The following is a 143,632-nucleotide window of genomic DNA, read 5'->3' as shown; positions in this document are numbered from 1 at the left end:
CTGAGACTTATTTTCTGATTTATGTTAAGAAAAGTTATGGTATCAAAGCTAACTTTCTTTTTAACTGTAATGCAATTTGTTTCTGACATTCAGCTGTATGAGAGACTCACCGGAAGTTATATATTTATGTTGAAAGTGAGGTTTTATTGTCTGTGAAAATCAAATACATTGTTAATTGATGAAAAGCAAAGTTTGTGCGTCTACTTATTTCATAAGTAGGAAGAGTCTAAAAATTCCTGTACCTAGCATTATTCGATGGAGGAGGAGTCGAGAGGGTTTCCAGCAGCTGGCTATCCAGTAAAGAAGGGTGGCTGCAAATTCCAAGTAAGTCACCTCGTAAAGAAGTGGAAGGTTTTGGGGAATAAACCGAAATAACCCAGATTCACACTCGCACTTTAAGTCGGAAATGTTAGAACATACGCAACACCACAAGACATCCCTCATGATCACACTGTGTATCGTGTATCATTGTTCTTCTTCCTAGCTTTGTACACTACACCATTTCTGGAGGGTGTTAATGAAATTGGGGGTGGGGGGGGGGGGGGAGGGTGGATTAACCTAACAAAATCTGAAAATGATTGCTTGTAACTCGCAAAACATTGAAGGAAATTGAGTGTGTTACACAACAGTAAATAGAATCATTTCTCAGGTTTCCAGTGGTATATAACATGTCATGTTATTTATTAACAGAGAAGAAAAAACACCAAGAAACACCGTAGATGCTAAGCCCATCTCACAGTTGGCAATGTAATAACAGACTTGACGTCTGTGGCTCTATAAGCAAATGGGTTAAAGCAAGGAAAGTGGAAACCCTACAATCCCAGGTTGCTTCATGCAGTGAACGAAGATCATCTGGATAGGTGCCTTGAATTCCGTGAATGAACTTGAATAACAAACAGCTGACTGAAGCCATGTTTGGTCTGATAACATGTATATTGAATGGAATCAACAACCACCACAAATGTGTGTACCAGACAAGTGATAAACCTCACATTATAGAAGAATTAATTGTTAATCTTCCTGGATTATCAATGTGGGTGACATATCTGTCAAGAGGATTTGTAGGGCCATTCATTTTTGAAGGAACAGTGACACTTGTAAAGTACGTCACCATGTTGCAGAAATGAATTGTATAAGCTGTTCATCAAGTGTTCTTAAGTGAAGATTTCGTCCTCCTCCTCCCAACAATACAGTGCACCGTCACATTAACATTGTGACGTGCAGCAATTCCTGGGTGAAACATTTGTCAGGAATTGTTGAGATTCCGCCCAGATCAACCAATGTAAAACCATTAGACCTTGTTTATTGTGGGACCTGCGGCATATATTATGTCACAGTGGGACATTATGCAGAGAATTAGTAAACAGAATGCTGCTTGAATTTCATTTTTGTATAAGCTTATTTTGGCTTTATTACCTTCATTACCCCCCCATGAACTACGGACGGCGGAAGGCTTGTGTTTGTCAGCGATACAGATGGCCATACCGTAAGTGCAACCACAACGGAGGGGTATCTGTTGAGAGGCCAGACAAACGTGTGGTTCCTGAAGAGGGGCAGCAGCCTTTTCAGTAGTTGCAGGGGCAACAGTCTGGATGATTGACTGATCTGGCCTTGTAACACTAAACAAAACAGCCTTGCTGTGCTGGTACTGCGAACGGCTGAAAGCAAGGGGGAACTACAGCCGTAATTTTTCCCGAGGGCATGCAGCTTTACTGTATGTTTAAATGATGATGGCGTCCTTTTGAGTAAAATATTCCGGAGGTAAAATAGTCCCCCATTCGGATCTCCGGGCGGGGACTACTCAGGAGGACGTCTTTATCAGGAGAAAGAAAACTGGCATTCTACGGATCGTAGCGTGGAATGTCAGATCCCTTAATCGGGCAGGTAGGTTAGAAAATTTAAAAAGGGAAATGGATAGGTTAAAGTTAGATATAGTGGGAATTAGTGAAGTTCGGTGGCAGGAGGAACAAGGCTTTTGGTCAGGTGAATACAGGGTTATAAATACAAAATCAAATAGGGGTAATCCAGTAGTAGGTTTAATAATGAATAAAAAAATAGGAGTGCGGTTAAGCTACTACGAACAGCATAGTGAACGTATTATTGTGGCCAAGATAGACACGAAGCCCGCGCCTACTACAGTAGAACAAGTTTATATGCCAACTAGCTCTGCAGATGATGAAGAAATTGACGAAATGTATGATGAGATAAAAGAAATTATTCAGGTAGTGAAGGAAGACGAAACTTTAATAGTCATGGGTGACTGGAATTCGAGAGAAGGAAAAGGGAGAGAATGAAACATAGTAGGTGAATATGGATTGGGGGTAAGAAATGAAAGAGGAAGCCGCCTGGTAGAATTTTGCACAGAGCATAAATTAATCATAGCTAACACTTGGTTCAAGAATCATGAAAGAAGATTGTATACATGGAAGAAGCCTGGAGATACTAAGTGAAACATGGACGATAAATAGTTTGTACAGGAAGAGAATAGAAGCTTTCAAAATGTGGTGCTACAGAAGAATGCTGAAGATTAGATGGGTAGATCACGTAACTAATGAGGAGGTATTGAACACAATACGGGAGAAGAGGAGTTTGTGGCATAAGTTGACAAGAAGAAGAGACCGATTGGTAGGGCATGTTCTGAGGCATCAAGCATTGGAGGGCAGCGTGGAGGGTAAAAATCGTAGAGGGAGACCAAGAGATGAATACACTAAGCAGATTCAAAAGGATGTAGGTTGCAGTAAGTACTGGGAGATGAAGAAGCTTGCACAGGATAGAGTAGCATGGAGAGCTGCATCAAACGAGTCTCAAAACTGAAGACCACAACAACAACCACTTTCATTAGTACATGTCCTGACACTGTAGATGGACATACGTCAACTCCGAGTAAACTATTACTACTGGCCGTAGTAGTTGGATTTAATATTTTTTCAGTAATGTTTTAAAGTTGATTGATCATGTAAAGTTGCACTTATTTTATGTTTTTTATTATTTTGACAGCTGTAGAAATTCAAGTTTGAGTAAACAACTAACTGTCATACATAAATTTCTGTGACTGTCAAAATAATAAAAACTATTATAATATATGGGCAACATCAAATTATCGAACAACTTTAAAACGCTTCTGAAAAAATATTTCATCCATCAACCACAGACAGCAGCAACAGCTTACTCAAAGTTGACATACATTTTAGTACAATGACAGGACTACTAAGCAGCATACTGTCTACTAATACTCTCCCATTAGATTTCTTCCTGTGAGGAACACTGAGGGATAGCATCTACACAACAAAGCCATGCATGCAGCACGACTTGACTGCCCGTGAATCCATTTGCGTGGCAACCATAACATATGTGTGTGTATCTGTGCCATAGCATTGCAAGTGCTCTATTAGTACTGACGGAGGGCATTTTCAACGTCTTCAACAGTGAAACATCATCAGTAATGTCGTGACCATGTATGTGACTTAAAAACTCATTATTTTTGCTAGCATTATTAAACTTCTAACAGTTGAAACCCGTCTGTGGGACACACTGTACGGTATATCGAGCAACATTTGAGACTGGATTGAGGACTTCGTGGCAGGGAGGATGCAGCATGTTGTCTCTAGTGGACAGTCATTGGTAGAAGAAGAAATAACTTCAGGAATGCCCCAGGGAAATGTGTTCAGAACTTCATTGTTCATACACTCATTGTTATAAAAGGAGCTGCACCCAGAGGGATCCAAGTGATCAACTGCAAACTGGGTGGGTATGTTGCACACATCAGCTATGCCAACGATTACTTTTGCTCCGTCGGCCACGCACTCAGGGAGCGCAGATGGGGCCGTGATGGCATAAGCATCGGTCAATGTAAGAGGTCCCCAAACAGCTGTGCCAGCCAGTATGACATTGGGTAGCATCACTGAGAGTGTCACCTGAACACGCACTGTGATCAGGCGACACTTTTGACACTAGGTTGCCCAGCGGGACAAGTTCAAGACGGGCTGCAGGAGGCTGGTTGTCCTTATATTGTTCAGCACACATCAAAGCATTGTACATTACTACCACTGCCTAATGTCAGTGACAAGTTGTTGAAGGCACCGATAGGAAAGTCTATTAACGCTTCTCTCTCGTTAAAAAGGCAAAAAGTGAACAGTTCTTCGTGTAGAGAATGGAGAATGTAAAAAGCGTGTGATGAAGGGTATTCTGTGTATCAAATGCAACTACTGGTTACATGAATAGTGTGCGAAAGTAAATCTAAAATTCGTCAGCGATGATTTTCCGTGGCCATGTAACGGTTGTTTACGTGACGAAACGGCCGATCTTGTAAGTGCAGTTGATACAAAAAACGAAATTATAAAGCTACTACAAAGTGACATTGAGGCATTAAGGACCGAACTTTCGACCATCAAGAAAGAAAATGATACAGTAATACAAGAAAAGAAGTCCTGTGTGTGTAAAAAACATCAAACAGAAAAGCAAGAAGATCGCGAAAACACGAGTGAACTATAGGACTTTAAAAACAACAACAACATTTCAAGTGTTCCCGTTGATGCCTTGGTAAACTCAGTAAGCCAAAAACCGGATTTTAAATATAAATGGAAGGTAGTGACATACAGCAAAAGGAAAAACAAGGCGACAGATATGCAACAAAAGGAAAATGACTTTTTAATAATTGGCGATTCGCTGCTGAAGAATGTCGCTGTCCCCAATTGCAAGATCGACGTACTACCTGGAATTAGAATGCAACAACTTGGTAAACATTTTAAAAATATGGTAAATGCAAGACAAACCACTACAGAATCAGGTTCTGAAACCAGACATAATTATAAAGGGATGTTTATACATGTTGGAACGAATTCGTTAAGGAGAAGCAGTGAGGAAGAAATGGCAAACGAAACAAGAAACATGATTCGTTCTGCAAGAAATATGTATGCAGGATTTCGGCTGGTACTTGGCAGAATCATAAACAGTAGGTCAGTGAGTGAAAAATACTTTGCCAAAATAGACTTGCTCTTAAAGAACAATGTGATCATCTTGGGGCAGTTTTTATAGACACAAACAAATTCCTAAGTGAAAACTTGCTAGCGAAGGATGGCTTGCATTTAAATAGACTGGGGTCTGTAACATTCAGCAGAATGTTTGCAGATGTCTGCAAAATCATTAGAAGCAAGGGAAACTAGTAATATGGCCTGCATGGGGTGAAAAATCATACACTCTAGCTGGAAAAGAAAAATATAAGCACCATACAAACAAAGACGATGCTAAAGAATTTGCCTCAGAATACACATCATAGCATGTAAACCAACAAAAGAAAAATTACATAAAAGTACTTCATCAAAATATTCAATACTTTGGTAACAAAAAATTAGAAGCAGAAGTACTCCTGAGTGAAGTAAGACCAGACATATTATGCATCAGTGAACTTGGACTAACTGAAAGTAAAATAGGTAATGTTGCAATAAAAGACTACAAACTAGCTAGTTACTTCTGCAGATCTAAATATAAGAGTGGTGGCATTTGTATGTATATTAAAACAGGTACTCTCCTAAAGAATGTAAACAGTGAAGCTGCTACATTGCCCATAGCTAGAGAAAAAGACTTTGAAATTACTGGTATAGTGACAGAGGATTTTAGAGTGTTTTGTGTGTACAGATCACCATGTGACAATATCAGTATCTTTCTGAAAAAAATTACTAGCTTATTGAGAATGAATATGAAGAGAAACCTTATTATATGTGGAGACTTCAACATTGACATGGGAAAAGACAAAAATAAGACAGGATTTTGAAGAATTGTTAATACACCATAACATGAAAGTAGCAATAACTGCTCCAACAAGAGTGACTTCACAAAGTGAGACAGTTATTGACAACATAATTACTAGTATGTGTAACTATGACTCACATGTAGTTCAGACAGAAATATCTGATCATCATGGACAACTAATCAGCTTTTGCAGAAGTAATGACACAGTATCAGAACCAAAACGAACAACCAAATAAATTAGGATCATCATCAAGGAAACCTGGAATGAAACCCTACAGGCCCAGAGTGTAAATGAAAAATATGATGCATTTATTTCTTCAATTAAATACCATTTTAATGTAGCATTTCCCAAAGTAAAGAGACAAGAAAGGCTGCAGGATTAAACACAGTGGATTACCACAGAAATACTAGAACATTGACGAAAGCTGCAGGAACTGAAACAGATGGGCGAAGCTGAAAACTATAAAATGTTAAAAAATAAGTATAGAAAACTAATAAGAGAAGCAAGAGAAATTGACACCACCATAACGAACTCAAAAAAACAAGGCAAAGGCAGCTTGGAATGCAATTATTGCTGAAAGAAAGGAAAAAGATGGGTCAAACAAAGAAGAAGGTATTAGGCCAATTAAAATAGACAACACAGTGGTCACAGATGGTATGGAAATGGCAAACATACTGAATAATAACTATATCAGTGTAGTAGAAAACTTAAAATTGGAAAGAAATAGTCAAAAACAGAAGAGTATTAAGGTACCAAAAAGATCATGCAGTACTATGTTCTTAAGACCAGTCACGGAAGATGAACTACGGAAAAATATACAGAAAATGAAGTCCAAGAAATCAGCTGGTGATGATGAAATATCAAATCATGGAATAAAGCTGGTAACTGAGCAGATAATACCACTGCTGGACATACCGAACTGTTCTTTCAGAGATGGAATTTTTCCAGAAAAACTGAAGATATCAAAGGTGGTGCCAGTGTACAGGAAAGGGGATAAGAACGACCCCAACAACTACAGACCAGTGTTACTTATGTCCAGTTTCTCGAAAATCCTAGGAATGCTTATGTATACCAGATTAGTTAATTATTAGGACAAACATAACATTCTCATACCCCCACAACATGGTTTCAGAAAGGGTAAATCTACAGAATCAGCAATTGCCAGTCTAACAGAATACATTTTACAGTCATTACATGAAAAAAAGGTTGTCTCTGCAATGTTTCTGGATCTTTCAAAAGCATTTGACACCATTGACCATGAAATGCTGATACAAAAATTAGGCAACTATGTCATTCGAGGGCAACCAGGTGAATGGATAAAATCATACTTGTGCAACCACAAGCAGTATGTCTCATTAGGAAACTCATACCAGTCAGAAACCAAACACATCAAATATGGAGTGCCGCAGGGTTCGGTAATGGGGCCATTGTTATTCAATGTGTTTGTTAATGACATAGGTGTTGAGGAGGAAGAAAAGAAAATATTGTATGCTGATGACATGACAATACTAAATAGTGACCAAAATATGGAACAGCTTGAGAGAAGAGCATACGTATCTGCAAATGTCACAGCTCAGTGGCTTTTGGAAAATGAACTGGTTATAAATCTAAAATAGACTATGGATGCAGTGTTTAAAAACAAGGAGAAGGCTGTAGACATGGATTTAGAGGTTGATGGAACAAGGCTGGAAGAAGTAGAATCTGCTAGATTCTTAGGTATTCTTGTGAATAATGAACTGAAATGGAAAAAACATATTAATAATGTCTGTAAGAAACTGAGCTCTGTCATACTCTTAATGATGCAGCTATCACAGTATTCAGACAAGAACCTTGTGTACAGGAGTGACTGTGTGGGGAAACTCAAACAAACAAGAGACAAAACGAGTGTTCACATTACAAAAAAAAGCAATTAGGACCATTTTAAGAAGAAAGACCTCTGAAGCGTGCAGAAACTGTTTCAAGAAGTTAGGTATCCTAACTTTTTTGTCATTGTATATATACAAAACAATAATGTACATCACAAAAGGTAGTGAGGACTGGGTTACAAATGCTAGCATACATGCCCACAATACAAGAAGGGAGAATGAAGTACGGAGCATACCCCACCGACTGGCAATGCTAGAAAAAGGACCCCAATACTCTGGTATCAGACTACTAAGAAGTCTGCCTAAAAATCTGCTAGATAGTGTACTTGAAAATGACTTTCCAAAGAAACTTAAAGACTATCTCACTGAAAAAGAGTTTTACAGTGTTGCAGAATACTTATGCCATTAAATTTATATACATTATTATTCATTATCAATTCTGTAAAAATGTAAGCTAAAGGGGTAGAAAAATAAGTGATAATGAATGTTACTACTTTGACATGGCCTATATTATACGTGCACAATGTAATCTTACAGGATCAAATAAAATTCAATTCAATTCAAAGGCACACGCGCACATCATATAGGATCTGGATGGCGAACACGCATCACGAGGAGGGAGCACCAAAGGATTGTTCACTACATGTGAGCAGATCTGACAGCAACTATAGGGGCCATCTGGTGGGCTGTACTGCCTTCTATGTGACATCCTTCAAGTGCTAGTGCTATTGTCAAGTGGCTGCACACACAGAGCTCATTGCACGCCACCCATTTCGATGCCTGCCACTCACACCCCAAAGTGTCGTGCCCATCTTACCTCGTGACCCGGTATGTCATTGACAGCGAGTGCTTATCAAGGATGAGGGTATCGTCCCGAGTGCCCTAGAGATTTATTTATTTATTGTTCCGTGGGACCACATTAAGAAGAAGTCTCCATGGTCATGGAACGAGTCAATACATGAAATTATAACACGATTGTAGAAAATAGATAAAATGAAATATAAGAAACATTTTCAGTTGTAGATTGTAGAAACACATAAAATGAAATATAAGAAACATATTCAGGTGACAAGTCGTTAGTTTAAATAAAGAAAATCAAGAATGCAACACTGGAATGTGCTTAATTTTTTAGCTCTTCCAGGAGCTCCTCGACAGAATAGGAGGGAGCCATGAGGAAACTCTTCAGTTTAGACTTAAAAGTGTTTGGGCTACTGCTAAGATTTTTGAGTTCTTGTGGTAGCTTATTGAAAATGGATGCAGCAGAATACTGCAGTCCTTTCTGCACAAGAGTCAAGGAAGTGCATTCCACATGCAGATTTGATTTCTGCCTAGTATTAACTGAGTGAAAGCTGCTAACTCTTGGGAATAAGCTAATATTGCTAGCAACAAACGACATTAAAGAAAATATATACTGTGAGGGCAATTTCAGAATTCCCACACTATTGAATAAGGGTCGACAAGAGGTTTTCGAACTTACACCACACACAGCTCGAACAGCCCGTTTTTGAGCCAAAAATACCCTTTTTGAATCAGAAGAATTACCCCAAAAAATAATACCATATGACATAAGCGTATGAAAATATGAGAAGTAGACTACTTTTCGTGTTGAAATGTCACTTATTTCAGATACTGTTCTAATGGTAAATAAAGCGGCATTTACTTTCTGAACAAGATCCTGAACATGGGCTTTCCACAACAGCTTACTATCTATCCGAATGCCTAGGAACTTGAACTGTTCCGTCTCGCTTATAATATGCCCATTCTGTCTGATTAAATTATCAGTTCTTGTTGAATTGTGAGTTAGAAACTGTAAAAACTGAGTCTTACTGTGATTTAGCATCAAATTATTTTCCACAAGCCATGAACTTATTTCATGAACTACATTATTTGATAATGTTTCAATATTACACACAAGATCCTTCACTACCAAGGTGGTGTCATCAGCAAACAGAAATATTTTTGAATCACCTGTAATACTAGAAAGCATATCATTTATATAAATAAGAAACTGCAGTGGCCCCAGCAGCGACCCTTGGGGAACACCCCATTTAACAGTGCCCCATTGGGACTTAACATCACTACCACTTTCAATATTGCGGAGAATTACCTTCTGCTTGCTGTTCTTAAAGTAAGAGGCGAACCAATTGTAAGCTACTCCCCTTACTCCATAATGGTCCAACTTCTGCAGTAATATTTTGTGGTCAACACAGTCAAAAGCCCTCGTTAAATCAAAGGAAACACCTAACGTTCGCAACCTTTTATTTAATCCGTCCAAAACCTCACAGAGAAAAGAGACTATAGCATTTTCAGTTGTTAAGCCATTTCTAAAACCAAACTGTACATTTGACAGCAAATTATGTGAATTTAAATGCTCCAGTAACCTTGTTACATATAACCATCTTGATAACTTTAGCAAACACCGATGGCATAGAAATAGGTCTATAATTGTCAACATTATCCCTGTCTCCCTTTTTATAAAGTGGCTTCACTACCGAGTACTTTAATCGGTCAGGAAACCGACCACTCCTAAAGGAAAAGTTACAAATATGGCTAAGTACTGGGCTAACATACATGGAACAATACTTCAGTATTCTGCTAGATACCCCGTCATATCCATGAGAGTTCTTGGTCATTAGTGATTTAATTATTAACTCAATCTCCCTCTTGTCAGTATCATGGAGGAGAATTTCAGGTAACAGTCTCGGAACACTTTTTTCTACGAGCGCTATATGATTCCCTGTTGGGACTAGGTTTCTATTTAGTTCACCTGCTGTATTCAGAAAGTGATTATTAAATACCGTACATATATGCGAATTATCAGTAACACGGACATTCCCACTACGCTTTGATTCTATATCCTCGACCTGTCTCTGCAGACCAGCCACTTCCTTTACAACTGACCATATGGTTTTAATTTTGTGATGATGTGTGATAGGACCACTGTTATTCTCTACACGTATAAATGATTTGGCAGACAGGGTGGGCAGCAGTCTGTGGTTGTTTGCTGATGATGCTGTGGTGTATGGTCAGGTGACAGACTTGAGAGACTGTAGGAGACCACAAGATGACTTAGACATAATTTCTAGTTAGTGTGATGAATGGCAGCTACCTCTAAATGTAGAAAAATGTGGGTTAATGTGGATGGGTTGAGTAGTAAAAACAAACCTGTAATGTTTGGATACAGCATTAGTACTGTCCTGCTTGACACAGGTGTGTCATTTAAATATTGAGCATAAAGTTTCAAAGTGATATGAAATGGAATGAGCATGTGAAAATTGTGGTGGGAAAGGTGAACGGCTGACTTCAGTTTATTATAAGAATTCTAGGAAAGTGAGGTTCAGGTGTAAAGGAGACTGCATATAGGATGCTAGTGTGAACTATTCTACATCTACATTTATACTCCGCAAGCCACCCAACGGTGTGTGGCGGAGGGCACTTTACGTGCCACGGTCATTACCTCCCTTTTCTGTTCCAGTCGCATATGGTTCGTGGGAAGAACGACCGTCGGAAAGCCTCCGTGCACGCTCGAATCTCCCTAATTTTACATTCGTGATCTCCTCGGGAGGTATAAGTAGGGGGAAGCAACATATTCAATACCTCACCCAGAAACACACCCTCTCGAAACCCGGCGAGCAAGCTACACCGCGATGCAGAGCGCCTCTCTTGCAGAGTCTGCCACTCGAGTTTGCTAAACATCTCCGTAACGCTATCACGGTTACCAAATAACCCTGTGATGTAACGCGCCGCTCTTCTTTGGATCTTCTCTATCTCCTCTGTCAACCCGATCTGGTACGGATCCCACACTGATGAGCAATAGTCAAGTATAGGTCGAACGAGTGTTTTGTAAGCCACCTCCTTTGTTGATGGACTACATTTTCTAAGGACTCCCCAATGAATCTCAACCTGGCACCCGCCTTACCAACAATTAATTTTATATGATCATTCCACTTCAAATCGTTCCGCACGCATACTCCCAGATATTTTACAGAAGTAACTGCTACCAGTGTTTGTTCCACTATCATATAATCATACAATAAAGGATCCTTCTTTCTATGTATTCGCAATACATTACATTTGTCTATGTTAAGGGTCAGTTGCCACTCCCTGCACCAAGTGCCTATCCGCTGCAGATCTACCTGCATTTCGCTACAATTTTCTAATGCTGCAACTTCTCTGTATACTACAGCATCACTCGCGAAAAGCCGCATGGGACTTCCGACACTATCTACTAGGTCATTTATATATATTGTGAAAAGCAATGTTCCCATAACACTCCCCTGTGGCACGCCAGAGGTTACTTTAACGTCTGTAGACGTCTCCCCATTGATAACAACATGCTGTGTTGTGTTTGCTAAAAACTCTTCAATCCAGCCACACAGCTGGTCTGATATTCCGTAGGCTCTTACTTTGTTTATCAGGCGACATTGCGGAACTGTATTGAGCGCCTCGAGTACTACTCGAGTGTTTGGGATCCTAACAAGATCAGATCAAAGGAACACATTGAAGCAATTAACAGGCCGGCTCCTAGATTTGCTACCAGTAGGTTTGAACAACATGCAAGTGCTATAGATATGCTTTGAGAACTCAAATGGAAACCCCTGGAGGGAAGGCAACATTCTTTTCAAGGAACTCCACTGAAAAAGTTTAGAGAACCAACATTGGAAGCTGACTGTAGAACGATTTTGTTGTCTCCAACATACATAGAACATAAGGACCATGAAGAGAAGATGCGAGAAAGTAGGACTCATTTATTCCTCATTGTAGTTGCAAGTGGAACAGGAAAGGAAATGTTTAGTAGTGCCGTGAGGTACCACCACACAATATATGGTGGATTGTGGAGTATTGATGTAGATGCAAACATAGATGTGATGGCAATGATGAAGATGGAGCCCTGCAGACTGGCAGTAGGGCATCTGTAGTGATGAGCCCCACTTCTATCTTGGAGGCGGCAACCACTTGGTCCGTGTCTAGAAGTGAAGTGAAGAGCACCAGAGAGGGCAGTTTGTAGTCTCCTGTCACACATCTCACCGGCTCGGTGTTGGAAGAATTATCCTACAGTGTCCATTCACTGTTAATGTTCCTGACAGGATTCGTGATAGCCATACGATACACGGATGAGGATCTGCAAGAAGTAGTTCTGCTGTTCATAATTTCCCATCCCCTACTTGAGCAGGACAGCCCTATCCCCATACCGCTGCCACCTCACGAGCATGCCTTCTACATATACATACGTACTGTGCCAACCACTGTTAGGTGCCTGGCAGAGGGTACCTAGTACCACTACAAGTCACTTCCTTTCCTGCTCCACTCACAAATAGAGTGAAAACAATGTCTGTCTGTATGCCTCTGTACAGGTCCTCATTTCTTTTATCTTATCTTTGTGGTTTGTACGCAAAATGTACCTTGGTGGCAGTAGAATTGTTCCACATTCAGTTTCAGATGCCTGTTGTCTAAGTTTTCTCAGTAGTTTTACTCAAAAAGGGAGTTGCCTTCCCTCCAGGGATTCCCATTTGAGTTCCCAAAGCATCTCATTAACACCTACATGTTGTTCTGACCTACCAGTAACAAATCTAACAGCCTGCCTCCGTAATGCCTCAATGCCTTCCTTCAATCCACTCTGGTTTTGGTCCCAAACACTCAAACAGTACTCAAGAATAGGTCGCACTAGTGTCCTGTAAGCCATCTCCTATACAGATGAATCACAATTTCCTGGAATTCTCCCAATGAACCGAAGTCGACCATTCCGCTTCCCTAACAGAGTCCTCGCATGCTCGTTTCATTTCATATTGCTCTGCAGTGTTATGGCCAGATATTTATATGTTGTGGCTATGTCAAGCAGGACATTCCTAATGCTTTATACAAACATTATTCGTCTGTTTTTTCTTCTTGTCTGTATTGATTTGCATTTTTCTACAATTAGAGCTGGCTGTCGTTCAGCATACTAACTAGAAATTTCATCCAAGTCATCTTGTATCATTTTACAGTCACTCATCTTTGATACCTTCCTGTACACTACACCACCATCAGTAAACAACTGCAGATTGCTGCCCATCAGATCATTTATGTGTATATAAAATAACAGCAATCCTATCACACTTCTCTGGGACACTCCTAAGTATATCCTTGTCTCTGATCTGATAAACACTCACTGTCATTGACAACATTCTGGGTTCTATTACTTAAGAATTCTTCAAGACACATATCTGGGAACCTATTTCATATGCTTGTACCTTTATTAACAGTCTGCAGTGGGGTATCAGAAATCTAGAAATATGGAATCTGCCTGTGCTCTTCATTCACAGAATATTGTGAGAAATGGGTAAGCTGAGTTTCGCTCGAGTGATGCTTTCTACATCTGTGCTGATTCATGGTGCGGAAGTTTTTCTATCTCGGGGAAATTTATCATATTTGAACTGAGATTATGTTCAAAATTATGCAGTGAACTGATGTTATGTTAAGGCCTTGCATTTGTGTTACTCTGCAATGGCTAGCCGCACTGCCCAGTCTCTCTCTGGTCAAGAATATGTGGGATGCCATGGAGCATGACATCAGAACTTCACCACCACTTACTGTTCTGTAGGATCTACACTCTCAGGTTCAAGTGACTTGGGATGGCACCTGAGACCTATACAACTCCATGCCACGCATCTTGATATTTGTATTTGCAACCATAGGTCCTGACGCCATACTAGCATGTATGTTTTGTGGCTCTGTAGTACAATACCTATTGGCTCTCCTAAGTTGGAAGTGTAGTGATTTTCTATATGATGTGTGGTACCATCTACCTGTCTGTAAACAATGATCGCAATCTGCCTTGTCCTTCTGGGTTCAGCTCTTTTTATGACAATGAGTGTATTACATATACAATATTAGTATCAAAATTTTTACAGTGTAGCAAAATAAATGTCTATGCATGCTACCCACTGCTGTATAAACTTTATTGACATGTGTTCCAATTAAGTTTATGCAGCAGCTTAAGTTGTATATAAACATATCCTTTGTTAAACAATATTTATAATAATCTCAGACCTTTCTGCAGATCATGTAGTTATCTATACTGAAGTCCTCTGTAAAAGATCTCCACAAATATGGTATCCATTGAGATCTTGATAAGATTTCAAAGTGATGGAAAGATTGGCAACATGTTTCAGATGTTCATAAATATAAATCTGTGCACTTAAAATATGTGTGGTAAAGAAGTATACTATGACTACAGTGGCAATGGTTCACAATCTGAATCAATCGACTAGTATAAACACCTTGGCATAGCCATTTGTATAGATAGGAAATTAAGCAACCTCATAGGTTTTGTCATAGGTAAGGCAGGCGAGAGACTTTGGTTCATTGGCAGGATACTGGCAAAATGGAATCAGTCTATAAAGGAGACCGTTAACAAATCACCTGATGCGATCTATGCTAGCAGGTTGTTCAAGTGCATCAGACCCGTTCCAAATAAGACCAGTGTATGCAAATTATGGTGGCATGAAGGGTCACAGGTTTGTTCAACTGACTGAAATGTGTCAAGAAAATGTTGAATAACATGACTTACTATTACTTCACTTTATTACTAGATCTGCATCATTTGCCAGTCATGACTAAACAGACTGTCAAACTACAAACATACATAGCAGTATAAGGTATTACAATTTTTCACATTATGGATTTGTGGTTCATTCATATCATGACATACATTTGAAATCCATTTAGTATGCATACAGAATACATGTCAAAAATTTATAATACAGTTGCAATAATTTTTACACTAGTAAATAATAGTACTATAATAAATAACAACATTAAAACGACATTTCTTTAGATATGTAACATGTTGCATCTGGCTGAAATTCCTGGATTGTCGTATAAAGATAAAGAAAACTGTTCACAGTAAGGTCATATATATTGTCCAATCAGGTCATTGTTGAAAAATTCTTCGGTATGGTATAAAGGGTGCTGTTTCAAGTCCTGTGCAATTTTTCATTTGAATGGTCCTGGTGGCGGATATCGTACTTCTCAAGGCATTGTGTTGAACAGCTTTAGGGCAACTGTTTCCAGATGCTTGAAGAAAGATGCAAATTATCCCATGAAAGCCTATTTAAAAAGTTTCGTGAACCAATTAAGAGAAAAATCTAGAGGTAGTCTTCACCTCCTACATATTGCTCTCACAAGGGCAGTGAACACAAGGTTAGATTAATCACAATACACACAAAGGCATTTAATTTGTTATTCTTCGGCACTCCATACATTATTGAAACAAGAAGAAATCCTCAGATGTGCTACCCTGTGTCCTCTTGCCATACACTTCGCAGTGATTTGTAGAGTACTAGTATGTACTAAATTACTACAACTCCTTTGTATAACTCTTGTTGGGGCTGCGATGAAAAAATTGGAGTAATTACTGAGTGCAGAGAGGCAATAAACCAGGAACTGATTATGTTTAGGTTGAGTAGAAACTTTACTATCCCACAGTATTGCTTCCTGTATGTTGCATTTGTACTACTGGCTAATATAAATGCAACAATTTGGGCAATTAAAGCTGCAAAACATTGGACAGGAAAATCTTGATTTTTCATTCTGCCAGATTATTGCTTGGTTCTCAATTCAATTACGGTAATGCTATATTCTAGAGTGAAGTGAGAAAATACACCTCATCCTGGACTGGGGATAAGGCCGGTATTACACTATCAAATTTCTTTGTCAAAGATTTGATCAAAGATGTGATCCAATATTCCGTCCAATATATTTGACAAAGATCTTTGACGAAGCGCTAGAAGGGGTATTACACTTTCATCAAATTTTTCGTCAAAGTTCAAGATGGCTGACAACAACTTATTAACCGCAGCAATTGTACGTACCCCAATTGCGTTGTGTGCACATGCGGAAAAGAAGTGGGGGGAAAATGGAACCATACATATGAGGTTGACAGTCTTAAAAGTCCTGGGATTACAACTTGATAATAAATTCAGTTGGTAGGAGCACACCACAGAACTGCAGAAAGGCCCTAACAAATCTGTATTTGCAATTCGAGTGTTAGCAGACATAGGCAACATAAAAATGCAAAAGCTTGCATACTTTGCCTACTTTCATTCCATAATGTCTATGGGATAATATTTTGGGGTAAATCTTGAAGTCAAACAAAAGTTTTCAGAGTCCAAAAGTGTGTAATACGTATTATTTGTGGAGTAAATTCATGGACGACCTATAGAAACCTCTTCAAAGAACTGGATATACTAACTACTGCCTCTCAGTATATTTACTCCTTAATGAAATTTGTCGTAAATAATATATCTCTTTTTTCCAACAAACAACTCAGTTCATACATACAATACCAGGAACAAAAATGACCTGCACAAGGACTTAAAAGCACTTACTATAGTTCAAAAAGGGGTCCACCACTCAGGAACACTCATCTTCAATAATTTGCCAGCAAACATAAAAAATTTTGTTAGAAATAAAGATCAGTTTAAAAGGAGCCTGAAAAACTTACTACTGGCCAACTCCTACTCCACTGGCGAAATTTTTAATAGAAACAAATGGTGTATTGTATTTATTGATACTATTAGTATTGTTATTTCAGCATAAAAAAAATCGACATGTTCCACATCCACGAGGATCTCCTCAGCACGGATCTATGGAACGAAAAACTAATCTAATCTGGGTGAAGCCGTGGGTTTTACGACGACACGATAAAAGCATTCAACAAAACTTGTTACGTGAGCCTACAGTGGAAGACGTCAAGTCGTACATCAATTACTTAAGAATGGATGAGCATACATTTCTGTATGTGCTCAGTGAAGTGTATCCTCATATCACAAAGCACAACATTCACTTAAGAACTGCTACATCTTCAGAAGACAGGCTCACTGTAACACTCCGATTCCTTGCTACAGGAGAGGGTTATGTTATGTTATGTTAGGTTAGGTCAGGTCTCCAATCTTCTTAATCTATTTTTGTATTCAGGGTGCCTCACGTTGTAAAGCGTCTCATCAGCTTCAGACATCTTTATTAATTTTGTAGTTGTCGGCACACACCAATTGTATTTACCGGCAATGGTTATAAAAACCCGCTGCAGCGATGCTAGCGCTCCATGTGGTAACATGTCACATTGCAGTGAACAGACGACAAGCGCTTGTTTTTTTTTTTTTTTACTTTATTGTTATTTTGACACCTGAACAATCAGGTAGGCTGGCAGCAGCACAATACGCCGCTCTTCAGCCGAAGAGAGTACAAGGAGATAAACAGAGAAGAGACATCACTTAGAAAAACGGCGGGAAAAAACAGGAGACACATGAACATAAAAGCACAAGAAGCCGTTCACACTCGATGATAATCCACACGACGAACTGTTGACACGACGCACAAACACCGAAGAAGACGATGGCACTGGTGAACAATGGAGTGTGACGGCGAAACTTAACACTAAACATGACGGCACACACGATACACTGATGGCGGTGATCTCCGGCGCGCGAATGTCCACTGAGCGTGTACGAGTCCGGGGACCTGCCAAGAGGTGAACAGGGGTGAGGTGGGGGAGAGGGGAGGAAAAAAGGATGCCAATGGCTTAGGAGACGGGGGCAGGAGGAGAAGGACAGGGGATGGGAGGCCCGGGGGACGAGGGGGGAGAAAAGGAGGAGGGAGGGAAAAGGGAAAGAAGGGAGGGAGGGTGCCCAGAGGAGTAAGTACAGGAGGAGGGAGGGAGGATCAAAGTTGGTAGGAGGGGTAGATGGAGGGGAGGAGGGCATCGTCAGGGAGAGGGAGCTGGCGGAAGCCACCTTGGGAGAGGGTAAGGAGGGTGGAGAGATGGAGACTGGGCGGGACGTGGGAATACAGGTGCGGCAGCGGGCGGGGATGGGAGAGGATCGGGGATACGAGCGGGTGAGGAGGATCAAGTTTACGGGAGGTGTACAGGATTCGTATCCTTTCAAGGAAAAGGAAGAAGTGGGGGAAGGGGATGAGATCATACAGGATCCGCGTGGGGGAGGGGAGACGGATGCGATAGGCGAGGCGGAGAGCATGGCGTTCAAGGATTTGGAGGGATTTATAAAAGGTAGGGGGAGCGGAGATCCATGCTGGATGGGCATAACAAAGGATAGGGCGGATGAGGGATTTATAGGTGTGGAGGACGGTGGAGGGGTCCAGACCCCACGTACGGCCGGAAAGGAGCTTGAGGAGACGGAGTCGGGAACGTGCCTTGGATTGGATTGTCTGGAGATGGGGAGTCCAGGAGAGGCGATGGTCGAGGGTGACGCCAAGGTACTTAAGGGTGGGAGTGAGGGCGATGGGACGGCCATAGACGGTGAGATAGAAATCAAGGAGGCGAAAGGAAGGGGTGGTTTTGCCTACAATGATCGCCTGGGTTTTGGAAGGATTGACCTTGAGCAACCACTGGTTGCACCAAGCGGTGAACCGGTCAAGATGGGATTGGAGAAGGCGTTGGGAGCGTTGCAGGGTGGGGGCAAGGGCAAGGAAGGCGGTGTCATCGGCAAACTGGAGAAGGTGGACGGGGGGTGACGGCGGCGGCATGTCCGCCGTGTGCAACAGGTACAGATGGGGGGAGAGGACAGAGCCTTGGGGCACACCGGCGGAGGGGAAAAAGGTGTAGGAATTGGTGTTATGGATGGTGACATAGGAAGGACGGCGGGAGAGAAAGGAACCGATCAGACGGACGTAGTTAATGGGAAGGGCGAAGGTTTGGAGCTTGAAGAGGAGACCGGAATGCCATACGCGGTCATAAGCTCGTTCGAGGTCAAGAGAGACAAGCGCTTTCTTTGATCAAATATAAGTCCCTATTACACTATCAAATATCTTTGACAAAGATATTGGACAAAGAAATTTGATAGTGCAATACCGACCTAACTCTTGCCCAATTATTATTGGACTAATAAAGATATGTACATTGTAGGGCCTATGTTGTTAAACGTTATGCTTGCTAATTAACTGCGGTACGTTGGATAATAAAGAGAAATGGATAATAAAGAAAAATAGATAAATTTAGTTTTAGTAAATTCACCTTCAATTACTACTTCGGAATACAACTAACGACCAGAGCGAAGTTGCCAATGGACACGGTGACTGTAAATGGGCACTGATGACAGTGACTGTAAATGGGCAATACATTTACGGTCGCTTCCACCAGCTGCCGCGCCGAGTGTCTATTTAATTTGAGCGATTAGTACAATCTCTAAGAATCACTCCCATAGGACTCGAAAGGGCAAGATTACATTAATTACAGAGGCATCTAATCGTTCATTATTCCCAACGCCCTGTACGCTAATGTTTGTATGTTTATATGTAAAAATTCGCATACGGGGCGCGGGAAGAGTGTTTAGATGCCTCTGTGCGCCGTATAATTAATGTAATGGGATGGGAAGAAACCCTAATAACTGGTACAATGGAAACTACCTTCTGCTATCCACTTTATAGTGGTTTGCAGAATATACATGTGCATGTTGCAATATTAATTTCTGCTGGAGTCTACTTGAGAATCACAAATTGTTACACTATTCGATACTCGATATCGACATCGACTCATTATTGGTCCATTGTTTGCCCGGCCATATTGACAGGGTTTGGCGGTGTTGTGTTTGGAAATTCGAAATCGATGTTGATAAATTGTCCGATGAAGTTGCGGATTTGATTTATTACACCCAAAGTGTAAAAATATATAGCTGCACAATTTTAAGCTGTGCACTCATTGATGTAGGAAGAATCGGATATTTGCTGACGAAGACTTTTGTTTCGGTTTACCTTTGAAAACATCGCACAGCTATTGATTTTAAGAATGAAGTGAGTCTTACCAGTTGATAATATTATTATTTATGCACATTTTTATATGATTTGATATTGTTCACAGTAAGAGAATCAGCTGTAATGCGATCTCTTCGAATTCAGCACGAATTATGAGACGCTTTTGTGTCGATTTGATTACAGCTGTTCATTTTCCATTTTTAATCAGAAATTCTTAATTCCTACTTGTGTAATTCCTACAAGTGGAAGTGTTCATGCTGTAATCGCCGTTGTGTTGTTCGTACTACATATGAGAGTACTAAAATGCTGCGATTGGTATAAAAATTACAAATTGGGTTGTTATTTGCGTTATGCGTCTCTGGCTGTTTAGCGCCGCATTTCGGTCACGACGTTCCCGCATTACAATAGAAGAGGTAACTTACGCTATCTTTGACTGCAATTTTGCAACTTTCGTGGAAAATCTCTCCAATTCCCGGCCTACTATTTCATGAAGGAGTACTATTTCAAATTCGCGTATGTGCATGGAAATAGATTTTGTTCTTTACTGTTGCAGCACGTACACTTTGGTTGCACTGAAGGCGTAATGTAGTGTCGTACAATCGTCTTATATTCAGATACTGCTAAGTCTACAAACTGAAATTATCTGTTGACAAAATGTCGAAGTGACATTTATTTTCCCAATACCATTTATCTATAGTTCCATTTCAAGGTGTAAATTGTGTGTCATTATTTTGGGGAAATATTTTTAATTTTCCATCATAATTTGGAATAAGTGTACAACCTCCTAAGTGTTTTACCTTTTCTTCCTTCTATTCCTCAGTAATGGTTTTGGGAGTCGTGGAAGTCATAAGAAAAGGTGTTGAAGGTACTGTCTGTCACATTGGCCAGTCTTCATGTCTCATTTAGTTCAGCATGAAATGAGCTGCAAGCACGTTTTGAGGAACTGAAAAGTTGACTCTGTACCACCTAAGATTTAATGTGTTGAATGAGAAATGACTAACATCTGTTAGCCTACTGCCAGTACATAAGAAATTGGAAAAGTTTTAGCTAATGCTTTGTATGCACATTGTACAAAGCAGATCTGTGTTTTATTTATTTCTCTGCAAATTACTTATTAATACTTTCAATAATTATAGGAAAAGCAATAATAATCAAGAATTTTGCTGAAGATTAGATTAGATTCAGTTTTCGTTACATGGACCCAAAACTGAGACGGTTCTAGTGGGTGTGGAACAGGTCAGAAAGTTTAACATAAAAAACACAGAACATTTGAATATAATATTTTTAAAAAACATGGTTGTGGCAATTAACTGATTAGAACATAGTTTTTAGATTAAATTAGATTTACTTTCATTCCAATTGATCCGTAGTGAGGAGGTCCTCCAGGATGTGGAACATGTCAGAAAAACAACAATACATGACAAATATTTACAACTAAAACAAATAAGCTAATGTACCATTCCACAGGTCCCAAGTGGAATGATCGTCGTTTTTTAATGAACACTAAGAGTCATTTTACAATTACTAATGCACTGAATTTAAAATAAAAAAGTTTTTTATTTATTTATAAGGTAATATATTGTATATTACCGAAGCCAGTGAAAGTATCACGACAACCGTTTATATATACTTCGTGTTGTCTAGTTTTATTATATTCCCATTGGTAACTTTTTTTTACCCACTGATATTTTCACGTTGTTAATATGTAGAATGTAGTTTATTCATCTCGTAACGTAAGTTACAAATCAAAGATTTTTGTACTGGAGACACATCAAATTACTTTAGAAAAATAAAGATATAATAATCAACACATTTAAGCAGACCTATTTGAATTTTTAGATATGAACAACTTAACAAGAACATATGTAACACTAATGATCATTTTACAGCTTGCAATACAATTTCTACAATATATTTACAATTTATTATGCGATACATAATTTGTATTGTTTCTTTTCTGTTCAAATTGCCAAACTGTCCTGCATGAATTCTTCAATTGAATAATAACATTTCTACACTAGTCTCTTAAATAACAGTCTTTTTAATTGGTCAAACTCCGTATTTGACAGATTGGTGTTATTTATTTTGTTGTAAATTTTTAATCCTGTGTACAATTGTTTAAGCATAAAGTTTGAAATTATCAGAAGTTCGAAACTGTGTCTCCGACGAGCACTGTATTGTGGTTGAAATGAAAATTGTCAAGTGAATTTTGACCTTACATATGAAAATAAAAATTTTGTAACGGTACAGAGAAGGAACTGTTAGTATTTTTAACTTTTTAAATAATGGGCGACATGATGTTCCTTTTTGGACTAAACGCATATGTTTCTTATGCTTCTCTTTTGAAGTGTAAGTAATCTCAGGCTGTTCACATAGAGCTTTCCCAAAAAATTATTCCGTATTGAATTATAGTTTCAAAGTAGCTGTGATAGATTATCTTCCTGGTGTCCATAAGGGTGGAAGCTAATAAGACATTAATTGCATAAGCCAGGCTGTTTAGTTTGTTTGCTGTGAAGTCTACATGTGCCTTCCAATTTAAATTTGTGTCAAGATTTAGACCTAGAAATTTTACATGACTTGCTTCAGTCATTTCCTGATAGCCATGCACTATTTTTATGTGAAATGCTGATGATGTTTTAGCACTGAACTGCTCTAATTGTGTTTTTGTGACATTGAGTTTTAATCCATTTTGCTGAAAACATAATTGTAGGTTTCCCATTATATTTTCCACGGTATCATGAATTTGTTCTAAATTGTCATTTTCAATTAAAACAGAGTGAACATCAATGCTTAAAGGTAAATGATTTGTTTTAAAAAACTAGAAACCTGCCTCAATTTGTGAAAAAATCACCTTATGTTAACCTAGGTTTCAGCGTAAATAACTCACAAGTTTTTTTCGTTTATAAATGTATAGCTATGGTGCTCTTTTAAGTATTGACAAAGGTCTTCTTAGGAACTTGTGGGTTCTATTGTTCTGAAGAAGGTGTAGTTATCTACGGCGAAACCTAGGTTAACACTAGGTGCTTTTTTCGCAATCGAGGTGGGTTTCTAGTTTTTAATATATTAACCAACGATTGCTGACATGCTGCGATGTTGAAGGTTTGTAAATTATTTGTGTACAGCAGAAAAAGATAAGGCCCTAAAATTGAGCCCTGCTGGATCCCTATAACAATCTGTTTTCTTTCAGACAAATAAGATTTGAACCACTGTAGTGCCCTGTCCACGATTTCTTACCTCTCTAACTTTTGTAGAAATAGTTAAGCGATTGACCGAGTCAAAAGCTTTGGTCAAATCACAAAAAATACCTGTGACCTTTTTACCCTTGTCTAAAGCAGAGCTTACCTTTTCAGTAAATTCCCTGATAGCATTTATTCTACTTTTCCCCATTTGAAATCAAAATTGATTTTTAACTAGGCCTATATGTCATTTTCTATACGAAAGTTTTGAGGTGTTTTGCAACAATCCTTTGTATCATCTTAGCAAAAACTGCCAGGAGGGAAATAGGGTGGTAATTTCCCATGTCATCTGGTGACCCATTCTTGGACAATGGTACTATTTCAGCATATTTTGATCCAGGAAATATCCTCCCTCAAATGACTGATTTATAATTTTAGCCAATGGATAAGAGATGACGTTATAAACAGCCTTGACTACAGTGGATGGAATTTCATTCCATCCAGCTGATTTCTTGTTTTTAGAAGACACTATAGCATCTTCTACACCTTTTGGGATAATTATTTTGAATGTTTTAAGGCATGCATTTTGTTTTATATATACAAAGTTGATATCTACCTTGTCCAGGTGGGCTGTGATATCTACTTCTGATTTTGCCACATTTATGAAAAAAATCTTTGAAACAGTTGACTTTTGAAAAGAATGTATAATTATATCATTTTAATTTGAACAATTTCTTCCCACTTGCCCTCATCTCGTGGTCGTGCGGTAGCGTTCTCGCTTCCCACGCCCGGGTTCCCGGGTTCGATTCCCGGCGGGGTCAGGGATTTTCTCTGCCTCGTGATGGCTGGGTGTTGTGTGACGTCCTTAGGTTAGTTAGGTTTAAGTAGTTCTAAGTTCTAGGGGACTGATGACCATAGATGTTAAGTCCCATAGTGCTCAGAGCCATTTGAACCATTCTTCCCACTTGTTGTTTACTCTCAACTCAGACTTGACGACATCCCAAATTACCTTTGGTTTATTTTCATGTTTACCAATATACATGTTGTTAGACAATTTTTTTGCTGCCTGTACAACTATTTTGAAAGTGCTCGCATATCTCTTTACATACCCCACAAAGTCAGCATTTTTGTTATGTTTTAACTCATTCGGAAGCTGTCTTTTCCTGGCACTAGACACTTTTATTCCCAGTGTAATCCAATTTATTTTATTGGCCACTTTTTGTCGCCAGGCTTGAGGGGGAAAAGTTTCGTTGAAAATATCTAGGAGACAGTTTAGGAATATTTTGAAATTTTTTTCACTTGACACACTGTTATCTAGAGCCAGTTTATTGTTCTTAGTTCGTTGGAAAATATATTTACATTCTCTTTGCTAACTTTCCATTTAAAACATGTTTTCACATATTTTGGTTTCCCTATTTTTGGAAACTCTATGAGCAGTGCTGAATGATCTGATATGCTATATTCCTGTATGGCTGCTGATAGTTTGATAGTTGAAGTAGGCAAGATTTTATGACATTATGCTAATTGGCAACTTCACTGGCTAAAGCAGTTTTTTGTATTGTATTCTTCAAAACTTCCGATACCAGTAATGATGTTTAAAGGACCAACGTTTTGTGGTTGTTACAGCCAGTAGTCACACAAACCAGGCTACTGCATTGTTGTTTTGATAAAAATTTCAAATCTGTAAATTTCAGGAGCCATAGAGTCAATACTTAAGAAAGTAGCAGAAATACAGTAAGTACACCTACGGTATTTGTGAGTGGGACTGAAGAGGAATTTTTCATATATTTCTGCAGTACTCACAGGATTAACATGCTGGCAAAATGTAAAAACCCTCTTAATAAGTGAAGCAAGAAGTAGTAACAATGTAAATTGTTCAATAATGTCAAACACAGTTTTGGATAATGAATGAGATAAAATGTTGAGCATGTGTGATGTGAAACCTACTGTAAGTGCTGCATAATATAATAGTCATGAATGACACAACTTCGTTGCAGTTAGTGTATTACAAAAATAAATCAACAGTATCAAACTTGAAAGACAATATTCTATGCATACCTTACCCAAAGGCCTACGCACTCTCCTATGTTTCTCTTTAAAATGTACAAGTGTGATGTTGCCTACGTAACACATCGAGAAGTTCCAACACATACAATTACAAAATATGAATAACGAAGTCACTATTATTCCACTTTTGTACTTTGAAAAAAATAACAAATAAGAATTTAATTTCCCAGTTTTCTACAGTCATGGCAAAGACAGTGTTGTTTAGTTTTTTAACCAGTTGCTCTAATTTTAAAATGGAGTTAGTAGTGCATACTACATACTATCCTGCTTCATGTAATCAGTTATTTTGGTTTGCTTTTTACATTTAAGGTGTATGTACACATTCTGCGCTTGATGGTGTGTTCATTCTAATGCCTCGTTATTGCCGTTTGTATTACATTGTTCTTTGAAAATAAGTTTTTTTTGTGAAGTTTTCAGTGCACTGAATTTTCATCTTGCTGGCTTTGGATGTCAGCTACAGTTTCTTCTTCAGTTGCTGAGGCACGCACAGTCAGATTATTGTCTACCTAGAGGTGTCCTCTGTTTCAAAAGTTGACAAAGGTGGACAAAATTCTTTCACTAATTCCACCACGGGAATGTCATCCTCACCTCCATCATCAGGTGTTCGTGAAAATGTGTCACCCTTGGTGTGGGATGGTGAAGAGAGTTCTCAGAATCCTGCATGTTTAAAACAATTGGCAATTGTCTTTTGAGTGACTTTTTTCTGCACTCTGATACCTTAAAATTGCACCAAGCACTTTGAAAACTATTTCTTTCGAAAAATTTTTTTTTTCCACGTGGGAAAAATATATCTAAAAATAAAGATGATGTGACTTACCGAACGAAAGCGCTGGCACACAAACAAACACAAACACACACACAAAATTCAAGCTTTCGCAACAAACTGTTGCCTCATCAGGAAAGAGGGAAGGAAAGGGAAAGACGAAAGGATGTGGGTTTTAAGGGAGAGGGTAAGGAGTCAAACTGTTGCCTCATCAGGAAAGAGGGAAAGAAAGGGAAAGACGAAAGGATGTGGGTTTTAAGGGAGAGGGTAAGGAGTCATTCCAATCCCGGGAGCGGAAAGACTTACCTTAGGGGGAAAAAAGGATGGGTATACACTCGCACACACACACATATCCATCCACACATATACAGACACAAGCAGACATATTTAAAGACAAAGAGTTTGGGCAGAGATGTCAGTCGAGGCGGAAGTGCAGAGGCAAAGATGTTGTTGAATGGCAGGTGAGGTATGAGTGGCAGCAAATTGAAATTAGCGGAGATTGAGGCCTGGTGGGTAACGGGAAGAGAGGATATATTGAAGAGCAAGTTCCCATCTCCGGAGTTCGGATAGGTTGGTGTTGGTGGGAAGTATCCAGATAACCCGGACGGTGTAACACTGTGCCAAGATGTGCCGGCCGTGCACCAAGGCATGTTTAGCCACAGGGTGATCCTCATTACCAACAAACACTGTCTGCCTGTGTCCATTCATGCGAATGGACAGTTTGTTGCTGGTCATTCCCACATAGAATGCATCACAGTGTAGGCAGGTCAGTTGGTAAATCATGTGGGTGCTTTCACACGTGGCTCTGCCTTTGATCATGTACACCTTCCGGGTTACAGGACTGGAGTAGGTGGTGATGGGAAGGTGCGTGGGACAGGTTTTACACCGGGGGCGGTTACAAGGGTAGGAGCCAGAGGGTAGGGAAGGTGGTTTGGGGATTTCATAGGGATGAACTAACAGGTTACGAAGGTTAGGTGGACGGCGGAAAGACACTCTTGGTGGAGTGGGGAGGATTTCATGAAGGATGGATCTCGTTTCAGGGCAGGATTTGAGGAAGTCGTATCCCTCCTGGAGAGCCACATTCAGAGTCTGGTCCAGTCCCGGAAAGTATCCTGTCACAAGTGGGGCACTTTTGTGGTTCTTCTGTGGGAGGTTCTGGGTTTGAGAGGATGAGGAAGTGGCTCTGGTTATTTGCTTCTGTACCAGGTCGGGAGGGTAGTTACGGGATGCGAAAGCTGTTGTCAGGTTGTTGGTGTAATGGTTCAGGGATTCCGGACTGGAGCAGTAGCCCTTGACAAATATTCGGGGTGCCAAATGTGTTACTACATTCTACAAACAGAGGATGAGAATTTGGACCTAATAAACAATGCGAGCACATTGCTGTGCCTGAGTGCTTTATGTGAGCCATCATATGTTACATAGATGGTGTTTTTGCTGATGTTGTTGTAATGCTTAAGTTGTAGATGTCGTTTGGTTCTTATTAGTGGTACCTTAGAAATGCAAACCTCAGTAAAAAGATGGTACTTAGCAATGTGCTAGTTAGTAGGACTTCTTCCTGTTCCATTTGTGTATAGAGCATTGGAAGAATGACTTTCAATGCTCTGTGCACACTTTATTGGGCTTGAATCTTGCTTTAATGACCTCTACAGGAGCAAGGCTCGTTCTGGAAACTTTGTTCGTTGGCTTTTGTAGGATAGTTGGTCTCTCCCTTCAAGAGTTTGGTTTTTTCAGCAGCTCTTTGATGCTCTCCTACACATCAAACACTGCTTCAAACATTTGAATTGCATTTCTTTGAATACGTTCTGTATCCCATGGTATTCCTGTTTGCTGCTGAGATGTCTCATGGTGTTACCTCGTGTTGTGCACTTCAGGCACGATCTGTCACCCCGAATACGTGTATATCGTAGTTCTCAAAGTTAATTACTTCCGTGGTCCTGCTGTGCAGTGCCGCACGACCGTTGTCTCAGACTTCTTTGTTTTGTTGCAATGCACGGTTGCTGGAAGAGTGCTGTAATCAATCTCCAAGTTACTAAATGTTGTAAACAACTTATTGGTAATTTGATACACAGCTTCAGTTATAATGATGGGTGACAGATCTTGTAGCTCGTGGCAGAATGTTTAAAACCGGCATGTGTCCCACTATGACATTAGTGATTGAAAGTCAGTAAGCTACTGTTCCGAAAACAATTTTATACATTTCTGCTTGTTTACTCTGCGACAAAAGTCATGGGATAGCTGTGTGCACATATACAGATGGTGGTAGTGTTGTGTTGTCATCGGCAGCAGCTGATACTCGTATCCGAGTTTTCATTTCTCTCCTGAGATTTCCTTTGTTATGGTTCAGGTGTGGAAGTGTCGTTGATGTCCTAGCAATCCAATCCTAGCGTGGAACAGGCGGCACAGACATTACAGCTGACGGAAGGTGGAGGACGTGGCTGAGCCTGGAGGAGTTTACGTCTCCGGTATTTGTCATTCTCCATTCTTCGACGTTCCGGCTCAGAGTTTTGAAGAGCATTTGAGGTAACTAGCGCCAGCGACTTCGATCTTCTGCTATTATGGACCAGTTACTCGGATCGATGTTCAAGTTTTTCAGATTTTTCTTGTACTAATCCTTACAACGCTCGAGAGGGGCAACTCGTGGCCTTTTACCTGTGCTCACTTCGCTGTACGGCATTTGGCGTGGAAGTCTGTCATTTTCCATCCGCCGGACGTGTCCGACCCGTCTGAGTTGATGCCCAGTGATAAGAGCTTCCGTGCTGTACATTTTTGCTTTCTCAAGAACACCCGTGTTGGATATGAAGTCATCCCATTTCAGGTTCAGGATATATGTTAGCTTCTGTTAGTTGAAGCGTTCTAGTTTCTTCAGATCACAGAAATATAACATCCACGTTTTGCAACCGTATAGCAGGGTGGAAATGACTACAGCTTTGTACACCGTCAGTTTGGTGTACAGTGTTAGGTCTTTATCCGGGAAGACACGCTTTGTAAGACGTCCAAATGCTACGTGGGCAGCACGTAATCTATTCTCGACATCTTTTCCTGATGAGCAGTTAGATGACAGTATGCATCCTAGGTAGAGGAAATGGTCCTCTTGTTCCAAGGGTGTATCATAAATGGATATGCTGAAATCAGGAACGGAGGAGCCAGGACTTGGCTGCGCCATCACCTTCGACTTTGGAATATTGACGGAGAGACCAAATTGTTCGTACGCCCTGCTGAAGGAATCGACTGACAGCTGCAACTCTGCAGGTGAATGAGCTGGAGAAGCACTGTCATCAGCATACTGCAGCTCTGTCACACGAGTGGTGCTGGTGAACCTTTTCGAATGGAGTCCGGACCGGTCGAACAATCCTCCATCGAACATGTACTTTAGTTCTATTCCTGCACTGTTTACGGATGTCTCGTAAAGCATAGCTGCCAGATACGATGCAAATAATGTCGGTGCGAGAACGCATCCTTGTTTAAGCCCACTTGTTATTGGGAATTCACCAGTTGTTTCATTCTGGCAGAGGACCTGTCCAGTCATATCACTGTGGAGAGCTTCAATCAAGTGTTGTGTACTCGAGATATAAAAGGGGTAGGAACTGTCATTTGTACTCAGGTGATTCATGTAAAAAGGTTTACAGTGTGATTACGGCTGCAGAATGGGAAGTAACAGAGTTTTCATGCAATGATGGCTGGAGCTAGACGCATAGACATTCTGTTTGGAAATTGTTAGGGAATTAAACATTCTGCAATCCACAGTGTCAAGAGCGTTCTGAGAATACCAGATTTCAGGCGTTACCTCTCCTGACGGACCACATAGTGGCTGACAACCTTCTCCTAACGACTGAGAGCAGATCGTTTGCATAGAGTTGTCAGTGCTGACAGACAAGCAACACTGTGTGAAATACCCACAGTAGCCAGTGTGGTACGTGTGATGAACGTATCCATTAGGGCAGTGTGGCGCAATTTGGTGTTAATGGGATAGGGCAGCAAATGACTGAGGCAAGTGCCTCTGCTAACAGCACGACATTGCCTGCAGAGCCTCTCCTCAGCTTGTGACCGTATCAGTTGAAACCTAGATGACTGGGAAACTGTGGCCTTATCTAATGAGTCCTGATTTCAGTTGGTAAGAGCTGATGGTAACTTTCGAGTGTAACAAAGCCAAGTTATCAATGATGCACTGTGCAAACTGGTGGTGGCTCCTTAATGATGTGAGTTGTGTTTACATGAAATGGATTGGGTCTTCTGGTCCAACTGAACTAATCATTGTCCGGAAATGGTTATGTTCAGTTACGTGAAGATCATTTGTAGCCATTCGTGCACTTCCTGCTCCCAGATAACAATGCACTATATCACCAGGGGCCACAGTTGTTCGCTATAGGTTTGCGGAACAGTCTGGACAGTTTGAGGGAATGATTTAGCCACCCGTGTCGTCTGACGTGAATCCCATTGAATGTTTACGTGAGATAATAGAGAGCTCAGTGTGTACACATAATCCTGCACTGGCAACACTTTTGCAATTATGGACAGCTGTAGAGGCAGCATTGCCCATTATTTTTGCAGGGGACTTCCAATGACTTGTTGAGCTCACTCCAAGTTGAGTTGCTGCTCTGTTCCAGGAAAAATAAGGTCCAATGCGATATATGACTTTTGCAACCTAGATCTACATTCTTGAGCACACTTCTCTGTCCCTCAAGTTCCAAGGCACCGTCAAGCCACAGTATCCAAAGAACAAGCGCTCCACCACAGCAGATGGAGAGTTTTATTTGCAATCGCACCCTGCTGATCTACGGGGCTGTCGTGGCTTACACTTTATTTCTCTACATTGGGACATTTATCCTTTTAACAACTACCTAAACTAAGTTTTCAGGTCTCACGAACATCTGTTGTCGGCGTTGAGAGAATAAAAGTGGAGGAGGTTATTCTGTGGGATCCCACATTATGCTGCACTACAGATTCTGCGCACTTGTGTTATATCCTAGGAGTGTTTTGAAAGGAATCTCCTTTGACAACTTGCTTTACTTGTTGCCGAGTCTATGTGATAGTTCAGTTTCATTTCCCGACAAATTGTACACAAAAACGTTGTATAAGTTGACTCGTTCCAGTGGCGACTCATGCATTTTTTTGTCGTATGACACTACATTAGTGATGGGCAAACTCATTCATCCTTGGGAACTAGTTCACTGGTGATCGCTCTTTTTTGGGAACTCTTCATTTTTACTCATTCACCTTTCATTTGTGCTTGGTATATGGTTCTTATGAAAAATTGAAAATTATTGGTATAGGTGACTGAAGATGGAAGGCGCCAAGAGGGCACTTGTCTCCACCCTGGAGTACAGAGTTTTTATTCCTAACAGAATTCTCACACACTTGTTATTTTCGTGATTCTCTGAAACCTCTCATGTAGCCAACTATAGCATTATGTGGCTGATCGCAGTGCAATAATGTTAAGGTGGCGCACGGAAAACCGTCCCCGAGTACAGACAGCTCGCCAATTACGCAGGATTTGTTGAACTCTACGAGCAGCATAGATAAACATGTAATAATTAGGCAGTGAATAAATAACAAAGAAGCTAATGCAAACAACATCTTCGAAACAATAGATGATGATTGGTAGGCGAAAATGAACAGACTAGTACTCGGGGACAATTTTTCCTGTGCCACCCTGTACCACTGAAATAATATTGTAGAAGTTATACTATTCTCTTTACAAAATGTGACACCAGACACTCGATTATGGAAAGTGAACTTCATTTGGTTCTAAGTCAGTCTACCTTCCATAACAATGAACGTGCTCTTTTACCTTGGATCAAAACAAGACGGAAAATGGCCACTTGTGTGTGCCGTGCCAACTTCCTCTGCATGTGTAATAACAAAAAAATCTTGCCTTTTTACAAGTATTTCTTCTGTTGTTTATCAAAATAGTGAAGTAAGCTGATATGCCATTTTGTTACCTGAAAAGATGCATTACATACCATGTAATTTACATAATTATTAAATACATTTTAATTACCAGTCATGGACGCTGAATAGAATATGAAAAGAACCAGAAGTTCAAAGTTCAAAAAAAGGTTTGAAACAAATCTAGAAGGGCTTGCGCAGCGAACAGAACAAACAACAACTCGATACTGAGCTAACTATGAGCAGTCGGCATTGAAACTACGACGAGTGGCCATGCGAAGAAGGACGAGTCCAGCCGAGCGAGACTGAGACAGATGGGAACGGGACCAAGGCTGGAATGAGACCAGCCGGCGGAAACGAGACCGACTGTTTCTCATTCCCGAGAACTATAAGTAGAAAGCTGCGACTGAGACTGCTGGGAACGGGACCGAGGCTGGAAAGAGACTGGCCGACGTGCTGTTGCGGGAACGAGACCAACCATTTCCCGTTCCCGGAAACTATAAACAGAAAGTCACAACCAAAGTGAACTACGAAAGACCATTCCTTTGAACTTGTTCATCACTCGTTCCATTCATCTTGATGAGCCATTCCATTGAACCCAGCCCAACACAAGAAGTGAAAGGGAGGAAGAAAAGTGTGCTACACGCCCAGGCCCGTGAATTCGTGTGGTCTGTGAGGGATTACTTTGAGAAAGAAAAGGACAAAGGTGGGCCCTTAATTCCTGTTGTTCAGGTTGTGAAGAGAACTGCAGCAGCATTGAAAATAAGTAAGAACACTGTTGTAAAGATAGGGAAAGAACAGTATAGTGTAGATTGTGATGAGAGTGGCACAACAAAGCTGCACACACCAGGAAAGAAGCGACCGAGAAATAAGCAGGTGACAGCTTTGGACGATTTTCAGAAAGACACTATTCGTCGTCATATATACAGCTATTATAAGAGAAGGGAACATCCCACTCTATCTAAGTTACTGGTGTCGCTTCAGAAAGACGATCTTTTTAAAGGGAGCAAATTTTCATTGCGTACAGTGTTGAAAGACATAGGCTTCAGCTATTCACTGTTTAACGGACACAAAATATTAATGGAAAGGACAGATGTAGTTGCATGGCGGTGCAGCTTTCTGCGCAGGATCATGGGTGTGGAATTCGAAAGTATAGTGTGGTTAGATGAAACTTGGGTCAATGCCAGCCATTCTTTACGTAGAGGCTGGAATGATGGAACGCCCGAGGGGACAATGGCAGTGCCTGTTGGCAAAGGAGGGCGTATTATTGTCTTACATGCAGGAACATCGAAAGGTTTTGTGCCAAACTGCTTGAAAATGTTTCGGTCAAAAAAGATGGGAGATTACCATGAAGAAATGAACAGTGCAGTATTTCAAGAATGGTTCGAGACATCGCTTATGACGAATCTGACAAGTCCATCAGTGATTGTTATGGACAATGCACCTTATGATTCCGTTGTTCACAATAAGGCACAAACCTTGGCAACAAAAAAAGACGATATCATTCAGTGGTTGAAACGGCGAAAAGTAGATTTCAGAGAAGATTTAAGGAAGGCGGAACTGCTCGAAATTGTGGCACAAAAGAAACCCCAATTTCCAACATATGTAATTGACGAGATTGCTAAAAGGCACGGGCATGAAATCGTTCGGCTTCCTCCATACCACTGTCACTTCAATGCAATTGAAGGAGTGTGGGCGCAGATAAAAAATTACATTGCTGCAAACAATAAAAAATTCACGATCTCTGAAGTGGAAACTCTCCTTCCAGCAGCTATCAATAAAGTGACAAGCGAGACGTGGCTAAAATTGTAAACAGCACTGCAAGTGCCATCAGAGAGGCAGCCAAAACCGAAGGGGTTGTGGAAGAATGCATCGAAAATTTAATTATACATCTGGGAGAGAGCAGTGATAGTTCGAGTAGTGCTGAGGAAGACAATGTCAAATCAGATTCTGACAGTGATGTAAGTGGTGTTTTTCCATTACAGTAACTACAACGTATTCAGGAATGTAAGGAGGGAGTTTGCTATCGATCTACAACCAGATCATCATATTGTGAGTACTTTCTTCAGATTATAACTCTTAATACACTGACCAATTATTCTGTAGCTTGTAGCAGAACAAATTAATAATGCTAATACTTAACAATGGAAACCAAAACTGCTAATGTTCAAGAACTTGCGAAAATAGTTTTCAATTCAGTTGTGAAGTTTAACAAATAACTTTATTATGTTTCAGCATCTTAGATACTTGTACTAAATAGCTCTTATCAGTTTTCGAGTTAATATATTTCAAGCATCAACTTTAAATAAATTCACGCGTACCAATACGACTTGTATTTTGTCTCGCTTTTATTTCTGCTGCTAGAGAATGCGTGTAGCAGACAGGGCGCCGCGTGCTGTGAGCCACGTTCGGCAACAGCGCCGTCTGCCCGCCGGAATTGTCAGTACCAATCACTCGTCTCACGGACTATAATAAGTCACAGCTGCAAAATACTAACGCGCGAATTCTTTACAGACGAATGGAAAAACTGATAGAAGCCGACCTCGGGGAAGATCAGTTTGGATTCCGTAGAAATGTTGGAACACGTGAGGCGATACTGACCCTACGACTTATCTTAGAAGAAAGATTAAGGAAAGGCAAACCTACGTTTCTAACATTTGTAGACTTAGAGAAAGCTTTTGACAATGTTGATTGGAATACTCTCTTTCAAATTCTGAAGGTGGCAGAGGTAAAATACAGAGAGTGAAAGGCTATTTACAATTTGTACAGAAACCAAATGGCAGTTATAAGAGTCGAGGGACACGAAAGGGAAGCAGTGGTTGGGAAGGGAGTGAGACAGGGTTGTAGCCTATCCCTGATGTTATTCAATCTGTATATTGAACAAGCAATAAAGGAAACAAAAGAAAATTTCAGAGTAGGTATGAAAATCCATGGAGAAGAAATAAAAACTTTGAGGTTTTCCGATGATATTGTAATTCTGTCAGAGACAGCAAAGGACTTGGAAGAGCAGTTGAACGGAATGTACAGTGTCTTGAAAGGAGGATATAAGATGAACATCAACAAAAGCAAAACGAGGATAATGGAATGTAGTTGAATTAAGTCGGGTGATTCTGGGGGATTAGATTAGGAAATGAGACACTTAAAGTAGTAAAGGAGTTTTGCTATTTGGGGAGCAAAATAACTGATGATGGTCGAAGTGGAGAGGATATCAAATGTAGACTGGCAATGGTAAGGAAAGCGTTTCTGAAGAAGAAAAATCTATTAACATCGAGTATAGATTTAAATGTCAGGAAGTTGTTTCTGAAAGTATTTGTATGGAGTGTAGCCATGTATGGAAGTGAAACGTGGACGATAAATAGCTTAGACAAGAAGAGAATAGAAGCTTTCAAAATGTGGTGCTACAGAAGAATGCTGAAGATTAGATGGGTAGATCGCATAACTAATGAGAAGGTATTGAATAGAATTGGGGAGAAGAGGAGCTTGTGGCACAACTTGACTAGAAGAAGGGATCGTTTGGTAGGACATGTTCTGAGACATGGAGGGATCACCAATTTAGTATTGGAGGGCAGCGTGGAGGGTAAAAATCGTAGAGGGAGACCAAGAGATGAATACACTAAGCAGATTCAGAAGGATGTAGGCTGCAGTAGGTACTGGGAGATGAAGAAGCTTGCACAGGATAGAGTAGCATGGAGAGCTGCATCAAACCAGTCTCAGGACTGAAGACCACAACAACAACAACAACAACAACATTGCACTCAAAAATTCTTAAGTAGCCTACTGATATTTTATAAAAGATTGTTCATCAAGAGTGTGTAATTAAAAAAGAATAAAAGTTTTTTCTGTGTTTTTTGTGTTTAATGCTTCACGGAAATGCTCACAGAACGTGCACCTTGGTTTAAAATTTTTATTCCGCCAGGATTCGAACCCAGGCCCTTACATGTCAAACAAGGAGTCTACTACATAGCCACATTGCTTATGCCTCTGTGCATGCAGCAATTATTCTAATGTTCTCCTCACGATACCTGTGTGAGCAATATGTAGGGGCTTGTACTATATCCCTAGAGTAATCATTTAAAGTTGGTTGTTTAAACTTTATTTATAGACTTTCTCGGGATAGTTTACGTCTGTCTGAAGAGTCTGCCATTTCAGTTCCTTCAGTATCTCTGCGACACTCTCCTCTGGATTAATAAAACCTGTGACCATTCATGCTGCCCTTCTCTGTATACATTAATTATTCCCGGTTAGTCCTATTTGGTATGGGTTCCTCATACTTGAGCAATATTCTAGGATATGTTGCATGAGTGATTTGTAAACACTCTTTAGTAGACTGATTGCACTTCCCCAGTATTATATCAATAAACAGAAGTCTACCACCTGCTTTATCCACGACTGAACCCCCATGCAGGTCAAGGTTTAGAATATTCCCGAGGTATTCCTGGCCGTCGTAAGAGGCGACTAAAAGGAGTCTCTCACGTTTCGGCCTTTATGTGATTGTCCCCTGTAGGGTTTGACCTCCATTTTTCAAAATTTTCCCGAAGAGCGAGCCAATTGGGGAAGGGTGCCTTACATTGTGCATAGTCTCCATGGACTGAGACCTCTCGCATCGTTTGTCGACGCGGATCTGCACTTCTGTTCATTCTCCAAGTGTTGGGTGTGGTCACCCTCCTGGGTGCGTTTTCCTCCATCCTCTGAGCAGTATCACTTTCTGCGCTGTTGACAATAATGGACTTCTTAGCTCGTTTGCACCTGATATCCAGCGTCTAGCGTCTGCTGTGGTGGGGTCACCATGTACCCTGTTGGTTGTAGCCCCCTGACTACACAGGGATTGCTCTGCTGATGCCTGCACCATTAACTCCCCACGTATGCCAAGGAGTAGATGCCCGTCACCCTGGGGCATCGGGTTTCCCAGCAATTGCCATCCTAACAGGGTGGCCTTTGCTACAGCTGGGTGTGGGAAGGGCGGTGGTCAAACACAAGCAGTGTGTAAACGATCAAAGTCTAAATTCAGTGCTAACAAATATGACTCCAAATCATTCCCTCCCCCCCCCCCCCCCTCTCCCCTGCCACACCATGGGAGGAATGCCAGGCTAAGGATGGCAGTGAAGATTATTCATCCTGGTACATTGTATGTATGAGACTTGATGGGGAATCTTTCTTCTCAGTGAAAGTTTTTTGTGGAGCATTTAGAGGACAAGTTGGGGAGGTGGAAGGCTTGTCCAAAATGTGGTCAGGGTCGGTCTTGATCAAAACAGCATCCTCTGCCCATTCAAGGGCACTACTCGCCTGTGACAAACTGGGGGATGTTTCTGTTTCCATCACACCCCATAAGAGCTTAAATATGGTGCAGAGTATCATATTTCACATGGACCTTCTTTTGTTGTGCGCCAGTTTAGAGTGGCGAGGTGTCTATTTCATCCGGTACGTCCACCAGGGTCCGAGGGAAATCGGGTTGCCACCAGTGCCTTCATCTTAGTCTTCTAGGGTGACACATTACCCGAGAAGGTCAAGGTGATGGTCTACCACTGTGATGTAAAGCCGTATGTCCCTCCCCCGATGTAGTGCTTTAAGTGCCGGAAGTTCGGCAATATGTCTTCCCACTGTACTTCCAGCGTCACCTGTCAGGATTGTGGATGTCCTTCACATCCCAATACTCCCTGTGCCCCACCTCCCATCTGTGTCAGCTGCAGAGAGCACCATTCGCCTTGCAGGCCAGACTGCAGGATTCTCCAGAAAGAAAGAAAAATAATGGAATACAAGACCCCTCGACCAACTGACCTACACCGAGGCTACATCCTGTGCATATGATGCCAACCTATGCTGCTGCTATGACAACGGTTGTACCATCTTCCGTTCTGCCGGGTACACTTGGCTCTCAGAGCTGTCAGACTCCACCTGCCCCCTTGGTGATGGGGGGCACTTCCCTCACTGTTGCTCCTGCACAACCTACTTCAGGAGCCCCCCCCCCCCAAACCATCGGGGACGTCAGTCACCACTTCTCAACCTAGGAAGCGTAAGTCGTCTTCGGCTCCTCTCTCCAGGAAGGAGGTTTCCCTTGGATCACTCCCTTCCCAGGTTCTTACCAGTGGCAAAGCTGCCAGCTGCCAGTGGCTGAAGCAACCACAGGTAGCTGGTCGTAGGGGTTCACGGTCCTCCTCAGTCCCTGAGACTGAATCAGTGAAGCCCTCCCAGCAGGACAAACCTAAGGAGCAGGGAGAGAAACCTAAAAAGAAAAAGATCTCCAAGAATCAAGGCACCGTGGTGGCACCCACACCACCACTACCTACAAGCTGTGTGTCTGAGGATGAGGTGCAGATTCTGGCATCCACTGAGGACCTAGATCTCACTGGGCCCTCAAACACAATGGATGTCGATCCCACAGGTACTCATCTGGTGGCATCAGGTGACCCTGAGGCGTAGACTGCCTCGTTGACTGTTTTGTGCCTACCCAGTCTCACGATCGTGTAATTCTCCAGTGGAATTGCGGTGGTTTTTTCCACCACCTGGCTGAGCTACGGCAACTGATAAGCTTTCTGCAATGCCCTCCAGGAAACTTGGTTCCCGGCAATGTGGACCCCTGCCCTCCGCAAGCTGTAAGGGGTATTACAGGAACCGTGGCGACTATAATAAGAGTGTCAGGTGGAGTTGGCGTCTATGTCCTGAACTCAGTATGTAGTGAACCTGTGCCCCTTCAAACCCCTCTTGAAGCCGTGGCTGTCAGGATAAGTACGACACGGGAAATAACTGTCTGCAATGTATATCTTCCTCCAGGTGGTGCAGTACCCCTGAATGTATTGGCTGCACTGATTGATCAACTCCCTAAACCTTTTCTACTTTTGGGAGATTTTAACGCCCATAACCCCTTATGGGGTGGCGCCTTGCTTACTGGCTGAGGTAGCGAGGTCGAAAATTTACTGTCACAACTTGACTTCTGCCTCTTAAATACAGGTGCCCCCACACATTTCAGTGTGGCAGATGGCACATATTCAGCCATTGATCTCTCAGTTTGCAGTCCTGACCTTCTCCCATCTATCCATTGGAGAGCACATGATGACCTGTGTGGTAGTTTCCACTTCCCCATCTTCCTGTCACTCCCCCAGCGTCATGCCCACAGACGCCTACCCAGATGGGCAGACTGAGAAGCCTTCACCTCTGTTGTCACCACTGAATCTCCCCCACATTGTGCCATAGATGTTGTCGTTGAGCAGGTCACTACAACGATCGTTCCTGCGGCGAGAAACGCGGTCCCTCATTGTTTAGGGTGCCCCCGGCGAAACACAGTCCCTCGGTGGGCGCTGGAAGTTGCTGAGGCAATTAAAGAGTGTAGGCGAGCTCTACAGCAAAGTAAGCACCTAATAGCCTTTAAGTGGCTCCGTGCTCACGTTCACCTGCTTATAAAATGATGGAAACAGGAGAGTTGGGAGAGGTACGTTTTGACCATTGGGTGTCGTACATCACCTTTCCAAGTCTGGACAAAGATCAGGCATCTTTTTGGGTACCGGACCCCGACAGGTGTCCCTGGCATTAGCATCAATGGTGTGTTACCTACCGGCGTAAACACAATTGCCGAGCACTTTGCTGAGCACTATGCTTGAGCCTCTGTGTCGGAGAACTACCCCCCAGCCCTTCGCACCCTCAAATGGTGCCTGGAAATGAAAGTCCTCGTGTTCACTACACACCACAGTGAACCCCTATAACGCCCCATTTACAGAGTGGGAGCTCCTCAGTGCCCTTGCACATTGCCCCGACACAGATCCTGGACCAGATCGGATCTACAATTAGACGATTAAATATCTCTCGTCTGACTGCAAGTGACATCTTCTCATCATCTTTATCTTGATCTGGTGTGATGCCAAATTTCCATCGCTGTGGCACTATCATTTCGGTGCTCAAACTCAGTCTAAATCCACTTGACGTGGATAGCTACCGGCCTATCAGGCCCCACAATTTCTTTGTAAACTGCTGGAACGTACGAGGTGTCGGCGGTTGGGTCGGGTTCTGGAGTCGCGTAGCCTAGTGGCTCCGTGTCAGGGCAGCTTCTGCCAGGGTAGCTCTACCACTGATAATCTTGTGTCCTTCGAGTCTGCCATCCAAACAGCCTTTTTCAGATGCTAACGTCTGGTTGCCATCTTTTTTGAGCATGCGACATGACCTGGTGACATCATATGCTGGCCACATTGTAGGAGTGAGGTCTCCGGGTCCTGCTCCCGATTTTTATCCAAAATTTCCTGTCGCTCCGTATTTTCCGTTCCAAGTCGGTGCCTCAACCGGTCCCCTCCATATTCAGGAGAATGGCATTCCACAGGGCTCCGTATTGAGTGTGTCTCTATTTTTAGTGGCTATTAACGGTCTACAGAAGCTGTCGGGCCGTCGGTCTCACCTTCTCCGCATGCGGATGATTTCTGCCTTTTGTACTGCTTCTCCAGTACTGGTGTTGCTGAGCTTCACCCACAGGGAGACATTCACAAGGTGCAGTCGTGGGCTCTAGACCACGGCTTTCAGTTTTCAGTCGTGTGTTATGCACTTCCGTCGGTGTCGTACCATTCATCTGGAACCAGAACTTTATCTTAATGGTGATCTACTCACTGTAGTGGAGACGTATCGATTCTTAGGACTGATTTTCGACACCCGATTGAATTGTCTACCTCGCCTTTGTCAGCTTATGCGTAAGTGCTGGCAGCATCTCAGTGCCCTCTGCTGCTTGAGCAACACCAACTGGGGTGCAGATCACTCTACACTGCTGCAGCTATACAGAGCCCTTGTTCAATCCCGCTTCGACTATGGGAGTCTGGTTTACGTTCGGCGGCACCCTCAGTATTGCGTTTACTCGACCCAGTGCACCACTGTGGCATTCGCCTAGCGACGGGAGCTTTTACAACGAGTCCGCTGACCAGTGTCCTGCTGGAGGCTGGAGTCCCTCCATTGAAGATTAGGCGTGAACAGCTGCTCACCCGTTATGTTGCACACGTTCGTAGTTCTCCTGAGCATCCGAATTACCGTCTCCTTTTCCCAACCACGGCGGTTCATCTCCCACATCAGCATCCCAGGTCAGGACTTATAATTGCGGTTCACACCCGGTCCCTTCTGTCTGAACTGGAGTCCTTCCTGTTAACCACTTCTCCTCGAGGTCCATTCACGTACACCTCCACAGTGTACACGTAGGCCTCAGATTCTTCTGGACCTTTCGCACGGCCCTAAGGGCTGTGTTAACACTGCGGCTCTCCGCTATCACTTCCTCTTGGTTCTTGCCACGTACTGTGGCCTTGAAGTGGTTTACACCGAGTGGCTGATGGTCACATAGGCTTTGTGTATGTTTGTGGAGGACATATTGAACAGCACTCCTTGCCAGATGGCTGCAGTGTTTTCACTGCAGAGCTGGCGGCCATATCTCGTGCTCTCGAGCACATCCGCTCGTGCTCTGGGGAGTCATTTCTCTTGTGTACTGACTACTCGAGCAGCCTGCAAGCTATCGACCAGTGCTTCCCTCACCATCCTTTGGTAGTGTCCATTCAGGAGTCCATCTATGCGCTCGAATGGTCCTGTCATTCAGTGGTGTTTGTGTAGACTCCAGCACATGTCGGAATCCCAGGCAACGAACTTGCCGACAGGCTGGCCAAACGGGCCACGCGGAAACCACTTCTGGAGACGGGCATCTCCGAAACTGATCTGCATTCTGTCTTACGCCGCAGGGTTTTTCCGCTTCGGGAGACGGAATGGCGTAACAGTATGCACAACCAACTGTGTGTCATTAAGGAGACTACGTTTGTGTGGAAGTCTTCCATGTGGCCCTCTTGCAGAGAATCAGTTGTCCTCTTCCGGCTCCACATTGGCCACACGTGGTTAATGCACGATTACCTCCTCCGTCGCGAGGACCCACCTCAGTGTCGCTGTGGCTCACAAATGACGGTCGTCCACCTCTTGGTGGACTGCCCACTTTTAGCCACTGTGCGGCAAGTTTTTAATTTTCCCAGCACCCTACCTTTGGTGTCTGATGACAATGACTCAACAGCAGCTTTAGTTTCACATTTTATTCGTGAGGGTGGGTTTTATCATTTGATCTAAGTTTTAGCGCATGTACTTTGTCGCTCTGTGACCTCCACCCTAGTGCTTTTAGGGTGTAGGTTTTAATGAGGTGCAGAGTGGCTGGCTTCTCCTTCTTATTCTCATGGTCAGCCAGCCACAATAATCTGCTCTCTTGTTTTGATCTCTTCTACGTGTTTCTTGTGTCTCTGTGTGGTTTTCTTGTCTGATTTTGTCTATTTTAGTGTTTGTTGCTCTTCTGTCACTCTTTTAGCTTTCTCCTTTCTTCCAGCTATGTTTTGTATGTCTCGGTTATTTTACTCCCACCCTTGTGGAATTATTTTAATCGGAACGAGGGACTGATGACCTAGCCGTTTGGTCTCCCACTCCCCTCCTTCTTTTAAATCAACCAACCAACCAACTATGACTGAACCTATGTGATCATTCCATTTCATATGCCTACAGAGTTACACACACATGTATTTGTATGAGTTGGTTGATTCCAGCAGTGACTCATTGACATTATAGTCATAGGATACTACGTTTTTATGTTTTGTGATGTGCACAATTTAACATTTTTGAACATTTAAAGCAAGTTTCCGATATTTACAGCACTTTGAAAACTTATCATGATCCGATTGAATATTTATGCAGCTTCCTTCAGACAATACTTCATTTCACATTATGGCATCATCTGCAAACACTCTGAGGTTACTATTAACATTGTCTGCAAGTCTATTAATGTACAACATGAACAGCAAGGGTCCCAACACACTTCCCTGGGGCACACCCAAAGTGACTTCTACATCTGACGATGACTCTCCATCCGAGATAACATGCTGTGTCCTCCCTACCAAAAAGTCATCAATCAAGTCACAAATTTCACTTGATGCCCCGTACAATCATATTTTGACAATAAGTGTATGTGCAATACTGAGTCAAATGCTTTTCAGAAATCAAGAAACACTGCATATTCCTGGTTGCATTGATCCAAAGCTTTCAGTATGTCATGTGGAAAAGTGTGAGTTAGGTTTCAGGTGACTATAGTTTTCAAAAACCACACTGGTTGGTATTGAGGGGGTCATTCTGTTCAAGATACCTAATTAGACCTTAGTTTAGCATATTAAAAAAAGTTGAAAACTTCAAAGTTAATATACTCATGTATTTTTGAGAGTTGCACAGAATTGCTTTGGGAGAGGTATATTTGAATTCTAAACTTCACATACCATAAACACAAAAAATTACAAAAATCTGGTAACCAGGCAGTCCCCATGTCGGATGATCTCAATGATGGGAAGGAAAGACTCATTGTTGGGGACTGCTCTGGGCAAGATTTGAAAACCTGAAAGCTTAAAGGTGGAAAATAGGGTAATATGCAAGACAGAGATTAGTGCTAAAACATCATGCGTAAGTTAATAAGAACAGGAAGCTAACTGCATTGTATGTGATAGAGGTGGGGCGGGCACGGCAGTAAGTAGACAGGTCAGAAAGTGAAAGATGTAGAAAAGTAAAAATGGGTAAAGAAAAGAATAGTTGCCGTGAAGAAATGCTGAAACTGAAGAAATCAATATAAATTAATGCCAGTTGGGTGGCAAGAACTGAAGACATGTTTTAGCACCAGTTCCCACATGTGGAGTTCTGAGAAACTGGTGTCTGGGGCAAGAGTCTAGAAAATGTGTGTGGTGAAACAGGCTCTGAGGTCATGACTGTGATGTTGTAATGACTGCTGATATACACCCTCTGCCTGCGCCCATTCGTTGCAACTGCTAACTCGGTGGTAGTCGTGCCGATGTAAAAGGCCAAACAGTGCTTACGTAACTGCTGGTATACGACATGTCATTTCACAGGTACCTCTCCGTTTGATATTATATGTTTTGCCAGTTACAGAGCTGGAAAAGGTGGTGGTAGGAGAGTGCATAGGGTGAGTCTTGCAGTGGGGACAGTCACAGAGTAGGGAGATGGGTGACTAAGGTGCACACGGTCTGACAAGGCTATTGCAGAAATTGGGAGGATGATGAAAAGCTATTCTAAGTGTGGTGGGCAAAATCTCAGACAGAATGTACCTCATTTTAGGGAGTCGTGGCCTTGTCAAAGTAGCTGATTACTACATTCGAGACTAGGATAATACTGATTGAAAAGAGGTGTACTCCTAAATTATTTTTTGGAGGGATCAGTGGTACTGGAATTGGATGTGGTGGTCTGGGAAATCTGGTTTTGAACTAGACTGGTGGGGTGATTACGTCCTGTGAAGGATGAGGTGAGAATGATGGTGTATTGCTGTAAAGAGTCTACATCTGAACAAATGCATTTGCCTCAGTGCCAAGGTTGCATAAAAGGCTCTCGCATGTCATATAAAATACAGTTCTTGGAGCTATATTGCACAGAAGTCTCTTGCATGTTGTTTGCCAGCAACGTTAGCTCATTAGCAAAAGCCAGGCATATGTTCCTCATATTGTCTGCTTTGAACCCATCCTTAATCAAGTGTTTGCAATTCACTTTTTTCCCTATTGTGATTTTTTATTCTTTTCAATTTTACAATCATTCGTTATTTTTTACCCAGATGGTGAAATCTGTCTACTAGTTTTAGCGTCACCTAATTTTAATTTGACTACCCGTTAACTTCGTCTTACGTTTACTGATGCTCATTTTATAACATTTTTCCAAGGCTCTATTCATTCTGTTCAATTGATATTCCATGTCCTGCGTCATCTCTGACAGAATTACAGTGTTATAAAGTACAGAGTGGTTATGATTGAACATTTGTTACTTGACCCAGTGTAGATGGAAAACTATTTACTGTAAGTGTACCCAACTGTACAGGAATGATGTTCAGACTGCGTACAGCAGCATGTGCTTTTCTAGCAGTGTTAGTGTCACGATCAGCTGTTAAGACATCAGTACTGGTGCAATGATGTACATTGAAGCACAAACATCAACTTGTGTTACAGTTTCAGGCAGTCAATGTGGGTCAGGACGAGGTGAGCAGGACTTTACTTGTAAAGTTGTTTTATCAAAACAACAGCAAAAGTGCTTCTGCTCTGCGTGAGTATTGACGGATTATAAAAATTCAGGGAGGTCCTCTTTCCACAAGAATGTGAGTCGGGAGTTCGAATTAACTGCCAATTTCAGAATTGTTGCTGGGGGAGGCCAATGACCAGTTGTACCACAAATTGTTGAAGTTACTGTTGCCCTGTCTGAGAATGCTGGATGCAATGTGCAATCTTCAAGCATTGCACGAGCCGTTTAACGACAGCTAAACATTTCGTAGCCCACTGTTCGAAGTGTGCCGTGAACAGTTGTGAAATGAAATGGCATCTCTTAGTGGCTCTGGGATGTTGCGGATGCAAGGGTTGTCACTTTGAGCAATGTTTGTAACCGGGAATGTGAACTTGGTACACAGTTTACAAATGGTACCCACTTGTCTGCAAATTAAAATATCTTTCTTTCCAAGGTTTATTAATTAATTCTCTTCTGCATATCCTTACAAATATTTCCAAAAAGTTTCACTGTCCTACAGTAACTCGTTTATCGTGCAGGCCTTGTCTAGTAGTGAAAGTCTAATGATAACCACCTTGTATATTTGCAGATGTTTCTGCAGCATTACATAACTTGCTATTTCAATTTGTTCATTGTTTACAGAGAGACAGTAGCACCGGGAACAGCTCTCTGTGGAATAGATAACCTTCCAGACGAGGTTCTCATCGAAATATTCTCCTACTTGTGGCCGTTCGACTTGACGTGGTGTTCGCACACGTGCAGCAGGTGGCGTGCTATTCTACGCGAGGAGAAGTCGCTGTGGAGGCGCTGGCGGTGCTGGGTGTACGACGGGATCGCGAGGGAAGTGCTAGCTAAGGCGGGTGCAGTGCCGCAGCTGGAAACGCTCTACCTCCTCTACTCCGGCACGTTCGGGGTCCACGTCGCCTGGCCGGAGGCCACCGTCTTCTACCACTACGGCAACGCCGCAGCAACGTGGGAGCCGTACTTCCGGTGTTTCGATACCGAGTGCCTTGTGATAGACCACTCGATGCAGAAAAATATTTTTTCCTACTTGTCGTGGGTCGACCACCTCACGTTGAGGAGGATATTCATCGTAGAACAGTCGTACTTTTGTAACCCGTCTGACCGTACGTGTGAATTTGCCGGGCCGGTTTACGATGCTGATCGTGAGGACGGTTCCGTGCAGAGGGTCATGGAGGCATACCGCGTGAGTGTCAGAGCGGCACACCGCGACTTCCTCTCCGGGAAGGGTCGCCGCCGCGGTAGTGCCTCGGAGGTCCCCGCCCCGACGTCCGGAGCGGACGCTGCCGTGTGCCCGGCGTTGGAGGAAGTGAATGTGTTCAGCAAGTACATCCGGGACGAACACCTCGAGAGACTTTGCAGTCTGGGTCCGGTGCGCGCCTTGTACGTCCGGTGCCAGCGGCTCCACAGCCTGACTTTCGTGCGGGGCTGCAGCGCGACACTGGAGGAGCTGGAAGTCTCGGACTGCCAACGCCTCTTGGAGGACGCGTTCGCAGATCTACGCTATCTGGAGAGGTTGCGCGTGCTGCGGCTGTCGGACTGCCACGTCGAGGCGCAGACTGTCGGCAGTTGTGTGGCCGGCCTCCCCCACTTGGAGTCCTGTACGATAAATGGGTGTGAAGTCCTTCAGGATCTCTCCTCGTAGGATCCTTGTGCTGTGGCCTGTGTCCGCAGATGTAGTGGTGTGTCCTGTATCCTTACTTTAAGACACTGACTTGTTGAAATTTTCTTGTGATAACATATCATTATTTCGAGTCAATAAATATGATGTGTTGGAAGAAGGGCAGTGAGAGAGATGGGCTGATCTTGTGCAATATATTATACAATTTTTTATTTGACATTAAATATTGTAAAATTATGTATATATTTACTATGACTGTTCTAAAACTAAAGAACATTTTGATATGATGAGCCGAGTAAGTCTTCCACCGCCTCTGCTACCATTCCCTAGACCTTCCTAACTGTTATGATAAATCAACAAACCCAACAAGTCTGGAGTCACATGTGATTAGCCTGCCCTGGTCTTCAGGATACAGTTTCAATCTCTATAAAGTATATCCACATCTGAGAAACAATAGAACGATTCACATTAAGCTATCGGGCCACATCAGTTTGCGACTGTTTTGCTTCCTTTCTTTCTGTGGCCCTCCACCTCAGAGATCCTCGTAGGCATCATCTCTGTGCCGTACTGCACTGTCTGTGACTGTGTACGTAGTGCTTGTGGACGTGGGGCTACCTGGCAAACACTATCTCGTTTCATAGGTGCCCTGACATTGGCGTGGTTGTGCATTGACCAGAATGTCTTCAGTGCAGTACATGGACGTACGGACATCTGATTGACAGTTTGTATTATTACGTCACGAATTAGACACAGGATGGGGAAACAGCGGCTTATTGCTTTAATTTTGGACACCAGAGGAAGATACTAGTGCACTCTATTCTTGAGTGCTGCTTGAGTGTTTGAGATTCCTACCATGTTGGACTGAAGGAAGACATCAAAGCAATTCAGAGGTGGGCTGCTAGATTTATTACTGGTCGGTTTGAACAACATGCGACTGTTATGGAGATGCTTTGGGAACTCCACTGGGAATCCCTGAAGGGAAGACAACATTCATTTCAAGAAACACTACTGAGAAAATTTAGAGAGTTGATATTTGAAGCTGACTGCAGAATGATTCTGTTGCCTCCATTATACATTGCACATAAAGATCCCAAAGATAAAATACAAGAAATTAGAGCTCATACGGAGACATATAGGCAGTCATTTTTCCCTTATTCTATTTCTGAGTGGAACAGGGAAGGAAATGATGAGTAGTGGCACAGGATACCCTCCGCTATGCAGAGTATCAATGTAGATGTAGATAACAAGGTGGCTAGAAACTTGTCCACGTAGCAGAGAAAGTGGATTTGAAAATGTTATTGGAAATATGAAAACATGGAAGCAGTACATAGATGATGGCACATCACATGTAACAATAACAAAATTATGCATAATCTTGAAGAAGGGATGATGTGGCAGGAAAAAATTGGTAGTGGATGAAGTAGGGGTGGATGCAGTGGTACAAACTTTCACAAGATCTCCAAAGAAGTCTATACGGCAAGCTGTGTGTGAATCAGGTGTAAGCAAATCAAGTGTTGCTGCATTTCAACCCACTGACATACTAATATTTTTCCCCACAGTAGCCAATATTTACCATTTAAATGTATGAAAATCAACAGTTTTGTCTTACACATTTTTCTCAAACTCATATAGTTTTCTTTTTTTTTTTTTAGAAATCTACCCTCACTATTTATTGAAGTGTTGAGGAGTGAAGATATACTGTTTTAGAAGTTTTTGTTCATGTGGAATACCCAAAGAAATACAGGCATTGTAGTGATTCGAGAATTTCTGAGTAAATTCTAGAACCACTAAGCCTTCTACCATCTCGAACACACAATATCATGGATATGAGTGTGGGACGGTAGAATCCTACCTACCAAGACTCATTCTCTGATTTATGTTAAGAAAAGTTATGGTATCAAAGCTAACTTTCTTTTAAGTGTAATGCAATTTATTTCTGACATTCAACTGTACGAGAGACTTACCGGAAGTTATATATTTATGTTGAAAGTGAGGTTTTATTGTGTATGAAGATCAAATACATTGTTAATCGATGAAAAGCAAAGTTTGTGTGTCTACTTATTTCATAAGTAGAAATAGTCTAAAAATTCCTGTACCTAGCATTACTCGACAGAGGAGTCAAGACGGTTTCCAGCAGCCGGCTATCCAGTAAAGAAGAGTGGCTGTAAATTCCAAGTAAGTCACCTTGTAAAGAAGTGGAAGGTGGTTTTGGGGAATAAACCGAAATATCCCAGAGTCACACAAGACATCCCTCATGATCACACCATGTATCATGTATCATTTTCTTCTTCCTTGCTTTGCACACTACACAATTTCTGGAGGCTGTTAATGAAATTAGGGGGGGGGGGGGGGGGGGGGGAGGGTGGATTAACTTGACAAAACCTGAAAGTGATTGCTTGTAACTCACAAAACATTGAAACAAATTGAGTGTGTTACACAATAGTAAATAGAATCATTTCTCAGGTTACCAGTGGTATATATCATGTCATGTTATTTATTAACAGAAAAGAAAAAACACCAAGAAACACCGTAGATGCTAAGCCCATCTCACAGTTGGCAATGTAATAACAGACTTGACATCTGTGGCTGTGTAAGCTAATGGGTTAAAGCAAGCAAAGTGGAAACCCTACAATCTCAGGTTGCTTCATGCAGTGAATGAAGATTATCTGGATAGGTGCCTTGAATTCTGTGAATGGACTTGAATAACAAACAGCTGACTGAAGCCATGTTTGGTCTGATAACATTTATATTGAATGGAATCAACAATCACCACAAATGTGTGTGCCAGGCAAGTGATGAACCTCACATTATAGAAGAATTAATTGTTAATCTTCCTGGATTATCAATGTGGGTGACATATCTGCCAAGAGGATTTGTAGGGCCATTCGTTTTTGAAGAAACAGTGACACGTGAAAAGTACGTCACCATGTTGCAGAAATGAATTGTATAAGCTGTTCATCAAGTGTTCTTAAGTGAAGATTTCGTCCCCCTCCTCCCAACAATACAGTGCACCGTCACATTAACATTGTGACGTGCAGCAATTCCTGGCTGAAACATTTGTCAGGAATTGTTGAGATTCCGCCCAGATCAACCAATGTAAAACCATTAGACCTTGTTTATTGTGGGACCTGCGGCATATATTATGTCACAGTGGGACATTATGCAGAGAATTAGTAAACAGTATGCTACTTGAATTTCATTTTTGTATAAGCTTATTTTGGCTTTATTACCTTCATTACCCCCCCATGAACCACGGACGGCGGAAGGCTTGTGTGCCTCAGCGATACAGATGGCCATACCGTAAGTGCAACCACAACGGAGGGGTATCTGTTGGGAGGCCAGACAAACGTGTGGTTCCTGAAGAGGGGCAGCAGCCTTTTCAGTAGTTGCAGGGGCAACAGTCTGGAAGATTGATTGATCTGGCCTTGTAACACTAAACAAAACAGCCTTGCTGTGCTGGTACTGCGAATGGCTGAAAGCAAGGGGAAACTACAGCCGTAATTTTTCCCGAGGGCATGCAGCTTTACTGTATGATTAAATGATGATGGCGTCCTCTTGGGTAAAATATTCCGGAGGTAAATTGGTCCCCCATTCGGATCTCTGGGCGGGGACTACTCAGGAGGACGTCGTTATCAGGAGAAAGAAAACTGGCATTCTACGGATCGGAGCATGGAATGTCAGATCCCTTAATCGGGCAGGTAGGTTAGAAAATTTAATAAGGGAAATGGATAGGTTAAAGTTAGATATAGTGGGAATTAGTGAAGTTTGGTGGCAGGAGGAACAAGACTTTTGGTCAGGCGAATACAGGGTTATAAATACAAAGTCAAATAGGGGTAATGCAGGAGTAGGTTTAATAATGAATAAAAAAAATAGGAGTGCGGGTAAGCTACTACAAACAGCATAGTGAATGTATTATTGTGGCCAAAATAGACAGGAAGCCCGTGCCTACTACAGTAGAACAAGTTTATATGCCAACTACCTCTGCAGATGATGATGAAATTGATGAAATGTATGATGAGATAAAAGAAATTATTCAGGTAGTGAAGGGAGACGAAAATTTAATAGTCATGGGTGACTGGAATTCGAGAGAAGGAAAAGGGAGAGAATGAAACATAGTAGGTGAATATGGATTGGGGGTAAGAAATGAAAGAGGAAGCCACCTGGTAGAATTTTGCACAGAGCATAAATTAATCATAGTTAACACTTGGTTCAAGAATCATGAAAGAAGGTTGTATACATGGAAGAAGCCTGGAGATACTAAAAGGTATCAGATAGATTATATAATGGTAAGACAGAGATTTAGGAACCAGGTTTCAAATTGTAAGACATTTCCAGGGGCGGATGTGGACTCTGACCGCAATCTATTGGTTATGAACTCTAGATTAAAACTGAAGAAACTGCAAAAAGGTGGGAATTTAAGGAGATGGGACCTGGATAAACTGAAAGAACCAGAGGTTGTAGAGTGTTTCAGGGAGAGCATAAGGGAACAATTGACAGGAATGGGGGAAAGAAATACAGTAGAAGAAGAATGGGTAGCTCTGAGGGAAGAAGTAGTGAAGGCAGCAGAGGATCAAGTAGGTAAAAAGATGAGGGCTGGTAGAAATCCTTGGGTAACAGAAGAAATATTGAACTTAATTGATGAAAGGAGAAAATATAAAAATGCAGTAAATGAAGCAGGCAAAAAGGAATACAGACGTCTCAAAAATGAGATCAACAGGAAGTGCAAAACTGCTAAGCAGGGATGGCTAGAGGACAAATGTAAGGATGTAGAGGCTTATCTCACTAGGGGTAAGATAGATACTGCCTACAGGAAAATTAAAGAGACCTTTGGAGAAAAGAGAACCACTTGTATGAATATCAAGAGCTCAGATGGAAACCCAGTTCTAAGCAAAGAAGGGAAAGCAGAAAGGTGAAAGGAGTATATAGAGGGTCTATACAAGGGCGATGTACTTGAGGACAATATTATGGAAATGGAAGAGAATGTTGATGAAGATGAAATGGGAGATACGATACTGCATGAAGAGTTTGACAGAGCACTGAAAGACCTGAGTCGAAAAAAGGCCCCGGGAGTAGACAACATTCCATTAGAACTACTGATGGCCTTGGGAGAGCCAGTCCTGACAAAACTCTACCATCTGGTGAGCAAGATGTATGAGACAGGCGAAATACCCTCAGACTTCAAGAAGAATATAATAATTCCAATCCCAAAGAAAGCAGGTGTTGACAGACGTGAAAGTTACCGAACTATCAGTTTAATAAGTCACAGCAGCAAAATACTAACACGAATTCTTTATAGACGAATGGAAAAACTGGTAGAAGTCGACCTCGGGGAAGGTCAGTTTGGATTCCGTAGAAATGTTGGAACACGTGGGGCAATACTGACCTTATGTCTTATCTTAGAAGAAAGATTAAGGAAAGGCAAACCTACGTTTATAGCATTTGTAGACTTAGAGAAAGCTTTTGACAATGATGACTGGAATACTCTCTTTCAAATTCTAAAGGTGGCATGGGTAAAATATAGGGAGCGAAAGGCTATTTACAATTTGTATAGAAGCCAGATGGCAGTTATAAGAGTCGAGGGGCACGAAAGGGAAGCAGTGACTGGGAATGGAGTGAGACGGGGTTGTAGCCTCTCCCCGATGTTATTCAATCTATATATTGAGCAAGCAGTAAAGGAAACAAAAGAAAAATTCAGAGTAGGTATTAAAATCCACGGTGAAGAAATAAAAGCTTTGAGGTTTGCCAATGACATTGTAATTATGTCAGAGACAGCAAAGGACTTGGAAGAGCAGTTGAACGGAATGGACAGTGTCTTGAAAGGAGTATATAAGATGAACACCAACAAAAGCAAAACGAGGATCATGGAATGTAGTCGAATTAAGTCGGGTGATGCTGAGTAAATTACATTAGGAAATGAGACACTTAAAGTAGTAAAGGAGTTTTGCTATTTGGGGAGCAAAATAACTGATGATTGTCGAAATAGAGAGGATATAAAATGTAGACTGGCAATGGCAAGGAAAGCGTTTCTGAAGAAGAGGAATTTGTTAACATCGAATGTAGATTTAAGTTTCAGGAAGTCGTTTCTGAAAGTGTTTGTATGGAGTGTAGCCATGTATGGAAGTGAAACATGGACGATAAATAGTTTGGACAGGAAGAGAATAGAAGCTTTCGAAATGTGGTGCTACAGAAGAATGCTGAAGATTAGATGGGTAGGTCACGTAACTAATGAGGAGGTATTGAACAGAATAAGGGAGAAGAGGAGTTTGTGGCACAACTTGACAAGAAGAAGGGTCCGATTGGTAGGGCATGTTCTGAGGCATCAAGGGATCACAAATTTAGCGTTGGAGGGCAGCATGGAGGGTAAAAATCGTATAGGGAGACCAAGAGATGAATACATTAAGCAGATTCAGAAGGATGTAGGTTGCAGTAAGTGCTGGGAGATGAAGAAGCTTGCACAGGATAGAGTAGCATGGAGAGCTGCATCAAACCAGTCTCAGGACTGAAGACCACAACAACAACAACAACCTTCATTAGTACATGTCCTGACACTGTAGATGGACATATGTCAACTCTGAGTAAACTATTACTACTGGCTGTAGTTGTTGGATAATGTTTTAAAGTTGTTTGATAATGTAAAGTTGCACTTATTTTATGTTTTTTATTATTTTGACAGTTGTAGAAATTCAAGTTTGAGTAAACAACTAACTGTCAAACATAAATTTCTGTGACTGTCAAAATAATAAAAACAGTATTATAATATATGGGCAACATCAAATTATCGAACAACTTTAAAACGTTTCTGAAAAAATATTTCATCCATCAAAAACAGACAGCAGCAATAGCTTACTCAAAGTTGACATATATTTTAGTGCAATAACAGGACTACTAAAAAGCATACTGTATACTAATACTCTCCCATTAGATTTCTTCCTGTGAGGAACGCAAAGGGATAGCACCCACACAACAATGCCATGTATGCAGCATGACATGACTGCCCGTGAGTCCATTTCAATGTCAACCATAACATATGTGTGTGTATCTGTGCCATAGCATTGCAAGTGCTCTATTTGTACTGATGGAGGGCATTTTCAACAGTGAAACATCATCAGTAATGTCGTGACCATGTATGTGACTTGAAAACTCATTATTTTTGCTAGCATTATTAAACTTCTAACAGTTGAAACCCGTCTGTGGGACACACTGTACGGTATATCGAGCAACATTTGAGACTGGATTGAGGACTTCGTGGCAGGGAGGATGCAGCATGTTGTCTCTAGTGGACAGTCATTGGTAGAAGAAGAAATAACTTCAGGAATGCCCCAGTGAAATGTGTTCAGAACTTCATTGTTCATACACTCATTGTTATAAAAGGAGCTGCACCCAGAGGGATCCAAGTGATCCACTGCAAACTGGGTGGGTATGTTGCACACATCAGTTATGCTGACGATTACTTTTGCTCCGTCGGCCACGCACTCAGGGAGCACAGATGGGGCCGTGATGGCATAAGCATCGGTCAATGTAAGAGGTCCCCAAACAGCTGTGCCAGCCAGTATGACATTGGGTAGCATCACTGAGAGTGTCACCTGAACACGCACTGTGATCAGGCGACACTTTTGACTCTAGGTTGCCCAGCGGGACAAGTTCAAGAGGGGATGCAGGAGGCTGGTTGTCCTTATATTGTTCTGTACACATCAAATCGTTGTACGTTACTAGCACTGCCTAATGTCGGTGACAAGTTGTTGAAGGCGCCGATAGAAAAGTCTAGTGACGCTTCTCTCTCGTTAAAAAGGCAAAAAATGAACAGTTCTTCGTATAGAGAATGTGAAAAGCGTTTGGTGAAGGGTATCTGTGTATCAAATGCAACTACTGGTTACACGAAAAGTGTGCGAAAGTAAATCTAAAATTCGTCAGCGATGATTTACCGTGGACATGTCACGGTTGTTTACGTGACGAAACGGCCGATCTTGTAAGTGCAGTTGATACAAAAAATGAAATTATAAAGCTACTACAAAGTGACATTGAGGCAGTAAAAACCGAAATTTCGACCATCAAGAAAGAAAACGATACAGTAATACAAGAAAAGAAGTCCTGTGTGTGTAGAAATCATCAAACGGAAAAGCAAGAAGATCGCGAAAATACGAGTGAATGATAGGACTTTAAAAACAACAACATTTCAAGTGTTCCCATTGATGTCTTGGTAAACTCAGTAAGCCAAAAACCGGATTTTAAATATAAATGGAAGGTGGTGACATACAGCAAAAGGAAAAACAAGGCAACAGATACGCAACAAAAGGAAAATGACTTTTTAATAATTGGCGATTCACTGCTGAAGAATATCGCTGTCCCCAATTGCAAGATCGACGTACAACCTGGAATTAGAACGCAACAACTCGGTAAACATTTTCAAAATATGGCAAATGCAAGACAAGTTACTACAGAACCAGCTTCTGAAACCAGACATAACTATAAAGGGGTGTTTATACATGTTGGAAGGAATTCGTTAAGGAGAAGCAGTGAGGAAGAAATGGCAAACGAAACAGGAAACATGATTTGTTCTGCAAGAAATATGTATGCAGGATCTCGGTTGGTACTTGGCAGAATCGTAAACAGAAGGTCTGTGAGTGAAGAATATATTGCCAATATAAACTGTGCTCTTAAAGAACAATGTGATCGTCTTGGGGCAGTTTTTATAGACACAAACAAATTCCTGAGTGAAAACTCGCTAGCGAAGGATGTCTTGCATTTAAATAGACTGGGGTCTGCAACATTTAGCAGAATGTTTGCAGATGTCTGCAAAATCATTAGAAGCAAGGGAAACTAGTAATATGGCCTGAAGCGGGTGAAAAATCATACACTCTAGCTGGAAAAGAAAAATATAAGCACCATACAAACAAAGATGATGCTTAAGAATTTGCCTGAGAATACACCTCAAAACCAACAAAAGAAAAATTACGTAAAAGTACTTCATCAACATACTCAATACTTTCGTAACAAAAAATTAGAAGCAGATGTTCTCCTGAGTGAAGTAAGACCAGACATGAATGAGATTTTCACTCTGAAGCGGAGTGTGCGCTGATATGAAACTTCCTGGCAGATTAAAACTGTGTGCCCGACCGAGACTCGAACTCGGGACCTTTGCCTTTCGCGGGCAAGTGCTCTACCATCTGAGCTACCGAAGCACGACTCATGCCCAGTGCCCACAGCTTTACTTCTGCCAGTATCTCGTCTCCTACCTTCCAAACTTTACAGAAGCTCTCCTGTGAAACTTGCAGAACTAGCACTCCTGAAAGAAAGGATACAGTGGAGGCATGGCTTAGCCACAGCCTGGGGGATGTTTCCAGAATGAGATTTTCACTCTGCAGTGGAGTGTGTGCTAATATGAAACTTCCTGGCAGATTAAAACTGTGTGCCCGACCGAGACTCGGGTCCCGAGTTCGAGTCTCGGTCGGGCACACAGTTTTAATCTGCCAGGAAGTTTCAAGACCAGACATATTATGCATCAGTGAACATGGACTAACTGAAAGTAAAATACATAATGTTGCAATAAAGGACTACAAACTAGCTAGTTACTTCTGCAGATCTAAATATAAGGGTGGTGGCGTTTGTATGTATATTAAAACAGGTACTCTCCTAAAGAATGTAAACAGTGAAGCTACTACATTGCCCATAGCTAGAGAAAAAGACTTTGAAGTTACTGGTATAGTGACAGAGGATTTTAGAGTGATTTGTGTGTACAGATCACCATGTGGCAATATTAGCATCTTTCTGAAAAAAATTGCTAGCTTATTGAGAATGAATATTAAGAGAAACCTTATTATATGTGGAGACTTCAACACTGACATGGGAAAAGACAAAAATAAGACAGGATTTTGAAGAATTGTTAATACACCATAACATGAAAGTAACAATAATTGCTCCAACAAGAGTGACTTCACAAAGTGAGACAGTTATTGACAACATAATTACTAGTATGTGTAACTATGAGTCACATGTAGTTCAGACAGAAATATCTGATCATCATGGACAATTAATCAGCTTTTGCAGAAGTAATGACACAGTATCAGAACCAAAACGAACAACCAAAGAAATTAGGATCATCAAAATATCAACATCTTTAGAACAATGTTAAGTAAGGAAACCTGGAATGAAACCCTACAGGCCCAGAGTGTAAATGAAAAATATGATGCATTTATTTCAACAATTAAATACCATTGTAATGTAGCATTTCCCAAAGTAAAGAGACAAGAAAGGCTGCAAGATCAAACACAGTGGATTACCAGTGAAATACTAGAACAGCGACAAAAGCTGCAGGAACTGAGACAGATGGCCGAAGCGGAAAACTATAAAATGTTAAAAAATAAGTATAGAAAAACAATAAGAGAAGCAAAAGCCAGAGCAATTGACACCACCATAACGAACTCAAAAAACAAGGCAAAGGCAGCTTGGAATGCAATTAATGCTGAAAGAAAGGAAAAAGATGGGTCAAACAAAGAATAAGGTATTAGGCCAATTAAAATAGACAACACAGTGGTCACAGATGGTATGGATATGTCAAACATACTGAATAATAACTATATCAGTGTAGTAGAAAACTTCAAATGGAAAGAAATAGTCAAAAACAGAAGAAGAGTATTAAGGTACCATGCAGTACTATGTTCTTAAGACCAGTCACGGAAGATGTAGTACGGAAAAATATACAGAAACTGAAGTCCAAGAAATCAGCTGGTGATGATGAAATATCAAATCGTGGAATAAAGCTGGTAACTGAGCAGATAATAACACCACTGCTGAACATAACAAACTGTTGTTTCAGAGATGGAATTTTTCCAGAAAAACTGAAGATATCGAAGGTGGTGCCAGTGTACAGGAAAGGCGATAAGGACAACCCCAACAACTACAGACCAGTGTCACTTATATCAAGTTTCTCGAAAATCCTAGAAATGCTTATGTATACCAAATTAGTTAATTATTTGGACAAACATAACCTTCTCATACCTTCACAACATGGTTTCAGAAAGGGTAAATCTACAGAATCAGCAATTGCCACTCTTAACAGAATACATTTTACAGTCCTTACATGAAAAAAAGGTTGTCTCTGCAATGTTTCTGCATCTTTCAAAAGCATTTGACACCACTGACAATGAAATGCTGATACAAAAATTAGGCAACTATGGGATTTGAGGGCAACCAGGTGAATGGATAAAATCATACTTGTGCAACCACAAGCAGTATGTCTCATTAGGCAACTCATACCAGTCAGAAACCAAACCCATCAAATATGGAGTGCCGCAGGGTTCGGTAATGGGGCCATTGTTATTTAATGTGTTTGTTAATGACATAGGTTTTGAGGACGAAGAAAAGAAAATATTGTATGCTGATGACATGACAATACTAAATAGTGACCAAAATATGGAACAGCTTGAGAGAAGAGCATACGTATCTGCAAATGTCGCAGCTCAATGGCTTTTGGAAAATGAACTGGTTATAAATCTAAAAAAGACTATGTATGCAGCGTTTAAAAACAAGGACAAGGCTGTAGACATGGATTTAGAGGTTGGGGCAACAAGGCTGGAAGAAGTAGAATCTGCTAGATTCTTAGGTATTCTTGTGGATAATGAACTGAAATGGAAAAAAACATTAATAATGTCTGTAAGAAACTGAGCTCTGTCATATTCTTAATAATGCAGCTATCACAGTATTCAGACAAGAACCTTGTGTGTACAGGAGTGACTGTGTGGGGAAACTCAAACAAACAAGAGACAAAACGAGTGTTCACATTACAAAAAAAAAAAAAAAAAAGCAATTAGGATCATTTTAAGAAGAAAGACCTCTGAAACGTGCCGAAACTGTTTCAAGAAGTTAGATATCCTAACTTTTTTGTCATTGTATATATACAAAACAATAATTTACATCACAAAAGGTAGTGAGGACTGGATTACAAATGCTAGTGTACGTGCCCACAATACAAGAAGGAAGAATGAAGTAAGGAGCATACCCCACTGACTGGCAGTGCTAGAAAAAGGACCCCAGTACTCTGGTATCAGACTGCTAAGAAGTCTGCCTAAAAACCTGCAAGATAGTGTACTTGACAATGACTTTCCAAAGAAACTTAAAGACTATCTCATTGAAAAAGAGTTTTACAGTGTTGCAGAATACTTATGCCATTAAATTTGTATATATTGTTATTCATTGTCAATTCTGTAAAAATGTAAGCTAAAGGGGTAGAAAAATAAGTGATAATGAATGTTACTACTTTGACATGGCCTATATTATACGTACACAATGTAATCTTACAGGATCAAATAAAATTCAATTCAATTCAAAGGCACACGCGCACATCATGTAGGATATGGATGCCCAACACACATTACGAGGAGAGAGCACCAAAGCATTGTTCACTACATGTGAGCAGATCTGACAGCAATTATAGGGGCCATCTGGTGGGCTGTACTGCCTTCTATGTGACATCCTTCAAGTGCTAGTGCTATTGTCAAGTGGCTGCACACACAGAGTTCACTGCACGCCCCCTGTTTCGATGCCTGCCACTCACACCCCAAAGTGTCGTGCCCATCTTACATCGTGACCAAGTATGTGATTGACAGCGAGTGCTTATCAAGGGTGAGGGTACCATCCCGAGTGCCCCAGAGACGTGTGATAGGACCACTGTTATTCTCTACGTGTATAAATGATTTGGCAGACAGGGTGGGCAGCAGTCTGCGGTTGTTTGCTGATGATGCTGTGGTGTATGGTCAGGTGACAGACTTGAGTGACTGTAGGAGGCTGCAAGATGACTTAGACAAAATTTCTAGTTAGTGTGATGAATGGCAGCTAGCTCTAAATGTAGGTTAATGTGGATGAGTAGGAAAAAAAAAAACAGTAATGTTTGTATACAGCATTAGAACTGTCCTGCTTGACACAGTCGTGTAATTTAAATATTGAACATAACGTTGCAAAGTGATATGAAATGGAATGAGCATGTGAGAATTGTTGTGGGAAAGCTGAACGGTTGACTTCAGTTTATTGGAAGAATTCTAGGAAAGTGTGGTTCATGTGTAAAAGAGACCACATATAGGATGCTGGTGCGACCTATTCTTGAGTACTACTCGAGTGTTTGGAATCCGAATAAGTTCGGATCAAAGGAAGACATCAAAGTAGTTAACAGGCGGGCTCCTAGATTTGTTACCAGTAGGTTTGAACAACATGCAAGCGTTATAGATATGCTTTGAGAACTCAAATGGAAATCCCTGGAGGGAAGGCAACATTCTTTTCAAGGAACTCCACTGAAAAAGTTTAGAGAACCAAGATTGGAAGCTGACTGTAGAACGATTTTGTTGTCTCCAACATACATAGAACATAAGGACCATGAAGAGAAGATGCGAGAAAGTAGGACTCATTTATTCCTCATTGTAGTTGCAAGTGGAACAGGAAAGGAAATGTTTAGTAGTGCCGTGAGGTACCACCACACAATATATGGTGGATTGTGGAGTATTGATGTAGATGCAAACATAGATGTGATGGCAATGATGAAGATGGAGCCCTGCAGACTGGCAGTAGGGCATCTGTAGTGATGAGCCCCACTTCTATCTTGGAGGCGGCAACCACTTGGTCCGTGTCTAGAAGTGCAGTGAAGAGCACCAGAGAGGGCAGTTTGTGGTCTCCTGTCACACATCCCACCGGCTTGGTGTGGGAAGAATTATCCTATGGTGTCCATTCACTGTTAATGTTCCTAACAGGATTCGTGATAGCCATACGATACACGGATGAGGATCTGCAAGAAGTAGTTCTGCTGTTCATAATTGCCCATCCCCTACTTGAGCAGGACAGCCCTATCCCCATACCGCTGCCACCTCCCGAGCATGCGTTCTACATATACATACATACTGTGCCAACCACTGTTAGGTGCCTGGCATAGGGTACCTAGTACCACTACAAGTCACTTCCTTTCCTGTTCCACTCACAAATAGAGTGAAAACAATGTCTGTCCGTATGCCTCTGTACTGGTCCTCATTTCTCTTATCTTATCTTTGTGGTTTGTACGCAAAATGTACCTTGGTGGCAGTAGAATTGTTCCACATTCAGTTTCAGATGCCTGTTGTCTAAGTTTTCTCAGTAGTTTTACTCAAAAAGGGAGTTGTCTTCCCTCCAGGGATTCCCATTTGAGTTCCCAAAGCATCTCATTAACACCTACATGTTGTTCAGACCTACCAGTAACAAATCTAACAGCCTGCCTCTGTAATGCCTCAATGCCTTCCTTCAATCCACTCTGGTTTTGGTCCCAAACACTCAAACAGTACTCAAGAATAGGTCGCACTAGTGTCCTGTAAGCCATCTCCTATACAGATGAATCACAATTTCCTGGAATTCTCCCAATGAACCGAAGTCGACCATTCCGCTTCCCTAACAGAGTCCTCACATGCTCGTTTCATTTCATATTGCTCTGCAGTGTTATGCCCAGATATTTATATGTTGTGGCTATGTCAAGCAGGACATTCCTAATGCTTTATACAAACATTATTGGTCTGTTTTTTCTTCTTGTCTGTATTGATTTGCATTTTTCTACAATTAGAGCTGGCTGTCGTTCAGCATACTAACTAGAAATTTCATCCAAGTCATCTTGTATCATTTTACAGTCACTCATCTTTGATGCCTTCCTGTACACTACACCACCATCAGTAAACAACTGCAGATTGCTGCCCATCAGATCATTTATGTGTATATAAAATAACAGCAATCCTATCACACTTCTCTGGGACACTCCTAAGTATATCCTTGTCTCTGATAAACACTCACTGTCATTGACAACATTCTGGGTTCTATTACTTAAGAATTCTTCAAGACACATATCTGGGAACCTATTTCATATGCTTGTACCTTTATTAACAGTCTGCAGTGGGGTATCAGAAATCTAGAAATATGGAATCTGCCTGTGCTCTTCATTCACAGAATATTGTGAGAAATGGGTAAGCTGAGTTTCGCTCGAGTGATGCTTTCTAAATCTGTGCTGATTCGTGGTGCGGAAGTTTTTCTATCTCGGGGAAATTTATCATATTTGAACTGAGATTATGTTCAAAATTATGCAGTGAACTGATGTTATGTTAAGGCCTTGCATTTGTGTTACTCTGCAATGGCTAGCCGCACTGCCCAGTCTCTCTCTGGTCAAGAATATGTGGGATGCCATGGAGCATGACATCAGAACTTCACCACCACTTACTGTTCTGTAGGATCTACACTCTCAGGTTCAAGTGACTTGGGATGGAGCATCTCAGGATGACACCTGAGACCTATACAACTCCATGCCACGCATCTTGATATTTGTATTTGCAACCATAGGTCCTGACGCCATACTAGCATGTATGTTTTGTGGCTCTGTAGTACAATACCTATTGGCTCTCCTAAGTTGAAAGTGTAGTGATTTTCTATATGATGTGTGGTACCATCTACCTATCTGTAAACAATGATCGCAATCTGCCTTGTCCTTCTGGGTTCAGCTCTTTTTATGACAATGAGTGTATTACATATACAATATTAGTATCAAAATTTTTACAGTGTAGCAAAATAAATGTCTATGCATGCTACCCACTGCTGTATAAACTTTATTGACATGTGTTCCAATTAAGTTTATGCAGCAGCTTAAGTTGTATATAAACATATCCTTTGTTAAACAATATTTATAATAATCTCAGACCTTTCTGCAGATCATGTAGTTATCTATACTGAAGTCCTCTGTAAAAGATCTCCACAAATATGGTATCCATTGAGATCTTGATAAGATTTCAAAGTGATGGAAAGATTGGCAACATGTTTCAAATGTTCATAAATATAAATCTGTGCACTTAAAATATGTGTGGTAAAGAAGTATACTATGACTACAGTGGCAATGGTTCACAATCTGAATCAATCGACTAGTATAAACACCTTGGCATAGCCATTTGTATAGATAGGAAATTAAGCAACCTCATAGGTTTTGTCATAGGTAAGGCAGGTGAGAGACTTTGGTTCATTGGCAGGATACTGGCAAAATGGAATCAGTCTATAAAGGAGACCGTTTACAAATCACCTGATGCGATCTAGGCTACCAGGTTGTTCAAGTGCATCTGACCCGTTCCAAATAAGACCAGTGTATGCAAATTATGGTGGCATGAAGGGTCACAGGTTTGTTCAACTGACTGAAATGTGTCAAGAAAATGTTGAATAACATGACTTACTATTACTTCACTTTATTACTAGATCTGCGTCATTTGCCAGTCATGACTAAACAGACTGTCAAACTACAAACATACATAGCAGTATAAGGTATTACAGTTTTTCACATTATGGATTTGTGGTTCATTCATATCATGACATACATTTGAAATCCATTTAGTTGTTGTTGTTGTGGTCTTCAGTCCTGAGACTGGTTTGATGCAGCTCTCCATGCTACTATATCCTGTGCAAGCTTCTTCATCTCCCAGTACCTACTGCAACCTACATCCTTCTGAATCTGCTTAGTGTATTCATCTCTTGGTCTCCCTCTACGATTTTTACCCTCCACGCTGCCCTCCAATGCTAAATTTGTGATCCCTTGATGCCTCAAAACATGTCCTACCAACCGATCCCTTCTTCTAGTCAAGTTATGCCACAAACTTCTCTTCTCCCCAATCCTATTCAATACCTCCTCATTAGTTACGTGATCTACCCACCTTATCTTCAGCATTCTTCTATAGCACCACATTTCGAATGCTTCTATTCTCTTCTTGTCCAAACTGGTTATCGTCCATGTTTCACTTCCATACATGGCTGCACTCCATACAAATACTTTCAGAAACGACTTCCTGACACTTAAATCTATACTCGATGTTAACAAATTTCTCTTCTTCAGAAACGATTTCCTTGCCATTGCCAGTCTACATTTTATATCCTCTCTGCTTTGACCATCATCAGTTATTTTACTCCCTAAATAGCAAAACTCCTTTACTACTTTAAGTGTCTCATTTCCTAATCTAATCCCCTCAGCATCACCCGATTTAATTTGACTACATTCCATTATCCTCATTTTGCTTTTGTTGATGTTCATCTTATATCCTCCTTTCAAGACACTGTCCATTCCGTTCAACTGCTCTTCCAAGTCCTTCCCTGTCTCTGACAGAATTACAGTGTCATCGGCAAACCTCAAAGTTTTTACTTCTTCTCCATGAATTTTAATACCTACTCCGAATTTTTCTTTTGTTCCCTTTACTGCTTGCTCAATATACAGATTGAATAACATTGGGGAGAGGCTACAACCCTGTCTCACTCCTTTCCCAACCACTGCTTCCCTTTCATGCCCCTCGACTCTTATAACTGCCATCTGGTTTCTGTACAAATTGTAAATAGCCTTTCGCTCCCTGTATTTTACCCCTGCCACCTTCAGAATTTGAAAGAGAGTATTCCAGTTAACATTGTCAAAAGCTTTCTCTAAGTCTACAAATGCTAGAAATGTGGGTTTGCCTTTTCTTAATCTTTCTTCTAAGATACGTCGTAAGGTAAGTATTGCCTCACATGTTCCAACATTTCTACGGAATCCAAACTGATCTTCCCCGAGGTTCGCTTCTACCAGTTTTTCCATTCGTCTGTAAAGAATTCGCATTAGTATTTTGCAGCTGTGACTTATTAAACTGATAGTTCGGTAATTTTCACATCTGTCAGCACCTGCTTTCTTTGGGATTGGAATTATTGTATTCTTCTTGAAGTCTGAGGGTATTTCACCTGTCTCATACATCTTGCTCACCAGATGGTAGAGTTTTGTCAGGACTGGCTCTCCCGAGGCCATCAGTAGCTCTAATGGAATGTTGTCTACTCCCGGGGCCTTGTTTCGACTCAGGTCTTTCAGTGCTCTGTCAAACTCTTCACGCAGTATTTTATCTCCCATTTCGTCTTCATCTACATCATCTTCCATTTCCATAATATTGTCCTCAAGTACATCACCCTTGTATAAACCCTCTATATACACCTTCCATCTTTCTGCCGTCCCTTCTTTGCTTAGAACTGGGTTTCCATCTGAGCTCTTGATATTCATAGAAGTGGTTCTCTTCTCTCCAAAGGTCTCTTTAATTTTCCTGTAGGCAGTATCTATCTTACCCCTAGTGAGACAAGACTCTACATCCTTACATTTGTCCTCTAGCCACCCCTGCTTAGCCATTTTACACTTCCTGTCGATCTCATTTTTGAGACGTTTGTATCTCTTTTTGCCTGCTTCATTTACTGCATTTTTATATTTTCTCCTTTCATCAATTAAATTCAATATTTCTTCTGTTACCCAAGGATTTCTATTAGCCCTCGTCTTTTTACCTACTTGATCGTCTGCTGTCTTCACTACTTCATCCCTCAGAGGTACCCATTCTGCTTCTACTGTATTTCTTTCCCCCATTCCTGTCAATTGTTCCCTTATGCTCTCCCTGAAACACTCTACAACCTCTGGTTCTTTCAGTTTATTCAGGTCCCATCTCCTTAAATTCCCACCTTTTTGCAGTTTCTTCAGTTTCAATCTGCAGTTCATAACCAATAGATTGTGGTCAGAATCCACATCTGCCCCTGGAAATGTCTTACAATTTAAAACCTGGTTCCTAAATCTCTGTCTTACCATTATATAATCTATCTGATACCTTTTAGTATCTCCAGGATTCTTCCAGGTATACAACCTTCTTTTATGATTCTTGAACCAAGTGTTAGCTATGATTAATTTATGCTCTGTGCAAAATGCTACAAGGCGGCTTCCTCTTTCATTTGTTCCCCCCAATCCATATTCACCTACTATGTTTCCTTCTCTCCCTTTTCCTACTGACGAATTCCAGTCACCCATGACTATTAAATTTTCGTCTCCCTTCACTACCTGAATAATTTCTTTTATCTCGTCATACATTTCATGAATTTCTTCATCATCTGCAGAGCTAGTTGGCATATAAACTCGTACTACTGTAGTAGGCATGGGCTTTGTGTCTATCTTGGCCACAATAATGCATTCACTATGCTGTTTGTAGTAGCTAACCCGCACTCCTGTTTTTTTATTCATTATTAAACCTACTCCTGCATTACCCCTATTTGATTTTGTATTTATAACCCTGTAATCACCTGACCAAAAGTCTTTTTCCTCCTGCCACCGAACTTCACTAATTCCCACTATATCTAAATTTAACCTATCCATTTCCCTTTTTAAATTTTCTAACCTACCTGCCCGATTAAGGGATCTGACATTCCATGCTCCGATCTGTAGAACGCCAGTTTTGTTTCTCCTGATAACGACGTCCTCTTGAGTAGTCCCCGCCCGGAGATCCGAATGGGGGACTATTTTACCTCCAGAATATTTTACCCAAGAGGACGCCATCATCATTTAATCATACAGTGAAGCTGCATGTCCTCGGGAAAATTTATGGCTGTAGTTTCCCCTTGCTTTCAGCCGTTCGCAGTACCAGCACAGCAAGGCCGTTTTGGTTAATGTTACAAGGCCAGATCAGTCAATCATCCAGACTGTTGCCCCTGCAACTACTGAAAAGGCTGCTGCCCCTCTTCAGGAAGCACATGTTTGTCTGGCCTCTCAACAGATACCCCTCCGTTGTGGTTGCACCTACGGTACGGCCATCTGTATCGCTGAGGCACGCAAGCCTCCCCACCAACGGCAAGGTCCATGGTTCATGGGGGGGTATCCATGTAGTATGCATACAGAATACATGTCAAAAATTTATAATGCATTTGCAATGATTTTTACAGTAGTAAATAATAGTACTAAAATAAATAAAAACATTAAAACGACATTTCTTTAGATATGTAAAATGTTGCATCTGGCTGAAATTCCTGGATTGTCGTATAAAGATAAAGAAAACTGTTCACAGTAAGGACATATATATTGTCCAACCAGTTAGGTCATTGTAGAAAAATCCTTCGGTATGGTATAAAGGGTGCTGTTTCGAGTCCTGTGCAATTTTTCATTTGTATGGTCCTGGTGGCAGACATCGTACTTCTCAAGGCATTATGTTGAACAGGTTTAGGGCAACTGTTTCCAGACACTTGAAGAAAGATGCAAATTATCCCATGAAAGCCTATTTAAAAAGTTTCGTGAACCAATTAAGAGAAAAATCTAGAGGTAGTCTTCACCTCCTACATATTTCTCTCACAAGGGCAGTGAACACAAGGTTAGATTAATCACAATACACACAAAGGCATTTAATTTGTTATTCTTCTGCACTCCATACATTATTGAAACAAGAAGAAATCCTCAGATGTGCTACCCTGTGTCCTCTTGCCATACACTTCACAGTGATTTGTAGAGTACTAGTATGTACTAAATTACTACAACTCCTTCGTATAACTCTTGTTGGGGCTGCAATGAAAAAATTGGAGTAATTACTGAGCGCAGAGAGGCAACAAACCAGGAACTGAATATGTTTAGGTTGAGTAGAAACTTTACTATTTCACAGTATTGCTTCCTGTATGTTGCATTTGGACTACTGGCTAATATAAATGCAACAGTCTGGGCAATTAAAGCTGCAAAACATTGGACAGGAAAATCTTGATTTTTCATTCTGCCAAATTATTGCTTGGTTCTCAATTCAATTACGGTAATGCTATATTTTAGAGTGAAGTGAGAACCTATACCTCATCCTGGACTGTGGCTAACTCTTGCCCAGTTATTATTGGACTAATAACGATATGTATATTGTAGGGCCGATGTTGTTAAACGATATGCTTGCTAATTAACTGCGGTACGTTGGATAATAAAGAGAAATGGATAATAAAGAAAAATAGATAAATTTAGTTTTAGTAAATTCACCTTCAATTACTACTTCGGAATACAACTAACGACCAGAGCGAAGTTGCCAATGGACACGGTGACTGTAAATGGGCACTGATGACAGTGACTGTAAATGGGCAATACATTTACGGTCGCTTCCACCAGCTGCCGCGCCGAATGTCTACTTAATTTGAGCGATTAGTACAATCCCTAAGAATCACTCACATAGGATTTGAAAGGGCAAGATTACATTAATTACAGAGGCATCTAATCGCTCATTATTCCAAACGCCCTGTACGCTAATGTTTGTGTTGTTGTGGTCTTCAGTCCTGAGACTGGTTTGATGCAGCTCTCCATGCTACTATATCCTGTGCAAGCTTCTTCATCTCCCAGTACCTACTGCAACCTACATCCTTCTGAATCTGCTTAGTGTATTCATCTCTTGGTCTCCGTCTACGATTTTTACCCTCCACGCTGCCCTCCAATGCTAAATTTGTGATCCCTTGATGCCTCAAAACATGTCCTCCCAACCGGTCCCTTCTTCTAGTCAAGTTGTGCCACAAACTTCTCTTCTCCCCAATCCTATTCAATACCTCCTCATTAGTTATGTGATCTACCCACCTTATATTCAGCATTCTTCTGTAGCACCACATTTCGAAAGCTTCTATTCTCTTCTTGTCCAAACTAGTTATTGTCCATGTTTCACTTCCATACATGGCTACACTCCATACAAATACTTTCAGAAACGACTTCCTGACACTTAAATCTATACTCGATGTTAACAAATTTCTCTTCTTGAGAAACGCTTTCCTTGCCATTGCCAATCTACATTTTATATCCTCTCTACTTCGACCATCATCGGTTATTTTACTCCCTAAATAGCAAAACTCCTTTACTACTTTAAGTGTCTCATTTCCTAATCTAATTCCCTCAGCATCACCCGACTTAATTTGACTACATCCCATTATCCTCGTTTTGCTTTTGTTGATGTTCATCTTATATCCTCCTTTCAAGACACTGTCCATTCCGTTCAACTGCTCTTCCAAGTCCTTTGCTGTCTCTGACAGAATTACAATGTCATCGGTGAACCTCAAAGTTTTTACTTCTTCTCCATGAATTTTAATACCTACTCCGAATTTTTCTTTTGTTTCCTTTACTGCTTGCTCAATATACAGATTGAATAACATCGGAGAGAGGCTACAACCCTGTCTCACTCCTTTCCCAACCACTGCTTCCCTTTCATGCCCCTCGACTCTTATAACTGCCATCTGGTTTCTGTACAAATTGTAAATTGCCTTTCGCTCCCTGTATTTTGTCCCTGCCACCTTCAGAATTTGAAAGAGAGTATTCCAGTTAACATTGTCAAAAGCTTTCTCTAAGTCTACAAATGCTAGAAACGTAGGTTTGCCTTTTCTTAATCTTTCTTCTAAGATAAGTCGTAAGGTCAGTATTGCCTCACGTGTTCCAACATTTCTACGGAATCCAAACTGATCTTCCCCGAGGTCGGCTTCTACCAGTTTTTCCATTCGTCTGTAAAGAATTCGCGTTAGTATTTTGCAGCTATGACTTATTAAACTGATAGTTCGGTAATTTTCACATCTGTCAACACCTGCTTTCTTTGGGATTGGAATTATTGTATTCTTCTTGAAGTCTGAGGGTATTTCACCTGTCTCATACATCTTGCTCACCAGATGGTAGAGTTTTGTCAGGACTGGTTCTCCCGAGGCCATCAGTAGTTCTAATGGAATGTTGTCTACTCCCGGGGCCTTGTTTCGACTCAGGTCTTTCAGTGCTCTGTCAAACTCTTCACGCAGTATTTTATCTCCCATTTCGTCTTCATCTACATCATCTTCCATTTCCATAATGTTGTCCTCAAGTACATCGCCCTTGTATAAACCCTCTATATACTCCTTCCACCCTTCTGCCGTCCCTTCTTTGCTTAGAACTGGGTTGCCATCTGAGCTCTTGATATTCATAGAAGTGGTTCTCGTCTCTCCAAAGGTCTCTTTAATTTTCCTGTAGGCAGTATCTATCTTACCCCTAGTGAGACAAGACTCTACATCCATACATTTGCCCTCTAGCCATCCCTGCTTAGCCATTTTGCACTTCCTGTCGATATCATTTTTGAGACGTTTGTATTCCTTTTTGCCTGCTTCATTTACTGCATTTTTATATTTTCTCCTTTCATCAATTAAATTCAATATTTCTTCTGTTACCCAAGGATTTCTATTAGCCCTCGTCTTTTTACCTACTTGATCGTCTGCTGTCTTCACTACTTCATCCCTCAGAGCTACCCATTCTTCTTCTACTGTATTTCTTTCCCCCATTCCTGTCAATTGTATGTTTATATGTTTATATGTTTATATATAGAAATTCGGGTACGGGGCGTGGGAAGAATGTTTAGATGCCTCTGTGCGCGGTGTAATTAATGTACTGGGATGGGAAGAAAGCCTAATAACTGGTACAATGGAAACTACCTTCTGCTATCCACTTTATAGTGGTTTGCAGAGTATGCATGTGCATGTAGTAGTATTAATTTCTGCTGGAGTCTGCTTGAGAATCATAAATTGTTACACTAGTCGATACTCGATATCGACATCGACTCATTATTGGTCCATTGTTTGCCCGGCCATGTTGACGGGATTTGGCGGTGTTGTGTTTGGAAATTCGAAATCAATGTTGATAAATTGTCCGATGAAGTTGTTGCGGATTTGATTCAATACACCCAAAGTGTAAAAATATATAGCTGCACAATTTTAAGCTGTGCACTCATTGGTGTAGGAAGAATCGGACATTTGCTGACGAAGACTTTTGTTTCAGTTTACCTTCGAAAACATCGCACAGCTATTGATTTTAGAATGAAGTGAGTCTTACAAGTTGCTAATATTATTATTTATAGACATTTTTATATGATTTGATATTGTTCACAATAAGAGAAACAGCTGTAACGCGATCTCTTCGAATTAAGCACGAATTATGAAACGCTTTTGTGTCGATTTGATCACAGCTGTTCATTTTCCATTTTTAATCAGAAATGCGTAATTCCTACTTGTGTAATTCCTACAAGTGCGAGTGTTCATGTTGTAATCGCCGTTGTGTTGTTTGTACTACATGTGAGAGTACTAAAACGCTGCGATTGGTATAAAAATTAAAATTTGGTTGTTATTTGCGTTATGCGTCTCTGGCTGTTTAGCGCCGCATTTCGTTCACGACTTTCCCGCATTACGATAGAAGAGGTAACTTAAGCTATCTTTGACTGCAATTTTCATGGAAAATCTCTCCAATGCCCGGCACACTATTTCATGAAGGAGCTATATTCTCTCGTACTATTTCAAATACGCGTATGTGTATGGAAATAGATTTTGTTCTCTACTGTTTCAACACGTACACTTGGTTGTACTGAAGGCGTAATGTAGTGTCGTACAACCGTTTTATATTCAGATACTGCTAAGTCTACAAACTGAAATTATCTGTTGACAAAATGTCGAAGAGACATTACTTTCCCAATACCATTTATCTATAGTTCCATTTCAAGGTGTAAATTGTGTGTCATTATTTTGGGGAAATATTTTTAATTTTCCATCATAATTTGGAATAAGTGTACAACCTCGTAAGTGTTTAACCTTTTCTCCTTTCTGTTCGTCAGTAATGGTTTTGGGAGTCGTGGAAGTCATAAGAAAAGGTGTTGAAGGTACTGTCCGTCACATTGGCCAGTCTTCATGTCTCATTTAGTTCAACATGAAATGAGATGCATGCACGTTTTGAGTTACTGAAAATTTGACTCTGTACCACCTAAGATTTAATGTGTTGAATGAGAAATCTGTTACTGCCAGTACATAAGAAAGTGGAAAAGTGTTAGCTAATGCTTTGTAGATACAGTGTACAAAACAGTTCTGTGTTTTGTTTATTTCTCTGCAAATAACTTATTATTACTTTCAATAATCATAGGAAAAGCAATAATAATCAAGAATTTTGCTGAAGATTAGATTAGATTAGATTCAGTTTTCGTTACATGGACCCAAAAATGAGACGATTCTAGTGGGTGTGGAACATGTCAGAAAGTTTAACATAAAAAACACAGAACATTTGAATATAATATTTTTAAAAAACATGGTTGTGGCAACTAACTGATTAGAACATAGTTTGTATATTACCGAAGCCAGTGAAAGTATCACGACAACCGTTTTTATATACATAGTGTGATCTAGTTATATTGTATTCCCATTGGTAACTTTCTTTTACCGACTGTTATTTTCAAGTTTTTAAAATGTAGAATGTTGTTTATTCATCTCGTAATGTAAGTTACAAATCAAAGATTTTTGTACTGGAGACACGTCAAATTACTTCAGAAAAATAAAGATATAATAATCAACACACATAAGCAGACATTTCTGAATTTTTAGATATGAACAACTTAACAAGAACACATATAACACTTATGATCATTTTACAGCTTGCAATACAATTTCTACAATATATTTACAATTTATTATACAATACATAATCTGTATTGTTTCTTTTCTGTTCAAATTTCCAAACTGTCCTGCATGAATTCTTCAATTGAATAATAACATTTCTACACTAGTCTATTAAATAACAGTCTTTTTAATTGGTCAGACTCCATATTTGACAGATTTGTGTTATTTATTTTATTGTAAATTTTTAATTTTGTATGTAATGGTGTTTGAGCATAAAGTTTTAAATTATCAGAGGGAAGTTCGAAACTGTCTCCAACGAGTACTGTAGTTGTGGTTGAAATGAAAATTGTCAAGTGAGTTTTGATTTTTACACATGAAAACGGTACACATAACGGTACACAGAAGGAACTGTTACTATTTTTAATTTTTTAAATAATGTTCGACACGATGTTCTTTTTTGGACTAAACTCATATGTTTCTTATGATTCTCTTTTGAAGTGTAAGTAATCTCAGGCTGTTTGTATAGAGTTTTCCCAGAAAATTATTCCGTATTGAATTATAGTTTCAAAGTAGCTGTGGTAGATTATTTTCCTGGTGTCCATAAGGGTGGAGCCTAATAAGACATTAATCGCATAAGCCAGGCTGTTTAGTTTGTTTGCTATGAAGTCTGCATGTGCCTTCCAATTTAAATTTGTGTCTCAAGATTTAGACCTAGAAATTTTGCATGACTTGCTTCAGTCATTTCCTGATAGCCATGCACTATTTTTATGTGAAATGCTGATGATGTTTTAGCACTGAACTGCTCTAATTGTGTCTTTGTGACATTGAGTTTTAATCCATTTTGCTGAAAACATAATTGTAGGTTTCCCATTATATTTTCCATAGTATCATGAATTTATTCTAAATTGTCATTTTCAATTAAAACAGAGTGAACATCAATGCTTAAAGGTAAATAATTTGTGTACAGCAGAAAAAGATAAGGCCCTAAAATTGAGCCATGCTGGATCCCTGTACAAATCTTTTTCCAGTGTGAGAATATTTTTTTCCATTTGAATTTAGAATAACTCTCTGTTTTCTTTCAGACAAATAAGATTTGAACCACTGGGGTGCCCTGTCCATGATTTCTTACCTCTCTAACTTGTGTAGAAATGGTGATTGACCGAGTCAAAAGCTTTGGTCAAATCACAAAAAATACCTGTGACCTTTTTACCCTTGTCTAAAGCAGAGCTTATCTTTTCAGTAAATTCCCTGATAGCATTTATTGTATTTTTCCCCATTTGAAATCAAAATTGATTTTTAACTAGGTCTATATGTCAATTTCTATACGAAAGTTTTCAAGATGTTTTGCAACAATCCTTTGTATCAACTTAGCTAAAACTGGCAGCAGGGAAATAGAGCGGTAATTTCCCATGTCATCTGGTGAGCCATTCTTGGACAATGGTATTATTTCAGCATATTTTCATCCAGGAAATATCCTTCCTCAAATGACTGATTTATAATTTTAGCCAATGGATAAGAGATGATGTTATAAACAGCCTTGACTACAGTGGTTGGAATTTCATTCCATCCAGCTGATTTCTTATTTTTAGAAGACTCTATAGCATCTTCTACACCTTTTGGGATAATTCTTTTGGATGTTTTAAGGCATGTATTTTGTTTTATAGGTAAAAAGTTGACATCTACCTTGTCCAGGTGGGCTGTGATATCTACTTCTGATTTTGCCATATTTATGAAAAAATCTTTGAAACAGTTGACATTTGAAAAGAATGTATAATTATATCATTTTAATTTGAACAATTTGTTCCCACTTGTTGTTTACTCTCAACTCAGACTTGACGACACACCAAATTACCTTTGATTTATTTTCATTTTTACCAATATACATGTTGTTAGCCAATTTTTATGCTGCTTGTACAACTATTTTGAATGTGTTCGTATATCTCTTTACATACCCCACAAAGTCAGCATTCTTGTTATGTTTTAACTCATTCTGAAGCTGTCTTTTCCTGGCACTAGATACTTTTATTCCCAGTGTAATCCAATTTATTTTATTGGCCACTTTTGGGTGCAGTTCTTAGTTCGTTGGAAACTATATTTACATTCTCTTTGCTAAAGTTCCATTTAAAACGTTTTCACATATTTTGGTTTCCCTATTTTTGGAAGCTCTATGAGCAGTGCTGAATGATCTGATATGCCTAAATCTAAATAGACGTTACTTTCGTCCTCAAACTGATGAAAGGTTTTAATAACGAGAACACCCCTACCCAAAACGTCTATATTCCCATATGGCTGCTGATATTTTGATAGTTGAAGTAGGCAAGATTTTATGACATTATGCTGAAGATTAGATGGGTAGATCACATAACTAATGAGGAGGTATTGAATAGAATTGGGGAGAAGAGGAGCTTGTGGCACAACTTGACTAGAAGAAGGGATCGGTTGGTAGGACATGTTTTGAGACATCGAGGGATCGCCAATTTAGTATTTGAGGGCAGCGTGGAGGGTAAAAATCGTAGAGGGAGACATATTTAGAAGGATGTAGGCTGCAGTAGGTGCTGGGGGATGAAGAAGCTTGCACAGGATAGACTAGCATGGAGAGCTGCGTCAAACCAGCCTCAGGACTGAAGACCACAACAACAACAACAATGCTAATTGGTAATTTCACTGGCTAAAGCAGTTTTTTGTATTGTATTCTTCAAAACTTCCGATACCAGTAATGATGTTGAAAGGACCAACATTTTGTGGTCGTTACAGCCAATAGTCACTCACTTTGTTGTTTTGATAAAAATTTCAAATCTGTAAATTTCAGGAGACATATAGCCAACACTTAAGAAAGTAGCAGAAATACAGTAAGTACACCTACAGTATTTGTGGAGAGGGACTGAAGAGGAATTTTTCATATGTTTCTGCTGTCACACAGAATTAACATGCTGGCAAAATGGAAAACCCTGTTAATAAGTGAAGAAAGAAGTAATAACAATGTAAATTGTTCAATAATGTCAAACACAGTTTTGGTTAATGAATGTGTAAGTGCTGCATAATATAATAGTCATGAATGACACAACTTCGTTGCAGTTAGTGTATTACAAAAATAAATCAACAGTATCAAACCTGAAAGACAATATTCTATACATACCTTACCCAAAGGCCTACACACTCTCCCATATTTCTCTTTAAAATGTACAAGTGTGATGTTGCCTACGTAACACATTGAGAAGTTCCAACACATACAATCACAAAACATGAATAACAAATTCACTATTATTCCACTTTTGTTCTTTGAAAAAAATAACAAATAAGAATTCAATTTCCCAGTTTTCTACAGTCATGGCAAAGACAGTGTTGTTCAGTTTTTTAACCAGTTACTTTAATTTTAAAATGGAGTTAGTAGTGCATACTACATACTATCCTGCTTCATGTATGCAGTTTTTTTTGTTTGCTTTTTGCATTTAAGGTGTATGTACACATTCTGCGCTTGATGGTGTGTTCATTCTAATGCCTCGTTATTGCCGTTTGTATTACATTGTTGTTTGAAAATAAGTTTTTTTGTGAAGTTTTCAGTGCACTGAATTTTCATCTTGTTGGCTTTAGATGTCAGCTACAGTTTCTTCTTTAGTTGCCGAGGCGTGCACAGTAAGATTGTTGTCTACCTGGAGGTGTCCTCTGTATCAAAAGTTGACAAAGGTGGACAAAATTCTTTCACTAATTCCACCACGGGAATGTCATCCTCACCTTCATCATCAGGTGTTCCTGAAAATGGGTCACCCTTGGTGTGGGATGGTGAAGAGAGTTCTCAGAATCCATGTTTAAAACAATTGGCCATTGTCTTTTGAGTGACTTTTTCCTGCACTCTGCTACCTTAAAATTGCATCAAGCACTTTGAAAACTGTTTCTTTCGAAAACATGTTTTTATCATTTGAATTTTTTTTTACTGCATTTTTAGAGATTTTATAACTCGCTGGGCCCTAGCCTGTGGAACTAAAATGACACATGGAGGTAAAAACACAAGCTTTATACATGGCAACTTATTGACAGCTGCATGGAAAAGGCAGTTATTGACCAGGAGAATAGTTTTCATTTCTTTGATTTGAGCCGAGAGTCCAAGTTTGCAACACCTTTTGAAAACCGTCAGATGTCATCGAAGATTTTACATTGTTTTCATGAAGTATGGGTGGGGGTGACTGTTTATGAAACACCTAGCTTTTCTTAATTGTCAGTCACGAAAGACTTTTCTTTACATGTTCCTGTCATATTGGTGGCATCCTTCACTGTGATTCTCACCTTGGACATTTTCCCATCCAAACACTGTTCACTTTTAAATTTCAGTGTCTTACCTGGGTTCATGTCGTAAGGCAAGCCAGTTTAATCTGCATTTAATATGTCATCTTGCTTGTAACCTTCCACAAAACACGCCACATCTTAGATAGCCACTCATTTGTTATACCATCAAGTAGTGTATCAGCTTCGCCACATATTTTAACAGTGAAACTATCTTGTTGGGCTCGGACACATTATATCCAGGATGATGAATAATTGAAGTTTGGATTCCCCAACCGATGCGCAGATTCATTGGCTTTCACTTGAAGAGTAGGTCCATTGATCGGCACATTATTTGATCTTTGCTGCTTAAATTATGTAAACTAAGCTTCTTCAATATTTTTGTGCTCCTATGCTCTCGCTCTCTTGGTTTTTAAAGAATTGTGTTGGCGAAGGGGAGGGAGGGGTTCTGTATTTTCTCTCTGTCCTTCCAAATTGTAGAAAGACAGGCAGTTCCTTTGTGATGCTAATGTTTGTGTCCCCATTTCCTAATTACCAGATTATATGTGACTTTTTTGAAATATTAAATATTTTCCTCTCTTTGGTGACATGTTTCAAATGATGCATTGGCTGTTCAACGCAGATACTTATTTGAACCCAACAATCAATGGAAAACAAGAGTTTTGTAATAAGCATTACATGAACCATGGACCTTGCCGTTGGTGGGGAGGCTTGCGTGCCTCAGCGACACAGATAGCTGTACCGTAGGTGCAACCACAACGAAAGGGTATCTGTTGAGAGGCCAGACAAACATGTGGTTCCTGAAGAGAGGCAGCAGCCTTTCCAGTAGTTGCAGGGACAACAGTCTGGATGATTGACTGATCTGGCCTTGTAACACTAACCAAAACAGCCTTCCTGTGCTGGTACTGCGAACGGCTGAAAGCAAGGGGAAACTAGAGCTGTAATTTTTCCCGAGGGCGTGCAGCTTTACTGTATGATTAAATGATGATGGCGTCCTCTTGGGTAAAATATTCCGGAGGTAAAATAGTCCCCCATTCGGACCTCCTGGCGGGGACTACACAAGAGGACGTAATTATCAGGAGAAAGAAAAATGGCGTTCTATGGATCAGAGCGTGGAATGTCAGATCCCATAATAGGGCAGGTAGGCTAGAAAATTTGAAAAGGGAAATGGATAGGTTAACGTTAGATATAGTGGGAATTAGTGAAGTTCGGCGGCAGGAGGAACAAGACTTTTGGTGAGGTGAATACAGGGTTATAAATACAAAATCAAATAGGGATAATGCAGGAGTCGGTTTAATAAGGAACAGCAAAAAGGTGGGAATTTAAGGAGATGGGACCTGGATAAACTGAAAGAACCAGAGGTTGTACAGAGTTTCAGGGAGAGCATAAGGGAACAATTGACAGGATTGGGGGAGAGAAATCCAGTAGATGAAGAATGGGTAGCTTTGAGAGATGAAGTAGTGAAAGCAGCAGAGGTTCAAGTAGGTAAAAAGACCAGGGTTAGTAGAAATCCTTGGGTAACAGAAGAAATACTGAATTTAATTGATGAAAGGAGAAAATATAAAAATGCAGTAAATGAAGCAGGCAAAAAGGAATACAAACGTAACAAAAACGAGATCAACAGGAAGTGCAAAATTGCTAAGCAGGGATGGCTAGAGGACAAATGTAAGGATGTAGAGGGTTATGTCACTAGGGGTAAGATAGATACTGCCTACAGGAAAATTAAACAGACCTTTGGAGAAAAGAGAACCACTTGTATGAATATCGAGAGCTCAGATGGAAACCAAGTTCTAAGCAAAGGAGGGAAAGCAGAAAGATGGAGGGAGTATATAGAGTGCCTATACAAGGGCAATGTACTTGAGGACAATGTTATGGAAATGGAGGAGGATGTAGATGAAGATGAAATGGGAGATACGATACTGCGGGAAGAGTTTGACAGAGCACTGAAAGACCTGAGTCGAAACAAGGCCATTTGAATATGTCTGCTTGTGTCTGTATATGTGTGGATGGATATGTGTGTGTGTGCGAGTGTATACCCGTTCTTTTTTCCCCCTAAGGTAAGTCTTTCCACTCCCGGGATTGGAATGACTCCTTACCCTCTCCCTTAAAACCCACATCCTTTCGTCTTTCCCTCTCCTTCCCTCTTTCCTGACGAAGCAACCGTTGGTTGCGAAAGCTAGAATTTTGTGTGTATGTTTGTGTGTCTATCGACCTGCCAGATTAGATTAGATTAGATTAATACTAGTTCCATGGATCATGAATACGATATTTCGTAATGATGTGGAACGAGTCGAATTTTCCAATGCATGACATAATTAGGTTAATTTAACAACATACTTAAGTTAATATAACAACTTTATTTTTTTGTGTTTTTTTGTTTTTCTTTATTTTTTATTTTTATTTTTTATTTTATTTTCTATTTTTTTAATATTTTTGTTTTTTTTCTTTTTTTTTTAATTTATATCTAAAAATTCCTCTATGGAGTAGAAGGAGTTGTCATTCAGAAATTCTTTTAATTTCTCCTTAAATACTTGTTGGTTATCTGTCAGACTTTTGATACTATTTGGTAAGTGACCAAAGACTTTAGTGCCAGTATAATTCACCCCTTTCTGTGCCAAAGTTAGATTTAATCTTGAATAGTGAAGATCGTCCTTTCTCCTAGTATTGTAGTTATGCACACTGCTATTACTTTTGAATTGGGTTTGGTTGTTAATAACAAATTTCATAAGAGAGTATATATACTGAGAAGCTACTGTGAATATCCCTAGATCCTTAAATAAATGTCTACAGGAAGATCTTGGGTGGACTCCAGCTATTATTCTGATTACGCGCTTTTGTGCAATAAATACTTTATTCCTCAGTGATGAATTACCCCAAAATATTATGCCATATGAAAGCAATGAGTGAAAATAGGCGTAGTAAGCTAATTTACTAAGATGTTTATCACCAAAATTTGCAATGACCCTTATTGCATAAGTAGCTGAACTCAAACGTTTCAGCAGATCATCAATGTGTTTCTTCCAATTTAATCTCTCATCAATGGACATACCTAAAAATTTGGAATATTCTACCTTAGCTATATGCTTCTGATTAAGGTCTATATTTATTAATGGTGTCATACCATTCACTGTACGGAACTGTATGTACTGTGTCTTATCAAAATTCAGAGAGAGTCCGTTTACAAGGAACCACCTAGTAATTTTCTGAAAGACAGTATTGACAATTTCATCAGTTAATTCTTGTTTCTCAGGTGTGATTACTATACTTGTATCATCAGCGAAGAAAACTAACTTTGCCTCTTCATGAATATAGAATGGCAAGTCATTAATATATAATAAGAACAACAAAGGACCCAAGACTGACCCTTGTGGAACCCCATTCTTGATAGTCCCCCAGTTTGAGGAATGTGCTGATCTTTGCATGTTACGAGAACTACTTATTTCAACTTTCTGCACTCTTCCAGTTAGGTACGAATTAAACCATTTGTGCACTGTCCCACTCATGCCACAATACTTGAGCTTGTCTAGCAGAATTTCATGATTTACACAATCAAAAGCCTTTGAGAGATCACAAAAAATCCCAATGGGTGGTGTTCGGTTATTCAGATCATTCAAAATTTGACTGGTGAAAGCATATATGGCATTTTCTGTTGAAAAACCTTTCTGGAAACCAAACTGACATTTTGTTAGTACTTCATTTTTACAGATTTCGTTTGGTAAGTCACAAAGATGATGTGACTTACCAAACGAAAGCACTGGCAGGTCAATAGACACACAAACAAACACACAAAATTCAAGCTTTCGCAGAGGGTAAGGACATTCTAATCCCAGAAGTGAAAAGACTTACTTTATTGGGAAAAAGGGACAGGTATATACTAACACACACACATCAATCTGCACATATAAAGACACTGGCATTGGAATGACTCCTTACCCTCTCCCTTAAAACCCACATCCTTTCGTCTTTCTCTCTCCTTCCCTCTTTACTGACGAAGCAACCGTTGGTTGCGAAAGCTTGAATTTTGTGTGTATGTTTGTGTGTCTATAAACATGCCAGCACTTTTGTTTGGTATATATATATATATTTCTCCCCCAGTTGGAGAAATGCGCAGTTTTATGTTTCCGAGTATTTAAAGCAAGTTGCCGAATGTTTGCACCACTGTGAAATTTTATCAAGACTTGACAGTATTTGTTCTGCCCACCCCACCCCTTTCCCCCTCCTTTCTTTCTCCCAGTACAGTGCTTCATTATAGATAGCTCCCTCATCTGTGAAAGCTCTGAGGGTACTATTGTGTGCCAGGTCTTTAGCAATAGTTCCAGCACTACTTCTACATCTGTCATGTTCACCGTATCAAGAAACCCTCAGTCCCTTCACAAATTTCACTCAATGCCCTGTACTTTCACACTGTCAATAATAGGTTTAAGTGTGGTATTGATTTTTCCAAAGTTAAGAAATACTTGCATCCACTTGGTTGCCTTGATCCATAGCTTTTAGGATGCTGTGCCTGAAAAGTGTAATTTTGTTTCTTAAAACATGTTTTTGGAATCCATAGTGGCCTGCTTTGGCCCTAAAGATACCAAAATATTTTCACATCACAGGAACTTCAAGTGTAGCATTAGTCCTTCAGTTTATAAAGCAGCAGCAGTATAGCAGGTGCTTGATGTCGTAAGCACCATGTGAAGACCATCTCTGAAAATAAAATTTGGATTGGTGTCATACCATCTGGAAAAATTAAAAAGCCATCAGTCAGCATTATGTGTGATTGGATTTTCTCTTCATGATGCGCAGTAACATCAAATGTTTCAATAAGTGCTGCATGTCCAATGTCCTGGATGGTAGAAGGGGACACTGAACATATTTAAGAAATCAAACAAGGATTAATTTTAAAAGAATTAAATGATTTTGTAGTTGTTCAAAATATTCCACTTTAACACATTTTTGCATTCAGTGAAACCAGTCCTTAAAGCAACAATGCCACACTTCCTGAGACACTCCAGAAATGGGGTTTTTATAACAGTGTGTATACGCCCTGGAACAAACAGGAAATCTGGGAAAAACCCGGGAATTTCCTCATCCAGTAGAAATACAGGAAAAACCCAGAAATTTTTTGTTGTAGTTTTAGGTTAATTTTGATAATTTTGACAGGTAAGAAATGATAGTCTAGCAAAGAACTTTACTTGATTCTGGTACTTCAGAATAATACTGCAGCAATAAAACATAAATGAGAGAATAGCACCAGAAGAAAAATACAATTGCAAAGAAAATGCACCATTCACAGCATCAAAACACAGTGCACTCACAAGCACTTGCCGACAACAAAATGTGTCAAATACTATGCAGTACTTTGTAACAACAAACTGCTTTCGATGAGCACGATATCACAACAATTTACATTTCTAACATGTCACAGGTAAATTTTGCAAATGGTGGTTTGCAAAGCATTAGTTTCTAAGTAAATTTCATTTTACACACAATGAATTATGTTACAAGTAAGGATGTGCGATGAATTTCTTAAATCACAGAGCATTAGATTCTCATTCAAAACACTTTGAGGACCAGACACTTCGAAAAATTTTGAGCCCAGAAGACGAGCCATTTATGTTATTATTTGAAAGTTTACTGGCACATTTGTGTTTGGCATATCTTATAGCATAACAAACACTAAAAAAAGACCAGGTTCCAAGGTTAGCTTTTCATATTTATTTTAATTCTTCATAGATTACAAATTATGCAATAACAGTGGCAAAAAGTATAATTATCATTCAAAAAACATTACAAAGTGAATTCTTGAGCAGTTTCACCTGTTAATTGGCTTTTCTATGGAAAAGTCGAAGTGTTTGGTAGAATGTAAATTCAGCCATTTAACCCATGAAATTTTCGGTGCACAGTAGTGAAATTTATAATCGTGCTTGTCAGAAATATTCTGGTGCTGCAGTTTAAGCTGTGCTCCTAGTGTCATGCCTAACCACACTCTTGTGGAGGGAAACAGCAAAAAATTGCCATGCATTAAAGATGGTTCGTCTCTCTATCTATATTGTCCCTCCGTTCACAAAAAAGTACTTTCACCAGAGGTATACTGTACTTACACCTGGAAGAAAGTGTATTTATAACCGGGATATCCGGAACTTTCTTTTTCCCCCATGTACGCATATACAGCAAGTGATTCCATGCATTTTGTCTTTAATTTTTGGAAACAACAATAAATCGCAACGTGCTAACGGAGGCTGTATGGTGGAGGTTCCATGGTGTTGATCTATAGAGCATTCACATACTGTGTTATTAGTTTTTCTGTGTGTCGCGTTTTCATGATGTAAAATTATTTTTTCTTTTGGGTGTTTTTCACTGACTTTTTCAAAAATTGGTGGTAAAGAGGCATATGTGTAACAACACCAGCAACAGTGTGTCTATCTTCTATAGGAGTAATATGGTCTCCTTTTGGAAAAGGTTTAGGTTCTGCTCAAAAGACCGATAGAAAAGATTGACTTTTGTTTTCGGAATCATGACATTACACCCAAGATTGATCACCAGTACCAATATTCCAAACCAAATTTCAGATGTTGCTTTGGAATTTTTCCTGAGTGTTTCCGCACCCATCAATGTATTGTTGATTTTGATTGAGAGTCAGTTTGTGTTGCACCCATAGACCCCAAATCTTTCTCATAATTGATGTAAAATGTTTTGGATTTGACTCGTATCAACTCACAATGTTACCTGAAAAAATACAGATGATGTCCATTATTGTTATTCAAGCATTGCTCAAACAGCAGCAATATTTTCACCAGTAACAGCATTCTTTGGATGTCCTTCAGAAAAATTCATCACTATGAAAAAGAAACCAGTCTTTTGAATGTGCTACAACAATTACAGATTGTTGCCTTAGATGGGACTGTTTTGCCAGATACATTTCTAAGCCGAGCTTTACATTGGGTAGGTGTTAATGACAATTTAAAATCATAAAGAAAATCATAACCTGTAAATTTTCTCTAATCTAATACATTCGTCGGTACACAAAAAAAAAAATCTTAAAATGATGATGATTAACAAAATGTTGGAGCTAATTGAACGAACTATGCAGCAATCAACTTGCAAAACATTAGAAAGTAGCTGTCAAAAATAAATGTGTTTCAATTGTTTATAGAAGTATGGCATTCTAAAAATTTTTCAGTCTGTCCCTCATAGCGAGGCCAGTGTACTTTGGGAGGAGAATGATGAAAATAAAATGAATGCTGGTAGTGAGTGAAGTTAACAGTGATGTCGTAAAGGCAGACATTTCTGTGTAATTGATCTGTATTATGACAAAAAAAAAAACGTAGTTAAGGGTGACCATTGCAATTATAATCTGAGACATCATTTCCTGTTCTAGGGGGCAAGATGCTGAGAAGTAACGTGAGGGCAAACTGCATTCAACATGGACGCTGTCGATGTCGCGGGAGTCTTGGTAAGTCAGTAATCTGTCTCCTGGCTTCTCAAAAGATATGTTCTGTTTCACATCAGCATACAACTTTTCCTTTCTATCTCATCATATTGAATACTGGTGTATAAGAGCACCAGTACACCTCTGATCCCCGATTCTGCAAAGAATTGAACTCCAATGTGCAGAATAGCTTCAGATTTCTGGTAACTTTACAGATGAGATAATGCGTTAAGTATTTGGCATTTAGAAAATATTTGACCTTATGTTTAAGGTTGTTGGAAGTTGCTAAGTGCTCTCCTCCGTGGTTAAGAGTATTAAAATCCTAATGGTAAACAGTTGAAAAGAAGATTTGCAACAGAGTGCCAGAGTTTTAAGCACTCCTAAAAAAATCAGTGAAGTTCAAATAATACTAGGTACAGAGAGCTGATTGAAACCTGAAATTGGTAGCAGTGAGATTTTGGGGGGAAATTTGAGTGTATATTGAAGGAATTGGCAAATGGAGCACGGAGGTGGCGTATTTGTCCCAGTAGACAACAAACTGAAAGCCACCGAGATAGAAGTTGAAGCTGTATGTGAGATTGTTTGGGCAAGACTCAGTATTGTGGGTGGGCATAAAATGATAATTGGGTCCTACTATCACCCACCAGACTCGTCGTCTGACGTAACCAAAAACATATGAGAAAACCGCAGTTCACTCTTACATAAATTCCACAGTTATACAGAAATCATCGGTGGACACTTTATTCGTCCAACTGTTAATTGGGAAAATTACAGTTTTTTTAGTGGTGGGTGTGATAAGACATCCTGTGAAACATTACATAATGTCCTCTCTGAAAACCACATACAACAGATAAGTAGGATCGTCACTGATGATGGAAATATATTGGATCTAATGGCAGTAAATAGACATGACTTCTTTGAGGAAGTCCTCTTTGAAACTGGTATCAGTGACCATGACACAGTTGTGACAACAACGATTACAAAAGTACAAAGGACAACAAAGCAAGCAGCTATATATTTTCAGTAAACTAGATAAAAAATCAGTTGTGTCATATCTCAGTGGGGGAACTTGAAACTTTCAGTACAGGGCAGAAGTATGTAGAGAAACTATGCCTCAAGTCGAAAGAATACTTGACCGTGCACTGGATAGTCAGTGCAAGGACAGGAGCATGAAAAGAAACTATGGCTCAAGTTGAAAGAACAGTTGACCATGTACTGGATAGATATGACCTGTAGAACAGTTCATAATGGGTGGGAAGTTCTATGTTACACAGTCACTGTAAAGAAACTTCTAAAGGAACAGAGATTTCTGCACAATAGATGTAAAACAAAGCATAGGGCTGTATATAGAGAGCTGCTGAGTGAAACTCATTTATCTGTGAAGAGAGCCTTCAACGACTACCGTAGCAGAATATTGTCAGATGATATTTCACAAAAATCAAGGAAATTCTGGTTGAAGCAAAAGCTGAAAAGCTTAACTCTGTTTTCAAATGTTTCTTTACATAGGAAAACCCAGAAGATTTGTTCCAATTTAATCTCTGCACAACTGAAATGATAAATGAAGTGTGTCAGTGGCATTGAGAAAAAGCTGAAATAGTTAGAACTGAACAAAGCTCCAGGGCCAGATGGAATCCCTGTTAGATTCTATACTGAATTTGTGCCTGAATTAGCCCTTTTTAACTATAATGTACCGTAAATCCCTAAAAAAATCTGTGCACAGTTCTTGGAAAAAAGCACAGGTCACACCTGAAGAATGGTAGTAGAAGTGATCCACAAAACTACCATCCGATATCCTTAACATCGATTTTTTGTAGAGTCTTGGAACTTATTCTAAGCTCAAGCGTAATGAGCTATCTTGAACAGAATGACCTCCTCAATGCCAGCCAGCACATATTCCAAAAGTGTTGATCGTGTGAAACCCAACTCGCTTTTCTCACATGACATACTGAATGCCTCGGATTGAGGCAGTCGGGCAGATCTAGCATTTCTTGATTTCCAAAAAGCATTTGATTCAGTACCACACCCATGCTTGGTGTCAAAAGTACCATCATATGGGGTATCAAGTGACATTTGTGACTGGTTTGAGGTCGTTTTGGTAGGGAGGACACAGCATGTTATCTTGGATGGAGAGTCCTCATCTGATGTGGAAGTAACTTAAGGTGTGTCCCAGGGAATTGTGTTGGGACCCTTGCTGTTCATGTTGTATATTAATGACCTTGCAGACAATATTAATAGTAACCTCAGACTCCTTTAAGATTAATCAGTTATCTGTAAGGAAGTACTATCTGAAGGAAGCTGCATAAATATTCAATCAGACCTTGATAAGATTTCAGAGTGATGCAAAGATAGGCAATTTGCTTTAAATGTTCAGAAATGTGAAATTATGCATTTCAGAAAACGAAAAAATAATGTATCCAACGACTATAATATCTATGAGTCGCTGTTATAATCGGCTAACTCTTACACATACCTAGGTGTAACACTTAGTAGGAGGCTGAGTTTTAGGTAAAGCAGGCAGTAGACTTTGTTTGATTGGTAGAATACTAGGGAAGTACAATCAATCTAAAAAGGAGATTGGTTAAAAATCACTTGTGTGACTGTTTCTAGTATATTGTTCAAGTGTGTGGGACTTGTACCAGATAGGACTAACAGGAGACATTGAATGTATACAGAGATGGGCAGCACGAATGGTCACAGGTTTGTTTGATATGTGGGAGAGTGTCACAGAGATACTGAAGGAAAACTACCCAGAGAAAGTCTACTAACAAAGTTTCAAGAACTGGCTTTAAATGTTGACTCTAGGAATATGCTATAATTCCCTGCATATCACTCACACGGAGTCGTGTGGATAAGATTAAAATAATTACGGCATGCACAGAGGCAGGCAGTCAGTCATTCTTCCTGTGCTCCATACACGAATGGAACGAGAAGAAACCCTAGTAACGTGTACCTAGGGACATACCCTCTGCCGTGCACCTCACTGTGGTTTGCAGTGTGTAGATGTAAATATAGCTGTAGATATCAAACCCTGTGTGACTACAGTCTGGATAATTTGCGATCTGGATGTCACATGAAACACCTTCCATCCAAAAGTTTCCAAACTTAGGTTATTTGGCTGGCAATTTCAGTGTTTTACAACGCCATCATCAGACCCTGAGTGCAGACACCAGTGGTACCAGTATGAAATAGATAACCGAAATAGGGGTGTGGTGCAAGTCGTAATATGTAATAACATAACAATACCAACCAGAGTAGGAAGTTACATATAGTTACAAGTAAATTAAGGAGTGAAGTAAGAGAATGTGCACACCACATTAACGTAAACTAGTGAGCAAAGTATATATGTCATATAATCGTAAAAAAGGAACCTGCTAAACGGAGGTAAATATTTCCTTTTGTTTGCGCATACGGTACTCTCCTAGTGATTTATAGGGAAGTATTTCAGGCCACAATTTTGGTTACGACAGTTTTGATAGATATCCCCTGGACTGATAGTGGCATGCACCTGTGATGCCTTCCTTTGACTAGGACCTCTGTCTTTGGAAATCACTGGTTTTCACCTTTTGCTTGTTCGGTTTGAATGCTGTCGGCAGATGACGGTTGAAGTGATCGCTGTAGCAAGTACGTACAAACGTTATTTTCTATCTTGTATTGTTATTTCAATTATGGTTCCTTTCATTTGTTACTTCCTGTGTCTCATTTCTTTTGAACAGAAATCTACTAATACCAGTATTGCTGGCCCCCGTTTTGATCACAACCGAAGTAGGATCTTCCTACACCTTGGCCAGGGTAAGCTTTCATTCATATATTGTTTTTCACATGTGTTTGTCTCATGTTTTGGTGCGTAACAACCACATCAGATTTTGAGCACGTATCACCTGGTTTATTGACAATATATGCACCTTTATAGTAGCTAGATTATGTATTTCCTTTACATTCTTCCTTCCTTCTTCATTAGAAGTAGAATTAGTACAGTTCTATTGACAATATGTACTTTCATAGTATTTTATTTTCGGTTCTACTTTTTTTTTTTCGGTGGAAGAGTGACGAGTACGATTACGAGTAAGGATGGTAGACCTCAGGTAACCACATTCGTGTTCCATCTCGTGTAATTAGGGACGCAGCAATGATTACACGTGACACACTTGCAACAATTGTGGGTTCTGACTGTATATAATCATTTGAGGCTGTCTCTCAGTGTGTGGTCTTTTTGTGGTTTTTGTACTACATAGTATTTGCCTCTTGTCATATGTTGTCATTTAGATACTTACTTTTTTGGGTGTTCCCAGTCATACAGTATCACAGCACTAATTCGGTTGAAGTGTACCGAAAGTAGGTAATGTTAACGAATGTGCTCCATTCATTAACCTTTTGTATTTTAACACGTATCGATCGTGCCGCTGTCACGGGTTATCGCACAGTAATACCCCCGACCCTTTAAGCACTAACTTTGACGAGCAGTGACACGTCCTCGACCATTACTAAAAATACGATATTGCAGTGCCGGTGTTATTCTGACGACTGTGCGGTGAACACAGCCATTACTAAACGCGTCGGATGAATTCGCAGTTGCGAATAATAACTACTATCAGCTGTAGAGTTGAATGACGACAATGAAAGTTTGTGCCAAACTGGGACTCAAACCCCCCCGGGTTTACCCACTTGTGATAAGTGGGAAATCAGGGTTTGAGTACCGGTCTGCCACAAACTTTCATTGTCATCATTCCATTCTACAGCTGATGGTAGTTATTATTCACAACTGCAAATTCATCTGATGTGGTTACTAAAGTGGTTTTGGTTTTATTGGCCTTGTAAATTGTAGATTTGTACGGCTTTACCGTCTGTAGTGCGTCTGTGGGTACAGTACTGCACATGTAACAGAGGGACCTGTGTTCCCACACAATATTCAAATCGTTAGGCATGCTACTCGTTAAGGACTTTCGACAAATTGTATCAGTTTCGTGACATTATTTGACGTGATGTAATGGAACCACTCTTACTGACTCCATTACCTCCACTAGTTGATTCTGTGATTTTTCTCCTACAATTCTGACCCCAAATATGTTGACTCTGATGTTGTGTGCTCCCCCCTTTTTATAGAAGTTAGACATCACCTGGGTTTCCACAGGTTTTATTCAATTGGCAGTTGTTGTTTAGACAATTTTATGATGCCTTATATGCTGATGGCACGGCTCTCTCATTTTTTGGTTTAACGTTTTCACAGTGGAACGGTTTATTATTAATGATTTGCAACACAGAAATTCTGGTAACACATGATGTTCTAATCTGATATGGATGTACTTCCTCTCTCTGTTTTTCCCCCTTTGTTTAGTCCGTGTGAGAGTGTTAAGCATTCTTTCACATAAGAGGTTTTATACAATAACCACGGTCGACGGCTTGCGCAAAACGTTCTTTCTTTTTCCTTTTAGGATTAAACTACTTGAAAAGAGGGGCTTGACTTCCCATGTATGGCTGTAGACTACCGTATTTACTCGAATCTAAGCCGCACTTTTTTTCCGGTTTTTGTAATCCAAAAAACCGCCTGCGGCTTAGAATCGAGTGCAAAGTAAGCGGAAGTTCTGGAAAATGTTGGTAGGTGCCGCCACAACTAACTTCTGCCGTCGAATATACGTAGCGCTACACAGGCATGCTTCGCAGGCACAAAGATAAATACTGGCGCCAAAACCTCTGCCTCAGTAAATAAATTAAAAGAAAGGTGGAAGACGAGCTTTTTCCTCCGCCTCGAGTTTCGACCACTGCATTTTCATACATTATCCAATGAAGTAAATACAAATTCCGTATTGTTCATCTTCGAATGTAGCAGCATTTCAATGTACTACGAAAATCCGACTGGAAAGACTGTTTGGGATGTTTGTCAATATGGCCAACTCTACGTTCTGAATTTTTTCCTACCTGTGAGAAGAGATGGTTGCTAATAGGAACTTTTATGAACTGTGAATCACATGCAGTATTCTCTTCACCATAAGAATAATACGAATATAAACATTTTGCCATGTATTCTTTTGTGTTTGCTGCTATTTCATTTAGATCCTGTCTGCCTAATAAACTGCGAAACTAGTGTGAGACAACAGCAAACGCGGTAGAATATACATATCATGTCATGTTTATATTCGTATTATTCTTATGCCTAATAGTGATACAGTCAGAAATGAAGCACTGCAAATGAGTAAATTTTTAAATCTAAGATGACTCCTATTTCTGTACACAAAGATTTTCAAGCGGAGAAAAAATTTAGCTAAACTCTCGTTCAGAACATCTTCTATCATACGCAGTCTATTATTTGGCTCTTGTTGATTATTATCAAAGAAAGCAGCAGTGTAAGTAACAACAAATAGCAGTCTCTTGCCATTGGTTCACTAATAAGACAATTTCTCTCTTTTTTTTATTGTAAGCGGCGGTAGCGCGCACAAAAGCAAGCCATGCCGCGAGCGGCGACAGTTCGTAAACACACGGTATCATAATGCGACAAACAATGCATGACACAGTACAATAATGCATTTTCAGCTTAGAGTGACGTAAACACCTATAACAAAGAAAACAGCACTTGTCAGATCAAAGAAAAATAAGCACTCTATTCAAACCAGACGAAGCACACGAAAAAGTAAAGGTACCCGTATAAATACAGACCCGTATAAATACTGACGCATAGCAATGGCTACCTGGTAAAGCTTAACTGCTGAGCTTACGACTCGAACCAAACTACTGTAGCTGTATCGTCATTCATTCGACCTAAATTCTGTTTCATATTACAATGGACTAAATTTGTTTCGATTTGGAGGTGCGGCCTAAAACTTTTCTCTCCCCTTCAATTTTGAGTCTCAAATTTCAGGTGCGGCTTAGATTCGGGAAAATTTTTTTCCTTGATTTCGAGTCTCATTTTTCAGGTGCGGCTTAGATTCGAGTACGGCTTAGATTCAAGTAAATACGGTACCGTAATGTATGACAGACTGGAAGTATTGAATGTCTGATCATTTTGTTATTTTCAATTAAAATGGGGTTCCACTTTACATTTGTGTTTGCCTGCGTATTAAAATACATAACATAGTTTCCTGGTTATGACTCAGTGCTGAGTGCAACACTTCCATGTATATTGTACTTATGAGACACCACTCAGTGAGGAACACACAATTGTGTTTGTGACCTTTGTACTTCTCGCTAACAATTTTGTACAATAAACATGTAATGGCACACAGTATTGGTTTTTACTGATCTTCAACATGCACAGAAATTTTTCATAACACATATTCATTACTTATTTCGTAATGTCACTTTTCTAGGCTGCACTACAACTGTGCAGTTGCTGTTCTTCAAATGATACAGGTGTCGTTAGCTTTTTGTAGCTTCCTAGTTTTTTCACAAGTCCTGTGTGATGTAGGTTAACATTGCCTTAATGTACTTCCTTGCTTACTGTCATTCTTCGACATGTAACCACAATGGTTGCAACACTACATTGGTTGGCATGATGATGTTAGTGTTGTGAGTGAGTTCTTTCCTCCTTCAAGTTACATGACGAGTGTTAGTTTTCGAGCGAATAGTAATTTTATTAGTTGAAATTGGTGTTTATTCAGGTCACTCACCTGAACCTCAGTTGCCTTGATAATACCCGAGACAGTGTTCCGGTATATTCCTCGATATCAATTAACTGTCTAATCGTAAAGGTTCTAACTGACATATTACACATTGTATAGTATACGCCAACAAAGTGCTTTGGTGGTTTTTCTGTCGTAGGTCATACTATCTGTTCTCTTCCTGTGCTTAAGGGCTACCTGGTAGAGAGGTAAGCGCCTTTGGTTGTTCTGATTGTATATGAGTGTCTTTCTAATACACTACATATGCATCACAGTAGCTTTCTTTTAGGCTTATTCCATAGCTTATGGTTTAGTATATCACCTAGCCACACACCTGCTTGCTGGCAGACGTACCACTTTCATGATAATGTTGATTTTGTCTTTGCCATATTTCAATACGTACGACTTATTAGGAATTTGTTACGGTACATTACTTTAGAGTCACAATTTGATTCACTAGAAATGTTTTATAATTGCATCTTATGTGTTTGTGATTGATAAATTGCACTGATGTATTTTATATTCTCCTTTTATTAGTTATTAGTAGTATATGGAAAATGATGATACATATAGTTTTGGGGTTGACCTCCAGTGAGTGGTATAAGTTTTACTAGTATATGAGAGCATGTAATCAAATGTTTAATGTTCACACTTTACTTATCAATATATGACTACATTATTTTACTCCAGTTTTTTCAGGGGCATTGCGGTAGCATTGTACTATGTTATCTATGCATAATATGAAATATTGACCTTCGTTTATTAGGTTCCTTTTTTACAATTATATGATGTATATACTTTGCTCACTAGTTTAAGTTAATACAGTGTGCACTGTTCTGTTTCTTTAGTCCTTAATTTACCTGTAACTATGTGTAACTTCCTGTACTGGTTGGTATTGTTATGTTGTTATGAGGGCTGTTCAATAAAGAATGATCATAATTTTTTTGTGGTCATAATTTTTCCCACTAAAATTTAATCATATGATATTCTATTAGCTTAATGTGCAACAAACACGCCATAGTAGTTTCGTTGTTGGGACTGCTGGTTCCTGCCTGTGAGAAGCAGGCAATGTCAGATGTTCAGTATCGCCTCCACTGCAACGGAGGTAACACGTGAGGACCAATATGCGGCTTTGAAATTCTGCTTTCGTCTCAACAAATCTTCAGCTGAGGCCTATATAATGTTACAGGAGGCCTATGGAGGTTTGTTCTTCCCTACAGCACAGCTAAAAGGTGGTTTAAAATGTTTAAAGAGGGGAGACAATCAATTTCAAAGGAAGGTGGACACGGTGCTCCAGTTACTGCTCTTACAGAAGAAAACAACACAGCTGCTGTCATTGTGAGAGAGGATCGATGAATAAGATCACTTTCTGAAATACTGAACATTTCATTGGGTGCCATCCACATGTTGGTGACAGAAAAATTACACATGACACGTGTTTGTGTGTGATGGGTTCCAAGACTGTTGATTCCCGAACAAAAGGACATTTGCGTGCAGGTCTGCGTGCAGGTCTGCGTGCAGTTAAAGTTTGATGTACCCCCATAAAAGCAAAAGTGGTTGCTTCTGCTGGGAAAGTTGTGGTCATCTCATTCTTTGATGTTCATGGAATGGTTTATCAGCATGTTCTACCTGCAGACACATCAGTAAGTGGACAATACTACAGGGATGTCCTGAAAACATTGGAAGTGTATATCAGGCGCAAAAGATGACATTTCCATGAAGCAGGCTGGATGCTGCACCACAATAATGCGCGGCCGCATATTGCCAATGTTGTTGCTGAATATTTTGCAAAAATCAACGTGAAGTCCATCCCTCACACTCCCTGTAGTCCGGATTTAGCCCCATGTGACTTTTTTCTATTCTCTAACATGAAGAAATGCCCTCGTGGGGTGGCATTATCAATCATCAGAAACAGTGGTGAAGGTTGTGGCGGTGATTTTGAAGGACCTCTCAAAAAATGGTTTCCAGCATGTATTTGAAGACTGGCAGAAACACTGGGACACATGCATCGCTTTCATGGAAGACCACTTCGCGAAAGACCATCAAAATTATTTTTGTTGTCAAAAAAAAAATTATAATCATTCTTTACTGAAAAGCCCTCGTACATATTACCACCGTATATAAGACTTGCACTATGCCCCTTTTTTATTTATTTCATATTGCTACCATTGTTGTCTGTACACAGGGCCTGAAGATGGCTTAGTAAAACGCTGAACTGATAGCCAAATAAAATAAGTTTGGAAACTAGACGGCTGAAAGGTGTTTAGTTTCACATCCTGTATCAAACATTTGAGCCACGCAACCAACTCTAAAAAATGGACATACAGAGAATCTGCGATCTGTCTTAAGCAAAAGCAGGTTTTCGACGTTATTTCTGCCAAACTGTTTGTCATTAAGTGATATAATTTTGCAGGTACATCTGGTGGTATACATGGGTACTGTCTGCAGTTTTGTTGCAAATAGAGTTAGTAGTAAAGAACCAATAAATTAAAACATCATTCCTGGTGCTGAGGTTTTACTGCATGAATAGCAAAAATGTAATAATCGATGAACTTTTTTCCATTCATCATTTTGTGAAAGGTGTCAATGAGAATAAGTTTTATAAAGGTTTGGAATTGTGTGTTAAGTTTGTTGGAAGTTGCTGTGTCCACATTTTCAAATACTGCATGAATGTGGTCGGGTGATTTGCATTTATGTATACAATGGCTCTAACTGTAATACTTGTCTTACCTTATTAAACCTTCAACATAAGATTATATCTATTTATAAGTCGATTGACGGAATTTTAAATTTTGTAAATAGCTGTAGGAACCATTGAAAAAGCATATTTTGTTACCACTGGAAGCCATTAAGGTCCCCATACACAAGCAAATTCTTTATCAGATTTTACTATTTTTGCCAAATATTTGATATTGTACAGTGCTGTTTGATGTGTTTGTAAGAAATTTTGACTATCGGAAAATTGGACAAGATGGCGCACATTCCTTGTGTTGGTGTTTTGCTGCACGTGTTTAATGAAAAATAGTTGCATTACAACTTATCCCACTGTATCATGAGTTCTCACAACTACGGAAACTACGGTCGAGAATACAACCGAAACAGCACTGGCAGTTACCAAAATGACAGAGCTATTGCATTTCTTCCAGCCATAAATTACATGGAAAGAGATGAAAAAGAAAATCATTCTTCTATGCACAACACACAAGTGGTAGCGGAGTAAAATAAAATTGAATTTCTCTGGTTCTCCCACAGATGATGTAGGCCATATGTTACTGCATTTAAGTATTTTAATGAACTGTCATTATAGGACCACGTGGAAGAGAATAAATTTTTGCACACCTGGTGGGCTACAGTATTGGTGACCCATGGCCGATACACATATTGAAGATTCGTGCTACTTGTTAACGAACAGCCACATGAAAGTATCCTGCAAAGACCACATGCACATCCTTTCAACCCAAGGAAAACTATCCATACATTAACGATGTTGTAACATTGGCATGACTGCACTTGTGCATATTTTGTATTCTTTCTGGATTTATATTTGTTAGGATTATAGGCTTGTTTCATTGTACTCTATTTGTCCCTTTCATTGATATCTATAATAGACAAATACTTGTGTGTGTGTGTGTGTGAGAGAGAGAGAGAGAGAGAGAGAGAGAGAGAGAGAGAGAGAGTTTTTTCATTGTGCTGAGGGTATATATAATGATTCTGTTGCAGGAATTTGACTGCATAGTCTTAAGAGACGAGCTGTTGGATTCCAGAGAAGCCATTCAGCGAGTTATAGCAGAGGTGAGGCATCCACTATGTTTTTGTAAATTGATTTCCCAATACTGCTTCTGGTTGATGATGTACATAGTCCAATAATTATTCTAGATACATCCTTTAACTGCTAAGTTTCCTCTTCCACAATTGACAGTGCTCTCAGCTAAATGTTGTACCATCTTTGTGTCAGTTCTGTCAACACATTTCACATGTGAGGTCGGTGCCCTCTTAAAAGGAATGAGTATGCATAGACACAGGGTAGTGAGTATGGAAGTGGTATAACACTTAAAAATAGCCAATATAATTGTCCACCTGGATAGCTATTTATATTTTATTTTTTTAAATTATACACTTTAACATGTTTCGGCCACAGTCATCCTCAGAATCACATTTAAAATCATTCTTGTTTACACTATACCTGCATCAGATTAACAAAATGATTGACAGTGAAATATGGAAGGGACAGCAAAGCACAGTTGAGCACGGAATACAGGTTTGTCGTATCGTTAACGATTGCACTTCTCGACATAAAATAATACCTTTCTTCCTATTATTTGCATCTTTTGTCACCAGCAAGAGGATGTAAGTGTCTGTTTGATAATCATTATGAGCTATGTATAATTAGCATATTGGATATGAAAACGGTGCTCAAATGGATCACAATTCTTCACTAACAACATTAAAATAATAGGAACTGTAGTGTTCATGTAGTACATCATACTAGTGCAGAAGGGATTTCTTAGTAATGAGATGAGATTACTTATGGAAGTGAGGACCACACAATCTCTTCAGATGATTAACAATGTCTCGTGAAAATGGAGAACGTGATGCAACGATATCACTTCTCACCATTGCAATTTTGCATCCACTAATTTTTTTGTATCTGAAATGGGAGGGCTCTGTCAACTGAGAACGAAGAAATCTTACTGCCACTGAATAATTCTACTTTGCAAAGAGTGGCATACTGTTTTTTTTTTTTTTTTATAGTTGGATGTTCTTTCCTCCATTCATGTGGCGATGGACAGCATTTTGTTGGAATGAGTCCCATCTGTTACTCATTGTTTTGCCCTCCTATTTTTACTGGCTGTTCGTAATTTAGATGAACCATCTACTCCCTGTTTTGCACAGTATTTTTCATTACATACTTTTGCAACAGTGTTTGTATGAGTCTTCAAAATATTTACTGTTCTTTCTACTGTCATATAAGCAGGAAATTTGCACCACAGTCTCCTCCATTATCAAAATATTCCCTCACTGTCCACACCCGCACCTCTGACCATGCAAAATGTGAGGCAAGCAGTTTGCTGGACAGACCATTTAGCAACCACACTTATCAGCACATTTCCGTTTCAAGCTTTAGACATTCTGTAGCACAAAATAAACTCACCACACAGGGAAAGAAAGCACACAATGTAATAGATCACAACTGTTAGGTCATTCGTTATTGGCCAGAAGTGTCATCTCCAACTTGCTAGAAACTGCAGTAGCAGAACAATTTTCCAGCGGTGAATGGAACTGAAGGCGTGACTGAGCACATTCTCTGAGTGGTTATTTCTGTGGTAGCAGTCTTGTAAACAGCTTTGCTATTGTGATTTAGGTACAGGACCACAGACTAGTCAACAAGTGTATGTGAGAATGGGCAAGATGCAGTGTATTGAGATTTTAAATGTGACTCTGAGCATTCCTGCGGCTGAAATATGTTAAGGCATATACTTAAAAAAAAAAAAAAAAGTAGTTGAGACATGCAATTACTGACTAATCACAATGATTGCAGATTCTTACAGTAATTTTATGTTGGTGGGGAGGCTTGCGTGCCTCAGCGATACAGATAGCCGTACCGTAGGTACAACCACAACGGAGGGGTATCTGTCGAGAGGCCAGACAAACGTGTGGTTCCTGAAGAGGGGCAGCAGCCTTTTCAGTAGTTGCAAGGGCAACAGTCTGGATGATTGACTGATCTGGCCTTGTAACAATAACCAAAACGGCCTTGCTGTGCTGGTACTGCGAACGGCTGAAAGCAAGGGGAAACTACGGCCGTAATTTTTCCCGAGGGCATGCAGCTTTACTGTATGATTAAATGATGATGGCGTCCTCTTGGGTAAAATATTCCGGAGGTAAAATAGTCCCCCATTCGGATCTCCGGGCGGGGACTACTCAAGAGGATGTCGTTATCAGGAGAAAGAAAACTGGCGTTCTACGGATCGGAGCGTGGAATGTCCAGTCCCTTAATCGGGCAGGTAGGTTAGAAAATTTGAAAAGGAAAATGGATAGGTTAAAGTTAGATATAGTGGGAATTAGTGAAGTTCGGTGGCAGGAGGAACAAGACTTCTGGTCAGGTGACTACAGGGTTATAAACACAAAGTCAAATAGGGGTAATGCAGGAGTAGGTTTAATAATGAATAGGAAAATAGGAACGCGGGTAAGCTACAACAAACAGCTTAGTGAACGCATTATTGTGGCCAAGATAGATACGAAGCCCACACCTACTACAGTAGTACAAGTTTATATGCCAACTAGCTCTGCAGATGACGAAGAAATTGAAGAAATGTATGATGAAATAAAAGAAATTATTCAGATAGTGAAGGGAGACGAAAATTTAATAGTCATGGGTGACTGGAATTCGAGTGTAGGAAAAGGGAGAGAAGGAAACGTAGTAGGTGAATACGGACTGGGGCTAAGAAATGAAAGAGGAAGCCGCCTGGTAGAATTTTGCACAGAGCACAACTTAATCATAGCTAACACTTGGTTTAAGAATCATGATAGAAGGTTGTATATATGGAAGAACCCTGGAGATACTAAAAGGTATCAGATATATTATATAATGGTAAGACAGAGATTTAGGAACCAGGTTTTAAATTGTAAGACATTTCCAGGGGCAGATGTGGACTCTGACCACAATCTATTGGTTATGACCTGTAGATTAAAACTAAAGAAACTGCAAAAAGGTGGGAATTTAAGGAGATGGGACCTGGATAAACTGAAAGAACCAGAGGTTGTTCAGAGATTCAGGGAGAGCATAAGGGAGCAATTGACAGGTATGGGGGAAATAAATACAGTAGAAGAAGAATGGGTAGCTTTGAGGGATGAAGTAGTGAAGACAGCAGACGATCAAGTAGGTAAAAAGACGAGGGCTAGTAGAAATCCTTGGGTAACAGAAGAAATATTGAATTTAATTGATGAAAGGAGAAAATATAAAAATGCAGTAAATGAAGCAGGCAAAGAGAGATACAAACGTCTCAAAAATGAGACCGACGGGAAGTGCAAAATGGCTAAGCAGGGATGGATAGAGGACAAATGTAAGGATGTAGAGGCTTATCTCACTAGGGGTAAGATAGATACTGCCTACAGGAAAATTAAAGAGACCTTTGGAGATAAGAGAACCACTTGTATGAACATCAAGAGCTCAGATGGAAACCCAGTTCTAAGCAAAGAAGGGAAGGCAGAAAGGTGGAAGGAGTATATAGAGGGTCTATACAAGGGCGATGTACTTGAGGACAATATTATGGAAATGGAAGAGGATGTAGATGAAGATGAAATGGGAGATAAAATACTGCGTGAAGAGTTTGACAGAGCACTGAAAGACCTGAGTCGAAACAAGGCCCCCGGAGTAGACAACATTCCATTGGTACTACTGACGGCCTTGGGAGAGCCAGTCCTGACAAAACTCTACCATCTGGTGAGCAAGATGTATGAAACAGGCGAAATACCCTCAGACTTCAAGAAGAATATAATAATTCCAATCCCAAAGAAAGCAAGTGTTGACAGATGTGAGAATTACCGAACAATCAGTTTAATAAGCCACAGCTGCAAAATACTAACACGAATTCTTTACAGACGAATGGAAAAACTAGTAGAAGCCGACCTCGGGGAAGATCAGTTTGGATTCCGTAGAAACACTGGAACACGTGAGGCAATACTGACCTTACGACTTATCTTAGAAGAAAGATTAAGGAAAGGCAAACCTACGTTTCTAGCATTTGTAGACTTAGAGAAAGCTTTTGACAATGTTGACTGGAATACTCTCTTTCAAATTCTAAAGGTGGCAGGGGTAAAATACAGGGAGCGAAAGGCTATTTACAATTTGTACAGAAACCAGATGGCAGTTATAAGAGTCGAGGGACATGAAAGGGAAGCAGTGGTTGGGAAGGGAGTGAGACAGGGTTGTAGCCTCTCCCCGATGTTATTCAATCTGTATATTGAGCAAGCAGTAAAGGAAACAAAAGAAAAATTTGGAGTAGGTATTAAAATCCATGGAGAAGAAATAAAAACTTTGAGGTTCGCCGATGACATTGTAATTCTGTCAGAGACAGCAAAGGACTTGGAAGAGCAGTTGAACGGAATGGATGGTGTCTTGAAGGGAGGATATAAGATGAACATCAACAAAAGCAAAACGAGGATAATGGAATGTAGTCGAATTAAGTCGGGTGATGTTGAGGGTATTAGATTAGGAATTGAGACACTTAAAGTAGTAAAGGAGTTTTGCTATTTGGGGAGCAAAATAACTGATGATGGTCGAAGTAGAGAGGATATAAAATGTAGACTGGCAATGGCAAGGAAAGCGTTTCTGAAGAAGAGAAATTTGTTAACATCGAGTATAGATTTAAGTGTCAGGATGTCATTTCTGAAAGTATTTGTATGGAGTGTAGCCATGTATGGAAGTGAAACATGGACGGTAAATACTTTGGACAAGAAGAGAATAGAAGCTTTCGAAATGTGGTGCTACAGAAGAATGCTGAAGATTAGATGGGTAGATCACATAACTAATGAGGTGGTACTGAATAGGATTGGGGAGAAGAGGAGTTTGTGGCACAACTTGACCAGAAGAAGGGATCGGTTGGTAGGACATGTTCTGAGGCATCAAGGGATCACCAATTTAGTATTGGAGGGCAGTGTGGAGGGTAAAAATCGTAGGGGGAGACCAAGAGATGAATACACTAAACAGATTCAGAAGGATGTAGGTTGCAGTAGGTACTGGGAGATGAAGAAGCTTGCACATGATAGAGTAGCATGGAGAGCTGCATCAAACCAGTCTCAGGACTGAAGACCACAACAACAACAACAACAACAACAACATGTCATTTATAGACTGTCTTAAGATAATTGGCCTTCACAAATTTTTGAATACAGAGTTTTCCTTTAGAATGGAATTGGTCTTTGAGCAATTTCTATTATTACTGCTGTTGCATGGTAAATAAATACATTTAATAACAATCCAGGTGGAAAATATTGTCATTTCTAAAATTTGATATATTGTTACATTACGGTAGAGGTCATAATCTGCACAGTTCAGCACATCTCAATGGAAATGAGAGTCCCTTCACAGATTGCTGGTTCTGTTTGTGTACAAATTACATTTATAATATGTTAATTGAACTGTGTTGACATGAGAATAAAAGTGCTGTGAACATAATAAAACAAAATGAATCATAAATTATTAATCTTTTGACTGCTGTGGATGCATTAACTCATCATTCTCCGCCACTCTAGGGATGGCAAGCACATTATGCAGTAAGAAAAATATGTAAGCTGAGCAGAGACGAATGGGAAACAGTTCCAGCGACTCTGACAAAGGGCACATTGTTGTGGCCCAGTATCTGGGAACGAGCATCACGGAAATGGCAAAGTTGATTGGCTGTTCACCGACTGCTGTCATCAATATCTGTGGAAACCACGTGTAGATGGCAGGGTGGTGTCAGACATTGACACCTCGTTACTCAGTGTGGAAATTGGAGTCTTGCCCACTCTGTGAAGCAGAATAGTCTGTGATCTGTGGCAGCTCCAGTGACAAGAGTGCAGTGCTGGTGCAAGAAAGAGTTTTCGGTAGCACTCAGTTCGTATTGGACTCGGCAGCAGGTGACCTTTTTGTGTGAGGTGTGATCAAAAAGTAAAGGGAATCTTTTAATCTCAGGGACAATAGACATCCGAATTTCTAAATTTTCTTTTTATCTTGTTGGTACATATGTTCCTGATGTATGTCTGCATCTTCAGCTGTTCAGAATATTTAGTTTACTATTCACAGTTGAAAAGGTTATGTGTGTTTCTGAATGTGACGAATTTTTACTTTTGAAGAAGATGGGTCGAAGAATTTGCATTAAATTTTGCCTGGAAAATGGAACAAAGTGCAGTATCACATTTGAAATGTTGACTGTGGCTTTTGGTGGATCTATTATGAGTAAAACAAGAGTTCACAAGTGATATAAACATTTCAAAGATGGCTGAGAAGGTGATCAAGATGACAGTGGCCTGGCATGTCAGTTACTGATGACAGTGTGGAAGAAGTTAAGAAAATGGTTCTGTAAAATCGCTGAATCATGATCAGAGAGGTTGCTGGTGATAAACGTGTTCCAGCAAAGTTTGTTCCAGAATTGTTGAATTTCGACCAAAAACAGAATTGCCTAGTCATCGCTCAGGAGTTGCTGAATGAAGCTGACAACACTCAACAACAGCTCTCTACTTGGAACAGACCCCCATGTTTCGTGCCGCCACCTTTCAGAACTTCATGAAACTGTAGGGCCTGAAGCAGGAATATTCGACGATGTCTCACAACAAATTCAGCATTTTTTCAGCCAAAACTGTCCGAGGAAACAAATGTGTTGCATTGGTTATTGAATGCCCCTTGTACATTTTCACTGTCGATGCTGTGTTATGTGGCAGAATGACTTCGTAGCACATACGACAGTCACCACTATAAATTTGCCTCCCCCAATGCAACAAGTCAGGAACACACATGGCTGCATGAAAACAAATGTGTTTTAATTTTGTAGCCAAATGTTTATGTTAAATGTTACATGAAAATCAGCTTCTAAAACAAGAAACCAAGAGCTTTCAGTTACAAGCAGTTGAGCAAATGTCAGTCAATTGCCTGCTGTTGATGTTTGACTATTAAAGAGTGGTGAATTGAGCAGAATCATATTGCACAGGAATCATAAGGTTTTTGTTTGTGGTGCTGAAGGAGGTTATATGTATGAAATATTGCTCACATGTTTTATATGTGTGCATTATATTTAGTGCAGGTTTCAATTTGTGTTGTTTATCTGTTGCAGAAGTGGGCGTTCGCAAAAGAGGAAGTGGGGAAGTCTCGGTCTCGATGCAGTGAGGAGGCGTCTGATGTAGGTGTCCAAGTTGAAGGGGAAGTTGTGTATCTCAATGTGGAGGAAGAGGAGGATCAAGATGTTGATGTGGAGGGAGATGTAAGCTATATTCTTTTTATTTCTTTTATTATTTTTCCGTGCACTGATACTAAAGTGGACAGAAAGTGCAAAGTGGCAGGGGAAGAGGGCTGGAAAGTGTAGAAGCATTCGTGACTATAGGAAATACAGATGCTTTATATAGCAAAATTAAAAAAAAAAAAGCGAAAAAAAAAGAACTTTTGTAAGGTTTATAATTGAAGAAGCGCCCAGTGACAAGTATCAGACCTTATAAGCCTTAAAATTTAAGCAGTAACCAGCCATAAGTTTTGATTAAAAAAATTACTTAAATCACACCATGTAAGTTTTATAACGGTTTGATTTAAATAAACTTTTTTAAACCATACTTATGACTAGTTTCTGTATAAATTATCAACTATATAATTGTACTACAACCACAATTCCTAATAAATCGACTTTCAACAAGATAGGATTAAAGAAACAGATGGAGGAAAGAGAAAGAACTGTGCGTATGAAGAGTTCAGATAGCAAGCCAGTACTAAGCAAATATCAGGTTGAATCCTGGAAGGAATATACAAGATGTCCTAGGAGAAATGATCAATATTGCAGGATAATACAGGAACAATCATTCAGAACATGAAAGTGTAGGAAGCATGGGCTCCAAAATACATACCTTATAACCTTTTGAGTACAAATGCTTTCTGCCTGAAACCACCATTTACTTAACAGTTGGCGCAGATATTGTAATATGTGGTTGTAAGAGATGGTTATGTGATGTTTTTATAATGGCCATATTGAGGACACTGACAGTGCAATTTATTGTAACATAAATTTGAGTTTTTAGTATTTACATTACGAATGGTGTGGAAATGAAACCAATCGAGCAATATGAACTTTTGATATAAATTTATAAAATTTTAATCCCATTTTTCTTGTTATTTAGGACTAGAATTTGTTTTGGGCATTACGAGGTCACAGAAGTTTTGAGATGTCAGATTGTGTCTAGGGAAAATGGGAAATTGCTTTCAGATATAACATGTGAAATGATGTGTGGTTGAAAACTGTATGTACCAGCGGTTCAAAAGTGAAACCACAATTTTAAAACAGTTGACTGTTTTCTTTTTGTCAATTTCTTCTTTTATTCGTTGTTTACTATGACGATAAAGGTTAATCGTGTGAAAAGTTTTCAAATTATGTTCCAAAGTGAAACCATGTCCTTAAAATAATTGATTGTTTAGTTTTTGCCAATTTCTTCTTGTATTCATTGCTTACTTTGATGATAAAGGTCAGTTTTACGAAAAATTCTAAAATTAATTTTTTTTAAATCGTTGAGACTCAAAGGGTTAATATCTATGATAACTTCTTCATTTTTGATACTTTCAAATAAATATCTTCTACTGTAAGCTGTTTGCTGTTCATTTTTTGAGAGGTGATAGTGTGGACCAGAACAAGATAAAAGCGAACGAGCCAACCTTTGTGGCTGAGCGGTTCTAGGCGCTTCAGTCTGGAACTGCGCGACTGCTACGGTCGCAGGTTCGAATCCTGCCTCGGGCATGGATGTGTATGATGTCCTTAGTTTGGTTAGGTTTAATTAGTTCTAAGTCCCATAGTGCTCATTTTGAACCCAAAAGCAAATGATCGTTAGTCATATCCCTCATAATTGACTATTTCTCCTGGGACACTCTGATAGGAGGGCTATGTAACAGAAGGAAGCTTGAAATTAATAATACGGGAAAGAGCAGTGAAAGTGAATGAAGAGGACATGTGGGGTGCAATACTGTGAGAAAAAATTGACACAGTACTGACAGACATTACTTTGAAACAAGCCACTATTAGTAGATGACATTCCATCAGGATTATTGAGATTCTTTAGAGAATAAACCTAGACAAAACTGTTCCATTTGGTATGAATGATTTAGACAGACAAAATAGCTCCAGAGTTTAAGAAGAACATGAAATCTCCATACCAAAGATGGCAGGTGTGGACTGCTGTGAGTATAGCCAAACTGTCAGTCATAAGGTATGACTGCAAAGTACTAAAATGAATTATCTACAGAAGAATGAAACTGCTGGTAAAAACTAAATTGGGGGAAGACCAGGTTTGGGTCCCAAAGAAATGTGGGGACACTTGAGGTAAAAGTGACTACAAATTATCTTAAAAGACAAGCCCACATTTATAGCAATTTTGATTTTGAAAAGGTGTTTGATGTTTTAAAGTTACCAGTGAGAAAGCAAAGCAAGCAAAATGTTAATCTATGACTTCTGCAGAAACCAGAATAAGAGGCGAAGGGCTCAGAAGGGAAGCAGGAGTTAAGAAGGTAGTGAGACAAGATCCGAGCCTATCCCATTTGATATTCAGTGTGTGCATTGAATGAGCAGCAAAAGAAATCAATGAGACATTCCAGAGAAAAAGTTCAGGGACAAGAAATAAAAACATTTTAAGGTTTTCCAATGACAGTGTAATTCTGTCAGACAGGGCAAAGAACTCGGGAGATCAGTTGAACAGACCGTTTTAAGATGGATATCAGCAAAAGTAAAACGAGATCAACGGAAAGTACTCAGATTACGTCTGGTGGTGGTGACAGATTAGGAAATAAGAGACTATAAGTAGTGGACGAGTTTTGTTATTTGGGTAGCAACGCAACTTATTATGATGGCAGAAGAAAAGAGGCTGTAAAATGTAGACTGGCAACAGCAACAAAAGCTTTTGTAGAAAACGGAAGTATCTTACTATTTAACATTTGGGAAGTCTTTTTTGAAAGTATTCAAAAACCATTAGATCTTGAGAAACCTGTGCACGATGGGTATATTATGGGCTCTCAGACTCTTTACGAATGAGGTAGTTTGAGCTTCCAAATTTCTGGCAAAAGTACAGGAAGCTATGTAGAGAAAAACTGAAGGTTTCAGTTGTGTAAATGATTAACCAATAAATGCATTAAAAAATAATTACCATTTCTATTCGAACCACCCTCGTGAAAGCTTTTGAAATGATGTGTTATGCTAGAGAATACTGCTGACAGATAGATGCGAAGTTCGAATATCTAGTGAAGAGGTATTGAATTGGATTAGGGAGAAAATAATTTGTGTGATACCACTGTATTAAAAGAAGAGATCAGGTGATAGTACACATCCTGAGGCTTCAAGAAATTGCCAGTTTGTTAATTTAGGGAAGTGTGAGGGGGGGGTAAAAATTGTAGAGGAAGACCCAAGGCTTGACTACAGTAAGGAAGGGTAGTTATGTAGAGGTAAAGAGGATAGACAAGCATAGATCATGAAGATGTCATCAATAAATCTGTACCAAACTTTGGGTTGGCAGGCCTGGGTAACCAAGAAGGCTTCCTCTAAGCGACCCATGAATAGGTTGGCGTACGAAGGGGCCATCCTGGTACCCATGGCTGTTCCCTTTAATTGTTGGTATGTCTGGTCTTCAAAAGTGAAGAAGTTGTGGGTCAGGTAATGAGGAAAGAGGTTTTAGGTAGGGTGGCAGGTGATCGGCGTGAAAGGAAGTGCTCCATCGCAGCGAGGCCCTGGACGTGCGGGATATTTGTGTATAAGGAAGTGGCATCAATGGTTACAAGGATGGTTTCTGGGGGTAACGGACTGGGTAAGGATTCCAGGCGTTCGAGAAAGTGGTTGGTGTCTTTGTTGAAGGATGGGAGACTGCATGTAATGGGTTGAAGGTGTTGATCTTCGTAGGCAGAGATACGTTCTGTGGGGGCTTGGTAACCAGCTACAATGGGGCGGCCGGGATGATTGGGTTTGTGAATTTTAGGAAGAAGGTAGAAGGTAGGGGTGCGGGGTGTCGGTGGGGTCAGGAGGTTGATGGAGTCAGGTGAAAGGTTTTGTAGGGGGCCTAAGGTTCTGAGGATTCCTTGAAGCTCCGCCTGGACATCAGGAATGGGATTACCTTGGCAAACTTTGTATGTGGTGTTGTCTGAAAGCTGACGCAGTCCCTCAGCCACATACTCCCGACGATCAAGTACCACAGTCGTGGAACCCTTGTCTGCCGGAAGAATGACGATGGACCGGTCAGCCTTCAGATCACGGATAGCCTGAGCTTCAGCAGTGGTGATGTTGGGAGTAGGATTAAGGTTTTTTAAGAAGGATTGAGAGGCAAGGCTGGAAGTCAGAAATTCCTGGAAGGTTTGGAGAGGGTGATTTTGAGGAAGAGGAGGTGGATCCCGCTGTGACGGAGGACGGAACTGTTCCAGGCAGGGTTCAATTTGGATAGTGTCTTGGGGAGTTGGATCATTAGGGGTAGGATTAGGATCATTTTTCTTCGTGGCAAAGTGATACTTCCAGCAGAGAGTACGAGTGTAGGACAATAAATCTTTGACGAGGGCTGTTTGGTTGAATCTGGGAGTGGGGCTGAAGGTGAGGCCTTTGGATAGGACAGAGGTTTCTGATTGGGAGAGAGGTTTGGAGGAAAGGTTAACTACTGAATTAGGGTGTTGTGGTACCAGATTGTGTTGATTGGGATTTTGAGGTTTTGGAGGGAGTGGAGCTGGAAGTGGGAGATTGAGTAGATGGAGAGACTGGGTTTGTGTGCAATGAGAGGTGGTTGAGGTTTGCTGGAAAGGTTGTGAAGGGTGAGTGAGTTGCCTTTCCAGAGGTGGGAAACCAGGAGATTGGATAGTTTTTTGAGGTTAAGGGTGGCATGCTGCTCTAATTTGCGGTTGGCCTGTAGGAGGATGCTCTGAATAGCCGGTGTGGATGTGGGAGAGGAAAGATTGAGGACTTTTATTAAGGATAGGAGTTGACGGGTGTGTTCATTGGCTGAGTTGATGTGTAGGTGAAGGATTAGGTGGGTGAGGGCAATGGATTGTTCAGTTTGGAACTGGTATAGGGACTGATGGAAGGAAGGGTTGCAGCCAGAGATGGGAACTTTAAGTGTGAGGCTTGTGTCTGTATATGTGTGGATGGATATGTGTGTGTGTGTGCGTGTGTATACCCGTCCTTTTTTCCCCCTAAGGTAAGTCTTTCCGCTCCCGGGATTGGAATGACTCCTTACCCTCTCCCTTAAAACCCACATCCTTTTGTCTTTCCCTCTCCTTCCCTCTTTCCTGATGAGGCAACAGTTTGTTGCGAAAGCTTGAATTTTGTGTGTATGTTTGTGTTCGTTTGTGTGTCTGTCGACCTGCCAGCACTTTCATTTGGTAAGTCACATCATCTTTGTTTTTAGATATATTTTTCCTACGTGGAATGTTTCCCGCTATTATAACCATATCATTAATTTGAACCCAACAATTACGTTTGTTATTGTCGCTGTTGCATTTCGAAATCTTTCCTGTCGTCTTATTTTCTCTTTATTTTCTCTTTCTGTTTTTTCCAGTAGTCTCACTTTGTATTCACCTTCCGCTTTTCACCGTAATCTACTATACAATTTTATCCCGCCTATATATACTCAATAATACGTAACCCACTTCCAAACCATAACAAAAAATATTTTATTTTCTGCTTTCAACACTACCGCTGCTATGAAATCCACCGTTTCTAGTTCAATAACAGCTGCTTTCACGTATTAAACAACCATTTCGGCTAGTTCTAATAACTTTCACTTTATTTCCACTTCCTTTTTTCGCACATCACTGATCATTTTAGCCGCTCCCCACAGGTTTTAACATCATTATTTCTTTGTCAGACAATTTTTAGCCCCATTTTCGTAATCTTTCACCACTCCTTTTAATACGTTTTTTCGAAATTTTCCCGAATTTCTCCGTCCTTTAACGTGTTTTAGCGGCAACACAACCACCTAACCTTTATGCACATCGCTGTCTACCAACCCAAGTTCACCACAGGATCAACTTAACCAACACTTTTTTGCCTTTTCTCATACCAGATCTCCAGTTGCTTTCTAGTTCACCTTTATCTCTCCCCATATATTTTTATCTTTCATTTTCATTTCAACCTCATGTTAAACTTTCCACCTTCAATACCATGTCACCCTCACAACATCCCCACAACGACCCCATTAAGTTTTATTTACATTCCCTCCGCAAACATGCCTTCACCCTAGCCAGATTACGCTCACATATTTTATTTTCCCAGGCTTGTCTGACATTTGGCATAACCCCCAAAGGCCTCACACTTAAAGTTCCCATCTCTGGCTGCAACCCTTCTTTCCATCAGTCCCTATACCAGTTCCAAACTGAACAATCCGTCACCCTCACCCACCTAATCCTTCACCTACACATCAACTAGGCTTGTGTCTGTATATGTGTGGATGCATATGTGTGTGTGTTTGCAAGTGTATACCCGTCCTTATTTCCCCCTAAGGTAAGTCTTTCCACTCCCGGGATTGGAATGACTCCTTACCCTCTCCCTTAAAACCCACATCCTTTTGTCTTTCCTCTCCTTCCCTCTTTCCTGATGAGGCAACAGTTCGTTGCGAAAGCTTGAATTTTGTGTGTATGTTTATGTGTATCTATCGACCTGCCAGCGCTTTTGTTCGGTAAGTCACCTCATCTTTGTTTTATATATATATATATATATATATATATATATATATATATAGAGAGAGAGAGAGAGAGAGAGAGAGAGAGAGAGAGAGAGAGAGAGAGAGGGGGGGGGGGGGGCGGACATTCCACGTGGGAAAAATATATCTAAAAACAAAGATGATGTGACTTACCAAACGAAAGTGCTGTCAGGTCGATAGACACACAAACATACACACAAAATTCAAGCTTTCGCAACCAACGGTTGCTTCATCAGGAAAGAGGGAAGGAGAGGGAAAGGCGAAAGGATGTGGGTTTTAAGGGAGAGGGTAAGGAGTCATTCCAATCCCGGGGGCGGAAAGACTTATCTTAGGGGGAAAAAAGGACAATTATACACCAGCGCGCACACACACACACACATGCATCCACATTTGTGTGTGTGTGCGCTTTATATATATATTTTATACTAGTACTGCAGGTTGTGCTCCACAGACATAAATTCAAAGTGTTGGACTTCAAAGAAAGAGCAAATTCAGTAAATTTCCACATTTATTTGTCTGGCATCATCAAATTACTTATTGTCAGTTACAAATTTGAAGGCGACCACAGGGATGAAGTTTTTTATTAAAAAAAAAAATGATGATGATAAACTGGCATACGAGATGTGATCAAAAAGTAATGGGAATTTTTTAATTTCACTGGCTTCAGACATCAGATTTTCAAATTTCTTTTATCTTGTTGGTACACATGCTCCTGAGATATGTTCGCATTTTCACCTGTTTTGAATATGACATTTGTTGTTGACAGTCGAATGCATGTTTCCTAGTGCTCGGTGAATGTTTACTTTTGAAAAAGACGGAGCAAAGAATTTGCATTAAATTTTGCATGAAAAATGGAATGTAGTGCAGTACCACATTCAAAATATTGACTGTGGCTTTTGGCAGATCAACTATGAGCATGACAAGAGTTTACGAGTGGTATAAAGATTTCAGAGGGGGTCGAGAAGATGATGATGACAAACACCCGGGATGCCTTAGCACATCAGTTACTGACTGCACTGTGGAGGAAGTAAAGAAAATGCTTGTGGAAAATTGCAGAATCACCATCAGAGAGGTGAAGTCGGCATATATCCTGTGACTCCTGCCAAGCAGTTTTTTCAGATGTTTGCACATGAAACTTGTAGCAGCAAAGTTTGTTCTAAAACTGTTAAATTTCAACTACAAATGACATTCCATAGACATTACTCAGGAATTGTTGAATGAAGTCGACAATGATCCAGAACTTCTAAAGAAGGTTACAACAAGTGACGAAACACTGTTATATTGGTGTGATGTCAAAACTGAGGCCCAATTGTCCCAGTGAAAACTACCTGCGGAGCCAAGACTGGGAAAGAAGGTTACAACAAGTGACGAAACACTGTTATATTGGTGTGATGTCAAAACTGAGGCCCAATTGTCCCAGTGAAAACTACCTGCGGAGCCAAGACTAGGGGGGGGGGGGGGAGTTAAATGTTATTCTCACTGTTGTCTTTGATTACATGGGATAGCACGTCATGAGTGCTTGCCTTATGGTCGTACGGTCAATAAGGAATATTACCTGAAGTTATTCACCGCTTGCACAAAGCAATGTGAAGAAAATGGCCAGAATTGTGGCAAAACCACTGCTGGAAATTGGGAAATTGCATCGTGATAATGCACCTGCTCACACCTCAATGCTCGTTCATGATTTTTTACAAAAAAAAAAAAAAAAAAAAAGAAAAGAAAAGAAAAGAAAAAAGAAAAAGTTTTATGTTGTCTCTTCAGCAACCATATTCACCGGACGTGGTTCCTTGTGACCACTTTGTAGTCCTGAGGCTGAAGAGAAGTATAAAAGGACAGTGTTTTGCCACCATTGATGAGATAAAAACAGAATTGTTGAAGGAGCTGGACAAAAAGTGAGTTCCCGAAGTGCTTCCAAGATTGGGAAAAGAACAGGCACAAGTGTGTTGTATTAGAGAGGGATTGCTTTGAAGAGAATGAAGTTGATATTGATGGATAAATAAAGATTCTTTAAGAAAAACAAAAATTCCCCTTACTTTTTAATCACATGCAGAGTTACAACAATCGTCTTCTTTTTCCATTCCATTGAAGGGCATAAATTTCTCTTGAGGGGATAATTTTTATCCTAGCAGACCACGGCTGCTTTTAGATGTGTGGCTGGGCACCTCTTTTCCACAATAAAACCACATACAAATATTATTTAACAACTTTATTATTGTTATTGTTATGAACATAGTGGCTTACCATATTTACTCGAATCTAAGCCACACTTTTTTTCCGGTTTTCGTAACAAAAAAAATCGCCTGCGGCTTAAAATCTAGTGCAAAGTAAGCGGAAGTTGTGGAAAATGTTGGTAGGTGCCGCCACTACTAACTTCTGCCGTCAAATATATGTAGCACTACACAGGCATGCTTTGCAGGCACAAAGATAAATACTGGCGCCAGAACCTCTGCGTCAGTAAATAAATTAAAAAAAAAGGGGGGGGGGTGGAAGACGAGCTTTTTTTCTCCGCCCAGTTTCGACCACTGCATTTTCGTACTTTAGCCAATGAAGTAAATACAAATTCCGTATTGTTCATCTTCGAATGTATCGGCATTTCAATGTACTACAAAAATCCGACTGGCAAGACTGTTAGGGATGTTTGTCAATATGGCCAATTCTACGTTCTGAATTTTTTCCTACCTGTGAGAAAAGATGGTCGCTAATAGGAACTTTTGAATTGTGAACCACATGCAGTGCACCATAAGAATAATACGAGTATAAACATTTTGCCATGTATTGTTTCATGTTTGTTGCTATCTCATTTAAATTCTGTTTGCCTAATAAACTACAAAACTAGAGTGAGACAACAGCAAACGCGGAAGAATATACATATCTTGTCATGATTATATTCGTATTATTCTTATGCCTAATAGTGATACAGTCAGAAATGAAGCACGGCAATTGACTAGATTTTTAAACCTAAGATGACTCTAATTTCTGTGCAGAATGTAATGTACTAAAGAGGTGTCTAGGTGTCTGCAGAGATTTTCAAACGGAGAAAATTTTTCGCTAAACTCTCGTTCAGAACATCTTCTATCATACGCAGTCTATTATTTGTTTCTTGTTGATCATTATCAAAGAAAGCAGCAGTGTAAGTGACAACAAATAGCAGTCTCTTGCCATTGTTTCGCTAATGAGACGATATCTCTCTCTCTCTCTCTCTCTCTCTCTCTCTCTCTCTCTCTCTCTCTCTCTCTTTTTTAATTGTAAGCGGCGGTAGAGTGCACAATAGCAAGCCATGCTGCGAGCGGCGACAGGCCGTAAACACTCATTATCAGAGTGCGACAAACAATGCATGACACAGTACAGTAATGCATTTTCAGCTTAGAGTGACGTAAACACCTATAACAAAGAGAACGGCACGTATCAGATCAAAGAAAAATAAGCAATCAATTCAAACCAGGCGTAGCACGTGAAAAAGGAAGGGTACCCGTATAAATACAGACGGGCGCATAGCAGTGGTTATCTGGTAAACCTTAACTGCTAAGCTTACGACTCGAACCAAAGTACTGTAGCTGTATCGTCATTCATTCAACTTAAATTGTGTCTCATATTACAATGGACCAACTTTGTTTCGATTTGGAGGTGCGGCCTAAAACTTCTCTCCCCTTGAATTTTGAGTCTCAAATTTCAGGTGCGGCTTAGATTCGGGATCCCCCCCTCCTCCCCCCTCCGTCGATTTCGAGTCTCATTTTTCAGGTGTGGCTTAGATTTGAGTGCGGCTGAGATTCGAGTAAATACGGTACTCTCTTGCGCAACAAGTTGGGATGTTCCAATCACCTGCATGAGACGAGGTCTATAAAATGGTGCATGTGATGATTTACTTGAATGTACATTAAGTAACATTACAGCAGAGCACAAACGGGCCCCTTCCCCAGCCATGCAGCCTATTCCTTTTCGTCACTGCCCGCATCACCCCATTACTCTCCGTCGCCCTCCCTTCACAGCTCGTGTCTGTATAAATGGGTGATAGGATTACTTATTATTAGCAAGCTCCACAAGCTCTTTGCTGCTGACATCACAGACAGATAGTTCTGTCTCAGCATTTAATTTTCCAATTCATCACGTGTGAGATTTTCATATCTCCTCTGATCTTATCGAAGTAGTATAGCCTTGGTCTTCCAAGTGGTCCTCTTCCTTGAGGATATTCTGTACGCACTTCGTAGATTTTTCCCTTCGTCTGTAGCTCACAGCGCATGTCCAGTCCGTTGAAATTTCCTAGCTTATTTTTGGACAGAATGTTTGGTTCTCCATATAGTCCTTTGTTTGTTTACATTCTCCAATCCTCAGTGTTTACATTTTGCTTCTTCTGATTTTGTTAATGTTCGTGTCTCACCAGCTTATGCCGGGACAGGTATGAAAAGAGTTTTGTGTAAGGGAATCTTTGATTTTCTTGAAATAAGTTTGCTTTTTATTCTGTGATGCTTTTGTCTATAGTTAGCAAGGTTCCCAGATAAGTGAACTTATCTGCTTCAGTTTTAACGGTATGGTTAGTTTGCTGTGAGACAATGGAGTATTTGATTTTACTGCGCCAATAAGTTGTTATACAATTTTGCAGTAAGTGAATTAATCTCTTGTTGATTTTTTCCACTGTCATCTATGTATGCCAGTATGTTAAATTTATGATCTAATGACAGGATTAGCTTCTATTGATAGTGTCATGTAGCAGATCTTGGCCCTTGTTTTTTTTTTATGGAATTCCTTGAATTTGTCAACCTTCATTTAATTTTTTTTTCTTTCCCCCAGACCTCTTTCTGATTAATCCCAACTTCCTCCATGTCCTTTCTTATTCTTAGTCCCATTTCGTGTGCTCATTCTAAAGAGGGGCACATAAAACTTCAGTCTTTTCTTGTGTAAAATGTTTATGAGCTTGTCCATCTGTTTATGTAGATAATCGTATTTCCTCCTCTTCCACAATCATTATTTCGTTTTTGTTGTCTGAAGAGCTTCTGTAATATTTTTCTTCCCTTCTTCTCTAGTTCTTCTATTTCTCCTTTCTCATACAGTATAAAGTGTTTCTGGCGTAAGTCGTGGTGTAGTGCCTAATCTTTGCATTGTAGGAGATTTGTTCTTCTGTTACCTGTCTTCTGTAATAACCTGCACACTAATCCTGTTTGTTTTCTTGTTTATCAAGCAGTTTTTTCCCCCCCTCCCCCAAACCTTGTATTCACATGAGTTCCTCCACCATGTTTGTATTGCACATATTCTGTGTTTTTTGTAGAAGGTCACAAGTCCTGTGTTTTTACAATAGTGTATAGTTTTTTAAATTGTTAGAGCATCTTTTTTATGGTTAGCAATTTTTATTCATTTATTTATTAGTTTATTTAACGTGGTAGGATAAGGACAATCAGGTCCTTCTTACAGCTAACCAGGCATTTCACATATTTTTCTTTACATTTAATCTAGTAAGCATGTTATAAGCTACTTCTAATATAAACACTATGAAATGTTGAGTTATTACTACAGCACTAAAAGAGAAAAATAAACACAGTTCACATTTATTCATGAGAAGTGCAACAGTAAAGACAAGTTACAAGAAGGCAGATTTTAAGTATGAGCACTAGCAACAGTGGACACAACAGTAGAGGGGGAAGACACAATTGATGAAGAGAGGGGAAAAGAGCATGACGTGACTGAGAAATCAAAAGAGAAACACAAGTAAAGGGGAGAATATGGGAGCAAATGCTTCAATTTGACAGAGCACAACTGGTCCTACATCTTAATTTCTGAGGAAATGTAAGTCGGTGACTTATAGAAATGCTTCAGTTTCTTCGTAAAAGCAGCAGGGCATTGAATTGTGTGCAGAATGCAGGGTTTCTTGTTTCAGTGGCAGATGGTACATGGATGGACACAGTTAGGGTAGCGAGCAAGAGTTAGACATCGTGTTTTGAATATAATGACATGACAGGTATTTCACCTCTGATGCCTTCATATTATATAATTGTTCTAGTAATAGTTTTATTTTAATTATTTTGTGTATTGTTATAGACATCAACCACTTATTTACAAAAGGAAATTGGCAATTCTGACTGAAAATAACACGAAGCTCTAAGAAATTGTATTAATATTTGGTAATTTGTTATATTTAATCTCTTTGTTTTTACAAATAGACAACTACAATGATTTTTGATGTCACTTTTAAGTAACAGTATTGTCGCAGGAGGTGCCTAATGTCAGTTTCAACTGTTGCAGGAAACATCATCAGTTACTCAACCACCTGGGAATATCGAGTAAGTTTTTGACACCTTCTGGTTGGACATAAAATAAAAATTAAATTTACCAGTAAATAGTTTCGGAGCAAAGGAGACCGCTCACTGAATAGCAGAAGCAGAGAGTTGTCAACAGGCACACGGGAAAGAATGAAAAGTTGCTAGTTTTGAGATGAATCCTTGCCCTATATGCTGAAGACAACCATCTGCAAAGGAAGTCCCCCCCCCCCCCCTCCCTCTCCCTCATTGCCCAGTACCACCCGGAGACGGGCGCAACTGAACGGTGTCTGTGTTTATCATTGTGCCTGGAAATTAGGGACATCCTACATGTAATCCTTCCCACTCCTCCTAAAGTGATATTCCACTGCCCAACCAATCTACACGACATCTCGATCTCTCTCTGTGCCACTTCCACTACTAACCACTTGCCACATGGGTCATTTCCCTGTGGACGGCCCACACGTAAGACCTGCCCGATTCACCCACCTGACACATTCTATTCTAGCTCTGTCCAAGGCTTATCCTATCCTACCAGAGACAGGCCGCTTGTGAAAGCAGCCACGTCATATACCGACTATAACTATGCTGCCGTTTCTACACAGCACTCTGCATGGGTACAATCGCTAGCTAATTGTCCTCCAAAATGAATGGTCACAGTCAAAAACTTATCAGCCTGTGGCAGAACATGCTACTGAGCACAGAGTGCTCGAGTTCGATGGCTGCTTTGCAGACTGTGTCATCTGGATCCTCTCTCCAGTACCACCTTTCCTGAATTACACAATGCGTCTTTTGCTCCCGTAATTCTCCTGGCCTCGATCACCGCTAACCCGTCGTCCGTCCGATCGCCTACCCTCCGTTCCCTTCACGTACTCACCATTGGGTGCTACGTGAACTCGGCGGCTCCGGTGCCTGTGTGTGGCATTCCTATTCTGCCCAGTGGTTGCCTCCAGCTGCTGGCTACTCCTCCCTGCCTCCTTCTCTCTCTTTTAGCCATCCCACCTAACACAACTCGTCTGAATCCCTCTGCTGAACTGCAGTGTCGGCAATACGTGTTCAGCTGGCTCGACGTACCTGCACAGGTATACAGTGTGGACAACTCGATGCTTGTACTATTCGGTGTGTAGCGTCCTTTACTCCTAAATTATTTACATTCTACCTGAACTTTCCTTACCAAATTTACCATCTATTTTGATATATATCCATTTTTCTGCATGGTTTTCATTTTAACAACATGATGGTAATATAAGTATTTTTTCTACAGATCATGTTCAGAAACAAGAGTAATTTTATTTTATTAGTGATTAATGCCATTTACTGAAACACGTCTTATATTAAACAATGGAAATTCCAGGTTGGAATAAAGACAATATTGTGAAAAGAATGACAGGCGCAGCAAAAAGACTGCTAAACATGTAAGCATTATGTTGAGAAGCATTCTTCTGAAATAGACAATACACACACACACACACACACACACACACACATTCATGTAAATATAGCTCACACACATGACCATTGTCTCTGGCTGCCGGAGCCAGACTGCGAGCAACTGTGCAAGCGACCTGGGTGGTGGGAGTAAGGAGAAGACTGGGGTGTGGTGAGGGAGGGAGAGCAGGGTAGGGGTGGGGAACAGTAAAGTCCTGCTTGTGGGAGCATGCAGGACGTGGAGGGGAGAGGGTAGGGCAGCTAGGTGCAGTCGGAGGGTGGGGAAGTGGAAAAGCAGAATTGTGGGTGTGTTGGTGGAGTAGAATGGAGTGTAATGTGAGCAACAGTGTCAGTGATGTGAGCGACAAGTTCTTCATGTATATCCACCTTTGTAGCATGCATATACCCCTTTAACCATCCCCGGAAACAAAAGTCTAATAGGTTTATGTTGGGCGATATGGCAGGCCAGTTAATGAGTCCGTCACAGCCAATGCACCAATGAGCAGATGTGTTGTTCAGATACTGGGATATGTGTCTGGTACATGGAATTGGTGATCTGTCATGTTGCAGGTACATTTACCATCGTTGCTCTAATGTCATCTCCCAAAAGTGCAGGTAGTTCTTGTCTCGGGAAATGTGCGTATGCTGCAGCTGTCGTGCGATTTGGCAGGAACACGGGTCCTGTCGCCAAGTCATCAGTCGCAACATACCAGATATTGGAATCTTGTTTCCCTAATGCCATCTGGGTTCTCCGTCACCCGTGTATGAAAATTGCTGGTGTTTGTGAAACCAATGAGTGTAAATGTAGCTTCATCTGTAAATAAAAGTGTGTTGCACGACATCTCTGTGTACAGCCAATCGTTCACAAAATTGTTGTCTGGTTAGTGAGCTACACGGATGCAGACGTTGCACGGGCTGCACACGGAATTGGCACAAGCTCTCGGGATATAATGTACGCCACACTTGCATTTGTGAAATAATGAGTTGATGGCTAATGTGCCATGTAGTGGTGGTGGGACTCCATTGTACCATTGCAATAGTAGTTTACTTTTCCTCAGGTGACTGGACGGCCTCACATTCTGATGTTACGTGTACATTGTGTAGTGTTCCGGTTTCATGTAATGTGTGAAAAATCCTGGGAAGTACCCCGGCACAGGTAGTTTGTCGATCAGGGAAACATTTCTGGTGTTCTGTCACGGTCGCAAGAGCACTGCCGTTCCGGTATATGTACACAAACAACACTGCTTATTTTGCACGTCAGTATTCACAGATACAATGGACTTGTTCAATTAAACACGAAAACCACACAGCCTCGAGGCTGCTCACGGATATGACCCACAATTGTACACTGGGTACGCTTGCAGCAGTTGCCTCGTGTGACATCAGAGTGCTGCCATCTGTTGGAGAACCACGACACCTTTTCTGGGATGGATCAGTCGGCTGTCCTGCCATTATTTTGTCCACCACAGCACCTACACAGCATTTGGGTAAGTAATATTCACCTGAGTCTTCATTTCCTTTCACGGATGTGTGTGATCTTCAACCCACTCCAGTTCCGTAACAATTGAAAATTGGACACTTTTTCGTAATAATTTTTCGCTTTATTTTCACATGTAGATTCACTACACAAATTATGACATTCCTCCTGAATCACCCTGTATGTAACACATTAACTCATTTGTACACTAATCAGTCATTGAAGTTGTTTTATAGATGGGAGTTTGATTCTTCAAAGAATTGGGGGTTACTGATGAAATGAGTAACAGATAGAACGGGTGGTCAGTACTTACTTCCCTCTGATGTGTGTGTGTGGGGGGGGGGGGGGGAAGGGCAGTTCCAGTACTGCTGATTGAGAGATGTAAGCCACTAATCCTAGATCCTAGGTTTTGAAGCTGATAGTTCTCTGTGCAATTAAGAGGAGGGATAGTAAAAAAAGGAAGGACAGGTCACTCAGGCTCCGGAATGATGTGAGGGGGATCCATCTGTTATGAGGTCAACAGTAGACATAAGAAAGATAGGAGTCGGCAGAAAAGGCCCCCGTAGACTATCAAATAATTTGTCAAACTTCACGTGTTTGTAAAATTATTTGTTAATGTGCTGCGGTGTTTGACGTGTTTAACAAGTGTACATTGTGTTTGAAAGGATTTTGATTGACGGCTGAAGTGAAAATAAGTTTCACTCAAACTTAAGTTTGTCAAGCAAAACCCAGTCTCTTGCCAGATTTCGAGATGACAAACCATACAAATGTTGGATGTTTTTCAGTGCATTTTGAGTGAAAACAAATTTTTGTTGACATTTATCTCTCTCTAGTTTTAGTTTGCAGAATTGTAGAAACTAAAATTAAAGCTTTACATGGTCAAAATGTAAAGCTCACAGGCCATTATCAAAATAATGGAGGTGTTGTGTCTTTTCCATCCAAATATTACACAGGAAGACGTTAAGGCGGAGGGGGGGGGGGGGGGGGGAGAGAAGAAAGTAACTCTGTACCCAACATACAAGGGGGAACGCAACAAAATAGTGCTTTATTTATTGCTTCTGATGTTTCAGTAACAATGTCACTCATTGTTCAAAATCTGCTCCGGTTGCCAATATTTGAAAGTTGTAGATATTTGTTGAGAAGTTGGAAGAAATTTTTGCATAACTTTTCAATGTCACAGTCCCTCAACAATCATTCTTTCCTTCTCATCCCATCCGGTAAGTCTCTCCTGACCCGAGGTTCTGGACGACTTTTCTGAAATCTGCCCCTTTTCCTAAACCTCACCAGTCATTTTCCTTCACTCCTCTTCCTCCCCTCTCAATCTTTCTGCCAGGAGCAGCCACTGGTTCTGAAAGCTTGCAAAATTAACTACTTTATAAATGTATTCTCGCGCTGCCACCTGGTGAGGAGATTTTTTTGTATCTATCCGATTACAATATGTTTTGATACATGAAGTAATTCTAAGACGTTATTACAAGTTTGATTGTTCATTCAGAGAAAGTTGATATAATTATCAGGTTCTGGGTGTAATATATCCTTCAGCAAATTTTCAAGGATATATTAATCCCACATTTTCAGTGTTTCCTTGGACCAGCATCTATTCTTTTTTTTCCCTGTACACAGTGCTTAAGTCAGTGCAGTGAATGCTTTGTATACATCGGCAGCCATTCCCACTAGTGTCACAGACTCAAATTATCCTCCCGACCTTTTACGAAAACAGATCTCCCATGCCTTAACTCTCCAGTCACCCACCACCTCCCCAAGTCCACTGTCTGGCCACAGAGGAACATCCCACTTGTGGCTAAATACCAGCCAGGAATCACATTCTCCGCCAGGGTTTGGACTACTACTTGTCGTGCCCTGAAATGAGGAATGTCGTACCCACTATCCTTCCCACCCCTCCCACAGTGGCAACCTCTCCCCTTCCCGCCCTTCGTCTAACCTCCTGACTGCACCTAGCCGTGTTACCCTCTCCCCACCTCGTCCCCGTATGTTCCCACAAGCAGCACGTGACTGCATTGTGTCTGTTTTTGACTTAAAAAGCAGACTATGCACTAATAACAATGTTGCCTGTGATTTTAGGCTTTTCCAGCTGAAGATGATCATGAAATGTTCTCAGGTAATCAGACTGGTGCCGTCTGTAAATGGTACGATATTTCAACGAGCTGAGTTACTATATTCAGTCGGTCCCAATGAGTGATCTGTCTTCTGCCGGATGCCGACCTGTTTGCTGTTTCCTTCGCACTGTAGAGTTTTTGCCTGCTGTACCTGTGGTCAGTTCCACTGGTGAAGCAGAGGGGAAGTGCGCTGTTGGGACACGAGTTGTGGTCCTCAGTTTCTTTGCCACCACCACGGAGGTCAGGACACTGCCGAAGGGGAGACACGTCACTGTGGTGTGAACTAAGGTGTCCAGTTGGCACAGTACGAACGGATCTTCCCACAGGCTGTCATTGTGCTTTGAGCACACTGAGGCTTGTCCCGAGCCTTACTTAGCCTTAGTTTCTGCTGTCTTTATTTATCATCTCATCGTGTAGCTCGGCCTCTACAGATACTTTTATACGATTCTAGACTTCTAGTTTCAACAAGTCGGTGCTATAATAATTCGTAGTATGTCTGCTGGAGTGATAGTGCTCCACCTTAGTGACATAGACAACTGTTGCTTATCTGTGTGACACTTGTACTCCACACACCTATCCCATATTATCTGGCTAGTCTGACCTGTGCACACATTTTTCTACACTGGTACAGGATTCCCAGTTTTTGGAGTTCTAGGCTATTCTTAAAAGACATGAAAAGGCTTTTGTCTCTGGCTGTGAGCAAAAAACTCATTCGATGTTACATTCTTGCGAACCATGGATGAAGGGTATCAGACGGATGCCATATTCCTCGACTTCCGGAAGGCGTTTGACTCGGCCCTCCACTGCAGACTGGAGTGCTAGTTCTGCAAGGTTCGCAGGAGAGCTTCTGTAAAGTTTGGAAGGTAGGAGACGAGGTACTGGCAGAAGTAAAGCTGTGAGGACGGGGCGTGAGTCGTGCTCGGGTAGCTCAGTCGGTAGAGCACTTGCCTGCGAAAGGCAAAGGTCCCGAGTTCGAGTCTCGGTTCGGCACACAGTTTTAATCTGCCAGGAAGTTTCATATCAGCGCACACTCCGCTGCACAGTGAAAATCTCATTCTCATTTATGTCTTTATTAAAAATTTTACTGGCACATTTGTCTGATGTATCTTAAAGTGTAACACGCTCAAAAAAGATCATCAGTATATGCAAAAGCTTAGCTTCTCTTGCAGCTTATTGACCTTAGCGACCAATATGATATGTTAAAGCTTTTCTTTTATTGCAGCAACACTATGTATATTAATTTAAACTATTAACTTTCCCTGTTTGTGTGTTCGTGCTACTTAATAGTGATGTTGCTGTTGGCTGGCTACATCACGTGTCCTATGCTCTGACTATCCGCTGTCATCGGCTGGTGAGATCACGTGACACGAGCTATGAACGGCTTACAAAAGCGCATCGAAATCTCGATTTCAATGATTCAGAAAGTAACACGTGGAGTCTGATGGAATTCCAATGTATACTTTCGTAATATGAAAATACGCAGCGTACATGTTGCTGCACATCAAAAATATTTACAAAATGTGTCTTTTTCCCTGAGTTTCATTTTCTGTGCTGGGAAATTGTACGCCCGTGTATAAATCCATAACCATTCAAACGATTGATAAGGGAAAATATACTGTCACCCGGGAGAAAGTGTATTTTTAACCGGGAATTCCAGGAGAAATCCGGGAATTGTTTTTCCTTGTCCACGTATACACCCTGACAGTGAACCATGCTCTTTACATTGAAGTCTTGAAACTTTTGTGACAAGCAATTCAATGTCGCCACCCTGAGTTGTGGCATGCTCGGGACTGGTTCTTACTGCATGACGGTACAAGACCCCAGACTTTATCTGTTACCAGACATTCTCTTATTGCCATCCCATGTCCACCATATTCCCCCGACCTCTCATCTTGCGGTTTTTTTCTTGTTTCTGTGAGTGAAAAGGTGACTGAAAGAAGAGCTTCATCAAGATATCACAGACATCCGGCGGACTGTGACAGATGAGCATAGGCTGCGTTCACAGTGGCAGTAACAACGGTAGTCAGACAATGTTGCCAGAGAGGTCATCCGAGAACATCGGCCAACAGCATGGTTTAGTGTGTTCAGTCTCCTATGTCAGTTTTTGGCAGGGTTGAGGAGGTTAGGTTAGAACAGAACCTAACCCATTTATGAAGTAACTTAGATTTTAACCTCTTAGGGTGGGTTTGTAGCGCGATGCCCCTGTGCTTGGATATGAGTGGTTCATAGCAGCTTCTGCTGTTAAAAATACGCCAGATGCATGTGAATAAGCTTTCCTGTCTTGTAAACTATGTGGTGAGTACCATACACCCTCTACTCAGTTATTGGAATGAGCAGACAAGTTTTATGAATGTAGGAGATGATGGAAGAAACATTCTGTTACATACTCAAGATAATTCATGGTGACCTTGAAAAGCAAGTTATAATCACTCTATTTCTCTGTATTTATTTAAAGTTGTACAGACGTATGTCAGTTAAGCTTCAGACTGTCATTTAGCACACGAGTGAAAGACGAGCATAAATTGTAGCATAAGATACTCTGAAAATGTAAAGCACTTAAAAGTGGTAATACACACTACATTTGCAAACCACTTCACATTAACAGAATCATTACCCTACTGGCATAAAATGGCAAGTAAGTGGTAATAATAATTTGTAGACAACCCATAACAAAAAAGATCCTCTACAGTAGCTATAAGCATATAAGATATGCCACCATTGTCACTTGAACTAATTATTTTTTGAAGTTGCAATCTGTGGCTAATATTTCCAATAAAGATTTTTGCCCATTTGAGGTTTCCAACAAACCTGTGATTTCAGTCCATAGATTCTGAACTATGTTCCAGTTATGATATTTTCATCCTCAGGATGCCACAAACTCACTCTTTCTTGGACTAAACTTGTCAGTTTTTCACACTCCATGTTTCATGTATGAGAATGTTAGTCGATTTGACCAAAGAAAACAGACTGATTTGAAATTCGCCAATTGTTGTCTGAAGTCTGTGCAGTAGGGAGATAAGATTGGCTATAGTGCAACCGCACACATTGTGGCATGTTGATGAGGAAAGATCAGCTGTTTTGGCCAATGTCCATTGTTGGCGGAATCCACCGATATCGATGTCACAGTGACTGCAGCGTTATGAGCATCACTGTTGACAATTTCCCTGCTTGTGTCCAAGTCCTCCAGAAACATTGGCAACTGTGTATATATCGCCAAGGAGACCACTTGAGTAACAAAGGGAATATACTTATTTTCCTTTCACATACTGTACTTATGCGATGAGGCTTTTTCCCAAATTTGTCATTCGAAAAATACAGGGTCATCGTATATTCACAGATTAGCTGTTGCTGCCAAGGTTAACATTTTTACATTCTGTAACAGAGTGTATAGGGGTCGTCTTAAATTTTCGAACAGGTTCGTAATTTCCCGATACACTGTAGCACTCAATACAGTATCAACATTGCTTGAACAATAACGTGACATTTGACTCGTACAGTGCTAGTGTGAGGGATAGTCGAGAATCTATGAACTAGCGACTACAACAGTCTATTACTCCGCTTAAAATTTGGCGGTTTAGTGAAACACAGGAGGAACTTGTGCTAAATTGTATCATCTTACAAACTGTACAAGAACAAGTTTCCAATGAAAGTTATCATATACGTGTGGATACTGTTACTGTGTACAAACATTAATGCTGCTTCTTTAACTAAGGTAACATTCAAGAGTGGAAATGTTACCCTCCAAAAATCATTACTTGATTTTTCTAATTTTGATTAGTCAGAATATTTTAAAAATAGATTGAAAAAAGACCTCTAGAAAAAAAAGGGGCGGGGGAGTCTTGTAATCAAGGTCATCCTATACTCTGACCAAATACAGTGCATCAGAATTGTAGTAACACTGTTCACGTTACGTCGCACTTCACTTAGCGTAGACCGGGACTGTGTCCTAGGCATGCCCGATGATAACTGGCTGGGCCCGGCCCGTGCTGCCGGAGTTGTTGTTGTTGTTCTTGTTGTTACGCCGGCAGAGGTCGCGTCCGAATTCTCGCGTGCCCTCTGGTGGACGGGACTCTACTTGCGGCAACTACCGCCCGTGACACGCCGTGCCAATGTGCGCCTCCCGCGATCTTTCTGGTGGCTACTACAAGAATCATTGTTTTGAAAATCCTGTTTCATTTGCCAAAAGAACTCCAGGCTGTTTTTATTCCTCTGTTTATTTCTTTTTGCTGTTGCCTCAAGTGTCTTCAGCTGCCTTGTTTGTGAAACATTATTTTAGTCTTAACCACCTCCTAATTCTTTAAAGTATCAGACTCCTTTTTAAGAAAATCTAACTTTTCACACATCTCAGTTTTTATGATGTCATGTGTTGAGAAGTATTTTTCATACGAGGTCTGTTCGAAAACTTCTGGAACATTCATAATTTCGGGCCAACGGTGTGTTGGAGTGAAATGTGGTTGGCATCCCTGTACTCGCCTGTGTTTAGTGCGTAACTGCCAGAAGTTTCATTGTTGTATGTCCTTTGGTAATTGTTCAGTGCTGTGTCGAGTAGAACATTGTGTCGCACAGTTTGCGAATTTCGAGATGGTAGAACTAGAGGAGCGATGCGTCTGCATTAAATTTTGTGTGGAACTCAAGAAAACCTTTACAGAGACACACCAAATGATGCAGGAGACCTGTGGTGATGAGTGCTTAAGCCATGCTCGGTGTTACAAATGGTTCACGCGGTTTAAAAATAACTTGACAGAAGTTAAAGTTGACACTCGTTCAGGACACCCTTCGACATCTACTGATGACACTCGTGTCAGAAACGTCAACGAAATTGTGCGTTCCAATCAAAGACTGACTCTCTGAAAGACTGCAGAAGAATATAACATTCCAGGTGGATCATGCAATGAAATCCTAGCACAGCATCTCAGAATGCATCATGTTGTCGCCAAGTCTGTCCCACGAGTCACGAGTCGAGACCAAAAAGATCTTCGCCTTCCAATCTGTGAAGAACTTTTGGATTGCACAAATGAGGACAAGATGTGCCTTAAGAGAATCATAACTGGTGATGACACTTGGGTGATGTTGGGACCAAGGTTCAATTGTCACCATGGGTCAGGAAAGGTTCTCCAAGATCATAAAAAACTCATCAGGTCAGGTCAAACATCAAAGCCACACTGATAGTTTTCCTCGACTTTGAAGGATCAGTTCATCACAAAATCGTACCTTATGGACAAACTGGTAATCGATGATACTATTGGGACGTGTTGTGACGCCTGCATGAAAACGTGAGGAGGAAATAGCCTGAAATGTCGCGAGACAATTCGTGGCTCTTGCATCACGGTAACGCACCTGCACATTCATCCCTGTTGGTGCATATCTGTTGCACAAAAAACAAAATTGCTGTGCTGTCTCGTCCTCTGTGCTCTCCAGAATGACCGCTGTGAACTTTGGAAGGACAAAGGTTTGCAATGATAGATGAAATAAAAGAAAATTCAAAGGCAGTGCCTCACACGATCCATCGTGAGGCGTAACAAAACTACTTCTGGAAGTACAAATGGCATTGGGAGCAGTGTATCAATTGTGGAGAAGAGTATTTCGAATGAGATTAAGCATAATAAGTAAAAGGTAAGTGTAGAAATTTTTTGAACAGACCGTGTACAATGTTACAATTTTGCAGACACTTTCATTGGTATATGTGGATACTGTCAGCAAAGTTTGTTCAAATTGAATTAATAGTAAAGAAGTAACTAGTTAAATTATCATACCTGATGCTGAAATTGTACTGCATGAACAACAAAAATTGTTTTTCCTTCCATTATTTTGTATGGGGTGTCAGTGAGAAAGCGATTTGAAATTATGTGGAATATTTGTTGGAGGTCGTCAGGTGCTCTCATTCTCGTATACTGGATGAAATAGTGTGGGTAATATGAATGCTGTGAGTTCCACTGCATCCAAATACAGACATTGCCTAACTTCAAACTTATTGTGGTAAACCTTTAACACAAGGTTATACCTAGTAATGACTAGTTCTTAACAATTAAATTTTTTCAGTAATTATATGAAACACTGAAGGTAAAATTTTTTTGGCCATTGGAAGCTGTTAGATAGTCAACCAGCAAGTGGGACCATATGTGGTTTTAGCCATTTTGTAATAACAACTGTGATCATGGAATGCCCTGGGTGGAATACAAATAATGGAAGGGTTAGTGGATACCATTCAGCATATCACTGAGGCCTCGAGCAGTTGACAGGCACTTCAACAAGATTGTGCGTAAATGTTGCCAAGTTTTCAGACAGTAATAATCAACTGTCATCAGAAGCAAGTCATGCGAAATTCTTTTGCCTAAACCTTGATAAAAGTTTGAACTGGAAGACACATATGGACTTTTTGACAGATAAATTAAATAACTTAGCCTTTTCAATGCATATTTCATGGATACAAGAAAAACTATATATCATAGTTATTTTGAGTTGGATGTTTGGTATTTCTGTGGAAATTCTACAAACAACACAAGGATATTAATTCTTCAGGAGGTAATCATTAGAAACAATGCTTCCCGTAACAACAAAAAGAATACCACAACTTTAGGAATTTAAAACTCTGCAACGACAAAAAAAGGCAGAGCTAAGCACTATCTGTCGGCCAATTAAGGGAGCTATAAAGTTTCATTTAGTTGTACATTTGTTCGCTTGAGGCGCTGTTGACTAGGCGTCAGCGTCAGTTGATGCTAAGATGGCGACCGCTCAACAGAAAGCTTTTTGTGTTATTGAGTACGGCAGAAGCGAATCGACGACAGTTGTTCAGCGTGCATTTCGAACGAAGTATGGTGTTAAACCTCCTGATAGGTGGTGTATTAAGCGTTGGTATAAACAGTTTACAGAGAATGGGTGTTTGTGCAATGGGAAAAGTTCTGGACGGCCAAGAACGAGTGATGAAAATGTAGCACGCATCCAGCAAGCATTTGTTCGCAGCCCAGGAAAATCGACTCGTAGAGCTAGCAGAGAGCTGCAAATTCCACAATCAACTGTATGGAGAGTCCTACGAAAAAGGTTAGTTATGAAACCTTATCGTCTGAAATTGGTTCAAGCACTGTCTGCAGCTGATAAGATTAAAAGAATCGATTTCTGTGATTTTATCCTTGCTCAAATGGAAACAGATGAATCTTTTGTTTCAAAGATTGTGTTTAGTGATGAAGCAACTTTCCACACTAACGGGAAAGTCAACCGTCACAATATCTGTATATGGGGCACTGAGAATCTGCGGGAAACAACTCAGTATGAACGTGACTCGCCTAAGGTGAATGTTTTATGTGCCATTTCAGCCAATAAAGTTTTTGGTCCCTTTTTCTTCGAAGGTGCTACTGTAACTGGACTACAGTATCCGGAGATGTTAGAGAATTGGCTGTTCCCTCAGCTCGAACAAGAAGCACAACAATTCATATTTCAGCAGGATGGAGCGCCACCACATTGGCACTTATCTGTCCGTAACTACCTGAACGTCAACTACCCGAGGCAATGGATCGGCCGCCAGGCAGCCCGTGACGGAGCTCTTCATCACTGGCCTCCAAGAAGCCCTGATCTTACCCCGAGCGATTTTTTCTTATGGGGGTATGTTAAGGATATGGTGTTTCGGCCACCTCTCCCAGCCACCATTGATGATTTGAAACGAGAAATAACAGCAGCTATCCAAACTGTTACGCCTGATATGCTACATAGAGTGTGGAACGAGTTGGAGTATCGGGTTGATATTGCTCGTGTGTCTGGAGGGGGCCATATTGAACATCTCTGAACTTGTTTTTGAGTGAAAAAAAAAACCTTTTTAAATACTCTGTGTAATGATGTATAACAGAAGGTTATATTATGTTTCTTTCATTAAATACACATTTTTAAAGTTGTGGTATTCTTTTTTAATCACCCTGTATTGTTGTTGACCTTACTTCATTGTTTTACAGTGTTATGTTGAAAACAAAAATATTCCTATCAATTACATTATACAAGAGAAGTTCAATAAGTAATGCAACAATTTTTTTTTTTCGTGAAGTCAGTTGGTTCTATTCAGGATTCCGGTATTCCACGTTTTGTACCCAACTGTTTTGGGTACAAAACCCTATTTTTCAACATAATATCTGTTCAATGTGACAGTATTATGCCACCTTACTGGGAGAGCCTGCATGGCGTTGCAGCCAACAGCTTGCTGCATCAGTAACCTGCCCACCTTCCACGTACTGTTGCCCACAGTGAGCTTCCCACATTGGACCAAACTGATGGAAGTTGGAAGGTGTGAGATCCTGGCTGGAGGATGATGAGAAAGAACAGTCGAGTGAAGTTTTGAGAGCTCCTCTGGGATGTGGAATCTTATGTCAGGCCTTGTGTTGTTGAGATGTCCAGTTGTGTAGCGAGGTGTTTGATTGTGATCCGTCAGTCACTTTGAATGGAAGTGTCCGCATGTGGAGGAGTCACAGCTGTTTACGGCCGGCCAGCATGTGGGAGATTGGACGGGATAGTGCAGTGTTGTTGTGATGAAGACGGACACTTCGCCCAATGACTGATTGTGCTTTTGCTTACTGCCAGGTCTCTGTAGACGTGTTACAAGTGCCTAAGAATATCTGCGATTCTCTGGTTTTTCCGCCAAAAGAAACTTGATTACATCTATTTTCTTGGAACCCACCTCTATTGCAGATGCCATTTTGAAGGCTACGCATATTGCCACAACCTGTCAGGGCTGAAGTGGGAATGTTCCACAATGTCCCACAACAAATTTCAAATTTTTTTTTCATCTGAAATTGAGTGAGGAAAAAAAAGTGTTGCTTTACTTATAATGCCTCTCATATTAATTGACATCACAGATCACATTAATTCACATTAATAAAACAGAAATAATTTATATTAAATCCATTAAGTCTAAGCAGTTAAAGAAAAAATAGCTTTGCAACAACATACCATTGAAAAAGTTTCTCAGAAGAAAGCGTCGTTAAAGCTTCAAAGTTCTCTTCTGAGACTGAATGCCATTGATCCCTCTACCTTTTGCCTATAATGTGAAAACAGTTTCCCAGTCTAAAATTGAACACGGACAACCGACTGCCTTTGCAGCACCAGATACTTTGCAATGTCCACATTCTCTGCTAGCATGAAAAGCTGTTTTTCCAACAAATTATGAAGGTATACGTATACTTTCAGACTATCTTACATTGCTGAGACCTGCCATTCTATGTACACAAAATAGACTCACTGGCATTCCAACATGAGTAGAGTCCAGTTCTATTCTGTCACTGAAACAATAACCTAAACAAAATACATGGATCTGTGGTCATGGGAGTTGTTTGCTAATTTGAAGGTGCAGCCCAGTGCATTTCAGTGTTTTCTTCAACTCCACCTGAAGTATTTGTCCCTTAATATGTCTCAAAAGCTTACTGGCTTAATCGCCGTTTTCCCACAACAGCGAGGCATTCTCCAATTTTAACTTGAAATACAAGTAATATTTTATCTGGCGACATCAAATTTCCTGACCTTTTTCCACAACAAATCGTACCTAAAATGATTTGGTTTGGAGAAATTTTTAATGTGTTGCATCAGTTAACTGCATATTTATGTAGAACCCAATTACGAATATGAAAATCACAAAATACGGTACTTTAGCTCCATAAACACATAAATCAGCATTGTGCATGTTCTGTTTGCTATTTTCAGCCACTCACAGCACAGTACACGTGACACGATGCTATTATGTTTTAGGCGATAAGTAGAAAACTGAAAATATGTATTCCATAACATTTCTACTATTCTGTGAATGAAGTTTGTGGTGACAGCATGATCTGTTGTGAAGGCCGCGGCCTTGTTTGTTGAAAGGTATCAGATGTCATGATTTACATGTTTTCAAAACTAAAGTGCTGTATTTAGTGTTTTTCATCTTTATGCTTGCATGCTATGAAAATATCTAGTTTAATTGATGTATCACATTAAAGACCTCTTATATCTCGCCTATTTTATGGGATAGGTTGTGCAAAAGTGTCGCAAAATGTAACTTTGGTGACATTACATATACAAATATAGTTCTTTACATAGGAAATCAGCTGTTACTTCAAGACCATACACAATTCTCATTTTGTGACATGTCATGAAAACTAGTGATCTCGTATTGTGTCGCAAAAAATTGCAGAATGCACATTATTTTTCACTTTATCTTTAAAGCGAAATTTTCCAGTCTCCAATTATAACAAACTAAAAGTTAGAAACATATTAATATGGACTTTGGCAATCTGAAAAGATTATTGCATTATATTTTAGTAGAGAAATGTTACTACACCATTGAAGAATTCTCGGAAGACAGTCTGACACTTTGAACAAAAGAAATCTGTAAACTATTAGCCTAGTATTGAAATCTTGTATGTACTAAACAAAAGAAATTTTAAATTGTTAATGTATAATAAATATTGAAGTGTTGTATATACTGGCATTTTAATTAAATGCATGTGAATAACAAACTATTTAAAACCTATAACGTATAACTTTCTAAAATAGTGTTGAAAGATCTTTGGGAAATCATGTTATTTTTAAAATTTGACATGTTTCCTAAACAGCAGATGTAATGATTTGTGCATTGTATGTAATGAGATTAATAACTCACATTTTATGTTTCTTCCCTCGGAGCTAACTGAAACAAAACACATACATGGCTACATTGTCCAAGCTGACAGTGACTCAGTCTTATAATCTATTTTCAGGCCTGCTTTCAAACCAGCTGTATCATGTTTGTCCACTAGGTGTAAGAATTTACCTGCATTAGAGACAACCAAAATGATTTCGTGAGAAAAACAAAGGCAATTCAGACTCCTTCCTTTAACATTCATTCATTCATTCATCCATCTATTTTCCCAGTATATGGATACAAAAACTTCCTTTAGTACAATTGCTTAAAAGTGTTGTAGTATGTTCACTGATATGTCAGTGCATATTGCATGAAAGAAGTGATACTAGTAATAAGACAAAAATGTCAAGCTTCTGTACTGAGCATAATTAATCATGATGGGATAAAATGACATCTTTTGAGGGGAAAATCATATTTTAGCTGGCATCCTGTCATTTTCCAGCCAATCATTTGCATCTATCTATAACACGTCCGCATATCTTCCCCTATAACCATTCATTAGCTTTCCATTAAGCCCTTAACATACTGACTTTATACAAATTAAGTTCCAAAAACTAGTATTGATTTTATTAATCAAAAACATCCTTTAATGAAATGACGTTACATATGTATACATAAATATAGCTCTTAAAGCTTTTTAATGAAATGACATTACACATATATATGTAAAGATAGCTCTTAAAGCTCAAAATAATGAGTTACAAATTTTGAAGATCACCACAAATAACATTATGAGTAAACTTGTGCACTGGACTTTGACTGAAGTATTCTGTAACTTAGTCATTTCTTACTTTCTGTGTAGATATGAATTCGAATTATGAATTTCAAAATGGCTTTAAATGTTGGTAACTGTGTGATTTATCTCTTAACATCAGTGACCACTCATCAGTCAATCATCTCATGTTCTGTGTTGCTTTTTGTCGTCAGTGAAGTAACCCAACATTCTTCTTCACTTTCTGAGCTGCTAAATCCAATTTCAAACTTAGGGTTACTATAGCCATTTATTTTCGGAAGCACTGCATAACAAGAATACAGAATAGAGGCTGAGACAATGTGTTTTGTTGTTGAGTATCTAAAGCGGTGCACAGTAAAGGTGATATCTAGTAGCAATCTCGTAAGTCAAAACATTACAGACAGACTACAAATGCAAGACTGGATGCCCTCAAAACACCGAACAGTTAACTATCAGTGCAGAAATGGATATAAGTTGTTTGCTTTTCAAAGTTTTGTTCTTAATTTATCAGAGTATATTCAGGATTTTAAGTTTGTACCAGGAAACATAAAATGGTTACGCATTTTGCGTGCACCAATTTTGTTTCCGTTACAGTCGTAATGGTACCTTCCACTGCAGTCTGTTCCCTGATTCTTTCTTTCCGTCCCTCCAAATAATGCCCAGCACACATCTACTGTTTGCTAACAGAAGACAACCCTCAGTTATGGAATGATTTATGCATTTCAAATCTGTAACACTCTGTTGTATAGTAAAACTGGTAATGTGTGCTGATTGTAAGCATTCACTTTCATACGCATCGATTGCTTCATTTTGAAAAACTCTGTTTAATTTGCCAAAAGTACTCGAGACCATTTTCACTCATTGACTTATTTCTTTTACTGGCCATCCAGTCGCATAAGTTTTGTAAATTTGGGATATCAATAAGTAAATACTTCAGTCACAAATATTGAAATTTGAGTCAAAGTAGTGTGCAAGGCCTCTGGTCCAGATTGTATGCCGGTCAGTTCCTTTCAGAGTATGCCGATACAATAGCTCATACGCTCATACTTAGCAATCATATACAACTGCTCACTCATCGAAAGATCCGTACTTAGACTGGAAAGTTGTGGAAGTCACACCTATAATGAAGAAAGAAAATAGGAATAATCCGCTCTGAATTACAGATCCATATCGCTAATGTTGATTTGTAGTGGGATTTTTTAACATATGCCTGTGTTTGAACATTATGAGTTACCTCAAAGAGAACGATTTATTGACAAACGGCTAACAGATTCAGAAAATATCATTCTTGCGAAATTCAACTAGCTCTCTGTTCTCACAAAGCAATGAGTGCTATCAACAGGGGTGTCGGATTGATTCCATATTTCTAGATTTCCAGAAGGCTTTTAACACCCTTCCTCACAAGCAACTTCTGCTTAAAAATATCATGCCTTTGGAGCATATTCTCAGTTGTGCTACTGGATTCACAGTTTCCTGTCAGAAAGTTGGCAGTTCATAGTAATCGATAGAAAGTCATCGAGTAAAACAGTAGTACTATCTGGCCTTCCCCAAGGAAGTGTTACGGGCCCTCTGCTGTTCCTGATCCACATAAACAATTTAGGAGGCAATTTGAGTAGTCCTCCTAGATTGTTTGCAGATGATGCTGTCATTTACCATCTTATAAAGTCATCAGATGATTTAAACAAATTGTAAAATGATTTAGACAAGATATCTGTATAGCGCAAAAGTTTGTAGACAGCTTTAAATAATGAAAATCGTAAAGTCATCAATTGGAGTACCAAAAGGAATCCATTAAATTTCTGTTACACAATAAGTCACACAAATCTAGATGCTGTAAATTCAACCAAATATTTAGGGATTACAGGTACAAATAGCTCAAATTGGAAAGATCACATTGATAATTTTGTGGGTATAGCGAACCAAAGACTATGATTTATTGGCAGGACACTAAGAAAACGTAACAGGTCTACAAAAGAGATCGCGTACAGCCCTCTTCTGGAATACTGCTGTGTAGTGTATGACTCGCATCATATAGGATTGTCGGAGGACATCGAAAAAGTTCAAAGAATGGCAGCTCATTGAGTATTATCGCGAAATAGGGGAGATAATGTCACAGGTATGATACGTGAGTTAGCGTGGCATTCAATCACCAACATTGTCCCCAGAGTGTGAAAATATTTTGTTGCCTCTGACCTACATAGGGAGGAATGATCATGATGGTAAAAAAAGATCAGAGCTCGCACAGAAAAATTTAAGTGTCAGTTTTTCCCATGTGCTGTTCAAGAGTAGAATGACAGAGAAATAACTTGAAGGTGGTTTGATGAACCCTCTGCCAGGCACTTAATTGTTAATTGCAGAGTAACCTTGTAGAAATAGATGTAAACAACACACTATAAAAGTGGCAAGGAAAGTTCTGGCAGAATATAAGTAATTTGGGAGTAAACGAGACCACTCACCGAGTAGCAGAAGCATTGAGTTGAGTTGTCGAAAGGAACACAAGGAAATGGCCAAGTGTGAATTGCACTTGTGCATTTAGGGTTCTGTACAAACTTAATTATGTGTATATATATTTCATCCATCTTACTAATCAAGAATCTCACCAATTTTTGCCTGTTATCAATTTTGATACTGGCAAGATAAAGGTCGCAGGAATTCCGTGACTGTATCAAAATCTCTACAGTAGTTCCTCAAACTACCCCGGACATACAGAAAGAAGCAAGCAGGGGACTTCAGTTTTTATATGTAGAGAAAGAAGATTAAATAAAATATGTTGTATTTACTTACTAAAACATTACTACAACTTACATTTTATGTCTACATGCAGTAACGTTCCTCTAGTGTGCTTTTGACAGATGATGAATGCATTGTATGTTAAAATGAGAAAAGATTTTTTCTGATATAAATTACAATTTAAGAAGTTTCAGATTTTTACATTGTTTGTACCGTGAAACCTTGCGTCTTACCAAATTTCATGATTCTAGGTCAGGTGGAAGTACCCTTTAGGGTTTCACGAGTGAGTTTTCAAGTGTCAAAATATGTGATGATGTAATGGCCTATCTTTTATTGCAGTGATTTAGAAGCTTACAATTTTCACACAGCCAAGGGACCATAGACCTTGGTATGTGATATAAATTTGAGCTTGATACGCCAAACTGTTCCAGAGAAAAACTGATCTTAATATACGAATGGACAGACAGATAGATAAAAAAAATTACAAAAAAATATTTTTTATGTAATTACAGATTAACAATTTTTGGATTTTTCCCTTTATTTGAACTATGAAACCTTGCTTCTTGCCATATTTCAGATTCTAGGTCAACACACTAGGTTTTCTTTCTTTCTTTCTTTTTTTTTTTTTTTTTTTTTTTTTTTTTTTTTTTTTTTTTTTTTTAGTAAGTTTTCAAGTGTGAAAGATTGACATAAATGGCTGTATGTTTTATAGACCTTAATATGTGACATAAATTTAAACTTGATAAGTCTGTCTATTCCTGAAAGAAAGGTATCCTAACAGTCGGACGGACAGACGGCAAAGCAATCATGACTGTTGGTAGAGGGTGAATGTGCAGGGGGTTTGCAGATAGTGAATTCAGAAGGATGAAAGGTACAAAGGAAGTGATGCAAGGATACCCTCCCATCTGGTGCTTGGGGAGAAATATCCGGATGGCACGGGTTATGAAGCAACCGTTGAACTTTGGCACGTACGTCCACTAGGCGGTCGACCCTGTGCTCCGCCACGATTAGGTGTCGAACCATTTTTTTCTGGTGGACAGCTGGTCAGTGGTCGTGCTGTGCAGTGATACAGCAGAGCTGGTATATAATGTGGCAGCTTTTGCAGGTGACTCTGCCTCTGATGGGATAAGAAAGTCCTCTGACAGGACTGGAGTAGGATGTGCTGGGTATGTGAATCGGGCCGGTCTTCCACAAGATGGCGAACCCTGTGGCGAGGGGTCGGTAGTGGGAGAGACGTAGGAATGCATCAGGATGTTACGTAGGTTGGGTGGGCCACGGAATGCCACACACACCTAGCCCCTTGCCACAGCGGTCATATCTCTGTCAGAGACTCGAATGCAAGACTGGCCCGATTCAGCCATCCAGCATATCCTACTCCAGGGCTTTCCAACCTTTTCAGCTGGCGGACCCCTTCATCATTCGAAAATCCATGGCAGGCCCCTAGTCAGTCAAGAGCACAGTAACTCTAAATTTCAGAGCGAAACCCGTGGGAACTGAAAGTTTTTAATGCAAGTGCCATGTTCCCAATGTTCATATCAGCGCACACTCTGCTGCAGAGTGAAAATTCTCATTTCGGAAACATCCCTCAGGCTGTGGCTAAGCCATGTCTCCGTAATATCCTTTCTTTCAGGAGTGGTACTTCTGCAAGGTTTGCAGGAGAGCTTCTGTAAAGTTTGGAAGGTAGGAGATGAGGTACTGGCAGAAGTAAGGCTGTGAGGACGGGACATGAGTTGTGCTTTGGTAGCTCAGATGGTAGAGCACTTGCCCACGAAAGGCAAAGGTCCCGAGTTCGAGTCTCGGTCCGGCACACAGTTTTAATCTGCCAGAAAGTTTCAAGAAACAATATCATTAACACATGGCTTTATGAGATTTTCTGCAATGGTATGAGCTTTGCCTGTTTTTGCCACTCAATAACTAACCAAGAAAGAAGCTTTTAATGAATTTTCATTAATTGTTTTTGAATGAGTTTTCATGCAATGCTGAGAAGCAGCTAGTTCAGCACTCTTCCTTTTGAAAAAATCTGGGTGAGTACCTTTAAAATGACGGCGCAATTTAACTGGAACCATTGAACAGTTCAGAAGGACTCGCGCACAAATTACACACTGAGCTTTACCCTCCTTTGTCTCCATAAAGCCCATTTAAAAATAGCTTTCGTTGTACTTACTCTTCTTGGTTGTTCCACTTCCACAGGATATTGCAACCAATGGAGTACTTGCAGCATTTGCACATAATAAATCCGGCTGTGAAGCTTCTTGTGATTGTTCTTCCTTTGGTCGTTCTCTTGCCTCATTCATTTCAACTGGAAACTTCCCTTGTTGTGAAGACGATGGAGAAACCGCACCCATCTTCAATGATTCTGACTTCAGCCACGGATCCATGTTAGAAGTAATAAACTGGTCAAAAATCGACTTATGAAATAGGTAGTGCACTGACAAAGCAAATTTAACATTTAATGATGCCTGGGGACGCATACGTGCCAGTGAGCACTGTGATTGGTCGACAAAGCTCTCTCCGGCATGTGTAAAAGGTATCAGCACATCTAGCGCCGTGAGTCGGCGCACAAATGACCCCCGTATTGTTGCGAAACAGTCGATCAGAGAAGCCGCATTCTTCGGCACTAAACTGTGTGTTCTCACTTAGGAACCGCAAAGGCTGCTTGGGAATACGACCTGAAGTAAAACTACACGTTTTTCACACAAAAAATTGTGATGAAGTTCATTTTCACATTTTTATGCAATAATTTTACTCATTATTTTACACGATTTGGTGAAAGGTGGCCGCGGACCCCCTAGAAAGAGCCGGCGGACCCCTAAGGGGTCCGCAGACCACACGTTGGGAAGCCCTGTCCTACTCTATTCCCGTCACAGGCTCATCCTGTCCAGTCAGATACACAGCCACCTGTGAAAGTAGCCGTGTCAGTACTGGTTCTACTGCAAAACATGTGTGAGTTCAGTGGCTGATACATAAGCTGTGTCATCAGGATCCTTCCCTCCAGCACCAGCTTTTCTGAATCGTGCAGATGCGAGTTATCCTCACAACACATTCTTTGCTGGCATAATCCTCCTGGCCTCAATCTCTGTTAACTCATTGCATCCATTACCAACAGTCTTCCCTGCCTTTAATATAACACCACCTCCACCTCCCCCCTCCTCCACTCCACCCCCAATACATCACCAAGTTGCCAAGATTGTTTTGGCTATGAAGCAGAAGTTTCATTGGGAAGTGCACCCTCTATACAGCTCCAAACCCCCGACCCAACTGATTTCCATATTTTTGGGCTCCTGAAGAGAGACATTCGTGGCTGTCAATTTGTTTCGCATTTTTCCGTGAAGGCATTGACTGCCTTGTGTTTCAGTGGGTAAATGTATTAACAGTCGTGGGGATTACTTTTGAAATAATAAGCAGTTTACTTAACAATATTATGAAGAGAATAGAAATAATGATGAAAAATCCGCCTCGATTTTCAAGGCTGATAATATGTTTATAGACAGGCATGCGGTGGCGGCGTTGACGTTACACACGTCGACGAGATATAGTGCTTCAATGCTGTTGCAGGTAGAGCTCACAGCGGAATGGTTCCACTCACGTGCACTACCCGCTTATATAGGAAAAGGTTGACTGCTAGAACGACTACAGCACGCGTACGGGATAAGCCATTCCTGCTGGTGCCTGCAGAGTCTAAGTCCGTTATCACTGCATTACAAAATCAAGGTCAACCTTTTCCTTTATAAGTGGGCAGTGCACGCCAGCGGAACCATTCTGCTGTGAGCTCTATCTGCAACAGCATTGAAGCACTATGCCTCGTCGACGTGTGTATCATCAATGCCGCCACCGCATGCCTGTCTATAAACATATTATCAGCCTTGAAAATAAACTGGGAGGAAATGGAACGGCCCAAGCTGTCATATTGAATGGACCTATATTCTTCCGTGGCTGCAGAGTTAATTTTACTCTGGATGTCGTTACTGGAAATTCTGGTAGTGGATGGTTTACCCTAGCGATTGTTCGTTGTGAAAACGCGTTGCTTCCTGGACTCGAATCTTTCGCCGACCGAGATGTCATCACCTAAAAGACCTGGCATTGTGGTATCGATCTGAAGACCCAAAGTAGACCTAGCTATGTTTATAGTAACATGACATTTACATTGTATACACGCTCCTGGAGAAAAGTTAGTAATGATGAAAAAATACATGTATGGATGAAAGGACTTGGTGTATTGCTGAAAATGTAACTGTTGAGGCGGATTTTTCATAATTATTTCAATACTTACGATTGCTGACACACTGCAATGCTGAAAGTTCTGAAAAGAATAGATTGCTACTTACCCTAAAGATTACATGTTGAGTTGCAGGCAGGCACAATGAAGAGACTGTTAGACAATTAACTCTTGGCCAAACACCTCCTCCAAAAAGGAAAAAATACACACACCCACACACATTCACACAAGCACCACACCTCACAAAGACGACTACTATCTCAGTCACTTTGGGCACAGCTAGTGGTCGTGTGTGCTCGAGGTCTTCTTGCTTGTGTGAATGTGTGTGTGTTTTCCTTTTCTGAAGAAGGTTTTGGCTGAAAGCTGAGTGGGTAAAAAGTCTTTTTGTTGTGCATCTGTCCAACTCGATGTATCATCTTTACAGGAAGTAGCGGTCTAGTCTTTTCACAATATTGTTGATATTCCAACCGGGACTTTCCAGTCTAAACAGTTTACTTTCCATCTGTCTCATTTTTATTTGACTGTCCCTTATATATTTGTTTGTACATTACCGAAATATGTTTTCATCAAATATTCTTTTAAACATAAGAGTATTTTTTTTTAGATCTCGAGGCGTCAGCAGTGCAGACCACGACATCACACTGGCCGGAGCTCGAGGTGTGACAGAGTCCAAAGAGACAAAGAAGTTCTACAGTACTGTACGGTCGGAGGGAGCGGCCGAGTGCGACAGAAGTTTGCTGCCGGCCACTTCTCCTCCTTCCACCTGCAGTTCGTGCACGCGCCATTTCTCGTCGGAGGCAGATTGCACGAATCACGTCTGTGTGGTCACGAGTGAAATGCGGAGATCGCCCCGGAGAGGATTTTCCTGCTCTACGTCCACGGTCGACTCTGACGTCCGGCAGGTACCTAAGGTCGCGAAGGAGAAGCGTGCCGAGTCTCCGGAGGGTGAAATTCTCTCCGACGAGTGTGACGGGGTGCCGTGTCCGGAGGACTCTGCAGTCACTCTCGCTACACGGGGGAGCGAAGTCAGCTCGGCACACGGAGATTCTCGTAGCGGCCGCATCCCGGCACCTTCCGAAACTGCGGCATCGATTCTCTCGGAGGCTGCTGCCGGCACTCACGCGTACTTGTGGAAATCTGCCTTGGGCGTGTGTGGAATCTGTGGAAAAATTTTCAATAACAACTCTAACCTAAAGAGACACGCTCTGGTACACGGAAGTGGGATTTTCCTCACGTGCGACGTCTGCGGCCAGTTTTTTCCCGACCGGTGCTCTCTCTGGAGGCACAAAGAACAGCACGGTGGAAAGAGCCAGTCCAAGATGTACAAGTGTAACGTATGTGGTAAATGTGTAAATAGTAACACTTCACTGAGGAAGCACAGGTCTCAGCACGTACAGCCTTACGTGTGCGACATATGTGGCGAATCGTTCCATCGAGCCAGCGGCCTGCAGATACACAAATACTTGCACGTCAGATAGTATCGATTTACGTCTCTGTAAGTGTACGCCGTGCTCGAGCTCGCTTGTGGTGTTTGTTGCTCTTCTCTTATGAGCTTACTGAGCCATAAATGTGGCCCAAAATAGTGATCCGTTTCCACAAAATATGTCGAATATATGAACTGTCTGAGGAGGGCTCACACTGGACACTCAATATTGGCAAAGTTTATTGTGTTTTCTGTGCATTTCAGAGTGCAGTGGCTGTCATTCCTGTAGCACACAAAGCAGTTTGCACTTGGTAAGGTGACCTTTGAAGCCCACCAACACTGAATTTCTATCCGTATGTTAGGATTGAGCTTTTATTTTTAAAGCAAATAATGCACATCCTGGTTATGTACAGACGTTTTTGTCATTTTTGAGTACAGTCTCCATTGTTTGTGCAAGTTTTCACCAATGTCTAAATCTTCTCGTGGCGGAAGTCTGTTCTGACTGCCAGATGAGTGTGTTCCGTTGCTTTGTGACTTCGCATCTGTTACTCCGGACCTAAAAAGAGAGTAGACGCAGGACAGTGTCAGAAGGTGTGCACAGCATTTGTGGTCTGTCTATGTTTGAGAACATTAACCGGAATGCAACCCTCTGTGTCATAGAAAATGCTGCCAACAGCTTTTTCAGCAAATTTTACTGTCCGTACTTTCTTTTCTGACAGCAAATCCCAGTGGAGCCCTTCCGTACTCTGACATTTAGTTCAGGCACGTAATGACAAAACCAGCTTTCATTTCCTGTCATAATACTCCTCAAAAACTGCCTCTTACATTTTGAAATTGTTTGAGGTTTTGGGTGGCAGTTGTTTTCTAAACTACAGTCTTTGATCAAATGCAGGACTCAGAGGGTACAAATTTCTCAGTAATTCGAGCTCTGAATTGTATCCTGCACTGCACTTTGTCCTATTGTAAGAATTGTTGCGATCTCATTCACAGTGACACATCTGTCATTCTGTAACTTTTCTTTTCGGGTACTACGGAGGGCACGTACTGTGGGCTGATGTGGGATGTTTGTGTTCCCACTTTTTAATGTTTTCCTAACTCCACTGGTGCCCGTGCATATATATCCACATGCATGCTGAAGTCTGAGAGAAGAATTTAGCAGCAATTATTTCCTTCTTAACAAGAAACTAAGTAAGAGTAAGCTGTTGAAATGCATCGATACTGGACATTTCGTAAATATAGCACCTGCTCACATGGTAGATGTTTATTGATCTCACAAATATGTAAACGTAAAGTTTGTAGTTTAGGATGCTGCAGTTGTAAGAAAGGATTGCTCAAAAGTTCAGTATGGCTCCTGTTCATTATGAGCATTGTTGTTGTGATAGTATACTAACCCGTCTGTGTGAAACGTGGCTTTGTATGAGCAGAGCAGGTTTTCATTATGCATTGTCTCTAAAACTACATTACTTTATAGGATGCAAAATCTTCCACCTGCAGACTTTACATGGATGCCACATGGCTTCTTCCTCCACTTCTTCTTCTCTTTCAGCATTATCACAAATGAAATTGTGGTAGTGTATGATTTTATGGGATGAGGAAATTTTAAGATTCCACTTGCTTGATGTTGCTGTTAATACCACGCTTCACCATTTCTTCCAATAATATTTCTCTTCATAACAGTTACAAAAATCATTAATGGAAGTGGACGTTTATTTGGAAGAAAGTGATACATGAGGAAAACTGACCTGTGAGGTATTAGCACTGAAGTGTTTACTGGTATACTTTCAGTTGCATTATTGTTTAAATTATTCTACTGTCAATTCTGTAGCTATGGGTGTTTTTCCTGTAGAAACATATATTTTTAAATGATTTATGTAGTGTATATTTTTAAATGAATTATGTATGTGCCTCATCACTCGTTAAATAAATGCATAATTGGCAGTAGATATATGTTATTTTAAATTATTAAGTTGGTGTATATGTTTCTGGCATTTTTGTTTTGCTCGTCGGTATTCCTGTTCCTACGAGTTTATTTATCGACAGCCATCTTTTATTTGTAGTTCACTGTTTCTATTGTGAGTTTACATATTGTCATTTGGAGATAGCGAATAGAGCTGTGGACACTAGAAAATGGAGTGCCAAATGTAGAAATTGTAGTGTTTCTGACATATTCTTCTGTTTGAGTTTAACAGAGGACTGACAGCAGTGGATGCAGCCAGAACCATTTGTGCTGGGTACGGTAATAATGCCAGTGGGGCGTGGACATAGCATGGCAAGAAAATGTTTTTCTAGTTTTAAAAAGGATCATTTTGACTTTAGAGGCTCTCCACGTTCAGGAAGACCTTCGGGATTTGATGGAGATCATTTAAATGCATTAATACACATTGGTCCATATCAGGTTACTCAGGAACTGCCAGAAGTGATGAACTGTCATTATTTCACCATTGAACTGTGATTATTTCACCATTGTGCAACATTTGCATGCAGTGTGGAAGGTTCAAAAATCTGGTGTACGAGTACTGCTTGCTGTAAGCCCAAATCACAAAAATCGGTGGGTGGCCAATGTGCATCTCTGTTTGCTCATAATCAGTCAGCTTGTGGACACCACCACCATTCCTGTTGTGTTTCGTTACTGGTGATGAGAAATGGTGTCTGTATCCTAATGTAAGGAGAAGAAAGGAATGGTTGAGCCCAAACAAAGCAGCAACTCCATGTACAAAGACCTATGCACATCCACCAAAGATAATGTTATGCATCTAGTGGAACATTGACTGTGTGGTGTACTATGAATTACTTCCCTAAGGTAAAACCATCACTGCTGAAACTTATTGGCAACACCTGTGATGTCTTGCAGATGCAGTCCGAGAACAACGACCAGGAAGACAGCATGAAGTGATGCTACTCCAAGATAACGCTCACCTGTATTCTGCTAGATTGACAGAAAACAGTGTACAGGAGGTGGCTTGTGAAACCATTCTGCAGCCACTTTATTCATCTGGTTATGTACCCTCATTTTCCACTCTCTATCGAACAACCTTCCTTTCTGGATGAAAATGCCTTCCAAACATGGCTCGATGAGTTTTTCACCTCGAAACCATGTAATTTCTACAGTTGCGGGATTGAAAAGTTACCCGAGCATTAGCAGATTTTTGCAAATAGTGAAAAAGATTATATTATTGATGACTAAAGTCTCTGTTGTGTTTATTAAACTTATGGAAAAACACTACAAACTTATGCACCAACATAATACAGTTCCTATCAGAAGAGATTAATGCTGCAAGTTTTTTCATTACGGTTACGATCATCATGGATTCTGCTAATGACGGTCATGTACGACACAGGTTGTTCTGTCTCTCCACGAGATCCAGTGAGCAGTATATTCCAGTGCTCAGGTTGATGCTGTGTTCCTTGACTTTCATAGTGTGTTTGATACTTTTCCACCTTGTCACCCAATGAACAAAATGTAAGCGTATGGAATATCAGAACAGCTTTGAAATTGGCTTCTAACGGACAGAACACACTAGGTCCTTGTTAACAAAGCGAAGTCTTCAGATGTAAAACTAGCTTCGGGTGTACCACAAAGGATTGTTATAGGACCATTACTTTTTACAGTGTATATAAATGGCCTTACAGATAACTTCCGAGATTCCAATGGGCTTTTCACAGATGATACTGTCGTGTATAGAGAAGTCACAAGGCTAAAAAAGTGTAGCAAAATATCGGAAGACCTGCAAAGGATTGACACTCGGTCCAAGGATTGACAGTTGACCCTCAACATAAACAAATGTAACACATTGCACATAACGTAGGAAGAACCATTATTGTAGGATTACATGATCGCAGAAGAATTTCTAGAAGCATTCATATCCGTTAAATATCCAGGAATATACAGGT

General features: G+C 40.3%; 2 protein-coding genes across 4 annotated transcripts; both read left to right on the top strand.

Moving 5' to 3' along the window:
* The first annotated feature begins 20,171 nt into the window (after positions 1 to 20,171).
* On the top strand, positions 20,172 to 47,146 carry LOC124720033. Its single transcript, XM_047245282.1, has 2 exons — positions 20,172 to 20,400; positions 45,910 to 47,146. The coding sequence occupies exons 1-2, from the start codon at positions 20,396 to 20,398 to the stop codon at positions 46,931 to 46,933; spliced, it is 1,029 nt and encodes a 342-aa protein (XP_047101238.1). The 5' UTR covers positions 20,172 to 20,395; the 3' UTR covers positions 46,934 to 47,146.
* A 23,128-nt stretch (positions 47,147 to 70,274) lies between these two features.
* Positions 70,275 to 141,661, top strand: LOC124720031 (zinc finger protein 93-like). Of its 3 annotated transcripts, none has more exons than XR_007006042.1 (7): positions 70,275 to 70,515; positions 83,712 to 83,786; positions 95,072 to 95,143; positions 102,160 to 102,306; positions 114,971 to 115,008; positions 117,780 to 117,899; positions 138,923 to 139,051. XR_007006042.1 is itself a non-coding variant. In XM_047245281.1 (6 exons), the coding sequence occupies exons 2-6, from the start codon at positions 83,757 to 83,759 to the stop codon at positions 139,794 to 139,796; spliced, it is 1,161 nt and encodes a 386-aa protein (XP_047101237.1). In that variant the 5' UTR covers positions 70,275 to 70,515; positions 83,712 to 83,756; the 3' UTR covers positions 139,797 to 141,661. The 3 variants fall into 3 exon arrangements, 1 of the variants encoding a protein (XP_047101237.1); XR_007006041.1 differs by having other exon boundaries at positions 117,777 to 117,899; XM_047245281.1 differs by lacking the exon at positions 117,780 to 117,899 and having other exon boundaries at positions 138,923 to 141,661.
* Positions 141,662 to 143,632: the final 1,971 nt, after the last annotated feature.

Source organism: Schistocerca piceifrons, chromosome 11 (genome assembly GCF_021461385.2).
Source record: "Schistocerca piceifrons isolate TAMUIC-IGC-003096 chromosome 11, iqSchPice1.1, whole genome shotgun sequence".
NCBI classification, from domain to species: domain Eukaryota; kingdom Metazoa; phylum Arthropoda; class Insecta; order Orthoptera; family Acrididae; genus Schistocerca; species Schistocerca piceifrons.
This window is presented reverse-complemented; position numbering and strand designations above follow the sequence as displayed.

Excerpts from the sequence above, each read along its gene's own strand:
- LOC124720031 (XM_047245281.1), top strand. The coding sequence starts at position 83,757 with ATGGACGCTGTCGATGTCGCGGGAGTCTTG. Across the intron at positions 83,787-95,071 it reads TCGATGTCGCGGGAGTCTTG|GAATTTGACTGCATAGTCTT; the intron begins GTAAGTCAGTAA and ends ATTCTGTTGCAG. Across the intron at positions 95,144-102,159 it reads TTCAGCGAGTTATAGCAGAG|AAGTGGGCGTTCGCAAAAGA; the intron begins GTGAGGCATCCA and ends TATCTGTTGCAG.